The following is a 108,883-nucleotide window of genomic DNA, read 5'->3' as shown; positions in this document are numbered from 1 at the left end:
TATGATTGTAGCACTGCATGATTACAGCAAAACATTTAAACAAACAGATTGTAAAGGTGTGAAGTGAGACTGAGGTCATGTACTCAGTCTTACTACAAGAGTATGGTGCAAAGAAACGACCAATAGCGTACTACTTTTCTAAGCTAGATGCAGTAGCATGCGCCATCTTACATTGTGTGCGGGCCGTAATAGCAGCATCTATGGCCGTGGAAACAAGTGCAACCATTGTATTGTTCCAATCACTAGTACTGAAAGTACCTCAGGCACTCACATAAAGAGGAGATTTTTGTAGATGGTTCCTCAAAGAAAAATGATTTTGGAAAAACAATAACAGGTTATGCAGTCGTTACACAAGTTACAGTGTTGAAAGCAGAGCCGTTACCATCCTCTTATTCTGCACAAGCAGCAGAATTAGTAGCACTTACATGCAAATTAATGAAAGGTCAAAAGGTGACAAATTATACCGATAGCCAATATGTATATTGAACAGTACATACCCTTGTACAATACTGGCAAAACAGAGATATGATAACATAAACGGGAAAACCAGTAACTCATGCATGATTATTAACAGCATTACTAGAAGCAGTGCAATTACCAAAACAAATTGCATTGCATGTAAATGGGACATACAAATAATACTAATACCCTAAGGAAATGCGTTTGCTGACAAAATGGCAAAACAAGCGGCACTAAAGGAACTGAACCATCTTAAGACTGAAAAAATTACATGTAGACTTTGAGATATTAGCTGATGTGCAACAACAAAGTCCAAAACAGGAAATTGACCAATGGCTTAGGAATAAAGCAACCCTGGACAAAAATGTTTATATGTCGACAGATAAGAAACCAATCTTGCCAAAAAAGTGTAAAAGTGGGCTGATATTTTGAGCCATGGTGTTACACATGTCTCAACAGGAGGGATGTGTCACACTATTAACACCCATTTTAATTCGTATTTAAAAAATCTTATTCAAAAAATTTTTGTAGAGCATTTTTAACGTGTGCAAAACACAACGTCCAGGACAACTTGTGACCGAGGCGTGGCCAATTTCCAAAACCACAATATTAATTTCAAGTATTACACATGGACTTTATTGAGCTAAATAAAAGTGAAGGAAAGTCAGCCCTGATTCTTGCATTCCAGAGCTGTTGTAGATTGGCTTCAGATGGGATTGTGTAGGAATCTGATGACGATTCCACTTTGATAGAAGACATGAGGCTGACACCAGGAGACTGAGTTTTGAGTAAAAGTGGAAAAAGAAAACACTGGCACTCTCCCAAGTGGGAAGGGCCTTATCAAGTACTGTTAACGACACCAACAGCATTAAGAATTGCAGAAAGAAACACTTGGATACATCAAACCCATTGTAAAGTAGTCATTGTTCGGGAGTCTGACGAGGAAGGTAAAGACCAGTCTGTGATGCAGGGGACTTCAGAGTCCTAGACTCTGAGGCATCGTGCTGAGCAGTGAAGATTATAGCACATACCCTTGTCCAGAAAACTGAACAATGCAACCTACTTCTAAGATCACTATTGTAACAGGATTGGTGTTCCTGATAAGTTGCAGTGTCTTCTTCTTTCCCATACAGTGCCTCAGTGTCTCAGAGTGGTCCATGATCTTGATCGCTCACCTCCACCCTTGCTTTGCCAACAACCTGACAACAACATCCTGATACAACAGCATGCATGATGAGTCCTCTCATCTCATCAGCCATGCCATTGTGTCCAGTTTTATCTTCACCAAGACCTGAAGATCCATCACATGAACTGTGCTCTGACAGCAAACGATCACTTCCAGACTGAAGAGTTCAGAAGACATTTGCTGACATGGTGTTTATGGTGACAACGACAATCACATCACCAGCCACTAAAGTGGAATGTGGCCGACTCAGAACTGGACAGGATCACACCTGTGATGCAAGGACAAGCCAAGCACCAGAAGTGGCAACAAATGGCCACCTGCAAGGAGGACATCCAGAGGAGAGACTGGAACAGCAATATGACCCTGGCATGTGTAGCAAAGGAGACTTTGGACCAAAGACTTGATGGAGGACTTTCTTAACAAGCAAGGTGGAAGGAAGCAAGGAGGTGGGGCGCGATGGGATCATGCCTACTCTGACTCATCTGATGCTAAGGATGACAATGAGGTTGACAGTAACGTGCGCACACACACACACACGAACACGCACACACACAAACAGTACAAGAGAGCAGACGTGTGGTGATGTAGAGACAAATACCACTATGACATTGTATATAACAAGAGCGGAACATGTGCAGTAGTGACATTACTGATTCCAGTATCCATTTACCCTATGAGTAACCCAAATGCTATCTTTGTAGCAGATGAACATCACCTCCCAAACTACTTCCAAACGAAAATGGAGGTTCCAGACACCGACTAGATGACGCAAGACAATCCCACTCACATCGATGCCATCAGCGTGCCACAAGGGGTACCACTAGAATACAAACTTGTAAATCAGATTGCAGCGGGTTTGGAGGAAAATGTTATCCCATGGATAAGTTAACAAAAATGTGGATAGGATTAACTACCTCCACTACGACATACAAAAGCTTGGGAACTACACCGAGGCCGGACACACAGCAATTGGAGAACAACTCCATGCCACGTCACTCATGGACTTCCAGAATCGCATCGCCTTGGATGGACTGCTGGCACATCACAAGGAGTGTGCGCCATGCTTGGCGACCAATGTTGCATTGTCCATCCCCAACAATACAGATTCCACAGGAATGCTGATGCGTGCTATCTCTGGCTTAAAGGCGCTAAAACACCAAGATGAAGAACACTGGTGTTGACACTGAGATGTTTGGTGACTGGTGGAGAGCATTTTGGGACAATGGTCTCCTTATGTGATGTCCGTGCTTATTGCACTCGCTGTTGCCCTTCTTTTGTGTGCCTTATGTGGATGTTGTACCCCTATCTTGAAGGTTAGAATCACATGGACTGTGAATTTAACCATGGTACCAATGACAACAAGGTAAATGAAATGTACCCCCGACTGGTGGCAGGTGGCAGCGATGACAGTGATGATGACTAGGACAGCCATTATAGATATGCTCCTGACTTGTTTCTGACTTGTACTTTGACTCAAACAATGAGAACACTTCCGTTTAAATGTAAGCATATTTTCTGACAAATATGACCTGCTAGGTAAAAACCCGAGAGGAGAGCCTAGGAGTGACTGCAAACAGATAAATGTGTGATAAACAGGAGGGAAATGTTAGAATAAAATGTAGATACAGGTATTAGTTATCACCCTTATATCCATTTGCTTAGACAATAGAAAGTGTTTGAATGTGCTGAAGAAGGAATGTTCCCGTGACCCTGATCAGAGACCCCCCAGTGACCCCCAGGTCCTGGAGGTGCCTGGATGCACCAACAGCAACTCTGCAGATGCTCATGTTAATCCTGCAAGAATGTGTCAAGATAAAGAACTCAACAATCAAAGTAAGTGCTCTCACATACACACACACATAGACAAACAAATACAGCTCGTGCAACTATCTTCTCCACCCCCCCTTAGAGTTGCACGACCATGTAGTAGGGACCCCCGAAAGAGAATTAAAGGACAGTGTGAACTGCATATTCAGAGTGGAGCGGCATGTCACTGGGTATGTGGTTTCACTCTCCTCGCTGCGAGAAACTTTGAATATTGTTGTCTGTCTCTTCTGTATTTCTGTATTTAAGTGTTTTTACAAGTGTCACAGGAGTTTGAACCTGACAGTTTCCACCCAATATCGAACTGGGGACCTTTGCGTGTGAGGCAAACTTGATAACCACTACACTATGGAAACCTGAGGGATGGGGCTTTTAAGGGGACTGGCGAAGTCCCAAAGCAGTTGCCAAACAATGAAACATGTGTCCAAAGTGGGGGCAGATTGACAATTGTCCAAATTGACAAAGATGTCTCCTTTGTAGGGAAAATTGTTCCAGAAATAATTGGCTTTTCTTCAACAAAACAAGACATGACAATCGTGGCTTGTAACCTCCTCTAACCTTGTCTGGATGGGTGACCTTCTGAAGAATGAAGTTAAGGTCCTTTCAGCCAGCCAATAAGCCTTTTCAAACTATTTGCCAAGTGGCAACTTAAACAGGGATTGTGCTGAAACCCAGGCCTGAACCAGGGACCTTTAGAACTTCAGTCTAACGCTCTCCCAAGTGAGCTATTTCAGCTTCGAAGGTGGTGTTCTGCTTTTTCAGTCGTGGCTAAAAGTGGGGGCAGTGTGAAGCGGTGTCTGTGCCACGTATGTTGCTGTGTACCTGGTCCAGTGTGTTCTCATCTTGGGTTGGAATGTCCCCATGCTGGTAACGGGTGGGGAATACAGTCCGTTGATGAGGATACAGAAAAGGTACAGAAAATGGATGGAGTTCACTGGTTGATGTCCCCACATATATAGTATAGTGGACAGTATCACAATTCCCAGACAGGTAGTTCCTGTTTTGTATGTCACAATGTCACGTTGAAAATTGAGTAGGGTTACAATTGGAGTGGAGCAAACCCGTCTCACTAGAACGAGACCTCTCTCAACTTCTTCTCCAAGTGCTCAGCTGTGTTGTACAATCTGACAGTCCTTTGCTACCAAGTCATTCCAGTCGTGGATAATGGACCTGACCAGGAAAATGCCAGCTGTGGGATGTCAACCGGTGATACAACTAAATTAACTAATTGAGAACGAGAACAGCCACCTACATTCAGTGGACACTCAGCAGAGGAGGGGAAAAGATAGTTGGTCAAATTACAAGTCTAGCAAAGAGGGGCTCGTTTGTTCAATTCCCGCAGTCCTCTTCTGGTATTTCCATGACTCTGGTTTTCATACTTTTTATCCGAGGTCATGTTGAAGTACAAAGAGTGTTTTCCGGAGAAACGCAAGACCCCAGGATGCAATAGGTCTGCTTTGTACACTTTTCAGCAGCAGTCATGTTGAAAAGCACCCCTGGTTTACGCCACTTCAAGATGTCAGAAGTGGGATTCGAACCCACGCCTCATTCGAGACTGCAACCTGAATGCAGCGCCTTCGACCGCTCGGCCATCCTGACCCTCCAGGTTTTGCTACTTCTGTTCCCTAAGAAATTCGGTCAGCTGTGGAATAGATCAAACATCAGGATGGCCACATCAATAAAAACGGAAAAAAATGATATGTAGGGCAGAAAAAGGCCCGATTAGCTCAGTCGGTAGAGCATGAGACTCTTAATCTCATGGTTGTGGGTCCGAGCCCCACATTGGGGGTTTAGAACTTTTATTGATACAGCTGAAAGATAGTGTTGAAAATTGTTCAACATGCAGAAAACATTTCATTCCAAATAAACAAAAACAAGTCTTCTGACCAAAGGCCTGGGGGCTCACTTTGTAGGGCATCAGACTTTTAATCTGAGGGTCAAGAGTTCAAGTCCCTTCAGAGATCAAGCACATATCCTTGTTCCTATTTGTCACCTTGATTTTTTTGTTTCCACCCAGTTTCGAACTGGGGACCTTTTGCGTGTGAAGCAAACATGATAACCACTACACTATGGAAACCTGAAGGAAGGGGCTTTTAAGGGGACTGAGCTTAATTTTATTCCACACATTAAAAATGTTACAAAAACAGGATTTTCTTTTTCATTTAAAGAATATAGCCAGAGTCCTCTCTCGGGCAAATAGAGAGATGCTGATGCATGCTTTTATTTCCAGTCGTATTGACTATTGCAATGCCCTGCTTTCTGGTCTTCCTAAAAGAAACATCACAAGTCTACAACTTTTAGAGAACAACTTTTGCTGCACGTGTGCTGACGAGGACCATAAGGCAGGCGCATATTACACCGCTTCTAAAATCACTGCATTGGCTGCCTGTATGTTTCAGGATCCATTTGAAGGTTCTTTTAATGGTTTTAAATGTCTTAGGGGTTGTGGGCCTTCTTATCTTCCTTATCTTATCTACCTTCTTATCTGATTTTTTTTTTACGTTATGAGCCCTCGCAGTCCCTCAGGTCCTGCAACACCGGCCTGTTATGTATTCCCAGCCCATCAGTCATCCAGGAAATATGGATTCTGTGTCCAAACTGGGGACGGACATCAAGCACATGTCCTTGTTCCTATTTGTCACATTGATTTTTTTTGTGAAAGGCCATGTTTCCACCTAGTTTCGAACTGGGGACCTTTTGCGTGTGAGGCAACCGTGATGACCACTACACTACGGAAACCTGAAGGAAGGGGCTTTTAAGGTGACTGGCAAAATCACAAAGCAGTTGCCAACCAATGAAACACGACGATGTGTCCAAAGTGGGGGCAGATTGACAATTGTCCAAATTGACAAAGATTTCTCCTTTGTAGGTTAAATTGTTCCAGAAATAATGGGCTTTTCTTCAACAAAACAAGACATCACAATCGTGACTTGAAAAAAACACCTTAGCCACCCTCGGGCTCACCTTGATGTCTCGGTGGACTCAACTTGTGCCCTTGGAGTCAATGGTTTGGCTCGTAACCTCCTCTAACCTTGTCTGGGTGCATATAAGTTCTAGCATAGAAGTGTTTCAAATGTACTTCTTCCCTGAGATCATATTTCTCCTCTCTTGTAGAGAAGTATTGGATGACATTTTGAGCTAATTGCTTTTTAGCCTTATGCATTATTTTAGCTGTTTGAAGATGAACTATATCAGCAAGTTGAAGTATTTGTGATTTTACAAATAGGATTTGTCTTGGTCCTTGGTCGAACAGTTCGGGTCATCTTTAAGGGCTATCTGCGAACTGCTGTCATCCTGAAGCGACTGACGACAGAAAAACGAATAAAACACGTCAATAAATGATAGACTTCAGTTTCTGGTAAGTACTACACAACAAGATAAGGTGCTCGAATAGAGAAGGCTGTTAGGACTGGGTTTAGGGTTAGGCCTAAGGCTTTTTTGGCATAGAAATCGGGACTTTGGATCAGATTAGTGTTTGGTACTTGGGAACAATAAGTCACGGACTGGGTTTCTTCACTATTACATGACAAGAGACTAGTCTAGAGAACACGGCCAGGATTAGGTCTGGGGTATTTGTCTGACGCTGATGGATAGATCCTGGACTCCATTCCGTCATCTCTTAGAGAAAAAATGGGTTCTGGACAAGGATTCCTTGGAGAATGCGGATATCGATTCTGCTACTTCTCGCATTCTAATGCTAAGCGAGCGCTCTACTATTTGAGCTAATTCCCCTGCTGTTGCAGCTTTGGCAGAGAAGGTCCAGTCTCAGAACTATTTTGGTTCCTTTGCTGGACTACGTCAAAGCGACACAGTCTCTGCCCTTCAGAGTGCAGCCATGATGCAGTCCCTGGTGGTCTAGTGGCTAGGACTTTAAGCGCTATCTGCGAACTGCTGTCATCCTGAAGCGACTGACGACAGAAATCCAAATAAAACATCAATAAATGATAGAAAGCATCCTCTGCTATGGCTGCACTGTTTACGTATCCTTTGACAAGGTTGTGGATTTATTGTCTTTGTTCCTTTTAAAAATCCAAATTCTAACGGAACTGTCTTGCCCTGCAGCAATCAAGTTGTGAACACTTACCTCACAAATGAGGTCGGCTGTAGAAATTCTTAACCATCTATCAGGGATGGCAAATGAATGAAGAATCAATGCCAGAAACCGGCCCAGGATGTCAGACAATGCTTTGATGCAGACTGGTCATGATACCTCTGAAGCAGTCCTGACTTAAGGTGACTCCACTTCCAAAGTTCTCAGCGATGACTGAACGTCTCGCTCCTTCTGTTCCCTGGAAACTTGGTCAGCTGTGGAATTGATCAAACATCAGGATGGCAACATCAATAAAAAACAAAACAAAAAATGATGTTTAGGGCAGAAAAAGGCCCGATTAGCTTAGTCGGTAGAGAAGTAATCTCAGGGTCGTTTGTTCGAGCCCCACATTGGGCGATTCAGCACTTTTATTGATACATCTTGAAGGTGATTATTCATTATATTGTTTTAGTTTATTATACTCATCTCACAGTTTGGCTTGATACACCCACATGCCCGGATAGAGACAACACTTAGTGGAACACATCAGACTGATTACTCTATTAAAACCCGTTTACTGGCTTAGTTACACACAGATATGGAACAAAGAGATACGCACCCTCATGAGTTCTGGGATGGGGGAGACATCTCTTGCAGTTTGCTTGCAGGTCAGGAGGTCACCAGCGGCATCCACCTGCAGGAGGATTTGGTGGTCCTTCTCCAACTGGACAACATCTGACACAGTCCAGGGCAGTGGCAACTTCTGATTGGCCGGCCGATACCGCATCTGCACAATCTGAAATATGTAAAAACAACCGGGCAGGAAGAGAAGGGGCTTTTTGCAGCTGCGCTGTTCTAAAACCCGCTTAAAATGGTAGGCCGACAGGGAGTGTGACAATTAATCTCAAGTCTATCATTTACTGATGTGTTTTATTCGTAGTTCTGTCGTCAGTCGATTCAGGATGACAGCAGTTCACAGATAGCGCTGAAAGATGACGCTAACCAAGACCAAAACAAATCCTATCTCCACTCAAAACCTGTCCGAATGTCAGTTCCCTGACTGGGAGTCGAACCAGGGAGAGCACCAGTGAGAGCACCAAGTCCTAACCATTAGACCACCAGGCACTGCATCATGTCTGCACCCAGAAAGGAAGAGACTGTGTCGCTTTGACGTACTCCAGCAAATGAATGAAAATAGTTATGAGACTGGACCTTCTCTGCCAACAGCAGGGGAATTAGCTCAAATGGTAGAGAGCTCGATTAGCATGTGAGAAGTAGTGGGGTCAATGCCCGCAATGTCCTCTAACCTTGTCTGGATGGGTGGCCTTTTGAAGAACGAAGTTAAGGTCCTTTCAGCCAGCCAATAAGCCTTTTCAAACTGTTTGCATAGCCCCAACTTAAACAGGGATTGTGCTGAAACCCAGGCTTCAACCAGGGACTTTTTGAACATCAGCTCTCCCAAGTGAGCTATTTCAGCTTCTAAGGTGGCATTCTGCTTTTTCAGTAATGGCGAAGAGTGGGGGCAGTGTGAAGCGATGTCTGTGCCACGTATGTTGCCGTGTACCTGGTCCAGTGTGTTCTCATCTTGGGTTGGAATGTCCCCATGCTGGTAACGGGTGGGGAATACAATACATTGATGAGGATATAGAAAAGCTACAGAAAATGGATGGATTTCATTGGTTGACGTCCCCAGATGTATAGTGTAATGGACAGTATCACCCCCCGTCACGCGGAAGACTGGGAAGACTACAATTCCCAGACAGGGCGTTCCTGTTTTGTATGTCACAATGTCATGTTGAACCTTGAGTACGGTTACGATTCAGGCAGAGCAAACCCTTCTCACGAGAACAAGACCTCTCTCAATCTTCTTCTCCAAGTGCTCAGCTGTGTTGTACAATCTGACAGTCCTTTGCTGCCAAATCATTCCAGTCGTGGATAATGGACCGGACCAGGAAAATGCCAGCTGTGGGATTTCAACCAGTGCCTGCTGACCAAAAGGAGCATTCATCTGGCGCTTTAGACCACTCATCCACACAACCTAAAATGGTGCCCTGATCAGGAAAAAACTGTGACCTTGTGAGGTTCGCTGAAAATGAAGAACACTGAAATGGAGCCGCACAAAGGAGGGTACCTGCACTGTTTACGTGTCCTTTGACAAGGTTGCAGATGGATTGTCTTTGTTCCTTTTGAAAATCCACATTTTAACGCCCCATTTATGGAAGACGTAACGACCATCAGGAGGTAGACCGTAGTTCGATTGGCAGACTTGGAATTGTTTTTATGTGTTCCACTTAAAATCCAGCACTCAGCATGTTCAACTTTGACATCTGCCCACAGAAGAACAAGTTCAAGTCTTGGTGGAACCGACTTGCCCTGCAGCAATCAAGTGTTTGGGCTGTGTCTTCCTTTAACAGTAAGAGTATGATTACTCATTTATTTGTAGATTTGATTTCAAATACAAATCAGTGGTAACCGTGGATCAGGGATTACCAAGGGATTGTCCTGTTGTCCTAACCCTAACCCTAACCCTATTCTGAGGGGAAAAAGGAGGCGTTAGCAAGTCTTGTGACCAAAGGCCTGGGTTGCTCAGTTCGCAGAGCATCAGACTTTTAATCTGAGGATGGTCTTGTTGACTCAAAATGAGTCTAATGATGACTTTAATTAGTGTTTTGCTCGTCGCCCACAGTACCGAGGCCACGTCGGACACGACGACAGTACGTGGCACAGACACAGCTTCACCCTTCCCCCACTTTTGGCCCTGACTGAAAAAGCAGAACCCCCCCCCCCCCCCCATCGCAGCTGAAATAGCCCACTTGGGAGAGCGTTGGACTGAAGTTCTAAAGGTCTTCACAATGAACCTCACAAGGTCACAGTTTTTTCCTGATCAGGGCACTGTTTTAGGTTGTGTGGATGAGTGGTCTAAAGCACCAGATTAAGGCTCCTTTTGCTCAGGGGGCACTGGTTGAAATCCCACAGCTGGCATTTTCCTGGTCAGGTCCATTATCCACGACTGGAATGATTTGGCAGCAAAGGACTGTAAGATGTTACAACACAGCTGAGCACCTCATGAAGAGCAGAGTTATCCTTTTCCGGGCAAGAACCAAAAACTCTGACTTGGAGGTGCTGATTGCTGCTCCCAGTTGCTTCTGATTCGTCTGCGAGCAAAACTTGAATTTTAGAGTCAGGTTCATTGAAAAGGTTGGCAAGCTAGCCAAGAGTTGAAAGTAGAATCTTCTGATCCGCAGTCAGATGCGTTATCCTTTGCCCCACTATTCGTACAACAAAAGGACTTGTCATTTAAGGTTAGCTTCGGGATTGTCACTGTTTCGCCAAGACTACAATTGGGTTGAGAGAAAAGTAATTTTTAGACAAGACAATAACAAAAGCAACACACACATTCCATGACCCAGGGTTGGTGCGGACACAACAATGAGTACGAACCACGATACGATTACAGCTGTCTAACCCGTAGACAACACGTCATCCACTGCACCACTAGCCATTCAACAAAAGAACCTGGAGTTTAAGGTTGGGTTCTAACTAGGCTGCCACAGTTTCTGCAACACCAAAACACTAATTCAGATGTTGGGACTCATTTGGAGTCAACAAGACCATGTCAGCAAAGGTCCTGCAGCAGATGAGGTGACCGAGAGGTTAAGGTGCTGGACTGCTAATCCATTGTGTTCTGCGCACATGGGTTTGAATCCCATCCTCATGGGACTATACCAATGCAGTAGTTTTGACACCACCTGTGTTTTTAGGAAACATCATTAGAATGCAATTAATCAAAGTATCAGGTACGATGTTGGAGATGGAGAACACTTTTTTTTTTTTTAGCAGGAAAAGGCATAATATACTATTTGGAGAATGCAGGCATCGATTCCACTTCATCTCACATGCGAAGCGAGCGCTCTACCATTTGTGGTCATACAAAAATAGGATTTGTTTTTCTGGACTTCAAATGAAATGTTTTCCGCATGTTGCACAATTTTCCACAGGAAAGAAATCTTGGCGATGTATCACCAAAAGTGCTGAACCGCTCAATGTGGGGCTCAAACTAGCACACAAGGAATAACTTGTTGTTGAAGAATAGTCTAAGAGTACATGAATGCATGGCTCACAATAGCAACAACTTGTGTAAATGTATCTGTAGACGGTGTAATATACCTCAAGATTGTTTCCCTTTTTGCACGTCTCCTTTGGTCAAACCAACTCAAGTGAGGTTGGTTTTGGTTTGATTCCATAAAGTTATGGGAAAGTTACTGTTGTAACCCCAGATTGTACCCATTTTTGTTCCGTTTTCTGCATGGGAGTTTATTGTTGGGGTGCATAAATGTTGAAATGAAAAGTCGTGTCCTGCTAATGTGGTCTGTTTTGTTAGCCCAAATGTCCAAAATCACAAGGGTTTTGCCTTTGTAGGGAGCATTGTAGTACATGTCACATGTGTACTCCACATGACATTAGAAAGGATGGGAATTTCTTCAACACAACAAGACTTCTGATTCAAAAACATTTTGTTGAAGAAAAACCCATTATTTCTGGAACATCTTATGTGAACTACAATTCTCCCTACAAAGGAGAGATCTTGGTCCATTTGGACAATTGTCAATCTGCCCCCACTTTGGACACATCATCATGTTTCATTGTTTGGCCACTGCTTTCTGAGTTTCGCCAGTACTCTTATAACCCCCCCCCCCTCCTCCACTCCGGGTTTCCATAGATTAGTGGTTATCCCGTTTGCCTCACACGCATAAGGCCCCCTGTTTAAAACTGGGTGGAAACATGGGCTTTCTATTCCCTCTTTTACAAAATAACTGGTGGTCTATTGGCTAGGATTCGGTGCGCTCACCGCCGCGGCCCGGTTTCGATTCCATCCATTTTCCTCCGCTTATCCGGGTCCGGGTCGCGGGGGCAGCAGTCTTAGTAGGGAAGCCCAGACTTCCCAGTCCCCGGCCACCTCCTCCAGCTCCACCGGGAGGACACCAAGGCGTTCCCAGGCCAGTTGTGAGACATAGTCCAACGTGTTTATGTCCGTCTCGTCGCTCACTCGCTCGGAAAAAGCAATTGTGCTGTTTATTACCTGAAGTTCAGGATGGATGGAGAACAGAAGCGGCCACAGCACCACTCCTGGACAAAAGTATATTACATTCATAGGGGGCTTTCACTATAATTGGAAATGAATGGGGAATGTTTAGGTCATTTCAGCACACCCGCAATGCAACAGAGCTGTTTTTATACCTTTCATCTGTGAAAAAAGTGCCAAGACAGTTTTCGGGACCAACACATGACCTCTGCATTCGATCAGAAACGCACCTCTCCACCTGAGACTTGATTATCTCCAAAATTCTGTCAAAAGTGCCAAAAAGAGCCATTTCCGTGAGAGCACAAGACCCCTGGATTGTACCCAAAAATACTTTGCACCTTGGTTGGCACCAACTCCACTGGAAGACTCCCTTCCAAAAAAAATCATTTCTTTCATTTCTGATTTCTTGTTTTGTTGAAGAAAAGCCCATTATTTCTGGAACAATTTTCCCTACAAAGGAGAAATATTTGTCATTTGGACAATTGTCAATCTGCCCCCATTTTGGACACATTGTCGTGTTTCATTGTTTGGCAACTGCTTTGTGACTTTGCCAGTCCCCTTAAAAGCTCCTCCCTTCAGGTCCCCAGTTCGAAACTGGGTGGAAACATGGCCTTTCAACTCTTTCTTTTCCAAAAAAATCAAGGTGACAAACTGCTGGCTTTGATCCCACAACAAGACAAGACAAGTGCAGGAGCTGGCCTGTGCGGGTAGGTTTACCATGAACCTCAATGTTGTGGCTTCCTTCCTTGGACATAAAGATCCGAAGCAGTTCCCACTGCGGCTGGGAAGGCCGCTGAGAGCAACAACAGCAATTTGATCCAATTAAGCTTGAGTTGGATGGTTGTTTCTGACGTCCACTGTGGCCACTGGTTCTGGTTTGCTGGTAAAGTGGAGGTGCTTGGCTGACGGCCCTTTCTCTGTCTTGTTGCCGTTTCTCATTGAGGTTTCCTGACTGAGAGCAGATCGGCCTCACGGCTGGTTGGTTGTGTCCCGCGGACGGGCAGACCTTTCCAGCAAGCTTTGGTAGTGCTGGGCTGGTCGTTTCTTGCTCTTGCTCTAGTCTGGCTGCACTCACAAGCCGAGGAGCTCAGCACAGTGCTGCACCTGCCTCTTGTTTTAAACACGGGATCAGGGGAGAGTGCGAACGCAGCCCCCCACTACCACAAACTATGCAGTAAAAATTCCCACATTTGGGGAATTCACAGAGGTCAGCTCAACCTATGTGCAATGGCTGAGCCTCACCCTGGGTGAACCACCTTCTTGATCATGGTATCTCCCCTGCCAGGTAAATATGAGTTGGACCGGTCTCGCCCGGACGAGTCTCTTGCACATGCCACATGCTAAGTGGTGGTCTCATCAGGTCGCCCACAACAAGCCCACCCACTGAACCTGTGTCCAAATTCAGAGACAGTACTCAAGGAGTCAGTCTGTATAGCACTCTTGTGACTTCATTCTGAGCAAAGGCAGTGACAGCAAGTGGCTTAGTGCAGTTTCTGCAGACATTCAATGGGGAGACTGTAGTACTGACTCCACGTCCCTAGTCACACCATGTAACATGAGAGGCCAATATGTTTAACCCTGAGACGTGTTGACGTGTGAGGTCGTCGTGAGTCAATGTGTGCAACCGGTCCTTTAGCTTGTCATGCCAGAAGTGCCCTCCTCCCCTATGAGCGCCAGGTGGTATCCCTTCTTGGCCTTTTGGTTAAGGTCTAGTGTCGTATCTGTTCTTATCAGTTTAATATCTGATATGTCCCCCAACAGGGGGCTAGATATTAAATTGCTGTTTTGAACAGGGAGCTGTGGGTGGGGCTTGCTTGCCTCCCAGGGCCCTGTGAATGTCGCATTGATCAATTGCTGGCTGGAATCTGACACTATGTGTAAATACAATTACTATAGTGTTAGTTATTACCCTTATATCTATTTGCTTAGACAATAAACAACAGAGTTTTAAAGGAAGGAACATTCCATAACCCTGACCAGCAACTCCCAGCACCACTAATCTTGGAGGTGCCTGGGAGCGCCAGCATTGACCTTGAAGATGTTCCTGTTTATCATGCAAAAATGCCAGGATAAAAACACATGCACAAAAAGTAATTACTCTCACACACACATAAACGAACAAGTACAGCTCATGCAACTGCTTGTTTCCTCCTCCCCTGAGAGTTGCACGACCATGTAGTAGGGACCTCCTAAAGACAATATAAAGAGAGTGTGAACTGCATATTCAGAGTGGAGCGGCATGTCACTGGGTATGTTGTTTCACTCTCCTCGCTGCGAGAAAACTTTTGTTGAATTGTGTTGTCTGTCTCTTTTGTAATTAAGTGTTTTTACAAGTGTCACAGGAGTTTGAACCTGTCAAAATGAAAACAGCTAAGGTTGTTCCAATTTTTTAAAATGGTGACAAACACCAATTTACAAACTATCCACAATTCTCCAAAATTATTGAGAAGCTATTGAACTATTCTATTCTAATAGCTATTCGAATCGCTTCTTGGCCTTTTGGCTAAGACTGCGGTTGCCTCCTTTGAGTGGTGAATTGTATGCTTCAGGTGGTCAGAGCGTGTCGCTAATAACGCCAAGGTCAGAGGTTCAACCCCCGTACTGGCCACTCTTCTTTATGTGCTCCAGGAACAACAAAAGCCCAGGGCGGCCCCCATAACCAACATCAAACCACCCACCCACCTGTGAAACACCCTCAACAAGACTGGGGAAAGGTAAAGAAAACAGCATGTCAAAGCAGAGCGGCAACAAACGTCTTGCCCACCAAGACTGCAAGGAGCAGATCAAAGGGGAAGCTGGTTAAATTCTCCAGCTACCACTAAAACTGTCATAAGCCTGTTCTTAAAGACACCAACTCAGCAGCAGTCCTCATTAGTGTAGTGGACAGAATCTCCGTCTTTGACGTGGAAGGCCTAGGTTTGATTCCCCGACGGGGAGTTCCTGTTTTGTATGTCACGTTGAACCTTGAGCAGGGTTACAATTGCAACAACCAGTCTGGGAAAACAAACCCTCCCTTCTTGAACAAGACATCTCTTAATGTTTTTTTTTTCTCTATACCTCTCTGAGGTATAGCTCAGTGGTAGAGCATTTGACTGCAGAGCAAGAGATCACCAGTTCAAATCCTGATGACTTTGGACAGATAGATCGGATTTGTCTTTGGCTTCGGTCGAATGGTGAGGGTCATCTTGAAGTGCTATGTCTGAACTGCTGTCATATTGCAGCGACTGATGACAGAAATACAAATAAAACACATCAATAATGAAAGACTCAAGTTTCTCGTGAGTACTACACAATAAGACAAGGTGCTCGACTGGCGAATGCAGTCAAGACTGGGTTTAGGGTGAGACCAATGGCTTTATTTGGTGTAGAAATAGGGATTGGGGCTTGGATTAGTGTTTGGTACTTGGGAACATTGGAAACACTGAGTTTCTTCACTATTACACGACAAGGGACTCGTTGCGAGAATGTGCCAGCTCTGCCATTTGGGGTTTTGTCTGGGATAGATCCTGGACTCATTTTCGATCCCAGCATCTCTTCAACAAAAAACAAAAGAGTCCTTGCGAGCATCGACCCCACTACCGCTCACATGCTAAGCGAGCGACCACATAGTTCCTATAGACCACATAAAAATTCATTTTTTAAGCATCAGGAGAAACAAACTACTTCATTTTATACTGTACTTAGTACACCCGAGCACCTCATGAAGAGCAGAGCTGTCCTTTTCCGGGCGAAACCCACAAACTCAGACTCGGAGGTGCAGCTCCAAGGACCTCCGCTTCCCTGTCGATGTAGTTTGACTTGATTCTTTGTCATGCAGTCTGAAATTGGCAAACTGATAAATTCTGATTGAGTGACAAATGCAGTCTGTCTATTTTAATACATTTCGTCTCAACTCAAGTTGAAAAAGGACAGAGCCATTTCCATGAGAGCACAAGACCCCTGGATTGTACCCAAAAATGCTTTGCGCTCATCAAAGAGTGAAGCTGGTGTCCTGGTTTGCAATGCCTCGATTGTTACACCAGATGGTGCGAGTCACACCCAAAACAAAGGGCATGCTGGAAGCATAGCATGCGTTAGTATGGCTTCAACTGAACAGAAGTTTGCAGGGTGTGAGTCTCTGTGGCGCAATCTTTCAGCGCGCTCGGGAGGCTGGTGGTTCGAGCCCACCCAGGGACGTTCTCTGGGTGCATCAGTGTCACTGTTCATTCATGTTTGCGCTCCACTCTTGCACAGCACTTGTGTGGTTCCCAATTGGCAAACTGTGTCAGTGACTTTTCAAAAGCACATTCCAGCTTCCATGGTCTTACACATTTGATCAGAAGTTAGGTTGATCAAGTCACAGATTTCAGTTTGTTTCTGCGCAGGTCTGGTGAAACACAGACTCTCTGCTTGAAAATATTAGCTTTTGCAAAAGCGCCAGCCAGGATTATAGATTAAGAGATGACGGAATGCTTTTATGTTAAAAGGAATCAAGTCAAACCCCATCAACTGGTAAACAGGGGCCCTTAAGAGAAGACACTGTACACTGTTGTGATTTTTTGACAGACATGAATTAGGAACCAAATGGTCCTTTGAACCGAACATCTTCCCAGTGACCTGCAATGCAATTCCGCTGTGCCTATGCAGGCATTGGTGGTTCAGTGGTCGAATTATCGCTTGCCACACGCCTTTGTTGCCGCTGCAGACTTGATGTGGTGTTGGTTGGCCAAAGGGGACCATGACCATTTTTATGGTCGCTGGCAACTTCAACCAGTGAACTCCATCCATGTTCTGTACCGCTTATCCTCATCAACGGACTGTATTCCCCACCCGTTACCAGCATGGGGACATTCCAACCCAAGATGAGAACACACTGGACCAGGTACACAGCCACATAATGGCCGCGCGCGTGTTGTTGACATTTGCTGCCAGCCGATACGCGTTTCGTAGCGCCTTGTCATTCCAGCAGCTCTCTGCCGCTATCCCGGTTAGCTCAGTTGGTCAGCGTGTGGTGCTCATAACGCCAAGGTCGTGGGTTGGACCCCCGTACTGGCCACTCTTCTTTATGTGCTCCAGGAACAACAAAACGGCGACAACCCACTGGCCCCCGATTGCACCACAGAGACTCACACCCTGCCAACTTCTGTTCAGTTGAAGCCATACTGTGACTCGCACCTTCTGGTGTAACAATCGAGGCATTGCAAACCAGGACACCAGCTTTACTCTTTGATGAACGCAAAAGAAGAAGGGAAGATAAGGGATAGGGAGGAGAGGGGAAAGATGTGACCGCCTTTGTTGAGAGCCAGAGAAGAAGCTCTCATCTCTGCAAGGTCAAGTACAGTATGCCAGAAGATTTTACCTTGTGAGTTGTCCTCATTAAACAAAGGCCTGGATAGCTCAGTTGGTACAGCATCAGACTTGTAATCTGAGGGTACAGGGTTCAAGTCCCTGTTCAGGTGGTGAAGGTAGGCCCCTTCCCTGAAATGTTAAACCTACTTCCTTTATCCTCCTTCTGTGGTCAAGTACAGTATGCCAGAAGATTTCTGCTTCTTCATCCTCAAAACCGAGAAGGCCAAGGAGATGACCGTGCACACAAGGAACTTGTTTAAGTAAACCTTTTCGACCAAGCAACATTGCGATCTTCCAGGACTGTGGGTAAATGCCATTCTCAATAATTAAATTGAAGATACAGTACGAGACAGGCACTTTGACTAGCTTAGCCACAGCGCCAGCTGTGCATCTGGCACCAACACAAAAACAGTTCGCCAATGGGGAAAAATGTTCATACAAGGGAGGGAGTCCAAAGTCCAACACGTGTGAATTGAGAGTCCCTGGGTGGGCTCGAACCACCAACCTCTCAGTTAACAGCCAAACGCGCTGACCAATTGCGCGACAGAGACTACAACAGCACACAAGGAATAACTTGTTTAAGTAAACCTTTTCGACCTACACCTTTGCGATCTTCCAGGACTGTGGGTAAACACCATTCTCAATAATTAAATTGAAGATATGGCATATCGGCTCCTGAATCAACTTTGCTGCCGCCCTCAGTAACGTCCCAACCAAATTATAAATACCACATGGCTCATCGCTTTTAATGGAATGCAACAGTTTTCCGACCTCATCTACACTTACCCTCTTAAATTGAAAACTACGCAGTTTATCCTACATTGTCTTGTTCTTTATAATAGAATCTGACAGTCTACCATCAACATCTATCATCTGATCTCTAATCAAATTTACTTCATTGATAAAAAATTGAGAAATATTTGCCAATTTGGACAATTGTCAATCTGCCCCCACTTAGGACACATCGTCGTGTTTCATTGTTTGGCAACTGCTTTGTGACTTCGCCTGTCCCCTTAAAAGCCCCTTCCTTCAGGTTTCCATAGTGTCGTGGTTGTCACGTTTGCCAAACACGCAAAAGGTCCCTAGTTAATTTCACAGCCGACCAAGTTAGGAATTGTGGTCATACAAGAAGGGGGTTTGTTGTTTTGTATTTCGAATAAAATGTTTTCTGCATTTTGAACAATTTTCCACAGGAAAGACATCTTTCAGATGTATCAACAAAAGAGTTGAACCGCCCAAGGTGGGGCTCGAACCCAGGACCCTAAGAGTAAGAGTCTCATGTGCTACCGACTGAGCCAAACGGGCCCTTTTCAGCTGTAGATATAATTTTTTGTTTTTCTTTTTTATCGATGTGGCCACCTTGATGTTTGATCAATTCCACAGACAACCTTGTTTCTCAGGGAACAGAAGGAGCGAGACTTTCAGTCATCAGTAGTTCTACAAACTCCGACTCAGGCCACATCTTTGTACCCGACATTTCCAATTAATGATCACTCTGCAACCGCCCCTGAACAGACACCCATGTCCACCCTCTCTTGGGGAACATTTGACTCGACTCAATTAAATGACACACTCAAACCAAAAGACCATAGTTGGAATCCTCCCAACCCCGTTGGCACATCATGTCCCCACCCCGAGGTTATCAAACTCGCTCCAAAGGAAATGTTGGAACTTGGGAAAGCATTAAGAATGCAAAAGCCTACCCTATGGTAGAAGATAAGATATGCCTTTATTCATCCCTCAGTGGGGAAATTTGCAAGGTCCCGCAAGTTCCACAACAGCAGGGGGAGTACCTCAGTATGTTTACAGACCATGGACTCCTCCTAAATTTAGATACACAGCCTTATCCATGCCAAAACCACACAACAACCTTGACCAAATCCTGACTGACATAACTGACTTGGTACATAATCACCGTCTCAACGGAGCCCAACTGTTGACATTGACCAGAGGCTCCAAGTATGGTGCTTTTTGTACGGCCATTTAGCCAATTTGGCCAAAGGGGAATTCAGAACACCCTCGTGGCCCATTGCCATTTTTATGGTACCTGGCGACTTCAACCAGTGAACTCCACTGTACCGCTTATCCTCATCAACGGACTGTATTCCCCACCCTTTACCAGCATGGGGACATTCCAACCCAAGATGAGAACACACTGGACCAGGTACACAGCAACACAGTATGTGGCACAGACACAGCTTCACCCTACCCCCACTTTTAGCCCAGACGGAAAAAGCAGACAAACCCCTTTGTAGCTGAAATTGCTCAGTTGGGAGAGCGTTGGATTGAATCTCTAAAGGTCCCTGGTTCAATCCCAGTTTTCAGCACAATTGCTGTTTACATCGTGAGTTGGCAAATAGTTTGTAAAGGTGTGACTTTGGTCTCTTGATTTCATCAACATCGATCACGACAACACAGCCAATTACCAGACAAGTGCAGTTGGGAGGTGACACACAGAATCCTGATGCATATCATGTTACAATTAGACACAAACAGGATGTAGGACCCGACCTTGAGTTCGCGCAAATGTTCACAGCATTAGGTCTGCAAAGTGTTTAGCTGATGCACATTTACTGGAAAGGAAAATGGGCTTTTGTCACGGTAGCCGTGCCGACACAAGCTAAAATGTTTCTCCCGCCAGGACAACACCCACATGAAATTCAAGCTTTGCTCGCAGACGAAAAAGAACCAGCTGGAATTAGCAATCTGCACCTCCAAGTCTGAGTTTATGGTTCTTGCCCAGAAAAGCATAGCTCACAGCCGTAATTGTATAGTGGTTCCTACTCTGTGTTGTGGCCGCAGCAACCCCGGCCGATTCAGGGTCATGGCAGGTGTGTGTTGCTTTTGTAATTGTATTGTCTGAAAAGACAAGATTGTCTGTCCACTTGAAGTGTGGTGATGTAAAAATACACTAGTTTTGACCACACCTGTATTTTTAGTAAACATCATTAGCATGCAATGAATCAAAGTATAAGGTACGATGTCGGAGATCAAGAACGCTTTTGTTGGGAAAAAAAGCTATAACATATCATTTCGACAATACGGGTATCAAACCCGCTATTTCTTGCATGTAGAGCAAGAACTCTAGCCTTTGAGTTAAATCCCCCCGCTGCACAAGAAGGCTGCCACAATTTCTGCAACACCAAAACACGAATTAAGATTTTTGAGTCATTTTGAAAGTGTCATTTTGAGTCAACAAGACCATGTCCACAAAGGAGATGAGGTGATGGTGATGGACTGCTAATCCATTGTGTTCTGCACGCATGGGTTCGAAACCCATCCTCATCGGACTATACTAATGCACCAGTTTTGACACCACCTGTGTTTTTAGGAAACATCATTAGAATGCAATTCATCCAAGCATCCGGTACGATGTGGGAGATTGAGAATGCTTTTTTGGCAAGAAAAAGGCATAATATACCATTTGGAGAATGTAGGCATCGATTCCACTTCATCTCACATGCGAGCAAGTGAGCGCTCTACCATTTGTGGTCATACAAGAATGGGATTTGTTTTTGTGTACTTTGAATGAAATGTTTTCCGCATGTTGCAGAATTTTCCACAGGAAAGAAATCTTTAAGATGTATCACCAAAAGAGCTGAACCGCCCAATGTGGGGCTCGAACCCACGACCTTGAGATTAAGAGTCTCATGCGCTCCCGACTGAGCTAACCCGGCCTTTTTCAGCCAAGATATCTCTTTTTAATTTTTTTTTAATTGATGTGGTCTTCTTGATGTTTGATCAATTCCACACCCAACCTAGTTTCTCAGGGAACAAAAGAGCGAGAGGTTCAGTCATAGCTGAGAACTTTGGAAATGTAGTCATCTTAACCCTCCTGTTATGTTCATTTGTCAGGAACAGCCATGATGTTCCCGGGTCAGTTTGCATGTTTATTTATCAGAAAGATGTCCAAAACCAAAAAAATCCCCACAAGCATTGTTAGTTATTCACTACTAACTCCATTACTAACTATTCTATCAATGTTTAAAGCAATGGTGTACCTTACCTCTCACAGGGAGTGGTTTAATTCATTTTAATTCATTAATTAATTGAATCAGAAGCATCATGACCAGTCTGCATCAAAACATTATCTGAAAACCTGTGGCAGGTTTCTGGCATTGATTCTTAATTCAGTTGCCATCCCTGATAGATGGTAATGGTAATCATGCCCGTGTGGCAGGCGAGTCTCTTTGCTTGTCTGACGTCTGTGTCGGATCCTGATTGGCTGGCAGCAAATGTCAACACGCGCGCAGCCCCCGCTTGGCAAGCGAGAATTCTACCACTGAACCACCAATGCCACGTTGGGAAACCCTGTCGGAGAACAAATTAAATTGTCGAGTGGATGTGCCTCTGCAAAGTGGCGCTGAATGACAAAACATCACAATCACAACACACGCACGGGATGCCAGGGGAGGCCGAGTACTAACAGAGCTGAGCGAGAGGGCATAAGAAAAAACTTAGTGACCTTGTGGTGGTTACCCGACAGCACCAAGGATATGGTGCACGTCTGATGCGTAATGCATGCCAGGTGATGTTCATCTAGCGAGCGGACATTCTTGTGGGGGACAAGCTCAACAGTAGGAATGTTAAGAGAACTGACCAGTCCGCAATCAATGAAGTTCTCGTCTGCCCCAGAGTCAATTAATGCTGTGGTAGGAGAAGCTTCCCCCGCCCAGGATATCGTACCTTCCACCTGAAGTCGGCCCACCAAAGCGGATGACGCAGCCGGTGTGGTTGGAGCGGGCAGTGCCAGCAGCTGGGGAATATCCCTGGTGGAGGAAGAGCGTTGGCGTGCTGGGCGAACTGGACAGTGGGAAATTGTGTGTAGGACTCCCACAGTACAGGCACAGCCACAGGCGTAGACGGTGACTCCTCTCCGCTGACGAAAGGCGACTGGCTCCCCGTTGCATGGGGATGACACTCCCGATGTCGTCAGACGGCGCTCCGCTGCTGGAGCAGGGAGAGAGGAGTGGTGCCGGAAAAGCCCCAGGAGGTGGGATTTGGAGCCGACGTGTGGGTCGGAGAGGCGCCGCCCGATGCGCGTTTCGTAGCACCTTGTCATTTCAGCAGCTCCCTGCCGCTATCCCGGTTAGCTCAGTTGGTCAGCGTGTGGTGCTAATAACGCCAAGGTCATGGGTTCAACCCCCCGTACTGGCCACTCTTCTTTATGTGCTCCAGGAACAACAAAACGGCGACAACCCACTGGCCCCCATATCCAACATCACACCACCCACCCACCTGTCAAACACCCTGCACCTGGTATTTCCAGGCAGTCTCCCATCCAAGGACTAACCAGGCCCACCCCTGCTTAGCTTCCGAGATCGGGCGTTTTCAGGGTTGTATGGCCATAGGCTGCCAGGTCAACTGAAAAGATCCTATTTGAAGGGGACGCAGGCCAAACTAGACTCCAGCAAAAAGTGTCAAACAGCGCCCTCTGCTGTCAGGCAAAAGCAGAAACCATAAAAAGCTTACAGCACCTGGTATTCCCAGGTGGTCTCCCATCCAAGTATTAACCAGGCCCGCCCCTGCTTAGCTTCCCAGATCGGACGAGATCGGGCGTTTTCAGGGTAGTATGGCCGTAAGCTGCCAGGTCAACTGAAAAGATCTTATTTGAAGGCGACGCAGGCCAAACTAGACTCCAGCAAAAAGTGTCAAACAGCGCCCTCTGCTGTCAGGCAAGAGCAGAAACCATAAAAGGCTTACAGCACCTGGTATACCCAGGCGGTCTCCCATCCAAGTACTAACCAAGCCCGCCCCTGCTTAGCTTCCGAGATCGGGCGTTTTCTTTTTTTAATTATTTAATTATTCATTCAACAAACTTTACACATCAATTCTGAATTGCAGTCCCATTTCTTCATTTATATACACCATTGTATTCCCTTTCACAAAAGCATGATAGAATTCTCCCTCCTCCAAGTAATAGTACAAAATGGAAATGTCTTTTTTCATTATGCTTTTAAAAATTTGCCATACATCCGCATTTGTCTTGTCATAGTGAATCATATTTCTTCGTACTTTAACAGCATATCTTGCATGGCTCAATGTATAGTTTAACAGATTTGCATTACATTCTCCCACCCTTTTTTTTTTACACCAAATAACCACAGTTCTTTCCAGTCCATGTCCCTTACAAATCTTCCTCCCCAACAACTCGTTATGAGCTTTCTCATTTTGTCAAAATATGTTATTAACCCTTCACATTCTATGAACTCATGCATAAATGTTTCTACCTTCTTTTCACATACTTCACATTCTTTGCTTACATTCTCATCAAATTTGCTTATAATTAATTATTGAATATTCTATTGTGTCTTAGCATGAAGTCCATGTGCTCACATTCACTGGTGTTCCATTTCACTCTCATATTTGCCCATATTTTCTTTACATCCATTCCTTCTATTGCTTTTTCCCCACACTCTTTCCGATGCCGGCCTTCTAACATTCTCTCCTTTAAAATATGCATACAATATCTTGGTTTTTACATTCTCCAGTCTTTTCTTACTTTTCCCTTCTCCCACATAGAGTTCCAGCTCACAGTCTTCCCCCACGTTATGCCCTCTTTCAATCATCATTCTCCACTCCCTCGGCATCCCATCTTTGATTTTGCCCATCACTTTTTCCACCTCTCCCACCCCAATATCATCCCCCCTCAATTTCACTTCATCCACCATCACCTGTGCTGACATGAAACCAGGTACATATTCATACACTATATCTCTAACTTTCCTTATACCTGCCCTCCTGATCAGCATATTGTCCATCATTCTTCCGTCGCTTGTGATTTTTGGATTTAAGAAGAGAGATTGTTCCCATATTTGTTTTAGATTTTGACATTCATAGCTTATGTTCTTTACAAACTCCCCCCATGCACTCAACACCTCTTTGTAAAACTCACTCACTCCATTCAACATTCCTTTTTTCATTTTCATGTATACACCACTCTCTCCGCACCCCCCACATTGACTGATTGCTTCCTTCAGAAAAGCCTTCCACACTTGATCATTCTTAGCAGCTAAATAGTTCACCATTGTCTTCACCCTCATTGCCTTCTTTTTGCATTCTAGACTTACTAGTTTTAATCCACCATCCTTGTATTCGTTCTCTAAAACCTCCTGTGCTATTCTGGCCCCTTTCCCAGCCCACAAAAAGTAATTCACCAACCCCTCCACTGTTTTTCACCACTCTGTCAGGCACATCCAACGCTCTCATTGCGTAGATCATTTTACTCATTAGCAGTGCATTCACCACCACCACTTTCCCTTTTAATTTTAGTCCTCTCTTTTTCCAAAATTTCAATGTATTCTTCATACTGTTTATTATTCCTTCGCACTGTCTATCCCTTCCTTCTACTCCCTCTATCCCCACATTTATCCCTAAGATTTTCATATAGTCCTTCTTCACCTTTAACCCCATCTCATTCCTCCCTGATTCACTTACTCCTATATACATCATCTCCGACTTCCCAATGTTGACCTTTGCCCCCGATGCCCTACCATAGGCTTTTATACTTTCCAGTACTTCTCCTACACTCTCCTCATCTTTTACTGTGATAGTTGTGTCATCTGCATATTGGTATACTAAGCTCCTCTGTCCTCCTGGTATATTTATCCCTCTAATATTATTGTTCCCTTGCAATAGCCATGCCAGCGGTTCGGCTGATAGAGAGTATAATAAGGCCGACATCGGGCAGCCCTGTCTGACAGACCTTTCTAATCTTATTGACCCTGTTAGAACGCTGTTAACTTTTATAACGCTTACGGCATTTTTATACATTCTTTTTATCCAGCCTACCTCCAAACCCTATTCTTTTAAGTAATGTAAATAAATATTCGTGATTCACCCTGTCAAAAGCCTTATTTAAATCTATGCTCATGATAATCCCTCCACCACCTTTTTTCATATAATCAATTACATCCTTAATACTACATATTGTGTCTGTGATGTCCCTCCCAGGTATGCCGTAAGATTGTGTTTTTCCTATAATTTTCCTTATGACTCTCTTCAACCTGTTTGTGATTACCTTTGCCAGTATTTTATAGTCATTATTCAACATACTAATTGGTCTATAGTTTTCTAATTTTTCCCTCCCACCCTTTTTATATACTAAACTTATAACCCCCATTCTTATACTATTTGGCATCTCCCCTGTCTCCTCCATCCACTTAAATAATCTATATAATACTGAAGTTAGTATGGTTTTAAACTCAATATAAAATTCTCCTATCAGTCCATCCGAACCTGGACGAAATCCTTTTTAATTCGCTAATTGCTCTATCTACCTCTCTTCTGTCTATTTCTCTTTCACTTATCAATTTATCTCCCTCGCTGACCTTGACCCTCACCTTTTCTAGAAGCTGTTCCATGACTCTTTTGTCGACATTTTCCTCCTTAAATAGGTCCCTATAAAACTGCTCTACCCTCTCCACTATTCCAAATCCATCTGTGATGATCCCCCCTTCCCCATCTCCCCTATGAAGCTCCTTTTCTGGTTTGTTTTTTCCAAGCCCAGAAAATATCCACTACATTTTTCTCCCTCAATCACATTTCTTGCTCTACTTCTTACCATCGCCCCTCTACACTTCCTCTCCTCTATAATCCTCTAATTCATATTTTAGGGCTATGTATTTCGTTAGATCACTTCCCCCATTGTCTATTTTTTCATTCTCCTTGTCCAGCTCATCCCTCAGCCTCCTTTCTCTTTCTTTCTCTCTCCTGCTCTTATCTCTCCCATATTTTATGCTCAATATTTTAATTGCTCTTTTGACCCTTTCCCACCATTCCCCAACATTATCCTTATACATACTATCATTCATCCATATTGCAATGCATGTCTCCACTTGATTTTTATATTTAGTGTCATGCAGTAAGCTTCCATTCAAACACCACACCCCGCCTCCCCTTCCCTCCCTCCCTTGTGATAAAGTCAAACACACAATTGCATGATCGCTGATTGCAGTCATCTTACATTTGATTGATCCTATCTTGTTTAAGATGTTTTCTTTTGCCCAAACCAAATCTATTCTGCTTTGTTTGAGCACCCCCCCCCCACCACTTGTTTCCTTGTGAACACCTTCCCTGCTGGGTTTCGTTCCCGCCATACATCCACCATTCCATTTGCTCTCATATTTTGCAGTAGAACCCCCCTTGAGCTGTCATCCCTGAACCTCATCCCTGTGCACACATCCAACCTCCCACACCACACATTGAAATCCCCGACCATCACACAGTTCCCTTGCATGAAATCCTTCAAACTCCCAAAAAAAACCTTCCTTTCCCTCTCATCGTTCGGTGCATAGATGTTCCATAGCTGATATGTTTTGCCACCATAATGAAACTCAATCCCTAAAACCCTCCCCTTCCCATCCTTCCCACACTCCTTTACATCTTCCACCACTCCCTTCCTAACTAATATTGCCACACCCCTCGCATTCTTCTCTCCATTATTAACAAATATTTCCCCAATCCACTCTCTCTATATAATCTATAACCCCCCCATCCCAGTTAGTCTCTTGCAGACAGACGATGTCCTCTTTACATATTTGCATTGCATAAAGCAGTCTCTCTTTATTTCTTAGTCCATTCCCATTGAATGAGGAAAGAGTCAGCATTGACTTCAAGTGAGAAGGAGAAAAGTCTGACACCCCCCACTTTTAATTCTACATTAATCTGATCAGTTTCTTTGTCTCCTTCCGATCAGCTGTTCTCCCCTTGATCTCCTCTTGCACTGTTACCCTCTTGCCCCTTATCCGACTCCTCACTTGGGAATGATGTAATGTTTCCTTCGTCTCTTCCCCCTCCCCCGTTACCCTTTTCTCCCTCACTCGATACATCTTTGAGACTCTCTCTAGTTTTACTCGTTGTTGCCCCACACACTTCCAGCTCCCTTTCCTCTCCCCAGATTCCCTCAATCACCTTGAACCCATCAATCACCCTCATCCCTCTTTCCTCCCCATGATTATGCCTCTTGTCAACAATGTCGTTCTTACTTTCGTTGACCGTGTCCTCTCCTGTTGTCTCGTCTTCTCGTCCTGCTGTTACCTCTTCCACACTCTCTTCACTCCCGTCGCTCCGTTTGCGCTTCAGCTCTGCCGTCTCGCTTGCGCCGTCCTCACGAACCTCTCTTTGTCCGCCGTCATCCCCGATGGTGAGCGCAGTGTCCGCTCCTTGCGTTCCGGTCTCCACCACCATTCCTCCACGTGTGGCCCTCTTCTCTGGCTCTCTTCTCGTCGTACAGCTTCCGCTGCCACTGCTGCCAGGACTCTGTTCCTCGTCTTCCATCCTTGCAGCTGTAGTGATCCTGACGTTCTGAGGCCTTTGGCCCTCTTCCTCCTCCATGCTGACCGCCTCTGCTTGGATTCTGGCTTCCGACATCTCCTCATCTCCCGCTGGGTCGCTTGATTGATGGCACTCCCTGGCGTAGTGGCCCTGTGCACCGCAGCTGAAGCACTTGAATTCCGGGCACTCTCTTAGGATGTGACCAGGTTGTATACAGAGCCTGCATACCTTGACCTGCCTGTCGTGCATCACCTTGAAATATTCTTCCCCGTCAAGTGTTGAGAATTTGGTTGCGAAGGGGAGTGAGCGGACCCTTTCATTGAATTTGACGCGGCAGAAGCGTGTGCCATCCAAAATGTCCGTTCCTGGCCACCTCCTCCTCTTTATTGGTGACACAACTGTCACTCCCCAGTCCTCCAGTTTCTTAATTATTTCAATGTCTTCAATATATACCGGGAGACTTAAAAAAGAAACAGTCAGTTCATCCCTGCATGGTTCAGAGGCAATTAGCCTGCAATTCTGGATTCTTAGACCATCCAGGAGCTTCTTTTTACCCTCCATATCCTTCATTGTGACCTCGTATTTATTTCTTCCTTTAATTCTGCATCCTGTCATGGTTCCACAGTTTAGAACAATTCCCTTGAACATGTCGAGTGGTGCAATGGCCTCCTCACCCACGACTTCCACTGCCACAGCTAATTGCCTGGGATAGGCAGCAGCCTTGTCTGATGGCTCCATGGCTACCAGCTTGACTTGTGCTCCTTGTTTAAAACAAAAAGCACCCCCCCACCAGCCACAACTTTGGGGGGTGGGGGAGGACAGGGAGGGGGGAGCGGGCCCACTCCCTGACCATTCACAAAAGAAAAATTTTAGGAAAAAAAATAAACACTTTCAATGAAAGAGGAAAAACTGAATGTATCTCAAAAAATATCTCTCTGTGATCTACTCTGCAACTGCTCTCACCGGGCGTGTTCAGGGTAGTATGGCCGTAACCTGCAAGGTCAACTGAAAAGATCCTATTTGAAGGCGACGCAGGCCAAACTAGTCTCCAGCAAAAAGTGTCAAACAGCGCCCTCTGCTGTCAGGCAAGAGCAGAAACCATGAAAAGCTTACAGCACCTAGTATTCCCAGGCGGTCTCCCATCCATGTACTAACCAGGCCCGCCCTTGCTTAGCTTCCGAGATCATATGAGATCGGGCGTTTTCAGGGTAGTATGGCCGCAAGCTGCCAGGTCAACTGAAAACATCCTATTTGAAGGCAACGCAGGCCAAACTAGACTCCAGCAAAAAGTGTCAAACAGCGCCCTCTGCTGTCAGGCAAGAGCAGAAACCATAAAAAGCTTACAGCACCTGGTATTCCCAGGCGGTCTCCCATCCAAGTACTAACCAGGCCCGCCTCTGCTTAGCTTCCGAGATCGGACGAGATCGGGCGTTTTCAGGGTAGTATGGCCGTAAGCTGCCAGGTCAACTGAAAAGATCCTATTTGAAGGCGACGCAGGCCAAACTAGACTCCAGCAAAAAGTGTCAAACAGCGCCCTCTGCTGTCAGGCAAGAGCAGAAACCATAAAAGGCTTACAGCACCTGGTATTCCCAGGCGGTCTCCCATCCAAGTACTAACCAGGCCCGCCCCTACTTAGCTTCCCAGATCGGACGAGATTGGGCGTTTTCAGGGTAGTATGGCCGTAAGCTGCCAGGTCAACTGAAAAGATCCTATTTGAAGGCGACGCAGGCCAAACTAGACTCCAGCAAAAAGTGTCAAACAGCGCCCTCTGCTGTCAGGCAAGAGCAGAAACCATAAAAAGCTTACAGCACCTGGTATTCCCAGGCGGTCCCCCATCCAAGTACTAACCAGGCCCGCCCCTGCTTAGCTTCCGAGATCGGGCGTTTTCAGAGTAGTATGGCCGTAAGCTGCCAGGTCAACTGAACAGATCCTATTTGAAGGCGACGCAAGCCAAACTAGAGTCCAGCAAAAAGTGTCAAATAGCGCCCTCTGCTGTCAGGCAAGAGCAGAAACCATAAAAGGCTTACAGCACCTGGTATTCCCAGGCGGTCTCCCATCCAAGTACTAATCAGGCCCGCCCCTGCTTAGCTTCCGAGATCGCACGAGATCTGGCGTTTTCAGGGTAGTATGGCCGTAAACTGCCAGGTCAACTGAAAAGATCCTATTTGAAGGCGACGCAGGCCAAACTAGACTCCAGCAAAAAGTGTCAAACAGCGCCTTCTGCTGTCAGGCAAGAGCAGAAACCATAAAAGGCTTACAGCACCTGGTATACCAGGCGGTCTCCCATCCAAGTACTAATCAGGCCCGCCTCTGCTTAGCTTCCGAGATCGGACGTTTTCAGGGTAGTATGGCCGTAAGCCTCCAGGTCAACTGAAAAGATCCTATTTGAAGGCGACGCAGGCCAAACTAGACTCCAGCAAAAAGTGTCAAACAGCGCCCTCTGCTGTCAGGCAAGAGCAGAAACCATAAAAGGCTTACAGCACCTGGTATTCCCAGGCGGTCTCCCATCCAAGTACTAACCAGGCCCACCCCTGCTTAGCTTCCGAGATCGGACGAGATCGGGCGTTTTCTTTTAATATGGAAATTCAATAAATACAAAAAAACAGTTTACACAGCACAAGACAACAAGAAAATATGTACACTATTTACAACACACACACAACCACAAAACACAAACTAACACATAGGGATTATTTACAATATTTACAATGACATGAACAACAAGACAACACACACAAGGATATTTTAAAGGAATACTTGAGGCAGAGGGAACAGACAACAGAACACTAGACTGTGGTTTTTTTTTTTTTTTAATTTATAGTCGTGCTTAGTGAGTCCAATTGTCCTAGGTAAAAGAGTCCGGGATGGATTGATCAGATGAGGGGGCAGTGAGTCCATGATTGCCAGGATGGAAGTCTTTATACAGTTTAAATGTTCATGTCCAGAGTGTCATTCGGATGGATGGAGAAAAGTGACTGATTGGGGGTGAAGGTGGTGATGAAGTGATGTTTCTGAGCCGAGTGCAGGTGTCGTAGGTGGACGGTGAGAAGACGGGTGAAGATGGGCCAGTGGCGGGCGGTGCGGTGGTCAAAGTGGTGGATGTTCCTGACAATGTAGATGGTATACCGGGCTATGGACAGGATGAGATGACAGAGGTGGCGGTTCGCTCCAGAGTGGCTGATGGAGGGCCCAAAGAGGAGAAGCCATGATTCCTGGTCGCCTCCCCCAAGAGAGGCCGGCGGTGGAAGTTTCCAAGACAGTCTCCGGGCGAGCAGATCCTGCACCTGGGTCCAGAAGGGGCGGACGGCCGGGCACGTGATGAAGAGGTGATGGAGATCCTCGTAAGACCCACCACACACCGGACAATCTCTGCCATACCTGTCTGGGTATATAGTGTGCAGTGTACCGCGTGTGTAAATCAGTCTATGTTTCATTTTGAACTCGAAATTTGCGAGCTGGGGTGAGGTGTACCATTGGAATGTCTTGGCCCAGATGGGTGTGATGTCATGAGTACGGTATGAACGGGACCAGGCATGTTCAGCTGCAGGAGCCCTGACCACACAATCCAACAGTAACCGGTAGAAGGTACGAGTGTGCAGGGAGGTGAAAAGCCTGACTGAACCATTAAAATGTATATCAAAATCAAGGGGGGCGAAGCCCACATCAGGAGGTTTGCCACCTGTTAGCAGGGTGCCCCACCATCTGAACAGGTGCTCTTTAAATGAGTTTAACAACACCAAAACTGATTTTCTTCTAAACACCACTCTCGACATAACAAATTTTCTACGGACAAAGTCAATGTTCCAATCCCCAAAAGGTGAAAAAATATCCTTTACAACTGTTAACCCAGCTCTCTCCATAGACTCTCCCATCATCTTTCTCCTCTCTTTGGAGGGAGAAGAGAGGAGGTCTGGATTGAATCGGAGAGGCATTTAACACAAATCAATCCATGAGCCGGGAGCTGCCACAGCAAAAGGCCTCAAAGCGGCCCACGCCTGTAAGGCTTCCCTTACAAAGTTCGGGAGGACCCCGAGCACTGGGCTGGGGGGCAACAGAAACGGATTAAATGCACCAAAATTATTTAATACACCCAGATCCTTCAAGAAAAACTCCTTCCAGGGAGCCCGACAATCTGGATCCAGAAATTTTCCAAGCACTTTTAGTCTCAGTGCCTGTTTCTTCAAGACTAAATCAATTAAATTCAGACCTCCCTTGTCAACATCATTGATCATTACATTGTGCATTACCCCAGAGAAACTTCGATAAAATTACACTAATCCTATTTGCACAGTCTCCTGGCAGCTCGCTCACAGTTAGAGCATGGGTCAGTTTTGACAGACACAAAGCATTCACCACTAAAACTTTTCCTCTCAGTCCTAAATGTCGAAATTTTAGGAAATTCAATTTAGCTACTAGCTTTCTGATTAAATCTTCCCACATTTTCCGATTTGACTCCACACTATCTTTACCTACAAGCACCCCTAAGACCCTGTAAATGCTCCCTGCTTCCTTAAAATGTACTGACAAAGGCTGGGGAGTTACATTTCCACAAAATGCAACAGACGTTTTTTCAAAGTTTATTTTTGCCCCTGAGGCCAGACCATAAATTATCAACACATGCAAGGCTGCCTCAAGACTTTCGGTGTCTCGCAAAAATAAATCGGTGTCATCTGCGAACTGTAACACCTTATACTCAGCTCCTGCAGGGGAGAGTATGCCCCTGACACTACACTCTGACATCAACATGGCAGCCAGAGGCTCAGCCACAAGGCTAGAAAGAAAAGCAGAGAGGGGGCATCCCTGACGGATAGAACGCTTCACAGGAAAGACATCTGTCATGGCACCATTACATTTGACCCTGCTCGAAGCAGATCCATACAATAACTTTATCCAGTTTACAAACTTCGAACCAAAACCCATTTTTTCTAATACAGCAAAAAGAAAGCTGTGCTCTACTCTATCAAAAGCTTTATTAAAGTCTACACTTGCATGAATACCACCTGTTTTATGCATCACATAACGACTGTTGTCGTCACTTCCTGTGCTGACAGACCACTCGCGCGCTCGCTCGCTGAATTAAGCTAGCTCCGTTCATTCCGATCTTCAACAGATCTTTTCCTCTAGACTTTTTTCTCAACCAATTTTTTTTTCTCTCTTAAACTAAAACGACTGACTGGACCAAGCTTGCCTGTCGACTTGGACTTCCAGCGGTGTCACCGGAGTTGTTCTTCAAGTTTCCTACTAACTCGCCGATCAACGTGAGTATGGCTTCTTGCAACTCCTGCTCCCTCCTCCTTGAGAGGCTTTCCCTGCTGGAGGAACGTGTCCGCCAACTAGAGCAGATTAATTTTGTAACGATAGATGTGGCGGGCACACCGGATAGCGTAGGTTGTAGCCAACCTACTAGTCTGGTTAGCATTAGCCCTAAGCGGCCGGCTAACCGCGGTGAGCCAATTCAGACGCATAACAGTTACACTCCCTTAGAAAGCCCCACTATGTCACAGTCTACTGGCTCCCGCACATTAGTTATAGGTGACTCCATCACCCGTAACATTAAGCTTAAGAACCCAGCCACCGTAATGTGTATTCCTGGGGCCAGAGCACCCGATATTGAAGCTAGCCTTAGGGAGCTGACTCGCAACAGGTCCAAACACCAACATAAAGCAAACAACACTAGTTTCTCTGATATAGTGATACACGTCGGCTCCAATGACACTAGGATGAGGCAATCAGAGATTACAAAAAGGAACATATCAAGGACTTGTAATCTCGCCAGAAAGATGTGTCGGCATCGAGTAGTTGTCTCTGGTCCCTGGATAGCTCAGTTGGTAGAGCATCAGACTTTTAAGCTGATTGTCCAGGGTTCAAGTACCTGTTCAGGCGGAGAAGGGTAGACCCCGCATTACCAGCATGGGGACATTCCAACCCAAGATGACAACACACTGGGCCAGGTGCACAGACACATATGTGGCACAAACACAGCTTCACCCTGGCCCCTCTTTTAGCCTCTACTGAAAAAGCGGAACACCACCTTTGCAGCTGAAATCGCTCAGTTGGGCGAGTGCGAGAATTAAGATTTAAAGGTCCGTGGTTCAAGCCTGGGTTTGAGCACAATCCCTGTTTACGTTGCGTCAAAGTGACACCGTCTCTGCCTTTCTGAGTGCAGACATAAAGCAGTCCCTGGTGGTCTAGTGGCTAGGATTCGGCGCTCTCACCGCCGCGGCCAGGGTTCGATTCCCGGTCAGGGAATTGACATTTGGGTAGGTTTTGACTGGAGATAGGATTTGTCTTTGGCCTCGGTCGAATGGTTGGGGTCATCTTGAAGCACAAACCGTTGTCATCCTGGGCCCCGTTTCAAGAAGCAGGTTCAACCAACTCTGGAGTCTAACCCTGAACTCTGAGTTGATCTACTCTGAGACAGGAAACTCTGACTTACGGGTTTCAGAACAGGTGATTTCAATTGGTTCAATCAACACAGAGTTTGTTCACTCTGAGTTAAGCGCGTGCACCACGACTTTAAAAAGCCCTGATCAATGGAGCCCCGTTCCCTCGATTCACCATGGCAACGAGTGAGAAGAAAAGATCGTCGTATTTCAGTCCTCTGGAACTGGATATATTAATGCGGTCATACGGCAAATTTGAAAGCATTTTTAAAAAGAAAAGCAACATTGAAAGCGTTTTTAAAAAGAAAAGCAACACGGCTGCAGCAGCGAAAGAACGCGAGTCGGCGTGGGAGAAGATTACTGCTCGAGTCAATGCGTAAGTTTAAATTTATTATATACATTTATGTAATCACAATAATATTAGGCTACAGATGCAAACAAGTAGAATGGTGTTACAGCTACAATTTATGTCACTTAGATGTAATCCCACCGGCGAAAAAAGAACGTGGAAGCAGCTGAAGATGAAATATAAAAACATTGTTCAAACAGGTAAGCCCTCAGCATAACAGTCAGGGTGCCTCTTTTTAATCATGTTTACCACTAAATATCATTCAGCGGCTGTTTCAGTGTGCATTATCTCCAACATAATATTGTTTTCACACACATAAATGTCCTCGCCTGTATACAGTTAAATCAGACATATGAAAAGCAACATCTAACTTCTACTCAGCCAACACAAAGCGGGCATCTGCCCGCAAAACTGGCGGAGGACCACCCCCACCACGTCTGACCGAGGCAGAGGAGCTGGCCATGAGTCAGACTGTCGGGAGGCCAGTCGCAGAGGGGATCCCTGGAGGAACCTCATCCTCGGACATGATTACACAGGAGCCACCAGCCTTGATAAGATGCAATAGGCCTAGGCCTCAAACTTCTTTTGGGCCTATAGTTCAATGTTAATTTCCCTTTCATGTGTTTTTCTTTTGTCTCAACAGATTCTGAAGGCGTACTTGGTCTAGTGGATCCATGTGCCACTTTAACTGTAAGTAGCCAATAGTCCAGAGATTATGCCATATTTAAAGTACAGCATAGTGAAACACAACACTCTAAACAGGATGATGAAGATGATGGGACCACTATGTCTGCTGCCTTCTCTGTGGTGTCTGAGAGGGAGCCTGAGAGGCCTACAGAGGTAAAATCTTGATGTTACTGATTTCCTCTCCATTCACATGTCTTTACATGCTTTTGTGGATTATAGTGACTTTTAGCCTACACTGAAGTATTAACGGATTCTTATCCATTTTAACAGAGCATGGCTGGGCAGCAGGAAGAGGGTCCCTCAACCTCCACAGCACAGATTGACACAGTGAGATACGTATTCAGTAAATTCCAGAGGTTAATTCAGTGGAATTCATGTGCAACTGTATAATGTCATCCTTATGTGTTCCCAGCTACCACTAAAAGAAATCTACAAAGTGCATTTATTAAAAACAGTACAAAAAACAGAAAAATAAATGGTGCTGCTGGACCGCCAGATAACTAAAACGGATCTGGAAATTGAATTATTAAAACACAAGTTAGAGGTGGGTGCATGGTCATAGGTGAATTGTGTTGATGATTGTAACAATTAAAAAGTAAGAAACCATTTTTTTTTCTTATTTGTAGGAAATAAAGAAGACCAAATAAAATTTTTTTTGTCTTTCTGTTTATTTTACTGCTGTTGGTGATGGTGATTATGAAAAACGACCAAACTGGCTTTAAACACGCGCGACAATGAATGAATCACACCGGAGACAGAAAGAAACTCGAGGTTCATTGAAGAAAACCTGGTCCCGACCAGGTTATGTTCACAGAGTCTGTTGCCATAGTAACTGACACCGAGGTTAAGTTACCTCTCTCTGTGAAACAGGCTGGAGTTACTCCTCTGTCTCTGGTTTGACTTACCTCCCTTTTTGAAACGGAAAACTCAGAGTTTCCCTCATTTCAGGGTTAACATACTCCGAGTTTTCACTAAACCTGCTTCGTGAAACGGGGCCCTGAAGCGACTGACAGCAGAAATATAAACAAAAACATGGACTACACAATAAGACAGGGTCCTTGACTGAGAATGCTGTCAGGACTGGGTTTAGGGTGAGACAGAGCATTTGTCGGATGCTCAGGGATAGATCCTTGTTAGAATAAAATGGAGATAGAATGAATATAGCATCAGTTATCACCCTTACAGTGCATCCGGAAAGTATTCACAGCGCTTCACTTTTTCTACATTTTGTCATGTTACAGCCTCATTCCAAACTGTATTAAATTAATCTCTTACCTCAAAATTCTACACAAAATACTCCATTATGACAATGTGAAAAAAGGTTCTTTTGACATGTTTTGAATTTATTAAAAGTAGAAAACAAAAAAATCACATTTACATAAGTATTCACAGCCTTTGCTTAATACTTTGTTGATCCACCTTTGGCAGCAATTACAGCCTCACGTCTTTTTGAATATGATCCCACAAGTTTAGCACACCTATCTTTAGGCAGTTTTGCCCATTCTTCTTTGCAATAAGTCTCAAGCTCCATCAGGTTGGATGGGAGACGTCTGTGCACAGCCATTTTCAGATCTCTCCAGAGATGTTCCATCTGATTCAAGCCTGGACTCTGGCTGGGCCACTCCAGGACATTCACGGAGTGGTTCTGAAGCCAATCTTTTGAGATCTTGGCTGTGTGCTTCGGGTCGTTGACCTCAGGCTGGGGCGAAAGTTCATTTTTCAGCAGGACAAGAGCGCTCTGGAGCAGGTTTTCATCCAGGATATCTCTATATATTGCTGCATTCATTTTTCCTTCTATCCTGACTAGTCTGCCAGTTCCTGCTGCTGAAAAACATCCCCACAGCATGATGCTGCCACCACCATGCTTCACTGTAGGGATGGTATTGGCCTGGTGATGAGCAGTACCTGGTTTCCTCCAAACATGGCGCCTGGCATTCACACCAAAGAGTTCAATCTTTGTCTCATCAGACCAGAGAATTTTGTTTCTCATGGTCTGAGAGTCATTCACGTGCTTTTTGGCAAATTCCAGACGGGCTGCCATGTTCCTTTTACTAAGGAGTGGCTTTCATCTGGCCACTCTACCATACAGGCCTGATTGATGGATTGCTGCAGAGATGGTTGTCCTTCTGGAAGGCCCTCCTCTCTCCACAGAGGAACGTTGGAGCTCTGACAGAGTGACCATCGGGGCCTTGGTCACCTCTCTGACTAAGGCCCTTCTTCCCCGATCGCTCAGTTTACAAGGCCGGCCAGCTCTAGGAAGAGTCCTGGTGGTTCCAAACGTCTTCCATTTACGAATAATGGAGGCCACTGTGCTCATTGGGACCTTCAAGCAGCAGAAATTTTTCTGTATCCTTCCCCAGATTTGTGCCTCAAGACAATCCTGTCTCGCAGGTCTACAGACAGTTCTTCTGACTTCATGCTTGGTGTTTGTGCTCTGACATGCACAGTCAAGTGTGGGACTTTATATAGACAGGTGTGTGCCTTTCCAAATCATGTCCAATCAACTGAATTTACTGTAGGTGGACTCCAATTAAGCTGTAGAAAGATCTCAGAGTTGCATGTAGTAGGGACCCCTGAAAGACTGAAAGAGAATAAAAAGAGAGTGTGAACTGCATACTCAGAGTGGAGCGGCATGTCACTGGGTATGTGGTTTCACTCTCCTCGCTGCGAGTTGAACTTTGAATATTGTTGTCTGTCTCTTCTGTATTTCTGTATTTAAGTGTTTTTACAAGTGTCACAGGAGTTTGAACCTGACAACCCACTGACTCACAACGACCTTGCACATCTACACGTGTCAGGGTTAAACATATTGGCCTCTCATGTTACATGGTGTGACTAGGGACGTGGAGTCAGGACTTCAGTCTCCCCATCGAACGTCTGCAGCAACTGCCCTAAGCCACTTGCTGCCGCTGCCTTTGCTCAGAATGAAGTCACAAGAGTGCCACACAGACTGACTCCTTGAGATAACCAGAGTACTGTCTCTGAATTTGGACACAGGTCCAGTGGCTGGGCTTGTTGTGGGCGACCTGATAAGACCACCACTCAGCATGTTGCATGTGCGAGAGACTAGTCCGGGCAGGACCGGTGCAACTCATACTTACCTGCCAGGGGAGATACCATGATCAAGAAGGTGGCCTACGCTAAGGCTGAAAGAATGACATCTCGGATACAGGCGGCTGAAATGAGTTTCCTCCGTAGGGTAGCTGGACTCACCCTAAGAGATAGGGTGCGGAGCTCAGTCATCCGGGAGGGCTCAGAGTAGAGCCGCTTCTCCTTCACATCGAGAGGAGTCAGTTGAGGTGGCTCGGGCATCTAGTCCGGATGCCTCCCGGACGCCTCCCTGGTGAGGTGTTCCGGGAAAAGGCCCCGGGGCAGACCAAGGACACGCTGGAGGGATTATGTCTCACAGCTGGCCTGGGAACACCTTGGTGTCCTCCCGGTGGAGCTGGAGGAGGTGGCCGGGGACCGGGAAATCTGGGCTTCCCTACTAAGACTGCTGCCCCCCGCGACTTGGACCTGGATAAGCGGAGGAAAATGGATGGATGCATGGACTTGTATACTAAAATGAGATGGAGATAATTGCAATATTTGTCCGAATAGTTCTGGAACAAATGGTGCAAGGAGTATCTGACCAACCTTGCTCTGAGACAAAGATGGCATACGCCAAGAAGAAACATGCAAGTTGGAGATGTGGTGATCGTCAAAGAGGAGGAGGTTCCCCGAAACGAACGGAAACTGGCTGGGATTCTTATAAGAGTCCATAAGAGTGACAATGGACTAGTGAGAGTTACGGTGTTTCACGATGCTTCAATGTCCCGCAATGGCGTGTGAATGCACTCAAGAGCAATAAATGCATCGAGAACAGCAGTAAAGGAAGCGTGAACTCTTTACTGGACCAGGTCAGCTAGGTAACAAAGGCAATACATCTGCATGCTCTTCAAAGGACATGTAAAGAGTACAACCATAGCAGAGGATGGTTTTGATCCATCGACCTCTGGGTTATGGGCCCAGCACGCTACCGCTGCACCACTCCGCTGCTGACATCTGTATAAGTACCCTGCTTTGTGCGGCTCCTTTTGAGTGTCCTCTGTTGTCAGTGAACCTCACAAGGTCACAGTTTTTTTCCTGATCAGGGCACCGTTTCGGGTTGGGTGGATGAGTGATCGAAAGCGCCAGATTAAGGTTCCTTACGCTCAAGAGGCACTGGTTGAAATGCCACAGCTGGCATTTTCCTGCTCAGCTCCATTATCCACGACTGGAATGATTTGGCAGCAAAAGACTGTCAGATTGTACAAGACACCTGAACACCTTGAGAAGAAGATTAAGAGAGGTTTTGTTCTAATGAGAAGGGTTTGTTTAACCGGACTGGTTGTTGCAACCGCAACCCGACTCAAGGTTCAACGTGACATACAAAAGAGGAACTCCCCGTCGGGGAATCGAACCCTGGTCTTCCACGTGACAGGCAGAGATACTGTCCACTATACTAACAAGGACTGCTACTGCGATGATGTGGTGTCGATTGGCCAAAGGGGAATTCAGAACAGGCTCGTGGCCCATGACCGTTTTTATGATAGCTGGAGACTTTAACCACTGAAATCCATCCCGCTTATCCTCATCAACGGACTGTATTCCCCACCCGTTACCAGCATGGGGACATTCCAACCCAAGATGAGAACACACAACATAGTAGGTGGCACAGACACAGCTTCACATTGCCCCCACTTTTAGACCCGACTGAAAAAGGACTCTCTTGTGTGGACTGGGCAATGCTTCCCTTTTCGGAGGGTCAAGGCCGACCGCAAGTCGTGCTCCATGGCCTCACCGAATTCCTCCCACACCGAGTTTTTGCCTCGACAACCGCCGAAGCCGCGAACCGTTTGGCCTGACAGTACCAGTCAGCTGCTTCCGGAGTCCCACAATCAATGCTCGATAGGACTCCTTCTTCAGCTTGACGGCGGCCCTGACCTCTGGTGTCCACCATCGGGTTCGGGGCCTGCCGCCACGTCTGGCAATGACCACCTTGCGGCCGCAGCTCCGATCAACCGCCTCAGCAATGGAGGCACGGAATATGGCCCACTCGGACTCAATATCCCGGTCCTCCCCCGGGATGCAGGTGAAGCTCTGCCAGAGGTGAGAGTTGAAGACTCGACGAACGGGAGACTCTGCCAGACGTTCCCAGCACACCCTCACTACTCGTTTGGGTCTACCAGGTCTGTCCAGCATCCTCCCCCGCCATCTAATCCAACTCATCACCAGGTGGTGATCAGTTGACAGCTCAGCCCCTCTCTTCACCCGCCTGTCCAGAACATGCGGACGCAGGTCTGATGACACGACTACAAAGTCGATCATTGACCTGCAGCCTAGGGTGTCCTGGTGCCAAGTGCATTCATGGACGTCCCTATGTTCGAACATGGTGTTAGTTATGGACAAACTGTGGTTCGCACAGAAGTCCAATAACATCACACCGCCCGGGTTCAGATCAGGGAGGCCGTTCCTCCCAATCACGCCCCTCCAGGTCACACTGTCATTGCACACATGGGCGTTGAAGTCTCCCAGTAGAACGACGGAGTCACCAGGACTCCAAAAAGACCGGGTACTCCAAACTGCCATTTGTCGCGTATGCACAAATGACAGTTAGGACCTTTTCCCCAGCCCGAAGGCGTAGAGAAATTACCCTCTCGTTCACCGGGGCTGACTCCAACACAGAGGCACCAAGCCGGGGGTCTATTAATAAGCCTACACCAGCTCGCTGCCTCTCCCCTGCAGCAACTCCAGAGTAGAACAAGGTCCAGTCCCTCTCGAGGAGTTTGGTTCTGGAATCCAAACTGTGGGTCGAGGTGAGTCCGACTATGTCTAGTCGGAATATCTCAACCTCTTGCACAAGTTCAGGTTCCTTCTCCACCAGAGAAGTGACATTTCATGTCCCAAGAACCAGTTTTTGGCCACCGAAGACCAGGTCACCCATGCACCCGCCCTTGACCGCCACCCAACACACAATGCACCGGACCCTTATGCTTGCCCCCGTAGGTGGTGGGTCTACGAGGGGGAGATCCCATGTGGCTGGGGGTGAAGGCCCGACCACCAGGCGCTCACCTGCGAGCCCCTCCCCCGGGCCTGGCTCCAGGGTGAGGCCCCGGTATCCCACATCTGGGCGAGGTACGGTTCCTCCTCCTCCGTCACCTCCTCAGTGGCAAAGCTTCGGGGTGGACAAGTTCCGCCCGGAATTCCTCAATGCTCTGGATGTTGAGGGACTGTCTTGGCTGGCACATCTCTTCAACATTGCATGGACGTCTGGAACAGTATCTTTGGATTGGCAGACCGGGGTGGTGGTCCCCCTTTTCAAGAAGGGTGACCGGAGGATGTGTTCCAACTATAGGGGGATCACACTCCTCAGCCTCCCTGGGAAAGTCTATTCCAGGGTGCTGGAGAGAAGGGTAGGACCGTTGGTCGAACCTCTGTTACAAGAGGTCCAATGCGGTTTTCGTCCTGGTCATGGAACACTGGACCAGCTCTACACCCTCACGAGGGGGCTGGAGGGTGCATGGGAGTTTGCCCAACCAGTCTACATGTACTTTGTGGATCTGGAAAAGGCATTTGACCATGTCCCTCGTGGCGTACTTTGGGGGGATTGGTGGCGCGTTACTACGTGCTATCTGGTCCTTGTACAAACGGGGCAGGAGTCTGGTTCGCATTGTCAGTAGTAAGTCGAGCCTGTTTCCGGTAAACGTTGGCCTACGCTAAGGCTGCCCTTTGTCACCGATTCTGTTCACAATTTTCATGGACAGAATTTCTAGGCGCAGCCAAGGTGTTGAGGGAATCTGTTTCAGGGGCCTTAGAATCTCATCTCTGCTATTTGCAGATGATGTGGTTCTTATGGCCTCTACGGGCTGTGACCTTCAGCGCTTAGTGGGACGGTTTGCATCTGAGTGTGAAGCGTCTGGGATGAGACTCTGTACCTCCAAATCAGAGGCCATGGTTCTCAGTCGTAAAAAGGGTGGAGTGCTCCCTCCGGGTTGGGAATGAGGTCCTACCCCAGGTGGAGGAGTTTAGGTATCTCGGGGTCTTGCTCACGAGTGAGGGAAAGTGGGAGCGTGAGGTCGACAGACGGATCGGGCGCAGCCTCGGCAGTAATGCGGTCGCTGTAACGGACCGTCGTGGTTAAAAAAGCTCTCAATTTACCGGTCGATCTATGTTCCCACCCTCACCTATGGTCATGAGCTGTGGGTCATGACCGAAAGAATGACATCTCGGATACAGGCGGCTGAAATGAGTTTCCTTCGTAGGGTAGCTGGACTCACCCTAAGAGATAGGGTGCGGAGCTCAGTCATCCGGGAGGGCTCAGAGTAGAGCCGCTTCTCTTTCACATCGAGAGGAGTCAGTTGAGGTGGCTCGGGCATCTAGTCCGGATGCCTCCTGGACGCCTCCCTGGTGAGGTGTTCCGGGCATACCCAGCCGGGAAAAGGCCCCGGGCAGACCTAGGACACGCTGGAGGGATTATGTCTCACAGCTGGCCTGGGAACACCTTGGTGTCCTCCCGGTGGAGCTGGAGGAGGTGGCCGGGGACCGGGAAATCTGGGCTTCCCGACTAAGACTGCTGCCCCCCGCGACCTGAACCTGGATAAGCGGAGGAAAATGGATGGATGCATGGACTTGTATACTAAAATGAGATGGAGATAATTGCAATATTTGTCCGAATAGTTCTGGAACAAATGGTGCAAGGAGTAGCTGACAACCTTGCTCTGAGACAAAGATGGCATACGCCGAGAAGAAACATGCAAGTTGGAGATGTGGTGATCGTCAAAGAGGAGGAGGTTCCCCGAAACAAACGGAAACTGGCTGGGATTCTTCAAGTCCACAAGAGTGACAATGGACTAGTGAGGAGAGTTACGGTGTTTCACGATGCTTCAATGTCCCGCAATGGCGTGTGAATGCACTTAAGAGCAAAAACTGCATCGAGAACAGCAGTAAAGGAAGCGTGAACTCTTTACTGGACCAGGTCAGCTAGGTAACAAAGGCAATACATCTGCAAGCTCTTCAAAGGACACGTAACGAGTACAACCATAGCAGAGGATGGTTTGGATCCATCGACCTCTGGGTTATGGGCCCAGCACGCTACCGCTGCGCCACTCTGCTGCTGACATCTGTACAAGTACCCTGCTTTGTGCGTCTCCTTTTGAGTGTCCTCTGTTGTCAGTGAACCTCACAAGGTCACAGTTTTTTTCCTGATCAGGGCACCGTTTTGGGTTGGGTGGATGAGTGATCGAAAGCGCCAGATTAAGGTTCCTTACGCTCAGGAGGCACTGGTTGAAATCCCACAGCTGGCATTTTCCTGTTCAGCTCCATTATCCATGACTGGAATGATTTGGCAGCAAAAGACTGTCAGATTGTACAAGACACCTGAACACATTGAGAAGAAGATTAAGAGAGGTTTTGTTCTAATGAGAAGGGTTTGTTTAACCGAACTGGTTGTTGCAACCGCAACCCGACTCAAGGTTCAACGTGACATTGTGACATACAAAAGAGGAACTCCCCGTCGGGGAATCGACCCCGGTCTCCCGCGCGGCTGGTGGGGATAGTTCAGCTGAAACGAGCTAAACTTTCCCCATTCATTTCCAATGAGAGCGAAAGGCCACTATGAATGTAATATACTTTTGTCCGGGGGTGGCGCTGTGGCGTTCATCCCCACTATGGATGTAATATACATTTGTCCATGAGTGGCGCTGTGGCCGCTTCTGCTCCACCCACCACATCCATCCTGAACTTCAGGTAACACAGCACAATTGCTTTTTCCGAGCGAGCGACGAGACGACGCGACAAAAACACGGTAAAACTACAGTAAAAAAATATATTGTCTTTTGCATTTCAGGCTACAGAAAAATATTGTCTTTGAACTGTTCTGTTTAAATATTTAGTCTTTGAACTGTTCTGTATAGTGTTTAAATTGCTTTCATGTTTCTCTACGTGGGTTTGTGGCGCTATTGTTCGCTATTTTCCGACCCCGTATACCTATTATATGCATTAGCGACAATTATTTGGACAAATATAACGATAGCTCATAAGACTTGTGTTTTTTTTTGTAAGTACAATGTTATAGTTATAGTATATATCATCTGTTAAATTAAACTCTTATGAGCTATTGTAAAGTGAACAAAGAAAGTCAACAAACAAACATGACTGTAGTTGTTGCGATACCATTTAAGTATGGATGATAGTTTATAGACATTGCTTTAGTCTGTAAATGTTCTTGGAAATACTCATATATGACAACAATACATATATTTCATATATGTATGAAATATACAGGTCAGCTCAGGTCTGCAGTAAAGCTGCAGTAAAGCTGCTATAGCAGCTTAGCACCATAAAATTTTCCAACAACACCCAACACATCATCAATATCTGAAACCTCCTTCCCCTCACTATTTATCAGTTTTTCAATATACATTTTATTTTGCCTCACCTTCTCCATTGCAAAGAAAAAACCTGTAGATCGCTCACCCTGCACAGTATACTGTGCTCTTGCACGCAGCATGGCACCTCTACATTTAGAGATCTCAATATTATCCAGTTGAGCTTTAATTTCTAAATACTCAGGATTTACTGGACCACTAGTAAAAGCTGACCTGCTCACAATGTCCCTCAGCCATGTTTTAACTGAGTCTCCTCAGCCTTTAACAACCAGTTTTTCTGTTTGCTAAAATGTACTGAAAGGCGCTTTATTCTTTTCTTTGCCTCCTCCCACCAGTCCACAATTGACTCAATACTGTAGCGTCGTTGCCGACGCTAGGGAAATCACATGACTGTGGTCGCTGACAAGCTCTTTATTGACAACAATAATAACGGCTACTGTCGGCCGTAACCATGCCGTTGCAACCGCGGCCAGCAACACAAAAACACTTCCTCCACCAGACATGCCCCCACCCCTGGTGCATTCACTGTCACCCGGAACAGTCGGACACCCAAGAGCACAACGTAAACATGAAAACATCAGGGTCGCTACATTGTCCCCCCCGTACAAAAACCTTCGCCCCGAGGGGGTCACACAAAGTCCCTGAGGTGGGCCGGAGGCCTTCTCTCCCTCTGAGGCCGCCCCGCAGGGGGCTCTCTGGATTGCACCTGCAGTCTTGGGGAAACCTGCTGGGGGGCAGGTGATAAGTCCAGGAATGGGAAAGAACGCGCGGACCCCCCAGGAGTGTTTGGGCGTGGGAGTGTGGCTTCCTGGTGCTGCTGGGGAGGTGCCCGAGGCCTCTGGCACTGCTGTGGGTGACCCTCGCCCAAGTACGGGGCCAACCTGTCCCTGTGGAGGACCACCCGTCTCCCCCTCGGCGGCAGTTGGACCCTATATACCACCTCCCCCAGCTTCTCCAGAACCTCACAAGGCCCCACCCAGTGGCTGTCCAATTTGGGGCACCTGGCTTCAAAATCCTTGCCCGTGGCCCTCATGTCGTAGTTCCTTTTCTGCCTTACGCCCGCCTTCTGCAGCTGGTCTCGAGCGAAAGCGTGCGCTGAGTCCATCCTGTCCTGCAGCCTCCTGGCGTATTCAGGACCAGGCGGGACCTCCGGCGCATCTGGAGGCCTGCCAAAGACCATTTCCCCTGGCGTACGCAGCTCACGTCCCAGCATGAGCAAGGCAGGTGTGCATGATGTGGATCTGTAGGCCCACAACACAAAAGGAAGGTGCGTGTCCCAGTCCCGCTGATGCTCTGCCGTGAGGATGGCGAGCTGCTTCGTGAGGGTTCTGTTGAACCGCTCAACAAGCCCATCACTCTGTGGGTGTAGGGGGGTGGTCCGCCTCTTCTGAATTCCCATTCGCCTGCACATTGCTGAGAACAGAGCCGATTCGAAGTTCCTCCCTTGGTCGCTGTGCAGGACCTCCGCTGCGCCGAATCGTGCAAACATGCCCTCCACCAGAGCGTCTGCAACGGTGCCTGCTTCTTGGTCCGGGATGGCATACGCCTCAGGCCACTTGGTGAAGTAGTCCATGGCGACCAGGACGTACCGGTTGCCGCTGTCCGTGCGGGGGAACGGGCCCAGTGCGTCCCCCGCCACCCTCTCCATCGGGGCCCCCACTGCCAGCTGCTGGAGTTGGGCACGTGACTGACCTGGGGGACCCTTGTGCGCCGTGCAGGGGTCACACCGTCGGCAGAAGTCCTCGACATCCCTCCTGAGCCGTCCCCAATAGAAACTTTGCCGGAGCCGACAAAGTGTCTTTGACACACCAAAGTGGCCTACTCCAGTAGTCCCATGGGAAAAGCTCAGCACCTGTTGTCTCAGAGACCCGGGGACCACCACCTGCCATCTTTCTTCTCCGGTGGCCGGCTCTTTCCAGGCCCTCTGGAGCACTCCATCCTTAATCCGAAGTGCTCCGAACTGTGCATACAGTCCTTTAGTGGCTGGAGAGTGCCGCGCCACCTCGTCCCATGACGGAGTCTGCCCTGACTCCACCCACTGCAGCACTGGAAGTATATCTGCATCTTGCTCCTGCTGCATCCTCCAATCAGGTGCGTCCACCATTTGCACCTCCCGACACGCAGGAACATCCCAGTCAAGTATGGGGCCTTGTTCCTCTCCACACAGTTCTTTCTCCCGGGCCTCTCTTTTTTCACAGTAATGGCATCCAGCAGGAGCGCAAGGCCGCCGTGACATGGCATCAGCGTTACCATGGCGGGACCCAGCCCTGTACTCCACCTGGAAGACATATGGTGACAGTTCTTCAAGCCAACGTGCGATTTGTCCTTCTGGCTCTTTAAAGGACATGAGCCACTGGAGTGCAGCGTGGTCAGTTCGGACTATGAAGGGCAGCCCACACACGTAATATTTAAAGTGGCTTATTGCTCTAACAATGGCTAAAAGTTCTCTCCGTGTGACACAGTAGCGTCGCTCTGCCTTGTTGAAAGTCTTACTGAAATAAGCCACCACTTTCTCTCCCTCCCCCCCAACCTGGCTCAACAACGCCCCCATCCCAACGTCACTGGCGTCTGTGTCCAGGATGAACGGCCGGTTGGGGTCTGGGGGAACGAGGACAGGAGATTCAGTCAAGGCCCCCTTCAAAGAGTTGAAGGCCTGTTCGCACTCGAGTGTCCACACAGTAAATTCTGCAGTGTTAAAGAAACACTTAAAGAGTTAAATTTAACACTATTCCTGAGTCTATTTGGTCCTGCCCTGAACTTATGAAGTAAGATAGCTGTCAAAAAGGTGTGTGCATGATTTTAACCATTCGTATTCGTAATCTTGAACATTTGTATGTCAATGAAATTGTTGTACACAAAATTCTGCTGTCATATACATGAATCTGAGAAATTGTGCGGGTTAGGATTTTTTTCATGTGAGTATGAATCTAAAAGCTGTGAGTGCAAAGTCTTGTGAATACAACTCTAATTTCTTTTTTTTTTTTTTGTCCCGTCCAGCCATTGGGGCAGATAGTATTGTTGATCTAAATGCCCTTACATGCTAGACAGATTTGCTCTGTGTCAGGAAAGGTGTTGGCTACAACTTCCCTGTACCATGAAATTTTATTTGCCGATATTTGATGTCTTTGTTATGCCATTTGGGACGACCGGACCGGAGCAAGAAGAAGAACAGAAAAGAAGAAGAGAGAAGAGAAAGGTGGGGTCGGGGGGGGGGGGCAGTAGAGGGAGAGACAAAAACAGCAGCAACAAGAATTCCCAAAACAACAACAGTGACAAACAGAACAGTTAAATGTCAATGATGGCTAAGGGTCACACTGGAGATGATATCAGTGAAATGAAACAGTCCAACTTACCAGTAGCAATAGTAACAATGAGGACATGACCCATGATAGTAAACACAATTGCGAACCATACAGTTACAGTAATTAAAATCTCACTGCTTGACATCATTATTACTGTAATAATAGCATACCAATACTATATAAACATCAGGGATAAGATAGTAGATTGTATAGAGAAGCACCCATGTGCTGTGAGTGCCCATATGGAGGTGTGTTGTGTATGTGAATGCGAGTGTGTGAATGTGTAATTGTCACTGAGAATGACAAAAGGAGAGAGACTGCCTTCTACCACCCAGCAAACCCCGCCCCGCGCAGCCAGGTCAAGCCCCCACCGCCAGAGATCCTCCGGCCCCGTGGGTGTGGGCAAAGCCAGGGCCGACTCCCCAAGACCCGCCCCCGAAGCAACTCCCCGAAGAGACCAGCAAGAGGCCATGGAGGAGCAATCCCAACCGGCAACAGGGCGCCAGCAGGCCGGAGGAGAGCCGCACCCCCGAGACCAACGGGAGACCATACCCTACTAGGGCAGAAGGGCATCGAAGGCCACACACCCGTGGGCACAGGGGCGCCCCCGCCGGCCGGAAGGGAGCCCGTCCACGGCCGGAGGCACCGCCTCCCGCCCCCCACACACCCCCAGGAAGCAGAACCAGGCCCGCCCCAGGTAACCCCAGGCCCGACCACCGACATAGGACCGCCCGACCACCGACATAGGACCGCCCCGGCCAGGACAGAAGAGGCCCGGGCACACTGCCCCATGGAGGACCGGGCGGTTGAGATGGAACACCCTACGCCAGAGCCCCCCCCCCCCCCCCCCCCCCCGTATATCTACATGGCCATATACCCACATACACATCCACACATATACATATATATATATATATATATATATATATATATATATATATATATATATATATATATAATTATAATAAAACTAATCATTAATTATCTAAGTATTTAAAACAATAAATACATAAAATAAACTCAGACACATGCACACCCCATCCACTCAATACACACACATGCTGTGGACGTCCCCGGGTGGGGCGTCCGGGGCATCACAGGGCGGGGGACCCAGGGGTCCCAGACCCACAACCAGGCCCCGAGCCCAGGGAGGTACGGACCGCCAAGGCATAGCACCCCCAGACTCCCCTCGACCACGGCATCAGGGCTACTGCAGTGTGGCAGACAAAGGAGCGGGCGAGGGGAGGAGGCCCGCACATGAGCAAGCGGAGGGGGCGAGCAGGCGAGTGGTGAGGCGCTCCACTGCGCCGGCCAACATCCGCCGGGCAGCTCACCCCCGTGAGGGAGAGCCATAGCTCCAAGTCACGGGGAGGCCACGCACCAGAGCCGAGGAGTTAAGACCAGCGCAAGGCCCCCGACGGACCCCACCATCCACCGGGAGGGCCAGCCCCCCCCCCCCCCCCCCCCCGCCCCCAGAACCAGCAGCGCTCCGCCCACGTACCGGAGAACCATCCCCGACGAGCCCTAAGGCAAGACTGGGGATGGGCAAAGACAGGGAAAGCGATGCGGCAGAGCATAGGACCAGTGGCAGCAGACACCCAAACGCCCGAAAGAGCACCGCCCCCCCAGCAGGCCCCACCCCGAGGAGCATGCTCCCCATCCCCACACGCCACCCCGGCCCCCGTACCCGCGAGCAGGATCAGGTCCCCTCCCAACACACAGCCCGGTCCCCGCAGCAGCCACCACAGCGCAACAACCCCAAAGCCACCACCGTAGACTTCAGGCCACCAGCAGCGCGGACCCCACTGCCTGGAGGCCGGTGAACGCCCCCCCAAGGGCACGTTGGCGCCCGCGACCCTGGACAGATCCAGGGAGGTAGCGCCAACCATGACACCAGGGCAAGCCCCGGCGTCAGCTGGTTCCAGCGGGACCCCCAGGAAGGCCAGGCAGACCAGACCAAAATATCCTGCAGCCCAGGGCACCCCGAGCGAGCTGTCAAGCCCCAGCAGCCAGCGGGCCAATCGCGGGGGTAGGCAGTAGGCTCTCCGGTCCAGCTCGCTACACCTGTGTGTGTGAAGATGGTATTGTGTAGATAGTGCAATTAAAAATTGGCCTGCCCCATATGGCTGACCTATGTGTGTGGTGTATGTGTATGTGTGTGTGGAGGGAAGCTGAGCAATGGTGGGTCCCCTGCCTGCCAAGACCCCCCCCCCCCCAGAACTGAGTGTCGAAGGTGCGGTTAAAATTGAAGGGTGACCAGCCAGAGGAATGCCGAGGACAAAAGGGCCTCCGCAAGGAAACCCTTCGCCCCCGGCAAAACCAGTTGCAGGCCACCCCCCAAAGTCCTACATGTATGTGAGGTGGTGCAGTGCAGCAGGGAGGATCGGGGCCCCACACAGGCCCACCCCGCACTACCGGCCAACCGAGCCGGGCAAGCCAGCCGCCCGGAGCAAGCCCTGGGCCACAGGACCAACCACGGGCCCCACCCAGCCCATCGTGGCGGCCAGTCCGGCCTGCCAGCTCCCCCCCGGAGGGCCCCACCAGAGATTGAGCCAGCTACGCCACCCCCGGACCACACGCCCCGAGGCAGCTCCTACAACCACCAGAACAGCAGGAACCGCGCCCCGGCAACACATCTGTCACCATGGCAGCCCAGGGAGTGACACCACAGAGACCGCAGGAGAACCGGGACCCGCATGGGGAAGAGCCCAACCCCACCCCCCGGGCTCGTGAGCCAAGAGTGCCAGGGCGGGACAGAGACACACACACCAGGCAGCAGAGCCCACCAGGCAGACGACACCCCAACAGCCGCAAAAAGTGAATGCCCCCCCAGTCCCACCCTCCACCACAGCGCCGACCCGTCTCCACCACATCTCCCATCCACCCACGGACCCGCCAAGTAGGACACCCCGGAGGCGGGAAGACCGCCACCAGACCGGAGACAGAAGGGGCCAACCAGACACCGGCAAATAGCAGGGGCCGCCCGTGAGCCACCGGCCAGCCCCGCCCCCCAAACCTTGGTCGAGGCCCCCCCACGACCCAGAGCCCACCACCCCGCCCCCCAAGCAAGCCCCCCGCTAATCCCGGCCCACGCCGCGCAGAGCACCACCCCCACCGCTATCCGCCCCGCTACCCACGCACCCACAGCCAGCCCCCCACCCGCCCGCCCCACATCCACCACAACCCAGCCATCCCCCCACCGAAGGGAGGGAAGCAGGTAATGCCCCACCCCAGCACCGCACCTCCCCACCCAGAGCCCAAGCTGCACAAACGAGACCCCCCCTCCCGTATGAGCTTACCAGGCGCCCCACCCGGGGCCATACACCTACCATACACAAAAATTAAAATTGAGAATAAAAATAATGAAAAAATAAAAAAATAAAAATAAAGTAAAGTAATTGATAATAATAATAATAGTAACCATAATAATAATAATAATAATAATAATATTAATAATAATAATAATAATAATAATAATAATAATAATAATAATAACAATAGTAGTAATAATAATAATATTTATTGATAGTTATGTATGTATAATATTGATACTACTATTGATACTTAATATATAATAATTTATATAAAATATATTTTCTAATAATTTAGATCTTTTAGCTATTTTAGATATGATAATAATAAATATATACATGCATACCTACACACACACATATATAGCCATGTACATACCTAAGAGGGAAGGCTCTGCAAGGGCAACTCTAATTTCTACGACTACGACGTCTCTTCTATGAGCACGAATTAAAGTTTGTGGGTACGAGTTGAAAAGTGTTAACATGACGTCACGTAGGTCACAGGCAGGTCACAGAGAAAATAATCGAACCTCGATTCCTCCAATCGCGCGTTCGCCAAAGGGAAAAATGGCTGACAGCAGTGGACCGAGTGGAGCTGCCCGCTCAGGAGAAACATCACAGGTAAAGTCAACAACGTGTTTATCCAATATTCATTTCATAAAATTGTACTTTATTAAACAATGTACAGTTCATGGACTTACAGACTTACTCCTTTAGCTCGCAAACTAACGACATGCCGGTGACGCTAAGTTAGTGCTAGCATTACTAGCATCAGAAGTTGGCTTGTGCTAGTTATTGGACGATGGACTTATCATACACACATTTTGACGTCTGTATTTGTGTAGTTTTATCTGTCAACAACAAGAGATTCCGGTTTAAGGGGCGCGTTTGTGTCGCGGTAACCAGCAGCACTATTACTCTGAAGCTGTTGTACTTAAGGTAAAAATGAACCATAAGGAAAATATCCCATGCTCCTCTGATCAGAGCGGCGTCGCTAGCAACGCAGCGATTGGCAAGGTTCAATAGAGCCGGCTATAATAATTAAGAGTTATTGTTTTAACTTGCAAGCTAATGATTGGCATATTAATTTTGCTAAAAATACAAAAGTATTTCGGACGTTTGTACAGCCCATGTGGAATTGATAGAGTACTGTATGTTGGTAAATGACTAAGTTAACAGTGGCATTTAATGCATCCAACTTGTATTTTGTTGTTTACAGGGACCAGTGGCTACTCAGTTATTGGAACGTGTGAAATCAAGGATTTCAGATGTGTTAAATCAACTGCACTTGAATTTGGACTATTTGCAGTACATTGTTAATCAAGAAGCATTTATTCTTTCGGCTGCTTCCAGTACTTTAAACATCCCAGCTGAAATTGTGGATTGTCTTTTATCCCTGCAAAGCAAGATCCACGCAGCTGTTTCCCAGGAGAGTCCCTGTGCTTTTATTAGAGCTGGAGGACGAGGTCGACCAAGGTTCATTTTTTCTGAAGAGCTGCTGTCCAGGCTCATCGACTTCCCCTTACCAGTGTCTTGCATCGCAAACCTGTTGGGTGTCAGCCAAAGCACAATCTTCCGGTGTATGCGTGAACTTGGGTTGTCCACAAGGTCTACATACAGCAGCTTAACTGACAGTGAATTGGATGATGCTGTGCGGTCCATCAAAAGCAGGATCCCAAATGCAGGATATAGAATGGTTAAAGGCTGTCTGCAATCAGATGGGCATAGAGTTCAATGGGATCGCATCAAGGAGTCCATGCACAGAGTCGATGCTCCAGGGGTTTTGGAAAGGATGACACTGCTGGGGTGCATAGTAAGGAGGACATACTTTGTGCAGGGGCCTCTGTCATTAGTCCATGTGGACACAAACCACAAGCTTATACGGTAAGACTTTTTATTTACTAACTATTTCCTTATTTATTTATTGGGGGTGGAGTGACTGCTCATTGTCATTTCATATTTTGTTTTCAAGGTACAACATTGTCATATTTGGTGCAATAGATGGGTACTCGAGAAAGGTTGGTCACCTTTTATTACAGTGCTTCATTATCTGTTTACGTTTGTGTTTATGTATTCACTGTTCATAAACTGCATATGTGTTATCCACACGGTTCACACACATTATAAACAATGAATTTTCAAAACTTTTCATAACGTTTATCATATTTTACTCTATCAATTTAAGTAAATGGCAATCATAGGGAGCAATACTGACTGGCCAATCATATGGAGAAAAAATATGAGGGAGGAGGGAGGGGAAGAGGAGACATTAATGAGAAGAAAGGGAGGAGTTTAAAGAGAGGTAGGAGGATGAGAAGGCAGGTGAGAGGATACAAAGGAGGAGGTACAGGAGGAGAAGAGCAGGGAATAAACATTTAAAACATTGTATATTCAGAACTTTAATAAATAAACTTTTTTTTAAAAATTCCAATTAATTTCCATGTCTGTCTTGACTGTAGAAACTCTCTACCCAGAGAATACATATGCTAACTAAGAAATGTATGGACATAGTGCAGATGTAATGTGTCAGAAAGCTGATTTCAATTACTATTTTTTTATTTTATGCTTATGGTTCCTGACTTTTATCGATGGTGTTCCTGCTTTTACTGATGTTGCTATAACTCCTGAATTTCCCCTGGGGATCAATTAAGATTATTTATCTTATGTTTTGTAGGCCTTAATAACGTTGTCTTTCTACACAGATTTTCTATCTAGAACCTGCAACAAATAACTGCTCAAACACTGCTCACTCATTTTTTATGAAGGCAGTGGAAGACTATGGCTGGCCTTCCAGGTAAACAATGATTTAAACTTGTGCTATTGTTTCCATGCACTAATTACTAATTTTAGTAATTTTCAGTGGAATATTTTTGCTGTGATGAATATGGCTGGACATTTCTCACATCTATTTTCCAGGGTCAGGGGCGATGAAGGCATTGAAAACGTCTCAATTGCTGAAACCATGTTCATTGTTAAAGGTGCTGGAAGAGGGAGCTTCATTGCTGGGCGGAGTGTCATAATCAGAGGTTACAATAAACAATTCACATAATTTATAGTATATCAATAGTAAGATGTAAAATGGGAAGTTATTGTTGTAAATTTTTTTGGTCAGACAATTTAAATTATTACTTTTCAGTGGAATAAGTCCTGTTTCTGATCTAGAATCGAGCGCCTGTGGCGAGATGTCTGGACCAGCGTGACACACCTTTTCTATGAAGTTCTTCACAGTCTCGAGCAAGATGGCCTGTTGCATTTGGCAGATGTTGTTCATCTGTTTGGTGCCCACTATGTCTTCGTTCCACGTCTGGCAGATGCCCTTCACACCTTCACAGAAGGCTGGGACAACCATCCTTTACAGTCTGAAGGTGGACTCTCCCCAAACCAGCTCTGGATTTTGGGTCATATGAAGAACCCTTGTGACCCGAACGAAGATTTGCAGGTTTGTGGAAGCACACACTTGAGGCGCTGTTTACAAAGGCAAAGTGCAGTTGACAAGTTTTGAACCTGAATATGTGGAGGCTTAGGTATATATAAAAACGTATGATTTTTTTATTGTTATTTCAATGGTTTTCTGTTGTCACTGCACTATGCCTGTGTACTTCAGTGTGTGCTTTGGTATGTTTTTAAAATAATTCAAAATTATTAGACCTATTAGACCGATTATAACCTAATCATATTTTAGCTAAATTTTGATTCTACCTAGTTCCCCTAACACTGCTGATTCACAGTGCATTATTGTGTTAAAAACCTTAAAATATGACTCAGGCAGTTATTCTATGACGCTAACAAATGCTCTTTCATACAAAATATTAAAAAGATTTCCCCCCCCCTCCCCAGAACATGGAGCTATTTGGAACTGACTGGGAAATGTTTGATGCCGTGCACGAGGAACCATATGGAGTTCAAGTCCAGGAAATTGAGTGCCCTCTGACTCCGCATATTATGGAAACTGTACAGTCCATGATAAATCCCTTGGCCTCATCAGAGTCATTTGGCAGAGACATTTACATAACAATGGTTCAGTGTATTGAAAGTCTAATGGCAACACAAGAAATGCCTGAGATATAACATGATCTTGCAAAAGATTTTAATAGCATAAACTAAAGGTAAACATTTGCAGTCTACTTGTTAAAAAAGACTTGCTCTGACATCTGTTCAATTTAACATGAGATAGGAGTCCCAAACATTTTTACTGAGAACTTTCCGATGAAATTTCTATTCATCATCAGAATTAAATTGGACTTTTCTAAAACAAAATGACTGTGGGTATTCCAAAGAGCAACGTGGCGATTACAGAAAAGGAAGGAAGCTGTCACAAAAATGACCAGAATAAAACATATGATCTGACATGTTGCAGTTACTTGTTTTCCTTTACACTGAGCGGTTACACCCGATCAAAAGTTTGCCCATGGCATATGGCTAGTGTCAAAATGTTTTTGAATTCAGTATATGTTTTCAGGTGAGCTGAAGGGAATGTGACAGTACGACTGCAGGCGCTTACAGTTGGAAAACAAACAGTGTGTTGCGTATCACAGTCATGGTTGAATTTCATATTTATGACAAAGTCCTTCTTTTCGCTTGGCAGAACAGGCTTATGTCGTTGTCCAGTCATCCACTGCATGATGCGTCCTACAGTCAAGCCTTCTGGAGTAACGTTGTTGTTGGGGCCCTCTTGTTCTTAATGAAGAGATTAACACAATGTTAGTCTGAATTGAAAACAATACATTTTAGTTTTGAAGTTGAAAAAAATCCCTTACATATACACAAATCATACTGACCTTTTTGAGTATAAGAACATTTGATTAATCACAGTAGAAACCACAGAGATTTTAATAAAAGCAGCATTTGTTGTGACTGGATGACAGGCACTATGTTGTTATATTATTGTAGATATAACTGCAAGTCATTCATCTGTAAGCCCTTCATGTCTAGTTTAATCAAACTGTTATTCTAGGTCACAATATTACATTTCATCATTTACATTCATTTTAAATAGTGACATCAAGTTTTCAAAAACGCTTAGATTGAATGGGTTGTTTATTTTGAATCAATTAACCATTTACACTGCACTATATCAAATGTACTGCAGGATAGCAGAAAAAGTTAATGTCTTTATTACCCTATCTTGGCTAAAACATACCAGAATCCTCAATCTCCTGAAGGTAGTCCTGGAGAAAGTTAATGATTTTTACTTCTTTTTGGTGCTTGGCAGAACCAATCTCACTGAAGACAGGGCGGCACCTCTCTAGAAGGAAGCCTGCATCCGCCTTTAAGAAGAAGGAAGTGCATTTCAGTCTGCATAAACATTGTAATTCTCGCAAAAGACATTCATGCTCAATTAAAAGCAGTCTAAAATGTAAGAATAGACCTAATTATCTTCCCCTGGAACAAACAGTGGTAGGCAGAGGTCTTGATGAGTCTTCATGATTTTTGATAGATCATACAGCTGCAGGCCTTTTCTGAGCTGGTTGAGCATTGGGATGACTCTCATGGTGGAGTGAAGTATAACAGTTCTAATGGACAAAATGTTTCATCAGGAGAATATACTTAAGTGGTAAACCTGTTGGATGTAGAGGGAAAAACTGCCAAAACAACTTAAAAAACCTATTTTATTATTATTAGGTGACATGTAAAGAAGTTAAACAACACAGCCTTGCATGAAACAATGCCATGTTACTTAATCCACGTAATCCATGCTTTAGACATGACCAAACAAGTAGCCTAACTCAAGTCACAAATTCTTGTACAATACACCTGTGGCAGTGGTAGGGAGTGAAGGAATACTGGCTTACACCAGAGATTTTCGAGGACCAGACAACGCCACCCTGGGAATTTCACCCAGAGAGTCAATTTCTTTTTTTTCTTTTTTCCCTCTTAAGGCATACACAGGTTCATTATACTCATGAGGCTGGAGACATGGTTCACATTATAAAAAGAATTAATAGATTTTATTAACAAGTTAACATCCGTTAAAATGCCACACACAAGAAGGGGACGAGGGAAACCTAATCAGGTGCTGAGGCTTACCAGGTGGACAATGGGCTAGTGAAGGGGGGAGGGATCCACCCAAAACAACTCAAAAAGCACCCAGTCACACGTGACACACTCACACAGGGTTGTGCAAAGAAAACCAATCCCAGAGGAGCACCGCACACGGAAGGAGGGGATACCGCCACCCAGACCACCAGCACCACCACCGATCCTCAGCAACTGAAAAGGGAATAAAACAATTAGTGGGGTCAAAAACAAAATAAAGCAATTAAACAAAAAGTAACAAAATTGTACTAACTAAATTAAAGGTAGAGCCACTAAACACAAATTAAACAAGCAAAACAACATGATAAACAAAAGAAGAACTAATCAAGGAAAATCCACCCAATTCCCAAAATCAAATAAAACAACTAGACTAGAAAATATAACTAAGTCAAAATAACCCTAAAACAAAAGGTAAACCTATAGAAATAATCTAAACAAGAGCAAAACCTATACAATTGTAACTAAACAAAAAGGGATCTACAACCCCACCATTAAAACACGCATAAAAGCGGAATTCTATAATAATAGAAATTGCACGTAGTGTCCGTCAGGAGAGGCCGAGCGGCCTGGCAAATCAGTCACAGCCCAGCACGCGGGCCGACCACAGCAGGCAGAGCAGTCCAGAGCGCAGACAGAGGCCACCAGCGCCAAGCTCCCAGCCAGGCGAAGCCACAAGACCGAGCAGCAGCGGAACAGGTCAGCGGCAAGCCGCAGCACAGCGGCGGGAAAGCAGCCAGCCAAGGCAAGCAGCGGATGCGCAGACGAAGCAACGAGAGCAACCCCAGAGACAGAACAGCGGAGACAAAGCAGTGGAGACAAAACAGCGGAGTTCTCAGACGGCTGGCATTCAGGCAGATTACACCTATCGCAGATGTTAAAATTAATTATAAGGCCGATGATGCGGTTACGACCTATATTTAGTACTCTACATACCTTTTAAGCAGATACACAGGCACATGAGAGGAGCGAGGGAGTAAACCCAGGCGGCTACGGGCGTCTCACCTATGACCACACTCGCATTAGCAAACTACAAGCATACACAACAACGGAGAGAGAGAGGGAGAGATAACACTCACCACAATAGGACGCCGAAAAACGCGTATGCCCCAACAGCACACCGATCACTGTCTCAGTCGAACACTTGACCCGGAAGTACACAGACGGACGTGCAGAGAGAGAGAAGCAGTGAGAGGAGCGCTGCTTAAATACTCTCCACCTACCCAATGATTGGCCGGCAGTGAACTCTGTTTAACGGGACACGCTGCATAGGGGGATATGAACATACTCCTATGCTGCTACACACCCTTACCTTAATGAAAATCAAAAATGTCACCAACGTACCTTATCATGCTGTCTTTGTTTTCCAGAGACACGATTCCAGTGTATCCGCAGGTCACAACATCGTCAACCAGGTCACTGATGTTGTCATTACTGGCGCTGTTTATCTGAAAACAGAGTGGGTGTCAAGTGAAATTAAGTTGCATTGTATCATTTTTCTCTAAAGGCTACAAACCTAAAAAGTAATTGTGCAAGCTATATCATACTGAGGTTAATGCAATTACTAACTTTAATAAAATTGTATTTACCCTCTCAATAAGCTGTGACACTTCAAAATCTGTTACATCACTGGCAGACACTTGTATGCTGTCAGAGTCTCCGGAGCAGAGATATCTGACGCACCACTCGCGCATGAAGCTAGGACAAGGTCCGCCTTGTGCCAGGCTGGCTGCCATGATCTCTCCTGCACCCCTAACCAAAACAAAACAACACAGCATAAACTGCCTGAATATATTTACAATGATACAAAATAGGGTTAAGTATTGAAACTCTAAGTGGTGAGAGCAGGCTTCATGTAAATCAAGATAAGAGCAAAATGTGTCATAAACATACAATGTTTTTTGATTACCACATTTCTCTGTGATCACACTGAACACATTACAAAGCTTTTCAACAGGAAAAAGATGATTGATACTGCAGTATCAATTTAAAGTGCATATTATCCAGATGACATAATTTGCCACCATAATTACGTAATGTACAATATTACCTTTGAAAGGTACTGATTTGACTGACTGGTACTGATCCACTTGACTCATGGCCGTCATTATCTGAAGGTCTGCACACATAGAGAATAACAACTTGTCCTAAATTATCTTGACATAAACACTTGCATACGTACAAAATGTTGCAAGGCAATCTCCTTATATGTAATTTGTCAAATGAATGTAGGTAAACATTTTGAAAAGTTGCACAAAATCATTAATATTACCGTAATCCGCATGTGGCTGCATGGATCTCAATTATGTCAACTTGAAATGCATTGTTGCACAAAGGGACCCTCTGCAGTCTTAAAATAGAATCCACAAGGCATGTGAATACATTTTTACATTATTCCAGAGATTAATATCTTAATTTACCAGGAAGGCACAAACAATTTCACCTTGTCTGTCTGGTTGCAAATGGAATCTGGGAATTCATCTTCATGTTCTTCGTTGCAGTTTTCCTGGGGGAGAAAAACAATAATAATATGTAAGTGTTTAGAGCATAATACAGGATAACATCTCATTTTTCAATACAAACAGCTGTGAGATAAAGCCTAAAAGACTAAAACTTTGACATACCTCTTCAGCAGAATAGGACAAATCTACAAGGTCTGTCTTGCATTCCTTGATGTGTACTGGAAGAATTTGAAGAGGAATCATTTTCTTGCAGGTTGTACACTGGGCTTTGGGCATGTTCTCAAACTCCTTTGCTTCAGGTGGTAATGGAATTGTATCAAGTTCTTCTTGTAAAGGAGAAATGTACAATGTGTATTTTCCATTCCCGCTCACTACTTTCAGCTGCTGGCCAGTGTATCCATGTAGATCTGGAGGAATAACAACCAAGCTCCGCCGTCCACCCCCACCTAAAATTAATGAATTATAGATACTAAACAAACCTGAAAATTCAATAACTACTCATATAGAGAGTATTTTGGAACAACGTTAATCCAGTGTGTCTGACTACATACCTGTGGACTTGTGCAGCATCCAGCCACCACAGATATTTGCCAATCTTGGATATGCACTGACAAGCAACTCTGAAAACTTAGAGACAAAAGCATAGTTAGAGCTTTATTGCAATGACCTATATTTATGAACTACTGTGTATTTCATCATGCAAATATTAATAAAACCATGCATCAAGATGAATTCTAAGATGGGTGTTTTTCTCTTGACTTGACACAAGGCAGTTAATGAATGGTAGCATACCTCTGAATGTGTCATGTTTTCGGATATGGTTAGTGAACGCTTGCCAAGGCCAGCCAGCATGAGTGGCAGTTCCTCTTCTCCTTTTGGTGTTTTTTCATATTGTTTTTCAAGAAGAAAAAAGCTCACCAAAAAACTCTTCCCAGATTCTTTTGTCCTATATGGTGCAAAACGTCTTTTGCCTCTTGCCTCCTTTTGAAAAAATCCTGGAAAGGACCTAAAAAGAAGGCATACTATTATTCTCATCTTTTATATTCCATCAACAAAAAACAACCAAACTTAGAAGATGTCTACATTCTATGATTATGTTAGCTTATGTAAATTTGTTTAATTTGTTTTATGCAATAGTTCACATGGTAATGGTCTGAAGCCCAGAAAATATTCTAAGGTAAATAATAGAATTTAAAACATCTGCAGACGTTTCCCTGCCTTCTACTTAAATCAGGGACCTAGTTTGTTTCTCCTGTACTTTCCTGTCTGACATTCTCCTGTACGCTGTTACTTAACATCAACACCAGATTTTGTGCTGTGTTGATGATGTCTCTTAATTGGACCTGAGTGAGAGAAAAGACAAAATTGAACAGCAAATGTTACAGACATGGGTATTTTGCACGATTGTACAGAGTGCCTGCAAAATAACTTCTCCTTAACTTCAAGTCTGAGTTTGGGTCAGCATCCACATCAAACAGCAAGCTAATCTGGACCCATGCAACCCACACTTGTGCGCCTAATCTCTAGCAACTGACTGCAGGCAAATAATAATAATTATTATAGCCGGCTCTATTGAGCCTTGCCAATCGCTGCGTTGCTAGCGACGCCGCTCTGATCAGAGGAGCATGGGATATTTTCCTTATGGTTCATTTTTACCTTAAGTACAACAGCTTCAGAGTAATAGTGCTGCTGGTTACCGCGACACAAACGCGCCCCTTAAACCGGAATCTCTTGTTGTTGACAGATAAGACTACACAAATACAGACGTCAAAATGTGTGTATGATAATTCCATCGTCCACTGATTGATTTCCTCTGTGGTAAACAAATGCACATGGCCTAGAGGAGAATTGGCAAAGAGGAAAAGAGACCGGACTTATACGATGGACAGATTCATACGCCAAATAACACCATTTACAAATCGACAAAAGTTGTATTTTGATCAACATCATTTTGCAAATTAATTTCACATAATTTCATATTTTGCAGGTCAATGCTAAATAACTAGCACAAGCCAACTTCTGATGCTAGTAATGCTAGCACTAACTTAGCGTCACCGGCATGTCGTTAGTTTGCGAGCTAAAGGAGTAAGTCTGTAAGTCCATGAACTGTACATTGTTTAATAAAGTACAATTTTATGAAATGAATATTGGATAAACACGTTGTTGACTTTACCTGTGATGTTTCTCCTGAGCGGGCAGCTCCACTCGGTCCACTGCTGTCAGCCATTTTTTCCTTTGGCGAACGCGCGATTGGAGGAATCGAGGTTCGATTATTTTCTCTGTGACCTGCCTGTGACCTACGTGACGTCATGTTAACGCTTTTCAACTCGTACCCACAAACTTTAATTCGTGCTTATAGAAGAGACGTAGTCGTAGAAATTAGAGTTGTATTCACAAGACTTTGCACTCACAGCTTTTAGATTCATACTCACATGAAAAAAATCCTAACCCGCACAATTTCTCAGATTCATGTATATGACAGCAGAATTTTGTGTACAACAATTTCATTGACATACAAATGTTTAAGATTACGAATACGAATGGTTAAAATCATGCACACACCTTTTTGACAGCTAGTGTTAAATTTACTCTTTTCATAGTGTTAAAATTTTAGAGTTAAATTAACACTAAATAGTGTAAAAAATTAACACTGGCTAACACTGTATAGTGTTATTCAAATTTAACACTACAGGTTTATTAACTCGGGAAAGTGTAAATAGTACTCTGAATAGTGTTGATATTTTACTCTTCTGTGGTAATAAATCAACTCTGATGGAGTTAAATGTAATTGTTCATTAACACTGCATTAGTGGTCAAATAACTCTCATAAGGTTTGATGCTACACTTTACTGTGTTGATTGTTTACTCCCTTGCAGTGAAGAAAAAACTCTTATAGAGTAAATACTAACATTTGTTAACACTGCACAGTATTAATAAAATTTGATACTATTTCTGTAAATAACTGTTGGTGGTGTTAATTTTACACTTTATTTACTCTTTTCCAGTGTCAAATTAACTCTAACCAAATCTGTCTTGTAAATAGCTAAATAGCAAGTGAGTACAAAACACATTACAACAATAGCATACATTTAACAACTTTTATTTTCCTGTCAGGCCAAAATATCAACATCAGGTACAGAATATAAAAACACTGACCTTAGGTCGGCATAAAATGGCAATATGGGACAACATACAATGAGGAACCTGATGTTCCATATGCCATTTGAACATCAAAGTAAGGTAGCTCATTTATGTCCAACACCTTTAAAACTTTGTCTGGATGCAGCCTAACCTTAAAGGCATGGTAATGCTCATCAAAACACAGGGTTTCCATCAGTTTTCCAGAGAGCAATACAATATCATCTTTCACAGCGATAGTCTTTATCTTACAAAACACAGGCATATCAAATGCCACCTCAGTACAGACAATGAAGTCACAGCGGTATACCGCTATATATGGTTGTGATATTATATTAAAATGTTTACATAATAAATTAATGTAAAATATACATCATCAATTAGGAAAAAATACAAACCTTCTTGAAGACCACAAGATGCTCCTCAGCCCGGGACGCAGACACCTTTCCTGGCCTCTTCCGACCTAGAGCAGTAGGTGGGATCAAGTGTAGCAGCAGTAAAATTGATGAGAGGTCACTGTCCCAACCTGTAACAACACAAGTTTGATAACACGCTTGAAATGTGGACCACCTATATAATTGAGTGCACTGCAATATCAGCAGCATTTTTATTACAGTATAGAAAAAAGATGGCACTTTAAAATCACCACAAGAAGCTCCTCTATTCTAAAAGTCCTTATGGTTAAGCCAAACACTGCGATTTTGTTCAATATATGGTTCCAGTCAACATTTTGGATGCACTTTCTCATTTAAATGAATATATGCTTGCAAACATCTCACCATAGTCAATATCCACTTCATCCCCATCCTCAGAAGGATCAGCTGCCAGAAGGAGTTCCTTAAGCTCACTGATGGAGGGAATCGTTCTGTATTGTTGGATGATCTTCTTCTTGAATGTGGTTGGCCACTTCTCCAGAAACTTGCCTGATACATCCTCTCCAAACATCAGAGCAAAATCTTGTTCAACCTGGAGTGGTATGTTTGGTGACAATTTCAGGATTACAGTCAGTCATAGTTAAAAGGTGCAATAGTTGTAAAATAATAATACAATTCCCATCTACTGAAGTGAAAACCATTCAAGTGTCATCCCACTGTCAAAATGAGATAATTACCAAGCCTCTGATGTCTTTGAAACGAGGAAAATCAGATAGTATGTTGCTTGACTGCTGTGGGTCAAGGACCATGTTACACTTTTAGTCACTTGGATGTAACTGTACTTGTACAGAAAAAATGTTTATTGGCTGAATGGCATTGCAACACATACAACAAAGGCACGAACTGATCTTGTGACTATACTGTTCAATACATTATTATAGGATTACCTCCAAATAATGACCGCTTGTCTTTAGCACTGCATCTCTGAATAGTTTTAATTCTCCAGGCCAAGTACCCAGTACCACTATCTCCATCATAATAATGCTCCTTGGACAATGAGAGGATTACAAAAACAGCCACTTTATTAGTGACAAAAGTGGAAAAAAATATGCTCTGGTAGGATTCAAAATATTTTAACATTATAACAACAATAAGAGTAAACTCACATAGCCATTCTTGGAGAATGGGTCTCTGAGGTAGGGGAACAAGTTCACAATTTCTCTCGCATACATTTCTTTCACCTGTCTGGGTGGAGATGTACTGCAAGAAAAACAATATCATATTCATATTTCCTAGATTTACTTCAAATTTCAAATTACTCTGAAACCTAAATAAGAACACAAGTGCTAACTTAAACTTTTTGCTGGAGTCTAGTTTGGCCTGCGTCGCCTTCAAATAGGACCTTTTCAGTTGACCTGGCAGCTTACGGCCATACTACCCTGAAAAGGCCTGATCTCGTCTGATCTCGGAAGCTAAGCAGGGGTGGGCCTGGTTAGTCCTTGGATGGGAGACTGCCTGGGAATACCAGGTGCAGGGTGTTTCACAGGTGGGTGGTGTGATGTTGGATATGGGGGCCAGTGGGTTGTCACCGTTTTGTTGTTCCTGGAGCACATAAAGAAGAGTTGCCAGTACGGGGGGTCGAACCCATGACCTTGGCGTTATTAGCACCACATGCTGACCAACTGAGCTAACCGGGATAGCGACAGAGAGCTGCTGGAATGACAAGGCTCTACGAAACGCGTATCGGGCGGAGCCTCGCCGACCCACACATCGGCTCCAAATCCCACCTCCTGGGTCTCTTCCGGCACCACTCCTCTCTCCCTGCTCCAGCAGCGGAGCACCGTCTGACCACATCGGGAGTGTCGTCCCCATCCAACTGGGAGCCAGTCGCCTTTCGTCAGCGGAGAGGAGTCACCATCTACGCCTGTCGCTGTGCCTGTACTGTGGGAGTCCTACACACAATTTCCCGCTGTCCAGTTCGCCCAGCACGCCAACGCTCTTCCCCAGCGTCATCCGCTTTGGTGGGCCGACTTCAGGTGGAAGGTACGATATCCTGGGCGGGGGAAGCTTCTCCTACCACAGCATTAATTGACTCTGGGGCGGACCATTGATAGCGGACTGGTCAGTTCTCTTAACATTCCTACTGTTGAGCTTGTCCCCCACAAGAATGTCCGCTCACTAGATGAACATCACCTGGCATGCATTACGCATCAGACATGCACCATATCCTTGGTGCTGTCGGGTAATCACCACAAGGTCACTAATTTTTTTCTCATGCCCTCTCGCTCAGCTCTGTTAGTACTCGGCCTCCCCTGGCATCCCGTGCGTGTGTTGTGATGTTTTGTCATTCAGCGCCACTTTGCAGAGGCACATCCACTCGACAATTTAATTTGTTCTCCGACAGGGTTTCCCAACGTGGCATTGGTGGTTCAGTGGTAGAATTCTCGCTTGCCAAGCGGGAGCCCCAGGTCCGATTCCTGGCCAATTCAGTATATCTCAGCTTATACCTTTCTTTAGAGCTCATGTTGAAAAATTACAAAGGCTCTTTTCCTGCGAAAGGGCAGTATTCAGAATGACACCTGAAACGTAACAGACCGGACCACCCGAGAGTTAAGGTGGACAGCACTTTGTGAAACCTGACTGCAGTCATGCTGTTGTAGTCTCTGCCGCGCAATTGGTCAGCACGTTTGGCTGTTAACTGAGAGGTTGGGGGTTCGAGCCCACCCAGGGACTCTCAATTCACACATGTGTTGGACTTTGGACTCCCTCCCTTGTATGAACATTTTTCCTCATTGGCGAACTGTTTTTGTGTTGGTGCCAGATGCACTGCTGGCACTGTGGATAAGCTGGTCAAAATGCCTGTCTAGTAAACAGGAGATCCTGGGTTCAAATCCCAACAGTGCCTGGGTGCTTGGTCAGTTAAATTAAAAAAAAAATAAAAAACATCAATTACATCAATTAAAAAAAAAATTAAAAGTGATATCTTGGCCGAAAAAGGCCCGGTTAGCTCAGTCGGGAGAGCATGAGACTCTTAATCTCAGGGTCGTGGGTTCGACCCCCACATTGGGCAGTTCAGCTCTTTTGGTGATACATCTTAAAGATTTCTTTCCTGTGGAAAATTCTGCAACATGCGGAAAACATTTCATTCGAAGTACACAAAAACAAATCCCATTCTTGTATGACCACAAATGGTAGAGCGCTCACTTCGCATGTGAGATGAAGTGGAATCGATGCCTGCATTCTCTAAATGGTATATTATGCCTTTTTCTTGCCAAAAAAGCATTCTCAATCACCCACATCGTACCGGGTGCTTGGATTAATTGCATTCTAATGATGTTTCCTAAAAACACAGGTGGTGTCAAAACTGGTGCATGAGTATAGTCCGATGAGGATGGGTTTCGAACCCATGCGTGCAGAACACAATGGACTAGCAGTCCATCACCTTAACCTCTGGGTCACCTCATCTCCTTTGTGGACATGGCCTTGTTGACTCAAAATGACACATCTTAATTAGTGTTTTGGTGTTGCAGAAATTGTGGCAGCCTTCTTGTGCAGCGGGGGGATTTAACTCAAAGGCTAGAGTTCTTGCTCTACATGCAAGAAATAGCGGGTTTGATACCCGTATTGTCGAAATGATATGTTATGGCTTTTTTTCCCAACAAAAGCGTTCTTGATCTCCGACATCGTACCTTATACTTTGATTCATTGCATGCTAATGATGTTTACTAAAAATACAGGTGTGGTCAAAACTAGTGTATTTTTACATCACCACACTTCAAGTGGACAGACAATCTTGTCTTTTCAGACAATACAATTACAAAAGCAACACACACCTGCCATGACCCTGAATCGGCCGGGGTTGCTGCGGCCACAACACAGAGTAGGAACCACTATACAATTACGGCTGTGAGCTATGCTTTTCTGGGCAAGAACCATAAACTCAGACTTGGAGGTGCAGATTGCTCATTCCAGCTGGTTCTTATTCGTCTGCGAGCAAAGCTTGAATTTCATGTGGGTGTTGTCCTGGCGGGAGAAACATTTTAGCTTGTGTCGGCACGGCTACCGTTACAAAAGCCCATTTTCCTTTCCAGTAAATGTGCATCAGCTGAACACTTTGCAGACCTAATGCTGTGAACATTTGCGCGAACTCAAGGTCGGGTCCTACATCCTGTTTGTGTCTGACTGTAACATGATATGCATCAGGATTCTGTGTCACCTCCCAACTGCACTTGTCTGGTCTTAATATGTAATTGGCTGTGTTGTCGTGATCGATGTTGATGAAATCAAGAGACCAAAGTCACCCCTTTACAAACTATTTGCCAACTCACGATGTAAACAGCAATTGTGCTGAAAACTGGGATTGAACCAGGGACCTTTAGAGATTCAATCCAACGCTCTCCCAACTGAGCAATTTCAGCTGCAAAGGGGTTTCTCTGCTTTTTCAGTCTGGGCTAAAAGTGGGGGTAGGGTGAAGCTGTGTCTGTGCCACGTACTATGTTGCTGTGTACCTGGTCCAGTGTGTTCTCATCTTGGGTTGGAATGTCCCCATGCTGGTAAAGGGTGGGGAATACAGTCCGTTGATGAGGATAAGCGGTACAGTGGAGTTCACTGGTTGAAGTCGCCAGGTACCATAAAAATGGCAATGGGCCACGAGGGTGTTCTGAATTCCCCTTTGGCCAAATTGGCTAAATGGCCGTACAAAAAGCACCATACTTGGAGCCTGTGGTCAATGTCAACAGTCGGGCAAATTCAGTTCCGTTGAGACGGTGATTATGTACCAAGTCAGTTATGTCAGGTCAAGGTTGTTGTGTGGTTTTGGCATGGATAAGGCTATGTATCTAAATTTAGGAGGAGTCCATGGTCTGTAAACATACTGAGGTACTCCCCCTGCTGTTGTGGAACTTGCGGGACCTTGCAAATTTCCCCACTGAGGGATGAATAAAGGCATATCTTATCTTCTACCATAGGGTAGACTTATGGCAAGAAGTAGGATTAAGAATCCTACTTTGCTTTCCCAAGTTCCAACATTTCCTTGGGAGCGAGTTTGATAACCTCGGGGTGGGGACATGATGTGCCAACGGGGTTGGGAGGATTCCAACTATGGTCTTTTGGTTTGAGTGTGTCATTTAATTGAGTCGAATCAAATGTTCCCCAAGAGAGGGTGGACATGGGTGTCTGTTCAGGGGCAGTTGCAGAGTGATCATTAATTGGAAATGTCGGGTACAAAGATGTGGCCTGAGTCGGAGTTTGTAGAACTACTGATGACTGAAAGTCTCGCTCCTTCTGTTCCCTGAGAAACAAGGTTGTCTGTGGAATTGATCAAACATCAAGGTGGCCACATCGATAAAAAAGAAAAACAAAAAATTATATCTACAGCTGAAAAAGGCCCGTTTGGCTCAGTCGGTAGCGCATGAGACTCTTACTCTCAGGGTCCTGAGAGTAACTCTTTTGTTGATACATATGAAAGATGTCTTTCCTGTGGAAAATTGTTCAAAATGCAGAAAACATTTTATTCGAAATACAAAAAAACAAAACCCTTCTTGTATGACCACAATTCCTAACTTGGTCGGCTGTGAAATTAACTAGGGACCTTTTGCATGTTCGGCAAACGTGACAACCACGACACTATGGAAACCTGAAGGAAATGGCTTTTAAGGGGGACAGGCGAAGTCACAAAGCAGTTGCCAAACAATGAAACACGGCGATGTGTCCAAAGTGGGGGCAGATTGACAATTGTCCAAATTGGCAAATATTTCTCAATTTTTTATCAATAAAGTAAATTTGATTAGAGATCAGATGATAGATGTTGATGGTAGACTGTCAGATTCTATTATAAAGAACAAGACAATGTAGGATAAACTGCGTAGTATTCAATTTAAGAGGGTAAGTGTAGATGAGGTAGGAAAACTGTTGCATTCCATTAAAAGCGATGAGCCATGTGGTATTTATGATTTTGGTTGGGAGGTTACTGAGGGCGGCAGCAAAGTTGATTCAGGAGCCGATATGCCATATCTTCAATTTAATTATTGAGAATGGTGTTTACCCAGAGTCCTGGAAGATCGCAAAGGTGCTAGGTCCAAAAAGGTTTACTTAAACAAGTTTTTCCTTGTGTGCTGTTGTAGTCTCTGTCGCGCAATTGGTCAGCGTGTTTGGCCGTTACCTGAGAGGTTGGTGGTTCGAGCCCACCCAGGGACTCTCAATTCACACGTGTTGGACTTTGGACTCCCTCCCTTGTATGAACATTTTTCCCCATTGGCAAACTGTTTTTGTGTTGGTGCCAGATGCACAGCTGGCGCTGTGGCTAAGCTGGTCAAAGTGCCTGTCTCGTACTGTATCTTCAATTTAATTATTGAGAATGGCGTTTACCCACAGTCCTAGAAGATCGCAATGTTGCTTGGTCGAAAAGGTTTACTTAAACAAGTTATTGCTTGTGTGCACGGTCATCTCCTTGGCCTTCTCGGTTTTGAGGATGAAGGAGCAGAAATCTTCTGGCATACTGTACTTGACCACAGAAGGAGGATAAAGAAAGTAGGTTTAACATTTCAGGGAAGGGGTCTACCTTCACCACCTGAACAGGGACTTGAACCCTGGACCCTCAGATTAAAAGTCTGATGCTCTACCAACTGAGCTATCCAGGCCTTTGTTGAACGAGGACAACTCACAAGGTAAAATCTTCTGGCATACTGTACTTGACCTTGCAGAGATGAGAGCTTCTTCTCTGGCTCTCAACAAATCTTTCCCCTCTCCTCCCTATCCCTTATCTTCCCTTCTTCTTTTGCGTTCATCAAAGAGTAAAGCCGGTGTCCTGGTTTGCAATGCCGCGATTGTTACACCAGAAGGTGCGAGTCACATCCAAAACAAAGGGCATGCTGGAAGCATAGCATGCGTTAGTATGGCTTCAACTGAACAGAAGTTGGCAGGGTGTGAGTCTCTGTGGCGCAATCGGTCAGCGTGCTCGGCTGTTAACTGGGAGGCTGGTGGTTCGAGCCCACCCAGGGACGTTCTCTGGATGCATCAGTGTACTGTTCATTCATGTTTGTGCTCCCAGTACCTCCTTCTGTGACTTAAAAGAGTAAAGCAGTGTGTTGCAAGTAAATTCCTTTGAGGTTGTTACGGTAACCTTGTGCGACAGGTCCCTCTGATCGCGAGCAGATGAGTAAATAACCCCAGGTCCTTACCAAGAGCAACAATCCGAATCAGAGAGAGAGCACCCTTAAAAGCAGAGGGTCCGGTGTCACACACAACCAACCTGTGGTTACTTTGATTGTGGTTACGTAGGCTTGGATGCAGCAGGGCCGCCTCTGCAACACCACAGCTGTTAACACCTGGGTGAGTCTCTCTCGCCCCTGACTAAGAGGCCTCCCTCCCCTCTAGGGGAGAGGCCGTAACCGTATGAATGGAGTAGTCAGACAGGGAGGTGCGTCTGCTCTTTTAACATGAGGGGAGCTAGGGTCTTGCATACCCTTGGTAACTTGGGATTAAACAGGTCATGGAATGTTCCTGCCTTTAAAACACTCTATTGTCTATTGTCTGAGCAAACGGATATAAGCCGGTGGGAGACTGCAGGAGGCAAGGCTGACAAAAAGTGGCTGACACCCTCTGGAGACCGACAGTTGCGAGGGAAGTGGGGTCCACGAGGAGTGCAGACACAGTGCCCTTTCCGCTGCAGAATTACTGCTTGGGGGGCACCAAAAGCGAGCACGTGCAGTGCATTTCTCTCAGCACCATCCAGAAGATGCATCCTGTTATTATTATTATATGCTGTTATTGTTTACACAAAAAGGAGAAGTGCACCGTTCCTGGAAACACAGCAAGACCAGGTCAATGCATGAAGCGGATGGTGCAAGCTCCAATCAGAGCTCCCTGTTCCAAAGAGCAATTTAATGATGTGAAGTCAGTACTCCAGTCTCCCCATTGAATGTCTGCAGCAACTGCACAAAGCCACTTGCTAGTGCTGCCTTTGCTCAGAATGACATCACAAGAGTGCTACACAGACTGATTCCTTGAGATAACCAGAATACTGTCTCTGAATTTGGATACAAGTCCAGTGGGTGGGCTTTTTGTGGGCGACCTGATGAGACCACCACTTACCGTGTGGCATATGCGAGAGATTCGTCCGGGCGAGCCCGGTCCAACTCATACTTACCTGGCAGGGGAGATACCTGGATGGAATCTGACATACATGCGTGTGAGGAAGACAATTGGTTTGTGTGCTGGGCTACACAAGTCTTTCCAGTTCCAGTTAAAAGCCAGGCACCTCACGAGTTTCCATAATGTACCAAAAGATTGTCCAGTTGCTCTTGTATTTTGAGGGCAAAAAGGAGGCATTTGCAAGTCTCGTGACCAAAGGCCTGCTTGGCTCAGTTCGTAGAGTATCGTACTTCTAATCTGAGGGTCCAGTGTTCAATTCCCTGTTCAGGCGGTGAGTTGTGGGACCCTTACCCTCAACGTTATACCCAACCTCTTTACCTCTTTTGTCTAGCTCATGTGGTCTGTTTTCTTAAACCTGCAAATGTCCAAATACACAAGGGTTTTTCCTTTGTCCGGAGCATTGTAGTACATATGACATGTATACTACATATGACATCAGAAATGATGGGTTTTGCTTCAACAGACCAAGCCCTCTGATTCAAAACATTTATTTGAAATGTTAGAGATAAAAAAAGAGCTAACGAATCGCTGAAACACAGGCAAGGCACTGCTGGATTTGAACCCAGGATCCCCTGTTTACTAGACAGGCACTTTGACCAACTAAGCCACAGCACCGGTGAAAGAGTGTCTTCAGTGTTAGGCAAACCACTGCATGACGGAAACCACACGAGTGGCCAGACTTTCAGCAGGACTGGTGAAATCATGCCAGGCTAAGCTGACAGAACCGACAATTTTTCTCCTCCTTGGGCTTCGCTGTGTCGAGGATGAGGATGTTGTTCGCACACAATGACAACACAGCGGCCGCCTCCTTCCTGTTTCGCCCCTTCGTGCAGGCCAGTGATGCACCTGATTAGTTGTCCGGGAAATATGGATTGTGTGCCCAAACTGGGGACAGATGCTCGTGTACACACCTTCAGAGATCAATAACATATCCGTGTTCCCATTTGTCACATTTGATTTTTATGTAAACGAAGGAATTGAAAGGCCATGTTTCCACCTGGGGACCGTCTGCGTGTGAGGCAAACGTGACAACCACTACACTATGGGATTTTCAGAAGACGGGCAAAATCACAAAGCAGTTGCCAATGAATGCCAACAATGAAACACGATGATGTGTCCAAAGTGGGGGCACAATGACAATTGTCCAAATTGACAAAGATGCCCTCACAAACGTCACACCACCTGAGACCTGATTATCTCCAAAATGCTGTCAAAAGTGGCATTCTCAGCCACAGTGTCGACCGTACTGACTCGCCCCAAATCAACAAGACCTTTGATAGCTCAGTTGGAAGAGCGTGTGAGGATAAAATGTAAATACAATTATTAGAGCGCTTATTAATGATGATTATTATTATTACTATTATTATTATTATTACTATTACTATTATTGGGCTCTGGGTCGTGGGGGGGCCTTGACCAAGGGTTGGGGGGCGGGGCTGGCCGGTGGCTCACGGGCGGCCCCTGCTATTTGCCGGTGTCTGGTTGGCCCCTTCTGTCTCCGGTCTGGTGGCGGTCTTCCCGCCTCCGGGGTGTCCTACTCGGCGGGTCCGTGGGTGGATGGGAGATGTGGTGGAGACGGGTCGGCGCTGTGGTGGAGGGTGGGACTGGGGGGGCATTCACTTTTTACGGCTGTTGGGGTGTCGTTTATCTGGTGGGCTCTGCTGCCTGGTGTGTGTGTCTCTGTCCCGCCCTGGCACTCTTGGCTCACGTGCCCTGGGTGCGTGGTTGGGCTCTACCCCATGCGGGTCCCGGTTCTCCTGCGGTCTCTGTGGTGTCACTCCCTGGGCTGCCATGGTGACGGATGTGTTGCCGGGGCGCGGTCCCTGCTGTTCTGGTGGTTGTAGGAGCTTCCTCGGGGCGTGTGGTTTGTCCGCGGCTCCTGGTGGTCGGGGGGTGGCGTAGCTGGCACAATCTCTGGTGGGGCCCTCCGGGAGGGAGTTGGCAGGCCGGACTGGCTGCCACGATGGGCTGGGTGGGGCTCGTGGTTGGTCCTGTGGCCCACGGCTTGCTCCGGGCGGCTGGCTTGCCCGGCTCGGTTAGTGCGGGGTGGGCGTGTGTGGGGCCCCGGTCCTCCCTGCTGCACTGCACCACCTCACATACATGTAGGACTTGGGGGTGCCCTGCAACTGGTTATGCCGGGGGCAAGGGGTTTCCTTGCGGATGCCCTTTTGTCCTCGGCATTCCTCTGGCTTGGTCACCCTTCAATTTTAACCGCACCTTAGACACTCAGTTCTGGGGGGGACCTGGGCAGGCATGGGACCCACCATTGCTCAGCTTCCCTCCACACACACATATACACATACACCACACACATTCAGACCTATGGGGCAGGCCTATTCTTAATTGCACAATCTACACAATACCATCATCACACACACAGGTGTAGCGGGCTGGATCGGAGAGCCTTCTGCCTACCCCCGCGATTGGCCCGCTGGCTGCTGGGGCTTGGCGGCTCGCTCGGGGTGCCCTGGGCTGCAGGATATTTTGGTCTGGTCTGCCTGGCCTTCCTGGGGGTCCCGCTGGAACCAGCTGACGCCGGGGCTTGCCCTAGGGTCATGGTTGGCGCTACCTCCCTGGGTCTGTCCTGGGTCGCGGGCAACAACATGCCCTTGGGGGGGCGTTCGCCGGCCTCCAGGCGGTGGGGTCCGCGCTGCTGGTGGTCTGAAGTCTACGGTGGTGGCTTGGGGTTGCTGCGCTGTGGTGGCTGCTGCGGGGACCGGGCTGTGTGTTGGGAGGGGGCCTGATCCTGCTCATGGGGACGGGGGCCTGGGTGGCATGTGGGGATGGGGGGCATGCTCCTCGGAGTGGGGCCTGCAGGGGGGGCGGTGCTCTTCCGGGCGTTTGGGTGTCCCTGTCTTTGCCCATCCCCAGTCTTGCCTTAGGGCTCGTCGGGGATGGTTCTCCGGTACGTGGGTGGAGCGCTGCTGGTTCTGGGGGCAGGGGGGAGGACGGCCCTCCCGGTGGATGGTGGGGTCCGTCGGTGGCCTTGCGCTGGTCTTAACTCCTCGGCTCTGGTGCTTGGCCTCCCCATGACTTGGAGCTATGGGTTCTGCTTCCTGGGGGTGTGTGGGGGGCGGGGGGCGGCGCCTCCGGCCATGGACGGGCTCCCTTCCGGTTGGCGGGGGTGCCCCTGTGCCCACAGGTGTGTGGCCTTCGATGCCCTTCTGCCCTAGTGGGGTATGGTCTCCCGCTGGTCTCGGGGGTGCGGCTCTCCTCCGGCCTGCTGGCGCCCTGTTGCCGGTTGGGATTGCTCCTCCATGGCCTCTTGCTGGTCTCTTCGGGGAGTTGCTTCGGGGGTGGGTCTTAGGGAGTCGGCCCTGGCTTTGCCCACACCCACGGGGCCGGAGGATCTCTAGCGGTGGGGGTTTGACCTGGCTGCGCGGGGCGGGGTTTGCTGGGTGGTAGAACGCAGTCTCTCTCCTTTTGTCATTCTCAGTGACAATTACACATTCACACAATCGTATTCACATACACAACACACCTCCATATGGGCACTCACAGCACATGGGTGCTTCTCTACACAATCTACCATCTTATCCCTGATGTCTATATGCTATTGGTATGCTATTATTACAGTAAAAATGATGTCAAGCAGTGAGATTCTAATTACTGTAACTGTATGGCTGTAATTGTGTTTACTATCACGGTTCATGTCTTCATTGTTACTATTGCTACTGGTAAGTTGGACTGTTTCATTTCACTGATATCATCTCCATTGTGACCCTTAGCCATCATTGACATTTAACTGTTCTGTTTGTCACTGTTGTTGTTATGGGAATTCTTGTTGCTGCTGTTTTTGTCTCTCCCTCTACTGCCCCCCCCCCCACTCCACCTTTCTCTTCTTCTTTTCTGTTCTTCTTCTTGCTCCAGTCCGGTCGCTCCAAATGCGCATAACAAAAACATCAAATAACGGCAAATAAAATTTCATGGTACAGGGAAGTTGTAGCCAACACCTTTCCTGACACAGAGCAAATCTGTTTAGCATGTAAGGGCATTTAGATCAACAATACTATCTGCCCCAATGGCTGGACGGGACAAAAAAATATATATATTAGAGCGCTAGTCAATGTCAAAATAAAATGTAAATTCAATTATTATAGTGTTAAGTTATCACCCGGGCGGCACGGTGGTCAAGGGGTTAGCGTGCAGACCTCACAGCTAGGAGACCAGGGTTCAATCCCACCCTCGGGCATCTCTGTGTGGAGTTTGCATGTTCTCCCCGTGCATGCGTGGGTTTTCTCCGGGTACTCCGGTTTCCTCCCACATTCCAAAAACATGATAGGTTAATTGGCGACTCCAAATTGTCCATATGAATGTGAGTGTGAATGGTTGTTTGTCTATATGTGCCCTGTGATTGGCTGGCGACCAGTCCAGGGTGTACCCCGCCTTACGCCCAAAGACAGCTGGGATAGGCTCCAGCACCCCCCGCGACCCTCGTGAGGAAAAGCGGTAGAAAAAGAATGAATGAATGAGTTATCACCCTTATATCCGTTTGCTTAGACAATAAAAAATAGTCTTGAGTGTTTTGAAGCAGGAACATTCCAAGACGCTGACCAGCAACTCCCAACACCACTAATCTTGCAGGTGCCTGGGAATGCCAGCAGCAACCTTGAAGATGTTCCGCTACAACAGGCAAAATGTGCCGAGATAAGAACACATGCACAAAAAGTAATTGCTGTCACATACACGTACACACACACACATAGACAACAAGTACAGCTCGTGCAACTGCTTGCTTCCCCCTCCCCTTAGAGTTGCACGACCATGTATTAGGGACCTCCTAAAGAAAATAAAAAGAGAGGAGCATGAATGGCATACTCAGAGTGGAGCGGCATGTCACTGGGTATGTTGTTTCACTCTCCTTGCTGCGAGAAACTTTGAATTTTGTTGTTTGTCTCTTCTGTAATTAAGTGTTTTTACAAGTGTCATAGGAGCTTGAACCTGACAACAAGACCCCTAGATTGTACCACAAAATACTTTGCTCATCAAAGAGTAAAGATGGTGTCCTGGTTTGCAGTGCCTCGATTGTTACGCCAGAAGGTGCGAGTCACATCCAAAACAAAGGGCATGCTGGAAGCATACCATGCATTAGTATGGCTTCAACTGAACAGATGTTGCCAGGGCGTGAGTCTCTGTGGCGCAATCGGTCAGCAAGCTCGGCTGTTAACCGGGAGGCTTTTGGTTTGAGCCCACCCAGGGACGTTCTCTGCATGCATCCGTGTCACTGTTCATTAATGTTTGCGCTCCACTCTTGCACAGCACTTGTGTGAAGGAAAGGAAACTCACAGCCTCCCTGTACTTCGAGGTGAGTTCCTGGTGGGTGTTGAGTGGAGGGTGGGTGAGATCAATCCACAAACCAAGATAGAATTTGCCCAAAATTTATTCCTGACACCACAAACCTAATACAGACATCCGGGCTTATCACACCTGTCAGCCTATGATTTAAGCGGGTCTTAAAACATCACAGCTGCAAAAAGCCCCTTCTCTCTCTGCCCGGCTGTTTTTACATATTTCAGATTGTGCAGATGCGGCATCGGCTGGCCAATAAGAAGTTGCCACCGCCCTGGACAGCGGCAGATGTTGTCCAAACGCAGAAGGGCCCCCAAATCCTCCTGGTGGATGCCGCTGGTGACCTCATGACCTGTAAGCGATATCTTCCCCTATCCTGTAACTCATGGGGTACGTGTCTGCTTTGCACAGACACTCTTTGTTCCATATCTGTGTGTAACTAAACCAGTAAACGGGTTATAATAAAGTAATCAGTCTGATGTGTTGTCTATGTGCGGGCATGTGAGTGTATCAAGCCAAACTGTGAGATGAGTATAATAAACTCAAACAATATGATGAATAACCACCTTCATTCCCTCTCATGGCCTCGATAGAGGCCACACAATGAAACAGATTCCTAGAGGTAAGAGAAGCAACAAGACACACTCCGATCTTTGTTTTATTTAACAGGAAACAGACAATCCTCCAAACAGCCAATAGAGTCCCCCTCAGGATCTCCCCAGAGATGGACCAGCTGGTACTGACCCCGTACATCCCCGAAAAGCACCAAGGTGACTCTCTCGATCAGGCATCTTAAACAGGGAATGCACCAACAGGCAAACAATCCCAGAAGGAGCAAGCATTTTTAGCTTGTTCCACCATCAAAATTGTTAAACTGTCCCGAAATACCTGTTAACAGGACAAATGAGGTGTCCACCAGGTCTCCACTTATCGCCCTCAGACCCCAGCGTATCAATTGAGTCTGCTTCAGGGTACCTGAGACTTCAACAAAAAATATTTGCACCGGAAAACATTCAGGGGAGTGCCAATGTACGTAGAGGGTGAAATCGACATAGACATAGACACAGACTTTCTTCATTGTCATTGCACAATAACACAGCAGTGAAATTGCCAACAAAATGTCGTTGCCTGGCTCCCGTATAATAATAAAAAATAAATAATGAATAAAAATGTGGAGAATAAATAGATGATGGATGACATCAAATATGAACAATGTACAGTGTAATCAGTAATTTGTACATATAATTAAAATAATTTAGAATAAATAACAATAATTTAAAGTCTTGGTTGTGCGTGTGGGCAGGTAGAGGCTTATTTGGCATTTGTCTGACGGCCAGGGGGAAGTAGCTCTAAACCTGGTTGTTCTACAGCGGATGCTGCAGAGCCTTCTCCCTGTCGCCAGGCGAGAAAACAGTCCATGCTGGGGGTGTGTGGGGTCAGAGTAGATCCGACGGGCTCTTGATACGCAGCGGGTGTTTGCTATGTCCTTAATGGGGGGAGGGGGGTGTCCCAAAATGATCTCCTCCGCTGTCCTCACCACTCTCTGCAGTAACATCCAGTCCGAGGCCTTGCAGCTCCCAGACCAGACGGAGATGCAGCTGGTCAGCAGGCTCTCGATGGTGCCTCTGTAGAAAGTGGTCAGGAGAATGCGGTCCGTTAAGGATGAGTTAGTCGATTTGATCTGGAAACATTTGATGCACTATGGTCCTGTGGTCTGTTAGCTCAGTTGGTCAGAGCGAGGTGCTAATAACATCAAGGTCACGTGTTCAATCCCCGTACTGACCACTATAATTGTTCATATACTGCGACAACCCACTGGCCACCATAATCAACATCCCACCATCCACCCACCTGTGAAACACCCTCGACAAGGCCAGGAAGAGGTAAAGAAAACAGCATATCAAAGCAGTGCGGCAACAAACTTCTTGGTCACCAAAACTGCAAGGAGCAGATCAAAGGGGGCAGTGGGCCCCATTATCCTCTACCCAAAATTTTCACAAGTGCAGAGAATGCGGACCGTGAAGGAACACCCCCCGGGCCCCATAACCAACAGCGAACAACCCAGTCAACTGCGAAACACCCCCATCATGGCCGCCAACTGACCGGTGAAAGGTAAAAAAAAAAAAAACAGCATGGCAAAGCAGAGCGGCGGCAAACCTCTCGCCCCACGTGACTGCATGAAGCAAATCAATGCGGGTGGGCGACCCCATTGTCAAGACTGCAAGGAGCAGATCAATGGGGGCAGTGGACCCCATTATCCTCTACCCAAAATTTAGACCACAAGTGCAGAGAATGCGGACTGTGAAGGAACAACAAAAGCCCCTGTCAACAACACCCCGGCCCCCATGCCCCAGTGCAGCGTTGCCCAGGAAATATGGATCACAGGTATTTGTCAAAACAGGGGCTTGTTGGTCTAGTTCTATGATTCTCGAGCGCGAGAGGTCCCGAGTTCAATTCCCGGACAAGCTCTCCCTGTCCTTTGACCTGATTACTGCTTTTTTTCTACACAATTCCCAAAACAACAGGATCAGTGAAGTTCAATCAACTTCAATCAAGTTCAATAATGGAATCTGACAGGATGTACTTCAGGACCTGACGATGTCTGTACCCTTGTAGGTTCCGTGGTGTAATGGTTAGCACTCTGGACTTTGAATCCAGTGATCCAAGTTCAAGTCTTGGTGGAACCAACTTGCCCTGCAGCAATCAAACATTTGGACTGTGTTTTCCTTGACCAGTTAATGTGTGATTACTTGTTGATTTGAGTACAAATACAAATCAGTGGTAACCGTGGACAACAACTTGTCAAAAGGTCAGAACCTCACAGATGATGTCGTTGTATATCAGTTGAAATGCAATGGAAACTGGTTGCCAGTTTTGTTACAAGCATGAGACTTGTCAACTCATGAGTCAGGAGTTTTCACATGGATTCCCATGGATCCCCCTGACAGTTTTGGTCTGAGGATTTCCCATGGCTCACCACCGTCAGAAAAGTCTTGACACCATGACTGAACCCAAAACTGCACATGGTCGACAGGATTTGAACCTGCGTGGGGAAAACCCAACGGATTTCAAATCCATCACCTTAACCACTCGACAACAACTTGTAAGATGCAAAAAAACCTCGCGATTATGCCGTAATATCAGTCAAAGTGTAAGGTAACCTGCTAATTCAGTCAGCAACCATGAAGATCCAGGCAATTTCACCTGGATCTCCATTGTCACAGGCGTCTTTACACCATAACGGCCCCAAAAGACTAATGGTTAAAATGCACCAAATATTCCCTGTTACATCAGTACAAATGCAAGGAAAAGTGTTGGCTAATTCATTCAGCAACCATGAGACTTGTCAACTCATTAGTGGTATTCGGGCTCACATTTTGGGCATTTTGGTTTGGCGTGTGGGTCTCTGTGGCTGGTCGGTCAGCGCGCTCGGCTGTTAACCAGGAGGCTGGTGGTTCGAGCCCACCCAGGGACACTCTCTGAACTCTCTGAATGCATCCTACCAATTGAGCCATCCAGGCCTTTGGTTTTTAGGTTGTGTGGATGAGTGGTCTAAAGCGCCAGATTAAGGCTCCTTTCGCTCGGGAGGCACTGGTTGAAATCCCACAGCTGGCATTTTCCTTGTCAGGTCCATTATCCACGACTGGAATGATTTACCCGACTGGTTGTTGCAACCGCAACACTGCTCAAGGTTCAACGTGACATTGTCACATACAAAACAGGAACTCCCCGTTGGTGTAACGAACCCCGGTCTTCCATGTGACAGGCGGAGATACTGTCCACTATACTAACGAGGACTGCTGCTGAGCTGATGACAGCAGGTTGCAGATAGCGTTTCAAGATGACCCCAACCATTCAACCGAGACCGAAGACAAATCCTATCTCCAGTCAAAACCTATCCAAAGCACACTGAATCCTAGCCACTAGACCACCATGGACCTTCTCTGCCAACACTGCAACACCCGCAGAATTAGCTCAAATGGCAGTGTGCTTGCTTTGCATGCGAGAGGTAGTGGGATCGATACCCACGTTCTCCAAGAAATCCTTTGTTTAGATGATGTAAGATGAACTCTGTAGTTGTTTATATAAGTGGACATAAGGTAGGAAAACTCTTGCATTCCATTAAAAGTAATCAGCCATTTGTTATTGAAAATTTGGATGGGAGGTTCGTCCTGGAAGATCGCAACGGTGCTAAGTCAAAACAAGGCCATGCAAAATGGGAAGCATTCTAGAGTTTTATTACACCGACTCGAGATACATTACCAAAAGTTGTTGCTATTCCCAAGGGTGTCTGAGCCATGCATTCATTCTTTTTTCCATTCCATTTTGCAAATACTCAAGTGCTGTCCACCTTAACTCTCAGGTGGTCCGGTCTGTTTCTTTTCAGGTGTCATTCTGAGTTCTGCCCTTTCGCAGGAAAAAGAGCCTTTGTTTTTCATATGAACTCTAAAGAAAGGTACAAGCTGAGATACACTGCATTGGCCGGGAATCGAATGTTACTCCTGGGCAGTAAACCAGGGGTGCTTTTCAAAATGTCTGCTGCTGAAAAGTGTAGAAAGAAGACCTATTGTATCCTGGGGTCTTGCATTTCTCCTGACAAAAACCCCCGTCGACAACACCACACCCCTCATAACCCCCCGACCCCATAACCAACAGCGCAGAACCTAGTGAACTGCGAAACACCCCCATCAAGGCCACCAACCGACCAGGGAAAGGTAAAGAAAACAGCATGGCACGGAGAATGCGGTCCGTTAAGGATGAGTTAGCCGATTTGAGCTGGAAACATTTGATGCAGTGGTGTCCTGTGGTCGGTTAGCTCAGTTGGTCAGAGTGTGGTGCTAATAAAGCCAAGGTCATGGGTTCACCCCTGTACTGACCACTCTTCTTTATCTGCTCCAGGAACAACAAAAGCCCACGGCGAAAACCCATAACCAACAGCGCACAACCCAATCAACTGCAAAACACCCCCATCAAGGCCGCCAACCGAAAGGTCAAGAAAACAGCATTGCAAAGCAGAGCGGTGGCAAACCTCTCGCGCATCGTGACTGCATGAAGCAGTTCAATGGGGGCGGCTACCCCATTGTCCTCTACCCAAAATTTAGACCCCGAGTGCAAAGAATGTGGACCGTGAAGGAACAACAAAAACCCACGTCGACAACCCCCCACCCTCATAACCAACAGGACACCACCACAAGGAAAACCTATCCAAGGGCACCTATGGCGTCAATGTACGTCAGGTTGGAAGCGTTGAACCAGGGTGAGGTTGACACATCTTGTCTGGTCCTCAGGGCGTCCGGTGGCATGAGGTGAGACCCTACGGAAGTAGCACTATGCACTAGGCGCTCCACATCAATTGACAATACTGTTATTGCCCTAGTGGGGTATGGTCTCCCACTGGTCTCGGGGGTGCGGCTCTCCTCCGGCCTGCTGGCGCCCTGTTGCCGGTTGGGATTGCTCCTCCATGGCCTCTTGCTGGTCTCTTCGGGGAGTTGCTTCGGGGGCGGGTCTTGGGGAGTCGGCCCAAGCCTTGCCCACACCCACGGGGCCGGAGGATCTCTGGCGGTGGGGGCTTGACCTGGCTGCGCGGGGCGGGGTTGCTGGGTGGTAGAAGGCAGTCTCTCTCCTTTTGTCATTCTCAGTGACAATTACACATTCACACACTCGCATTCACATACACAACACACCTCCATATGGGCACTCACAGCACATGGGTGCTTCTCTATACAATCTACTATCTTATCCCTGATGTTTATATAGTATTTGTATGCTATTATTACAGTAATAATGATGTCAAGCAGTGAGATTTTAATTACTGTAACTGTATGGTTGCAATTGTGTTTACTATCATGGTTCATGTTTTCATCGTTACTATTGCTACTGGTAAGTTGGACTGTTTCATTTCACTGATATCATCTCCAGTGTGACCCTTAGCCATCATTGACATTTAACTGTTCTGTTTGTCACTGTTGTTGTTTTGGGAATTCTTGTTGCTGCTGTTTTTGTCTCTCCCTCTACTGCCCCCCCCCCCCGACCCCACCTTTCTCTTCTCTCTTCTTCTTTTCTTTTCTTCTTCTTGCTCCGGTCCAGTCGCTCCAAATGGCATAACAAAAACATCAAATAACGGCAAATAAAATTTCATGGTACAGGGAAGTTGTAGCCAACACCTTTCCTGACACAGAGCAAATCTGTCTAGCATGTAAGGGCATTTAGATCAACAATACTATCTGCCCCAATGGCTGGACGGGACAAAAAAAAAAAAAAAAAAAGACAATACTGTTATTGGAGGAAGAAAAGAAATCGGGGCACAAACACCAGTAATGTTCTCGTCGGTAACCTATCACTCACGCCGGGTCCACCGCAGCACCACCAGAGGTCAGCCCAGAGGATCGGCCAGAAGAAGGCATCCACCAGTAAGGTAGAATTACACTAAGAGGTATTAATGCCGGGTTGTACAAATCGGGAACCTGTGGAAACGGTAATGCACATAAATTTACCTTTCGCCACTGTGCTGCTGAATATAAGCTTACCTTTGACCTCTGTAACCTCGGGGTGCGCTATGGCGAATGGCCTACAATTAGCCAATAAAACAAAGGATTCCTTGGAGAAGCTAGGCAATCTATCCCGCTACCTCTCACATGCAAAGCAAGCGCTATACTATTTGAGCTAATTCCCCTGCTTTTCCTGAATTGGCAGAGAATGTCCAGTCTCAGAACTATATTGGTTCTTGAATTAACTCAGAGCAAATGACTACTGGATTGTGGGAGGGAGCAAAGCAGTGGCTCAACATATTCGACAGTGCATCCCATGCCGGAAAGCTCGAGGAGCGACGGAGGAACAAAAGATGGCTGACTTACCTCAAGACCGCATTGAGCCTTCTCCACCAATTACCTATGGTGGTATGGATTGTTTTGGCCCCTTTCACACAAAACAAGGGCGTGAAGAACAAAAACAGTACAGTCTACTATTCACTTGTCTATGTTCTGGAGGTGTTCACATAGAGATGCTGGCAGACATGACCACTGACTAAGCCCTAAGATGCTTCATTGCCATCAGAGGTGCTGTTTGGCACATCCGATCAGATCAGGGAACAAACTTTGTTGGAGCTAAAAATGAAGTGGAAAAGTCACTAAAGGAAATAAACACAGAAAGAGTAACAGAATACCTGGCAGTCAAGCAATGCAACTTTGTCATAAATGCAAGCCATATGGGAGGTGTTTGGGAGCGCCAGATCAGAACCATCAGAAGCGTGCTCATTTCAGTTCTAGCAAACAGTGCTGGCAGGTTGAGTGACAGTTCCTTGAGTACCTTTCTTTATGAAGCCATGTCTGTTGTGAATAATCGCCCTCTTACTGTGGACAATGTAAACAACCCATGTGTCTGGAACCACTGACACCTAACCACCTGATTACCATGTAGTCATCTATTCCCATGCCACCACATGTTTCCAAAATGGCCCCGCAGACGGCTGCCGCGGTGCGTTGTTCCTCCAGCACCTGGACTCCGCAGGAACCTATGCTAGGATCCTGTTTGTGGACTTCAGCTCCGCCAAAAGACTGTCAGATTGTACAAGACACTTGAACACCTTGAGAAGAAGATTAAGAGAGGTCTTGTTCTAGTGAGAAGGGTTTGTTTTACCCGACTGGTTGTTGCAAACGCAACCCTGCTCAAGGTTCAACGTGACATAAAAAACAAAATACTCCCCGTCGGGTAATCGAACCCCAGTCTTCCACGTGACAGGCGGATATACTGTCCACTATACTAACGAGGACTGCTGCTGAGATGATGTGGTGTCGATTTGCTAAAGGGGAATTCAGAACAGGCTCGTGGCCCATGACCGTTTTTATGGTAGCTGGAGACTTTAACCACTGAAATCCATACCGCTTATCCTCATCAACGGACTGTATTCCCCACCCGTGACCAGCATGGGGACATTCCAACCCAAGATGAGAACACACTGGACCAGGGACACAGCAACATAGTAGGTGGCACAGACACAGCTTCACATTGCCCCCACTTTTAGACCCGACTGAAAAAGGACTCTCTTGCTTGGTGCTAACATGATGACCATTAGCATGTTAGCATTTAAGCTAATTTACTCATGTCTCAAGGCAAATAGACACATGGCATGATGTGGGGACACTATGGAACTGCCTTAACACTTTTGGATCTTGAGGCTGTCTTGCTAGTTTTTTAATCACAAGCCCTAAAACAAAAAGATCAGTGAAGTTCTATCAACTCAGACAGCGTGTACTTCAGGACACGACACTTTGGTTAGCACGCTGGACTGGTGTTGTGACGTTCACGAACGAAGCGGTTGTTTTAAACGGCTCATTAACATGAAGGATGAGAACCGAGTTGCAGCTGGGTAGTGTACGGGAGGTAACAAGCCATACCATTGACATCAAGGGCACACGTTGAGTCCACCAAGGCATCAAGGTGAGCCCGAGGGTGGCTCGGCTGTTTCTTACATAGCTACCTTTTAAACCTTTCAGCAGTGATTGTGATTTCTTGTTTTGTTGATGATAAGATAAGCCCTTTATTTCTGGAACATTTTATGTGAACTACAATTCTCCCTACAAAGGACACATATTTGTTAATTTGGACAATTGTCAATCTGCCCCCACATTGGACACATCATCATGTTTCATCCTTTGGCAACTGCTTTGTGACACCGCCAATCTGCTTAAAAGTCCATAGTGTAGTGGTTATCACGTTTGCCTCATATGCAAAAGGTCCCTATGTGGAAACATGGCCTTTCAATTGCTTCTTTTACAAAAAACTCAAGGTGACAAATGGGAACATGGTTATGTGCTTGATCTCTGAAGGTGTGTACACAAGCATCTGTCCCCAGTTTGGACACACAATCCATATTTCCCGGATGACTGATCGGGTGCATCACTGGCCTGCACGAAGGGGCTTATAGGAAGGAGGTGGCTGCTGTGGTTTCATTGTGTGCAAACAACATCCTCATCCTTGACATAGCTAAGACCAAGGGAAAGAATAATCGTCGGTTCTGTCCGCTTAGACTGGCTTGATTTCACCAGTCCTGTTGAAAGCCTGGCCACTCATGTGGTTTCCGTCATGCAGTGGTTCGCCTAACACTGAAGACACTCCTTCACGGGTGCTGTGCCTTAGTTGGTTAAAGTTACTGTCTTGTAAACAGGTGATCCTGGGTTCAAATCCCAGCAGTGCCTTGCCTGTGTTTTAGCGACTACTTTGATGTTTTTTTTTCTCTCTCCAACATTCCAAGTAAATGTTTTGAATCAGACGTATTGTTCTGTTGAAGAAATACCCATCATTTCTCATATGTAGTATACATGTCATATGTACTACAATGCTCTCTACAAAGGCAAAACCATTGCGAATTTGGACATTTGCGGGGCTAAAAAAAACAGACATGACAGGGGTTTAACATTTATGGGAAGGGTCCCACAACTCACAGCCTGAACAGGGACTTGAACCCTTGAGCCTTAGATTAAAAGTCTGATGCTCTACAAACTGAGCCACCCAGGTCTTTGGTGACGAGATTTGCAAACGCCTCCCTTTTGCCTTCAAATTACAAGGGCAACAGAACAATCCCTTGGAAAGTATGTGAGGTGCCTGACTTTTAATTGGAACTGGAAAGACTTGTGTAGCGCAGCACACAAATCAAGTGTCTTCCTCAGATGCACATGTTGCTACAGTCACAGACATTCACGTCATTTTGGGGAACTCATCCCGATCCACGGTTACCACTGATTTGTATTTTAACTCAAATCAACAAATAAATTAGTCATCATACTCTTACTGTTAAAGGAAGATACCGCCCAAACACTTGATTGCTGCAGGGCAAGTCGGTTCCACCAAGACTTGAAATTGGTTCCTCATTCATGTCCGTCAAAAAAAAAAAAACAGTGTACAGTGTCTTCTCCAAAGGGCCCCTGCTTACCAGTTGATGGGGTTTGACTTGATTCCTTGTCACATAAAAGCATTCCGTCATCTCTTGATCTATAATCCTGGCGGGTGCTTTTGCAAAAGCTTTAATTTTCAAGCGGAGCTTCTGTGTTTCACCAGACCTGCACAGAAACAAATTTATGACTTGATCAACCTAACTTCTAATCAAATGTTTAAAAACACGGAAGCTGCAATGTGCTTTTGAAAAGTCATTGACACACAGTTTGCCAATTGGGAACCACACAAGTGCTGTGCAAGAGTGGAGCGCAAACATAAACAAACAGTGACATGGATGCATCCAGAGAACGTCCCTGGGTGGGCTCGAACAACCATCCTCCCGGTTAACAGCCGAGCGCACTGACCAATTGCATCACAGAGACTCACACCCTGGCAAAATCTGTTCAAAGTATTTTTGGGCACAATCCATGGGTCTTGCGCATTCACGGAAATGGCTCTGTCCTTTTTCAACATGAGTTGAGACGAAATGTATTAAAATAGACAGAATAAAGTCAAACTACATTGACAGGGAAGTGGAGGTCCTTCAGACAAGACGGTATTGCCATTCTTTCCTGACAGACATAACATAAGCTAACAGCTCAGCCTTCGAGCCGGCCTTGAACCAGTGACCTAAAGATGCCAGTTTGAACCACGACAGTGCACCACTCTTCCAAGTGAGCTCTCACAGATCTTATTGTTCTTGGGCGAGTGAGTTGGCCGTTGTCAGCGAACCTCACAAAGCCACCGTTTTTTCCTGATCAGGGCACAGTTTTACTAGGTTGTGTGGATGAGTGGTCCGAAGCGCCAGATTAAGGCTCCTTTTGCTCAGGAGGCACTGGTTCAAATCCCACAGCTGGCATTTTCCTGTTCAGGTCTGCTCAATAAACACAGTGGGCACGAGGACATGATCAAGCTTGTGGTTCAGGCGGATGGCACTCTTGTCCAGAAGTCCAGCAAAGACCCCAACAGCATGCTGCATCCAACAACAAAATTGCATATTTCCAATACATAAAACACAACAGTAAATTTCTGAACACATCATCTTCACTAAATAGAGAAGTACATTATCACGACTCTAAGCAGGAATCAGGTGGACCATGATGTGTTCAGAGTGTCCCAGTGGAGCATGGGGGACGGTATGATAAGCATCCCTGACTGTAGTGTAACAGTGATCCAGAATATTCTCCTCTCTGGTCGGGCAATTGGTGAACTGTCCGTATTTAGGGAGTTTGTGGGTGAGGTTGCCTTTGTTAAAGTCACCAAGGACAATAACTAAGGAGTCAGGAATGGTTTGCTCCACACACAGTATCTGGTCGGCAAGCATACACTGTGCAGTTTCTGGTGCTCTAGTGGCTAGGATTCAGTGCTGTCACCGCAGTGGCCCAGGTTCGATTCCTGGTCAGGGAATTGACATTTGGATAGGTTTTGACTGGAGATAGGATTTGTCTTCGGCCTCGGTCGAATGGTTGGGGTCATCTTGAGGTCTTGTGAGTACTACACAATAAGACAAGGTACTGTCAGGACTGGGTTTAGCGTTAGACCGAGCATTTGTTGGATGCTCCGGGTTAGATCCTGGACTCATTTCCGATCCCAACATCTCTTCTACAAAAGGCAAAGAACTCCTTGGAGACTGCGGACATTCATCCCAAAATAAGACAAGGTGCTAGACATGAGAATGCAGTTAGGACTGGGTTTAGGGTGATACCTATGGTTGTATTTGGCGTACATATTGGGATTGGGGCCCGGATTAGTGGTCGGTACTTGGGAACATTTGATCACAAAAAACAAAGGAGTCTTTGGAGAATGTGGCCATTGAACCCGCTACCTCTCACATGCTAAGCGAGCATGCTACCATTTGAGCTAATTCCTCTTCTGTTGCAGTGCTGGCAGAGAAGGTTCAATCTCTTAACTATTTTGGGTCTTAGGCTGGAGTACGTCAAAGCGACATAGGTGACAAATGGGAACAAAGATATGTGCTTGATCTCTGAAGGTGTGTACACAAGCATCTGCCCCCAGATGCTTAAATGCTAATTTAGCATTTAAGATAAATTACCTTAAATGCTAACATGCAAACAACTACCATGCCAGAACCTGGCAAGATAGTCTCAATTATTGGAGCATCAGACTTTTAATCTGAGGATCCAGGATTTAAATCCCTGTTCAGGCAGTGAGTTGTGGGCCCCTTCCCTTAAATGTTAAACCCAACCTCTTTGTCTTGCTAATGTGGTCTGTTTACTTAAACCTGCAATTGTCCAATTACACAGGGGTTTTGTCTTTGTAGAGGGCATTGTAGTACATATGACGTGTATACTACATATGACATCATACGTGATGGGTATTTCTTCAACAGAACAAGACCTCTGATTCAAAACATTTTTGAAATGTTGCAGAGAAATAAATCAGCAAAGGAGTCGCTAAAACACAGGTAAGGCAGCTGGGATTTGAACCCAGGATCGCCTCCTTTGAGCCAGCCAATAAGCCTTTTCAAACTATTTGCCAAATCAGAATGTAAACAGAGATTGTGCTGAAACATGGGATTGAACCAGGGCCCTTTAGATCTTCAGTCTAACACTCTCCCAACTCAGCGGTTCATATGATTTCCATAGTGTAGTGGTTATCATGTGCCCCTAACCCGTGAAAGGTCCCCCAGTTCCGAACTGGGTGGAAACAAGGTTTCAACTTCCCTTTCGTACTGTCATAAATAAGCAGGGTGACATGGCAGTCATAGCAGAAGATGGTTTCGATTGATCGGTCTAAAGGCACTGCTCGCACAGCTGGTTTGTTCCTGGTAAGGTCCATTATCCACAACTGGAATGATTTAGCAGCAAACTGTCAGATTGTACAACACAGCTGAGCACTTCAAGAAGAAGATTAAGAGAGGTCTTGTTCTATTGAGACGGGTTTGCTTTACGCTACTGGTTGTTGCAGTCGTAATTCTGCTCAAGGTTCAATGTGAAATTGTGACATAAAAAACAGGAACTCCCCATCGGGAAATCATACAACAGTCTTCCGCGTGACAAAACTGTGAAACTGTTATTACTATTGGCTGTTTATATTGTTTATTGTTAACAATATCTAATAACAATCTAATCTAGTCTAATCTAATCTAATCTAATCTAATCTAATCTAATCTAATCTAATCTAATCTAATCTAATCTAATCTAATCTACTCTACTCTACTCTACTCTACTCTACTCTACTCTAATCTAATCTAATCTAATCTAATCTAATCTAATCTAATCTAATCTAATCTAATCTAATGAACTACAATTTTGAGAGTTGTTGTGGTGTCGATTGGCCGAAGGGGAATTAAAAACAGAGGCTTGTTGTTGGAATAAATGTACATACATATTTAGAAACGCTTGAGTCTTGCTCATATTATCCATTTGCTTTGCTAGTCACACGCACCACTTTATTCATATCTTTCTCACAATAACAGAAAACACCTGCTGGGCTGAATCATCTCTAACCAAGGTCACATAGTCACACACGCACCGCACACACATTTCACTGACCAGTCTCAACCGAATAGAATAGCTCCCCCACCCTTCAGGCGGTTGAGACATGTTGTGATACCAGGGCATTCCTTCAATAAAAAAGGCAAGAGGGCAGGAGCTGCTTCAGAGTGAGGTGGCGAATTGTTACTGAACGGTTCCTGATCACTCTCCTTGCAAGTAAACCAACTTACGTCTTTGTGTCTTTCTTTACAGCATGGTGAATAATGTATAGGGTTTAAACCTGACACTTGTGGCTCATGACCGATGGCAGTGGCAGGGGGAGGAAGCCCGCAGCTTAGACTCCAACAGCGACGGGTGGGAGAGAACGTGAATAAATACACCTCAGACAATCAGCAGGAGCCACAATTAAAAGGGCAGACAACTAAGCATCTTACCCACAGAAAGTGCATGCGCACACACAAGCCTGAGTGAGACAGCCTGGCTTCCGGTAACAACACGCTGCTAGAAGGAGCGACACTGGGGTAAACACAAGGCCCCTAAAACTGAATGAATTGAGGGAAGCATGGCATGCATACCTTTGTTTTGAAACCTGATCTCACAAACAGCGTACGCTGCCCCACACGCCTGCCAGCTCTGTGAGGGAGGAAGAGGAAAGAAAGGGACAGGTTCATTGTTTAGCCATTGCTATGTTGCTTTCACAAAGCAGAAATCTCCTAGCATACTGTACTTGACCTCGCTATGGACAGAGATAAAGAAGCCCCGGTCCCGAAGTTGCCACCTCCAAGATCGGCTGAGGTCTTAAACTGCCCACATGGACTAGTGTCAGGTTCAAACTCCTGTGACACTTGTAAAAACACTTAAATACAGAAATACAGAAGAGACAGACAACAGTATTCAAAGTTACTCGCAGCGAGGAGACCACATACCCAGTGACATGCCGCTCCACTCTGAATATGCAGTTCACACTCCTCTCCTTTTATTCTCTTTCGGGGGTCCCTACTACATGGTCGTGCAACTCTAAGGGGGTGGGGGGTGTAGAAATGTTAGAATAAAATGTAAATTCAATTATTATAGTGTTAAGTTATCACCCCTTATATCCGTTTGCTTAGACAATAGACAATAGTCTTGAGTGTTTTGAAGCAGCATTCCCAGACGCTGACCAGCTACTCCCAACACCACTAAACTTGCAGGTGCCTGGGAATGCCAGCAGCAACCTTGAAGAAGTTTCATCATGCAAAATGTGCCGAGATAAGAACACATGCACAAAAAGTAATTATTCTCACATACACACACACACATAGACAACAAATACAGCTTGTGCAACTGCTTGCTTCCCCCTCCCCTTAGAGTTGCACGACCATGTAGTAGGGACCTCCTAAAGAAAATGAAAAGAGAGAAGCATGAATGACATACTCAGAGTGGAGCGGCATGTCACTGGGTATGTGGTTTCACTCTCCTCGCTGCGAGAAACTTTGAATATTGTTGTCTGTCTCTTTTGTATTTCTGTATTTAAGTGTTTTTACAAGTGTCACGGGAGTTTGAACCTGACAAGAAGGCAGTTGCACAAGCTGTATTTGTTTGTATTTGGAACAAAATCTTCTCAAACTTAATAGTGACAAAGCAGATATTATCATCATCGGTCCCAAAAACACCACAGCGCCCACCCATAATTTCCATCTTCAATTTGACAGCGCCACCCTCACTCCATCCCCGCTCATCCGCAACCTTGGTATCCTCCTAGACCCCACCCTTTCATTTGAACCCCACACCCCCATCCTATGAACATAGCCCGACTCCGTCCATCACTTCCATTCTCTGCCGCTGAATCCCTAATCCATGCATTCATCACCTCCAGAATCGACTACTGCAACAGTATTCTCTACGGTACACCATCCAAAACCCTCAACAAAATACAATATATTCAGAACTCCGCTGCCCGCCTCCTCACCTCCACCCGCTCCCGTGAACACATTACCCCTGTCCCCCACTGGCTTCCCATCCCCAACACATTCACTTCAAAATTCTTCTCATCACCTACAAAGCCCTCCACGATCTGACCCCCCCATATCTCACAGACCTCCTCCATCCACATAATCCCCCGCGTCCCCTTCGCTCCTCAGACTCAAACCTCCTGTCACTCCCCTGTAAGAACAAGCTCTGAACCTGGGGAGACAGAGCCTTCTCCATCGCTGCCCCCACTCTCTGGAACTCTTTGCCCCACTCACTCTGTGCTTGCCCTGACCTTCCCACCTTCAAAAAACAACTCAAAACCCACCTCTTTAAATCTGTTTTTAATGTCTAACCTTTTATATCTGACTGCTGTGCCCCGCCCCACTTTTTTAACTGTGTATTAACCAAAGAATGTTGTATTTTGGTGTCTTTTATTCTGTTTACTTGCTTTATTCAACTTCATTCTTTTGTAAAGTGTAAAGTTTGAGTATCTTGAAAAGCGCTATACAAATAAAATGTATTATTATTATTATTATTATTATTAGAGTTGAGTGAACTTCACTGATTCTTTTTGAGGAATTGTGATTTAAAAAGTCAAAAAGTCAAAACGAGTAGACAAACAAGCCCCGGTCAGTGCAACGACAACGTTTGTCGCTGGAAATTTCCATCAAATGTCCAGGATTACTTGACTTGATGACTACCTAAATTGGCCCCGGTCCCGAAATTGCCACCTCCAAGATCAAATGAGGTCTTAAACTGCCCACATGGACAAGCCAAATATCTTCTAGACAAAAGAGTTCATGGTCAGACAAGACAAAGGTTGAGCCAGTCACCTGAACATTAGACTTTTGATCTGAGTGTCCCTGTTCAGGTGACCAATGATGGTCTGAGGTCCACTTGCAAACACCCCCTTTTTGCCCTCAAAATACAAGGGCAACAGGAAAATCCCTTGGTACTTTTGTTGGGCAAGTTGGTTCCACCAAGACTCGAACTTGCATCACTGGATTCAAAGTCCAGAGTGCTAACCATCAGACCATGGAACTTGCAAGGGTATAGACATCGTCGAGTCCTGAAGTACACCCTGTCAGATTACATCAGAGTTGATAGAACTTCACTGATCCTGTTGTTTTGGGAATTGTGTAGAAAAAAAAGTAAAAAATAAGGTCCAAGGGCAAACGAGTATCATACCACTAGACCAAGAAGATTTTTTTTGGAGATAATCAAGTCTCAGGTGGAGAGGTACTTTTCTGATCGAATTCATGTCATGTGTTGGTCCCAAAAACGGTCTTTGCACTTTTTTCAACACGACCACCTTTTTCAAAGGTATAAAATTAGCCCTGTTGCATAGGTCTGGAATCAGACCCGGATCTCCCGCGTGGCAGGTGAGAATTCTACCATTGAACTACCAATGCCTGCATAGGCACCACGAAGGACCATTTGGTTCCGAATTTGTGTCCGTCAAAAAATCACAACAGTGTACAGTGTCTTCTCCGAAGGACCCCTGCTTACCAGTTGATGGGGTTTGACTTGATGCCTTGTGAGTGTCTGGTGGTCTAGTGGCTAGGATTCGATCCTCTCACCACCACGGCTGGGTTTAGATTCCAACAGAAGAACTACCAGATGGTTCCGGCATGAGGTGCTCGGGTGTGTTGCACCAGCCTAAATACATCCCGTACACTACCGTGTCACCCTTCTTATTTAGAGAAAGCAAAGCAGAGACCTTGTTTCCACCCTTCTCGAACTGGGGACCTTTCGTGTGCAAATGTGATAACCACTACACTATGGAAACCACATGAGGTGCCGGGGCTTTTAACAGGATAGTGAAATAATGCCTGTGAGCAGCCAGATCTGAGAATTATTCCTTCTGTGCACTGCCATCTCCTTGGTCTTTTCTGTGTTAAGGATTAGCTTGAAGTGAGACAGCTGGCAACGGGCTGTATTCCCCACCCGTTGCCAGCATGGGGACATTCCAACCCCAGATGAGAACACACTGGACCGGGTACACAGCAACCAAGTACACAGCTTCACCCTGCCCCCGACTGAAAAAGCAGAACACCACCTTTGCAACTGAAATAGCTCACTTGGGAGAGAGGGAACTCATCCTGATCCACGGTTACCACATATTTGTATTTGAACTCAAATCCACAAGTAAATGTAAGTAATCATACTATTACTGTAAAAGGAAGGCACAGCCCAAATACTTGATTGCTGCAGGGCAAGTCGGTTCCATTAAAATTTAGATTTTCAAAAATAACAAAGACAATACATCTGCAACCTTGTCAAAGGACACGTAAATAGTGCAGCTATAACAGAGGATGGTTTTGATCTATCGACCTCTGGGGCCAGCAAGCTTCCTCTGCGGCACTCTGCTGACACCTGTACAGGTACCCAGCTTTGTGCAGCTCCTTGCAACCCTGCATACAAAACAGGAACTCCCCGTCAGGGAATCGAACCCTTGTCTTCCACATAACAAGCAGAGATACTGTCCACTATACTAACGAGGACTGCTGCTGAGTGGATGTGGTGTGTCAAACGTGAATTCAGAACGGGCTCGTGGCCCATGACTGTTTTAATGGTAGCTGGAGAGTTCAACCAGTAAAATTCATCCATTTTCTGTGAGCCAGGTACACAGCAACATAGTACGTGGCATAGACACAGCTTCGGCCCCCACTCTTGGCCCCGACTGAAAAAGCAGAACACCACCTTTGCAGCTGAAATAGCTCACTTAGGAGAGCTTAGACTGAAGTTTGAAAGGCCCGTGGTTCAAGCCCGGTTTTCAGCACAATCCCTGTTTATGTTGCGATTTTGCAAAGGACCTTAACGTAATTCTTCAAAAGGCCACCCATCCAGACAAAGCTAGAGGAGGTTACAAGCCAAACCATTGATTCCAAGGGCACAATTTGAGTCCACCGAGACATCAAGGTCAGCCCGAGGGTGGCTCGGGTGTTTCTTTCACAGCTAGCTTTTAAACCTTTTAAGCCATGATGGTAATTTCTTGTTTTGTTGAATAGAAGCCCATTATTTCAGGAACATGTAATATGAACTACAATTTTCCCTATAAAGGAGAAATCTTTGTCAATTTGCACAATTGTCAATCTGCCCCCAATTTGTATACATCGTAGGGGTTTCATTGTTTGGCAACTGCTTTGCCGAGGTTTCCTTAGTGTAGTGGTTCTCACGTTTGCCTTACACGCAAAAAGTCCCCAGTTCGAAACTGGGTGGAAACATGGCAGTTCAATTCATTCTTTTACCAAAGAATCAAGGTGACAAATGGAAACAATTTCATGTGCTTGTTCTCTGAAGGTGTGTACACGAGCATCTGTCACCAGTTTGCATGGCATTACATCTTGGACCTGGACGATTTACTCTCTGTTATATTTAACCGTCACATGTTAACCTCTCGACATCCATTGCAGCCTGGTCATCCTGGCATCTGAGAAGTGGGATTCCCCCATCTGCGGTCCCTTCTCAAGGTTTCTTTTTCCCTCATGGGTTTTGAGTTTTTCCTTGCCCTGATGGGGGTTCAGATCAGGGATGTCGTCTATTGTCTATCATCTACTGTATCTACTGTTGCCTGCTTGTTAAGCCCTTTGAGGCTCTTTTGTGATTAAGGGCTGTACAGATAAACTTGACTTGACCACCAGGGACTGCATTCTGGCTGCACTCAGAAAGGTAGTGACAGTGTCGCTTTGACGTACTCCAGCAAAAGAACCAAAATAGTTGTGAGACTGGACCTTCTCTGCCAACAGTACAACAGCGGGGGAATTAGCTCAAACGGTAGAGCACTTGCTTAGCATTCTCACGACTAATATCTTGTCATGTAATAGTGAAGAAACTCAGTCCATGATTAAATGTTCCCAAATACTGAACACTAATCCAAGCTCCAATCCTTATTTCTACACCATATACAGCCATCGGTCTCACCCTAAACTCAGTCCGCATTCTCCAGTCTAGCACCTTGCTGTGTTGTACTCACAAGAAACTGGAGTCTTTCATCAATTGACGTGTTTTATTTGTATTTCTGTCATCATGCACTGTCATCAGCATGACAGCAGTTTGGAGATGACCCTTACCATTCGACCGAGGCCAAAGACAAATCCTATTTACCGGTCCAAATGTCAGCTCCCTGACCGGGAATCGAACCCAGGCCACGGCAGTGAGCGTGCCGAATCCTAGCCACTAGACCACCAGGGACTGCATTCTCACTGCACTTAGTAAGGTAGTGACAGTGTCACTTTGACATACTCTATCAAAAGAACCAAAATAGTTGTTTATAAGGTCCAAGGTGGCCTGTCGTGGCGGTAATCCTAGAACCTGTTGGTGAATACAATTGGTGAGGGATGCCGTCAAGCTGAAGGAGTTCTATTGGTCCTTTTTGGCTCATGGGACTTCAGCTGACAGGAACCGACAGGCCAAGCGGTCCATTCACTGAGGCAAAAACTCTGACATGGCAGGAGTTTGGAGAAGCCTTGGAGAATGACTTCCGGACGGCTTCGAAGAGATTCTGGACCACCATCCGGCATCTCGCGAAAGTAAAAAGCAGTGCCCAGTGAAGTTCTATCAACTCCAATGTAATCTGACTGTGTGTACTTCAGGACCCTGTAATGCACTTGCAGGTCCCATGGTGTAATGGTTAGCACTCTGGACTCTGAATCCAGTGATCCAAGTTCAAGTCTTCAACTTTTTGCCCTGCAGCAATTGTGTGTTTGGACTGTGTCTTCCTTTAACAGTAAGTGTATGATGACTTGTTTACCTACTCTACAAATCAGTGGTAACCGTGGATCAGGATGAGTTCCCCAAACGACGTGAATGTCTGTGACAGCTGATGTCAAGGATCAGCTGGAAACATGTGAGGAAGATACTTGGTTTATGTGCAGGGCTACAGAAGTCTTTCCAGTTCCAGTTAAAAGCCAGGGTCCTCATGTAGTTTCCATAAAGATGCAAGAACCTGACAGAAGTGGGATTCGAACCCACGCCTCATTAGAGACTGTAACCTGAATGCAGCGCCTTTGACCGCTTGGTCGTCCTGAGCGTCCTGAGACCACTTTTTAAAAAGGCATTCAAACACTCTGAGTTTTGTTTCCCATGTGGTTATTATGTTATGTTAGTCCAACTAAAAGCCTAGTTATTTGTGTCAGTCTCAGGGACCATTTCTTGACCCTCATGATAGTAGTCTCTGTGGCACAATTGGTCAGCGCTGTTAACTGTTCCACTGTTAACTGAGAGGGTGGTGGTTCGAGCCCACCCAGAGATGCTCAATTGACACATGTTTGGCTCCCTCCCTTGTATGAACATTTTTCCCTATTGGTTTTGTGTTGGTGCCAGATATACAGGATTTCCTTATTTTGTTTTGTTTTGTTAATTGCCAAGTTTGCATGCTTCGCAGGCACTGTGCTTTAGTTGGTCAAATTACATGCCAAGCAAAGAGGGGGTCCTTGGTTCCAATTCCAGCAGTCCTCTACAGGTATTTCCATTTTTCATAATTTTTATGAGAGGTCATGTTGAAGTACAAAGACTGTTTTCTGGAGAAACGCAAGACCCCAGGATGCAACAGGTCTGCTTTGTACACTTTTCAGCAGTGTCAGGTTGAAAAGCACCACTGGTTTACTTTTAGTGGCGATGCCACTTTAAGATGCAAGAAGCTGTCAGAAGTGGGATTCGAACCCACACCTCTTTAGAGACTGCAACCTTAATGCAGCGCCTTCAACTGCTCAGCCAACCTGACCCTCGGAACAGGAGGTAAAATTCCAACATAAACCCTTTGTATCGGTGCCAAATATAAACGGGATTCTCCCCCTGCTGATCGAATGACACACGACAAATGGCGTCGTCTCAACGTTGGAGCAGTTAATGTCGAGAAGATTAAAGGCAGCATTGCCAGGTTGACTTCCTCGGCTGGCACTGTGGCTTAGCTGGTCAAAGTACTTGTCTTGTAAACAGGAATTCCTGGTTTCAAATCCCAGCAGTGCCTGACTGCTTGGTCCGTGAAACTTTGGCAGTCTCGTCGCTCACTCGTTTGGAAAAAGCAATTGTGCTATTTATTACCTGAAGTTCAGGATGGATGGAGGACAAAAGCGGCCACTGCTGGACAAATATATATTACATCCATGGGGGATGAACACCACACAAAAAGTGCAGCCACAGCAGAGGATGGTTTCAATCCATCGACCTCTGCAGGTACCTTGCTTTGTGCAGCTCCTTTTCAGTGTCCTCCGTAGTCAGCGAGCCTGTCCACTATACTAACAAGGACCGCTGCTGAGTTGATGTGGTGTCGATTGACCAAAAGGGCATTCAGAATAGGCTTGTGGCCCATGACCGTTTTAATGGCAGCTTGAGACTTCAACCAGTGAAATCCATCCATTTTCTGTACCACTTATCCTCATCAACGGACTGTATTCCCCACTTGTTGCATGGGGACATTCCAACCCAAGATGAGAATACACTGGACCAGGTACACAGCAACAAGACGCGATTTTGATTTCTTGTTTGGTTGAAGAAAAGCCCATTATTTCTGGAACATGTGACATGTACTGCAATTTTCCCGACAAAGTAGAAATCTTTGTCAATTTACAACCCTGAGATTAAAAGTCCCATGCTCTACCGATTGAGATAACAGTTCCTTTTTTTTGCTTCAGATAGCTTTTTTTTATTGATGTTGCCTTCCTGATGTTTGATCAATTCCACAGCCGACCTTGTTGGGAATTGTGGTCATCGAAGAATGGGGTTTGTTTTTGTGTATTTCAAATGAAAAGTTTTCTGCGTGTTGAACAATTTTCCACAGATATCATAGACATCAATTTTTGTTTTGTTTTTACTGATGTGGATATCCTGCTATTTGATCAATTCCACAACTGACCTCATTTCTCAGGGAACAGAAGGAGCGAGACGGTCAATCATCGCTGAGAACTTTGGAAGCTTTGGTGAACTTCAGAGGCATCATGACCAGTCTGCATCAAAGAATTGTCTGAAATCCTGTGTCGGTTTCTGGCATTAATTCTTAATTCAGTTGCCATCCCTGATAGATGTTTAAGAATTTCTCCAGCCGACCTCATTTGTGAGGGAACTTAAAGCATGAGAGGTTCAGTTATTGTTCAGAACTACGGAATTGTAGTCACCTGAAGTCGGGTCTGCTTTGGTTTACTTCAATGCATTGTCTGAAATCCTGTTAAAGGCCCGGTTGGCTCAGTTGGTAGAGCATGAGACTCTTCATTTGCGGGGCTCAGAAAACAGACCGCATTAGCAGGACAAAAGAGGTTGGTTTCACATTTAAGGGAAGGGGCCGACCACTCATTGCCTGAACAGGGACTTGTACCCTTGACATCAGCTGTCACAGTCATTTGTGTCATTTGGAACTCATCCTGATCCACGGTGACCACTGATTTGGGTTTGAAATGAAATCTTTTAGTAAATGTAAGTAATCATACGCTAACTGTTAAAGGAAGACACAGCCCAAACACTTGGTTGCTGCAGGGCAAGACGGTTAAGCAGAAAAAAGTAAAAATTTGGATTTTCAAAAGGAACAGCTCAGTTGGGAAAGTTTTGTTTTGTTGAAGAAAGACCATTATTATTGTTCCACATAAAATCCAGGACTCAGCATGTTCAACTTTGACATCTGCCCACAGAAGAACAAGTTCAAGTCTTGGTGGAACCGACTTGCCCTGCAGCAATCAAGTGTTTGGACTGTGTCTTCCTTTAACAGTAAGAGTATGATGACTTACATTTATTTGTACATTTGGATGGGTGAGTTCCCCAAACGACGCAAATTTGCCATGCTCAGTGACAATTACACATTCACACACACGCATTCATGCATATGAGCACACTTACACACACATGTATGAATATGCACACCAACAGAACTACACACCTCCATATGGGCACTCACAGCACATGGGTGCTTCTCTACACAATCTATCGTCTTATCCCTGATGTCTTTATGCTATTGGTATGCTATTATTACAGTAATAATGATGTCAAGCAGTGAGATTTTAATTACTGCAACTGTATGGCTGTAATGTTCATGTCTTCATTATTACTATTGCCTCTGGTACGTTTGACTGTTTCATTTTAGTGATATCATCTCCATTGCTCTGATGCAGTCCTGTTTGTCACTGTTGTTTTTATGGGAATTGTTGTTGCTGCCGTTTTTGTCTCTCTCTCTACTCAAAGGTGGCGTTCTGCTTTTTCACTCAGGGCTATAAGTAGAAGCAAGGTGAAGCTGTGTCTGGGTTCAAGTCCCTCTCCAGACTGTGAGTTGTGGGCCCTTACATGTTAAACCCAACCTCTTTTGTCTTGCAAATGTGGTCTGTTTTCTTAGCCCCGTAAATGTCCAAATTCACAATGGTTTTGCCTTTGCAGAGAGCATTGTAGTACATATGACATGTATACTACATATGACATCGGAAATGATGGGAATTTTTTCAACAGAACAAGACTTCTGATTCAACACAGGTAAGGCACTGCTGGGATTTATACCCAAGACACTGTGTTTCCGCGACAGGCACTTTGACCAACTAAGCCACAGTGCCGGTGAAGGAGTGGCTTCAGTGTTAGGCAAACATGATAACCACTGCATGGCAGAAACCACATGAGTGGCCAGGCTTTCAACAGGACTGGTGAAATCATGTCTAAGCGGACAGAACCAACGATTATTCTCCTCCTTGGTCTTTGCTGTGTCGAGGATGATGTTTGCACGCAATGACACCACAGCGGCCACCTCCTTCCTACAAGCCCCTTCGTGCAGGCCAGTGATGCACCCGATCAGTCATCCGGGATATATGGATTGTGTGTCCAAACTGGGGACAGATGCTTGTGTACACATCGTGAACATATCCTTGTTCCCGTTTGTCATAGCAGGGGATTTAGCTCAAATGGTAGACCGTTTGCTTAGCATGTGATAGGTAGAGGGGTCAATGACCGCATTCTCCAAAACGTCTGTTTTTGTGATTAAATGTTCCCAAGTACCGAACACTAATCCTTGCCACAATCCCAATATCTACGCCAAATACAGCCATAGGTATCACCCTAAACCCAGTCCTAACTGCATTCTCCTGTCTAGCACCTTGTCTTGTTTTGTTGTGGGATCAATGGCCACAGTCTCCAAGGAGTTCTTTGCCTTTTGTAGAAGAGATGTTGGGATCAGAAATAAGTCCAAGATCTATCCTTTAGCATCCGACAAATACCCCAAACCAGGGGAATTAGCTCAAATGGTAGAGTGCTCGCTTAGCATGCGAGAAGTAGCAAAAATGATACCCGCATTCTCCAAGGAATCATTTGTGTCTTGTTGAAGTGATGTTGGGATCGGAATTGAGTCCAGGATTTATCCCTCAGCGTCAGACAAATACTCCAAACCTAATCCTGGCCATATTCTCTAAACTTGTCTCTTGACATGGAATAGTGAAGACAGCCAGTCCGTGATTAAATGTTCCCAAGTACCGATACTAATCCAATATCCAATGCCCATCTCTACCTGAACAACAGCCCTATTCTGCCCTTCATGAGGTGCTCGGATGTGTTGCACCAGCCTGCAGACATCCTTGGTCTTCATACTTTGAAGCCCCTTTGTCCAGGCCCGTGCCAGTGCAGCGTTGTCCGGGAAATATGGACCACAGGTATCAGTCCAGGCAGGGGCTTGTTGGTCTAGTGGTATGATGCTCGCTTAGGGTGTGAGAGATCCCGAGTTCAGTTCCCGGACAAGCCCTCCCTGCTTTTGGACTGGATTACTTTTTTAACACAATACCCAAAATAAAGAGATCAGTCAAGTTCTGTCAACGCTAATGTAATCTGACAGGATGTACTTCAGGACCCGATGTTGTTGGTATCTTTGCAGGTTCCATGGTGTAATGGTTAGCACTCTGGACCTTGAATCCAGTGATTCAAGTTCAATCCTTGGTGGAACCGACTTGCCCTGCAGCAATCAAATGTTTGGACTGTGTCTTCCTTTACAAGTTTGTGTATGATTACTTATTTTCATGTTGATTTTGTTCAAATATAAATCAGTGGTCACCATGGATCAGGATGAGTTCCCCAAATTACGCAAATGTCTGTGACAGCTTATTAGCTGTCAACATGTGCATCTGAGGAAGACAATTGGTTTGTGTGTGGGGCTACACAAGTCTTTCCAGTTCCAGTTAAAAGTCAGGTACCTCACGAGTTTCCATAAAGTACCAAGGGATTGCCCTCTTGTCTTTGTATTTTGAGGGCAAAACGGAGGCGTTTGCAAGTGGACGTCAGATAACTTGAATTTCGGACACTCAGAGCAAAAGTCTAATGTTCAGGTGACTGGCTCAACCTTTGTCTTGTCTGACGATGAACTCTTTTGTCCAGAAGATATTTGTCTTGTCCATGTGGGCAATTTAAGACCTCCGTTGATCTTGGAGATGGCAATTTCGGGACCTGCCCCTTTCTATCCGCTTCCTCTTCCTCTTTTATGGAGTCAGCAGGCATGTGTGGCAGAATGGAGAAAATGTGTGTCCAAACTGGGGACAGATGCTCGTGTACCCACCTTCAGAGAATTTGTGATAATGAAACACGACGATGTGTCCAAAGTGGGGGCAGACCGACAATTGTCCAAATTGACAAAGATTTGTCCTTTTAGGGAAAATTGTAGTTCATATAACATATTCCAGAAATATTGGGCTTTTCACACTCGCAAACGAGGGTTGAAAGGTTTAAAAGCTACCTGCAAAAGGAACACCTTGAGTCAACTCGTGACCTTGCAGTCAATGGTTTGGCTTATAATTTCCTCAAACATTGGCCTTTTTGAAGAGTGAAGTTTCGGTCCTTTCAGCCGGTCAAGAAACCTTTTCAAACTATTTGCCAGGTGAGGACGTAAACAGGGAGTGTGCTGAAACCCAGGATTGAACCAGGGCCCTTCAGATCTTCAGTCTAATGCTCTCACAACTGAGCTATTTCAGCCGCTAAAGGTGATGCTTGGCCACCTTAGCGACTGAAAGGCCATGTACTATGTTGCTGTGTACCTGGTCCAGTGTGTTCTCATCTTGGGTTGGAATGTCCCCATGCTGGTAACGGGTGGGGAATACAGTCCGTTGATGAGGATAAGCGGGACATAAAATGGATGGATTACACTGGTTGAAGTTGTCAGCTACCACAAAAACGGCCATGGGCCATGAGCCTCTGTTCTGAATTCCCCTCTCAGACATCTCAGACATCTCTCAGTCAGTACTTTACAGCTCCTGTCTTGACCCCTTTGAGACAGGGGAAGATAGATGAAGAGCTGGCAAAGATGATAGCCATCCACTTCCAGCCATTTCAAATTGCGGAAGACAGAGGAGTCAAAAACTTCTGCTATGCTCTCAACCACTCATATATTCCTCCATGTAGGAGGGTACAAACCCACAGAGTCTGTGCATGAGAGAGAAGAAGCATCACTTAGGAGAAGGGAATACTATCTGCCCCAATGGCTGGATGGGACACGAAAAAACAAACATAAAAAACCTCACGGTTGTACTTACCTTGTTGTCATTGGTGCCATGGCTGAATCCACAGTCCGTGTGATCACAGCCTTCAAGATAGGGATACAACAACATCCACACAAGGCACACAAAAGAAGGGCAACAGCGAGTGCAATAAGCACGGACATCACGGAAGGGGACCATTGTCCCCAAAATGCTCTCCACCAGTGACCAAACATCTCAGTGTCAACACCAGTGTTCCTTCATCTTGGTGTTTAGCGCCTCTAAACCAGAGATCGCACGTGTAAGCATTCCTGTGGAATCTATATTGTTCGGGATGGACATGCAACATTGGTCGCCAAGCATGGCGCACACTCCTTGCTGATGTGCCAGCAGTCCATCCAAGGCGATGCGATTCTGGAAGGCCATGAGTGACGTGGCATGGAGTTGTTCTCCAATTGCTGTGAGTCCGGCCTCGGTGTAGTTCCCAAGCTTCTGTATGTTATAGTGGAGGTAGTTAATCCTATCCACATTTTTGTTAATTGTTATCCATGGGATAATACTTTCAAAACCTGCTGCAATCTGATTTCCTCGTTTGTATTCGTCTGGTACCCCTCGTGGCACGCCGATGGCATCGATATACGTAGGTGGGATTGTCTTGCATCATCCAGTCGAGGGCTGGAACTTCCCTTTTTGTTTGGAAGTAGTTTGGGATGTGATGTTTATCTGCTTCAATGATAGCATTTAGTAACATGTCAACATTCATAGGGTAAATGGATACTGGAATCAGTAATGTCACTACTGCACATGTTCCGGTCACGTTATATACGATGTCATCGAGGTATTCGTCCTCGCACCACCACCACACGTCTGCTCTAAAGTACTAAGTTGATGGGGGTGTGTTTCCCCCTGCTGTGTTGTAGGTATCTTCATTTTTACATGTCTACAATATTTGGACTCAACATGACCTACATTTTTGTGGCACCTTTTAGCTGTACACAGGTGAAATTCTCTAGTAGAGAATGGTGGGAGTCTTTTTGTCTTATTGACAACTGGGAATATAGTGTTTATATCACATAAACATTATCTACAAAACATTCTAATATTCTGAACATGATGGTGACAGTGTGGACATTTTGTAGCATTGATCAGTGCTGCTACAATCTGGAGAAGTGGGGTCATGGTCATACATACAACTAATATTTTTAACATAGTTTGCTGCACTTTTTGCTGCTTGTTCAATGGTTAACAACCAGTTAGAAGTTCCTGAAAAACCTGTAGCTACTAACATTTTAAAATCTACTGATGCATCTGTTTTCATGATGGTGATGCCTTCCATTTTTACTATTGGATTCGTTACAATAGTCACATTGACATAAACATTTACCAGGTATTAATTATTATATTATTCGTACCTTAACCCGACTACTATAGTTATTGGTAAGCCGGTGGGCATTTTGGTTACATTTTACATTTTTGTGCCATTCTGCTATAGTACCCTTAAAACCAGGATGCATTGTTCGGTTTTCTGGCCAAGGGTATGTGCTATAATCTTCACTGCTCAGCACGATGCCCCAGAGTCTAGGACTCTGAAGTCCCGTGCGTCACAGACGGGTCTTTACCTTCCTCGTCAGACTCCCGAACAATGACTAGTTTACAATGCGAGTGATGTACTACCCAAGTACTTCTTTCTACAATTTCAATGTCGTCGGTGTCATTAACAATACTTGATAAGGTACTTCCCACTTGGAAGAGTGTCAGTGTTTTGTTTTTACACTTTTATTTAGCTCAAAAAAAGGTCTAGGTTGCAAGTTGCCCTGGGCATGGTGTTTTATTATTTTATTTTTTTTTGGAATAAGAATTAAATCCATACGTTGAATCCATACGTAGTACAGTGGATGTGAATAGTGTGACACACATCCCTCCTGTTGAGACATGTGTAACACCATGGCTCAAAATAGCGGCTCACTTGATTGGTTTATTATCTGTCAACATATGAACATTTTTGTCCAGGGTTGCTTTATTCCTAAGCCAGTGGTCAATTTCCTGTTTTGGACTCTGTTGTTGCATGTCTGACAGGATCTCAAAGACTACTTGTAATTTTTTTTAGTGTTAAGATGGTTCAGTTCCTTTAGTGCCGCTTGTTTTACCATTTTATCAGCGAACATATTTCCTAATGATATGGGATCTGTCTTATTTGTAATATGTGTCATGCATTTACATACAGCAATTTGTTTTGGTAATTGCACTGCTTCTAGTAATGCTGTTAATAATCATGCATGAGTTACTGGTTTCCCGTTGATGTTATCATACCTCTGTTTTGCCAATATTGTGCAAAGGTATGTACTGTTCAATATACATATTGGCTATCAGTATAAATTGTCACCTTTTGACCTTTCATTAATTTGCATGCTTCTGTAAGCGCTATGAATGCCTAGCCTGTTATTGTTTTCCCAAATAATTTTTCTTTGAGGAACCATCTACAAAATCACCTCTTTTTGTTAGTGCCTGATCTGATAAGTCTGGTCTACACTTTGTAGTTTGTGTTGTTAGTTCATCACAATCATGTGGTTGGCCTTCCTCAGGGAGTGGTAGAAGGGTAGCTGGGTTGAGCGTGGTGCATCGCTCAAGTGTTAAATGTGGTTGGGACAAAAGTGTCGTCATGCAAGACAGATGTCTAGCAGGAGACAAAAATGTCACGTTAGTCTGTAATAGCAGGGTGGAAACCGCATGAGGTACTTTCAGTACGAGTGGATGGAACAATACAATGGTTGCACTTGTTTCCACGGCCATAGATGCTCCTATTACAACCTGCACACAGTGTACGATGGTGCACGCTACTGCATCGAGCCTAGAAGAGTAGTACGCTATTGGTCGTTTCTTTGTACTATACTCTTGTAGTAAGACTGAGGTCATGTAATGACCTTTACAATCTACTGTTTGTATGAATGTTTTGCTGTAATCAGGTAGTGCTAGGATTGTCCTTCTCCCAGTACTTTTTTAACTTCACAGAATGCATTTTCTGCCTCATTCCACTATAAGGGTGCTGTCATTTTTAAGTCTGTTTTATACGTTAAGTTTGTTAATGGTAATACTATGCATAGTTTGGAATCCAACATACATAATAATTATGTTACATTTTTTTCTAATATCTTCTCATAATTTGGGTTAGGTCTACTGTGGATACGAATGTGGTTGTCCACCTACTACACCTTCATTTAGACTACTGTTGCTCACTCTTTTGGTTGGCATAACTCTACTCTCGTTATCTTCCTTGCGTGTATCAAACATGTCTGAATCTTTCTCCTCACTTACTTTTCCCTGCCAACTCCTTCCAATATCATCATATCTGTCACGGGGTGTCAAGGGTTGGGCCCCAGATGCAGAGGAAGGCCAACAGGAGTTACAGTTTAAGTCCTTTAATAGGCAAAGTCCAAGAAAAACTGCCCAGAGGGCAACACAAAATGGTGGTGAGGTAAGAAAAGGAGACAAACCAAATAATCTTGCCACTGAGCACAGCTAACGAAAACTATAATATAGTACAGCAGGAGGCTGGCTGGACGGCTAGGGAGTGCTGGGCTGACTGAAGCACCAGTACGCTAGCAGGAACCAGCGACTCCCGCTGCAAGCGGCTGCCTTAAATGGACAGTTGATTTGATGGGCTTCAGGTGTGCCCAGTCCTCCCGCCTCCAGCCCGCTCAAGGACATCTGGAAAACATGGAACACAAACCAGGAGAAGGCAGGGCTTAGCAAGCTGGAGGCAGGAGCAGAACTGTGACAATATCTCTCCATTAGTTTCCTATTCTATTTATATAATAATAATTATTATTATTATTAAACTATTATTACAACACTTACTATATTATTGTTGTAGTTTTTTGCAATATCTTGTAATTTTATGAATTTAGAGATTGATAATTGTCCATTAAAACCATACTTAATCCATATTTCTAGATGGTTTTCTTTGGTTGGTTGGCACTAAAACACGTAACACCAATCCTTGCACTTTAGTACTTCCTTTTTAACTTGTGGTTTTCCACTTTTATTTCCCATCTTGGGAATAATGTGGTCCCTGTTGTGATGAGCTTCCTAGGGAAAACTAACAACAGGGTTGTTTGTCAATGAGAGAGTAATGAACTTTTCTTTGAGGTAATTCTCAAGCTTCTACCCCGGTGAGGGTGGAGAATTCTTGCCTCTGCTTCCTCAAAGACTTACTCTTTTTCTCACCCTTTAATATGAAGACCTGTCTAGTGACAAAATCTCCCATTCACACACTCATTCGTACTTTGAAAACGTTTTCACATTCAAACCCCGAAAAGGTCTTCTTTTCTAGCCTGTTGTGACCGGCAACTCCGTCTTATTACACAAGACAACTCCGTTTTCCTGCAGTAGGAAACACAGCCGAGTTCAACTTACTACAAAAGACTCAGAGTCCGTCTTACTGCAAAAGACTGCCAAGTCCGTCGTAACACAAAAGACTGCCGAGTCTGTCGTATTGCGTAAAACTGCCAACCCCGTCTTCCTACAGAAGACTGTCGAGTCCGTCTCTTTTGCTTGCCAGTGACGAGTATACACAAGGCTTTTAGCACCGGGTGACAAACCTTATTGACCTGCGGGACCCACGTAGTTTCAGGGGTCAAGAACCCTTAGCGGGCTGCATGCGGCCCCCAGGTCTCAGTTTGCCCACCCCTGCTTTAACACAAAGGGACAGTACCCTTTTACTCACACTCTGATCAAAAGTGTCTTACTGTTTGTTGTCTTCTCTTCCGTCGGTATCCCGTCAACCTTCAGCTTCCAGTTGTTGAGCTGAGAAGAAGCCCATCAAAGGGTTTTGTCTGCCGTGGCCACGGTCTTTCTGTCTCGTCCGCTCTCCAACTGGACTCCTCAGGTATCTTGGAATCCGGCTCGAAGGACCAAGTAAATGTCAGGTTCAAACTTCTGTGACACTTGTAAAAAACACTTAATTACAGAAGAGACAGACAACAAAATTCAAAGTTTCTCGCAGCGAGGAGAGTGAAACAACGTACCCAGTGGCATGCCGCTCCACTCTGAATATGCCA

The 108,883-nt window shown here is 45.9% G+C and overlaps 1 protein-coding gene, 1 long non-coding RNA gene, 20 other non-coding genes and 4 pseudogenes across 24 annotated transcripts; 11 read left to right on the top strand and 15 right to left on the bottom strand.

Annotated features, from left to right (window-relative positions):
• Positions 1-4,986: 4,986 nt before the first annotated feature.
• trnal-cag (transfer RNA leucine (anticodon CAG)) lies at positions 4,987-5,068 on the bottom strand. Its single transcript has one exon. It is a non-coding gene; the product is annotated as a tRNA-Leu (tRNA).
• Positions 5,069-5,473: 405 nt separating this feature from the next.
• trnav-cac (transfer RNA valine (anticodon CAC)) lies at positions 5,474-5,546 on the bottom strand. The gene has a single exon. It is a non-coding gene; the product is annotated as a tRNA-Val (tRNA).
• Positions 5,547-13,711: 8,165 nt separating this feature from the next.
• LOC131138944 (U1 spliceosomal RNA) lies at positions 13,712-13,875 on the bottom strand. Its single transcript, XR_009132176.1, has one exon. It is a non-coding gene; the product is annotated as a U1 spliceosomal RNA (small nuclear RNA).
• A 389-nt stretch (positions 13,876-14,264) lies between these two features.
• LOC131138945 (U2 spliceosomal RNA) lies at positions 14,265-14,435 on the top strand (annotated as a pseudogene).
• A 3,512-nt stretch (positions 14,436-17,947) lies between these two features.
• trnat-ugu (transfer RNA threonine (anticodon UGU)) lies at positions 17,948-18,020 on the top strand. The gene has a single exon. It is a non-coding gene; the product is annotated as a tRNA-Thr (tRNA).
• Positions 18,021-18,387: 367 nt separating this feature from the next.
• Positions 18,388-18,461, bottom strand: trnan-guu (transfer RNA asparagine (anticodon GUU)). The gene has a single exon. It is a non-coding gene; the product is annotated as a tRNA-Asn (tRNA).
• Positions 18,462-23,375: 4,914 nt separating this feature from the next.
• Positions 23,376-23,494, bottom strand: LOC131138952 (5S ribosomal RNA). Its single transcript, XR_009132183.1, has one exon. It is a non-coding gene; the product is annotated as a 5S ribosomal RNA (ribosomal RNA).
• A 5,797-nt stretch (positions 23,495-29,291) lies between these two features.
• Positions 29,292-29,410, bottom strand: LOC131138953 (5S ribosomal RNA). The gene has a single exon (XR_009132184.1). It is a non-coding gene; the product is annotated as a 5S ribosomal RNA (ribosomal RNA).
• A 112-nt stretch (positions 29,411-29,522) lies between these two features.
• LOC131138940 (5S ribosomal RNA) lies at positions 29,523-29,641 on the bottom strand. Its single transcript, XR_009132175.1, has one exon. It is a non-coding gene; the product is annotated as a 5S ribosomal RNA (ribosomal RNA).
• A 112-nt stretch (positions 29,642-29,753) lies between these two features.
• On the bottom strand, positions 29,754-29,872 carry LOC131138948 (5S ribosomal RNA). Its single transcript, XR_009132179.1, has one exon. It is a non-coding gene; the product is annotated as a 5S ribosomal RNA (ribosomal RNA).
• Positions 29,873-29,984: 112 nt separating this feature from the next.
• On the bottom strand, positions 29,985-30,093 carry LOC131138941 (5S ribosomal RNA; annotated as a pseudogene).
• Positions 30,094-30,205: 112 nt separating this feature from the next.
• Positions 30,206-30,324, bottom strand: LOC131138951 (5S ribosomal RNA). Its single transcript, XR_009132182.1, has one exon. It is a non-coding gene; the product is annotated as a 5S ribosomal RNA (ribosomal RNA).
• Positions 30,325-30,436: 112 nt separating this feature from the next.
• Positions 30,437-30,544, bottom strand: LOC131138943 (5S ribosomal RNA; annotated as a pseudogene).
• Positions 30,545-34,362: 3,818 nt separating this feature from the next.
• On the top strand, positions 34,363-34,434 carry trnae-cuc (transfer RNA glutamic acid (anticodon CUC)). The gene has a single exon. It is a non-coding gene; the product is annotated as a tRNA-Glu (tRNA).
• A 425-nt stretch (positions 34,435-34,859) lies between these two features.
• LOC131138480 (uncharacterized) lies at positions 34,860-36,232 on the top strand. The gene is made up of 3 exons (XR_009132090.1): positions 34,860-35,607; positions 35,680-35,757; positions 35,875-36,232. It is a non-coding gene; the product is annotated as an uncharacterized LOC131138480 (long non-coding RNA).
• A 19,306-nt stretch (positions 36,233-55,538) lies between these two features.
• LOC131138358 (uncharacterized) lies at positions 55,539-61,095 on the bottom strand. Of its 3 annotated transcripts, XM_058087200.1 has the most exons (13): positions 60,912-61,095; positions 60,671-60,746; positions 60,282-60,565; positions 60,101-60,163; positions 59,930-60,007; positions 59,708-59,776; positions 59,247-59,409; positions 59,002-59,105; positions 58,737-58,876; positions 58,594-58,662; positions 57,735-57,834; positions 56,765-56,891; positions 55,541-56,301 (listed from the first exon to the last, which is right to left on the bottom strand). In XM_058087200.1, the coding sequence occupies exons 4-12, from the start codon at positions 60,142-60,144 to the stop codon at positions 56,870-56,872; spliced, it is 789 nt and encodes a 262-aa protein (XP_057943183.1). In that variant the 5' UTR covers positions 60,145-60,163; positions 60,282-60,565; positions 60,671-60,746; positions 60,912-61,095; the 3' UTR covers positions 55,541-56,301; positions 56,765-56,869. The 3 variants fall into 3 exon arrangements, with proteins under 3 accessions (XP_057943185.1, XP_057943183.1, XP_057943184.1); XM_058087202.1 differs by lacking the exon at positions 58,594-58,662 and having other exon boundaries at positions 55,539-56,301; XM_058087201.1 differs by lacking the exon at positions 55,541-56,301 and having other exon boundaries at positions 56,813-56,891; positions 56,993-57,834.
• A 3,957-nt stretch (positions 61,096-65,052) lies between these two features.
• On the top strand, positions 65,053-65,171 carry LOC131138942 (5S ribosomal RNA; annotated as a pseudogene).
• Positions 65,172-66,628: 1,457 nt separating this feature from the next.
• Positions 66,629-66,701, top strand: trnak-cuu (transfer RNA lysine (anticodon CUU)). The gene has a single exon. It is a non-coding gene; the product is annotated as a tRNA-Lys (tRNA).
• Positions 66,702-67,014: 313 nt separating this feature from the next.
• trnas-gcu (transfer RNA serine (anticodon GCU)) lies at positions 67,015-67,096 on the bottom strand. The gene has a single exon. It is a non-coding gene; the product is annotated as a tRNA-Ser (tRNA).
• A 3,100-nt stretch (positions 67,097-70,196) lies between these two features.
• trnak-uuu (transfer RNA lysine (anticodon UUU)) lies at positions 70,197-70,269 on the bottom strand. The gene has a single exon. It is a non-coding gene; the product is annotated as a tRNA-Lys (tRNA).
• Positions 70,270-70,558: 289 nt separating this feature from the next.
• Positions 70,559-70,632, top strand: trnan-guu (transfer RNA asparagine (anticodon GUU)). The gene has a single exon. It is a non-coding gene; the product is annotated as a tRNA-Asn (tRNA).
• A 9,054-nt stretch (positions 70,633-79,686) lies between these two features.
• Positions 79,687-79,758, top strand: trnaq-uug (transfer RNA glutamine (anticodon UUG)). The gene has a single exon. It is a non-coding gene; the product is annotated as a tRNA-Gln (tRNA).
• Positions 79,759-86,191: 6,433 nt separating this feature from the next.
• On the top strand, positions 86,192-86,265 carry trnat-ugu (transfer RNA threonine (anticodon UGU)). The gene has a single exon. It is a non-coding gene; the product is annotated as a tRNA-Thr (tRNA).
• Positions 86,266-96,531: 10,266 nt separating this feature from the next.
• On the bottom strand, positions 96,532-96,603 carry trnae-cuc (transfer RNA glutamic acid (anticodon CUC)). Its single transcript has one exon. It is a non-coding gene; the product is annotated as a tRNA-Glu (tRNA).
• Positions 96,604-98,306: 1,703 nt separating this feature from the next.
• Positions 98,307-98,380, top strand: trnat-ugu (transfer RNA threonine (anticodon UGU)). The gene has a single exon. It is a non-coding gene; the product is annotated as a tRNA-Thr (tRNA).
• A 3,857-nt stretch (positions 98,381-102,237) lies between these two features.
• Positions 102,238-102,309, top strand: trnaq-uug (transfer RNA glutamine (anticodon UUG)). The gene has a single exon. It is a non-coding gene; the product is annotated as a tRNA-Gln (tRNA).
• The last annotated feature ends 6,574 nt before the right edge of the window (positions 102,310-108,883 follow it).

Source organism: Doryrhamphus excisus, chromosome 11 (genome assembly GCF_030265055.1).
Source record: "Doryrhamphus excisus isolate RoL2022-K1 chromosome 11, RoL_Dexc_1.0, whole genome shotgun sequence".
Taxonomy (NCBI): Eukaryota; Metazoa; Chordata; class Actinopteri; order Syngnathiformes; family Syngnathidae; genus Doryrhamphus; species Doryrhamphus excisus.
This window is presented reverse-complemented; position numbering and strand designations above follow the sequence as displayed.

Excerpts from the sequence above, each read along its gene's own strand:
- LOC131138358 (XM_058087200.1), bottom strand. The coding sequence starts at position 60,144 with ATGAAGATGAATTCCCAGATTCCATTTGCAACCAGACAGACAAG. Across the intron at positions 59,777-59,929 it reads GCAGCCACATGCGGATTACG|ACCTTCAGATAATGACGGCC; the intron begins GTAATATTAATG and ends CTATGTGTGCAG. Across the intron at positions 58,663-58,736 it reads TTTTTCGGCGTCCTATTGTG|GTGAGACGCCCGTAGCCGCC; the intron begins GTGAGTGTTATC and ends GTGTGGTCATAG.